The sequence below is a fragment of the Rattus norvegicus genome, chromosome 14 (genome assembly GCF_021556685.1).
Source record: "Rattus norvegicus strain SHRSP/BbbUtx chromosome 14, alternate assembly SHRSP_T2T, whole genome shotgun sequence".
NCBI classification, from domain to species: domain Eukaryota; kingdom Metazoa; phylum Chordata; class Mammalia; order Rodentia; family Muridae; genus Rattus; species Rattus norvegicus.
Window position 1 is genome coordinate 84,342,487 of NC_141547.1, and position 140,879 is coordinate 84,483,365.

General features: G+C 50.0%; 5 protein-coding genes and 1 long non-coding RNA gene across 27 annotated transcripts; 3 read left to right on the forward strand and 3 right to left on the reverse strand.

Annotated features, from left to right (window-relative positions):
• The first annotated feature begins 17,281 nt into the window (after positions 1-17,281).
• Positions 17,282-19,385, forward strand: Rasl10a (RAS-like, family 10, member A). The gene is given in 3 exon segments (NM_001446693.1): positions 17,282-17,765; positions 18,448-18,572; positions 18,801-19,385. Coding segments are annotated over 3 exon segments (612 nt in total). The 5' UTR covers positions 17,282-17,546; the 3' UTR covers positions 19,069-19,385.
• Gas2l1 (growth arrest-specific 2 like 1) lies at positions 18,267-24,377 on the reverse strand. 2 transcript variants are annotated; one of them, NM_001401406.1, is given in 6 exon segments: positions 18,267-20,830; positions 21,164-21,335; positions 21,418-21,514; positions 21,596-21,703; positions 22,900-23,552; positions 24,277-24,377. In NM_001401406.1, coding segments are annotated over 5 exon segments (2,037 nt in total). In that variant the 5' UTR covers positions 23,533-23,552; positions 24,277-24,377; the 3' UTR covers positions 18,267-19,803.
• Positions 24,378-28,270: 3,893 nt separating this feature from the next.
• Ewsr1 (EWS RNA-binding protein 1) lies at positions 28,271-56,842 on the reverse strand. 8 transcript variants are annotated; one of them, XM_087582584.1, is made up of 18 exons: positions 56,775-56,842; positions 51,980-52,016; positions 51,805-51,856; positions 49,693-49,816; positions 49,304-49,321; positions 45,505-45,691; positions 43,429-43,596; positions 40,679-40,890; positions 39,389-39,569; positions 36,591-36,625; positions 36,029-36,061; positions 35,526-35,644; positions 31,246-31,375; positions 30,078-30,200; positions 29,550-29,712; positions 29,219-29,316; positions 28,819-29,071; positions 28,284-28,694 (listed from the first exon to the last, which is right to left on the reverse strand). In XM_087582584.1, the coding sequence occupies exons 1-18, from the start codon at positions 56,785-56,787 to the stop codon at positions 28,655-28,657; spliced, it is 1,986 nt and encodes a 661-aa protein (XP_087438710.1). In that variant the 5' UTR covers positions 56,788-56,842; the 3' UTR covers positions 28,284-28,654.
• Positions 56,843-56,902: 60 nt separating this feature from the next.
• Positions 56,903-63,062, forward strand: Rhbdd3 (rhomboid domain containing 3). 10 transcript variants are annotated; one of them, XR_015636548.1, is made up of 9 exons: positions 56,903-57,021; positions 57,509-57,656; positions 58,160-58,363; positions 59,575-59,611; positions 60,150-60,339; positions 61,031-61,414; positions 62,119-62,285; positions 62,372-62,656; positions 62,742-63,062. XR_015636548.1 is itself a non-coding variant. In XM_087582592.1 (9 exons), the coding sequence occupies exons 5-9, from the start codon at positions 60,192-60,194 to the stop codon at positions 62,917-62,919; spliced, it is 1,158 nt and encodes a 385-aa protein (XP_087438718.1). In that variant the 5' UTR covers positions 56,903-57,021; positions 57,509-57,656; positions 58,160-58,363; positions 59,575-59,611; positions 60,150-60,191; the 3' UTR covers positions 62,920-63,062. The 10 variants fall into 10 exon arrangements, 7 of the variants coding, with proteins under 7 accessions (XP_087438718.1, XP_087438717.1, XP_087438720.1 ...); XM_087582592.1 differs by having other exon boundaries at positions 62,123-62,285; XR_015636547.1 differs by having other exon boundaries at positions 56,968-57,095.
• A 195-nt stretch (positions 63,063-63,257) lies between these two features.
• Positions 63,258-106,256, reverse strand: Emid1 (EMI domain containing 1). Of its 5 annotated transcripts, none has more exons than XR_015636809.1 (16): positions 106,125-106,256; positions 98,944-99,057; positions 98,474-98,577; positions 89,545-89,622; positions 88,528-88,589; positions 85,608-85,728; positions 85,179-85,268; positions 84,341-84,487; positions 83,345-83,443; positions 83,174-83,226; positions 82,739-82,801; positions 82,594-82,638; positions 75,218-75,262; positions 67,830-67,914; positions 66,639-66,729; positions 63,258-64,002 (listed from the first exon to the last, which is right to left on the reverse strand). XR_015636809.1 is itself a non-coding variant. In XM_087584351.1 (16 exons), exons 1-16 carry the CDS (start codon positions 106,223-106,225, stop codon positions 63,972-63,974), a joined length of 1,302 nt encoding a protein of 433 aa, XP_087440477.1. In that variant the 5' UTR covers positions 106,226-106,256; the 3' UTR covers positions 63,258-63,971.
• Positions 106,257-129,770: 23,514 nt separating this feature from the next.
• Positions 129,771-134,512, forward strand: LOC148001434 (uncharacterized). Its single transcript, XR_015637721.1, has 3 exons — positions 129,771-129,958; positions 131,352-131,570; positions 132,320-134,512. It is a non-coding gene; the product is annotated as an uncharacterized LOC148001434 (long non-coding RNA).
• Positions 134,513-140,879: the final 6,367 nt, after the last annotated feature.

The window sequence follows — 140,879 nt, forward strand, 5'->3', positions numbered from 1 at the left end:
GTGTCTGAAGACAGCTACAGTGTACTTATATATAATAAATAAACAAATCTTTAAAAAAAATACATACATACACATACATACATACATACATAGTCTTTAAAAAAATTTTTTTTCAAGAAAACCAAAAACATTAACATCCACATATAAGCACATACATACCATGTTTGTCTTTGCTTGAGGTGATTTTTTTTCTAGCTCCATCCATTTCTATTTATTTCATTGTTTTAAACAGTTGGGTAATATTCCATTGTGTAAGTGGATCACATTTTCCTGAACAATTCATCTGTTGATGAAGATCTGGGCTGTTTCCAATTTCGGGCTATCATGAATTAGTCAGCAATGGACACAGCTGGGCAACTGTGTCTGCGGTAGGGTGTGGCGTTGTTTGTAGACACCCTAGAGTGGTTAGCTTGGTCTTGAGGTAGATCTTTCCCTGTCTTTCTGAGGAACCAACACACTGACTTCCATTGTGGCTGTATGAATCTGTGCTCCCATTACCAGTGAACGAGTGCTCCTCTCACTCCACCACATCCTTGCCAGCATGGACTTTCAGTTTGGTGGATTGAGCTTGGTCATTCTGACTAGTGCTAAGGCGAAATGTCAAAGCAGTTTTGATTGGTGTTTTCTTGATGACGAAGGATGTTTAACACTTCTTTAAGTGTTTCTCAGCCATCTGTGTTTCATCTTTTGATAATTCTTTTTTCTTTTCTTTCTTTTTTTTTTTTTTCTCGGAGCTGGGGACCGAACCCAGGGCCTTGTGCTTGCTAGGCAAGCTCTCTACCACTGAGCTAAATCTCCAACCCCTGGACCCCATTTTTAATTGGGTTTTCTTGACATCCAGTTTTTGTTTTCTAGTTCTTTATGTATTGTAGATATTAGTTCTCTACTAGATATATGTTGGAAGAGATTTTTTTCCCATTCTGTATCCTGCCACAGTGTCAGTACAGGAACCTTTCAATCTCATGAGGTCCCATTTATTTATTATTTATTTATAGACAAGGTTTCTGTGTGTATCCATGGCTGTCACCAGGTGGGAACTTTTCGGTTTCATGAAGTCCCATTTATCTATCTATCTATCTATCTATCTATCTATCTATCTATCTATCTATCTATAGGCAGGGTCTCTGTGTGTCCTGGAACTTACTCTGTAGACCATGCTGGCCTAGAACTTGGAGACCAAAGATGTGTGCCACCACTGCCAAGTCCAATCTTGTTGATTTTTCTCAAGTAACACTTTGTTTTATTAAGTTTTTGTATTTTATTGATTTTTGGCCCTGAGTTATTTCTTCTATTCCTTTCGGGGTGCTATTTCTTTTTTTCTAGAGCTTTCTGGTGTGCTGTTAGGTTGCTAGTATAAGATCTCTCCGACTTTTTATGTAGGCACTCAGTGCTATGACCTTGCCTCTTGGAACCACCAATAGTCCTTCAGGTTTGGGAATGTTGTTGTATTTTCATTTCCATCCAGTCCTAAAGTTCCGGGTTTCCGTGTAAGTTTGTTTTGACCGATTCTCCATCCAGCAGTGAGTTGCTCAGTCTCCATGAGTTTGTCGTCTTTCTGTCGTTAATAACATTCAGTTTTGGGGCTGGGGATTTAGCTCAGTGGTAGAGCGCTTGCCTAGGAAGCGCAAGGCCCTGGGTTCGGTCCCCAGCTCCAAAAAAAAGAACCAAAAAAAAAAATAAATAAATAAATAACATTCAGTTTTAACCCTGGATGTTCAGAGAGGACGCAGGGTGGCATTTTAATTTTCTCATATCTGTCGAGGATTACTCTCTGTCTAGCTATGCGGTCATTTTTTTGAAGAAAGTTCCGTGAGCCCTTTTTTTTTGTTGTTTTAGTGAAAAAAAAATTTTTTTTTGTTTTTTGTGTTTTTTTTTTCCTTTTTTTTTTCTTTTTTCGGAGCTGGGGACCAAACCCAGGGCCTTGCACTTCCTAGGCAAGCGCTCTACCACTGAGCTAAATTCTCAACCCGAAAATTTTTTATAAATATCTGCTGCGTCCCTTTGGTTTATGCCATCTGTTTAGTTTTTGCCTGGATGAGTAGAAGTCTCCCGCTAACCCTGTATGAGGGTCAGTATGCGATTTGAGCTGTCGTAGTGTTTCTTGGATGAGCTTGGGTATACTTGTGTTTGGTGCTTAAATGTTTAGAATCGCAATACACTCTTGTTGGATTTTCTTTCTTTCTATTTATTTATTTATTTATTTATTTATTTATTATTTATTTATTTATTTATTTATTTATTTATTTATTTTGGTTCTTTTTTTCGGAGCTGGGGAACCCAGGGCCTTGTGCTTCCTAGGCAAGCGCTCTACCACTGAGCTAAATCCCCAACCCCCTTTCTTTTTATTTTTAAGATTTATTTTCTGTGTGTGAGTACACTGTAGCTGACTTCAGACACATCAGAAAAGAGCATCAGATCTCATTACAGATGGTTGTGAGCCACCATGCGCTTGCTGTGAATTGAACTCAGGACCTCTAGAAGAACAGTCAGTGCTCTTAACCACTGAACCATCTCTCCAGCCCAGACTTTTTTCTTTGATGAGTATGACACGTTCTTTCCTATCTCTTCAGGTTAATCTTGAAGTATATTTTGTCAGGTATTAAAATGGCTACACCTGCTTGCTTCTTGAGTCCATTTGCTTGGACTACCTTTTTCCATCCTTTTACCCTCAGGTAATGTCTACCTTGATGTTAAGGTGTGGATCCTGTTTTCATATCTAATGAGTGCCCTTTTGTTGGGGAATTGAGACCATTGGTAGAGTTATCAGTGAACAGAGTTTATTGGTTCTGGGCTGTTTTGTTACCGTGTAGACTTACTTCTCCTCTCTTGATTGTTGGTCTGTGATTAATTATTCCTTGTATTTTCTTGGATGTAGTTATCCTCCTCAGATTGAAGGTTTTTCTTCTCGCATCTTCCGTTGTTCTGAATTTGTAGACAGATTCTGCTTAAATTTAGTTTTATTGCGGAATGTTTTGTGATTGAAAGTTTTGTTGGGTAAAGTAGTCTGGCTGACATCTTAATCTCTTAGAGTTTGTAGAACATCTACCCAGGCCTTTCTGGCTTTTACAGTCTCCATTGAGAAGTCAATTGCTATTCTTTTCTTTCTTTTTTTTTTTCGGAGCTGGGGACTGAACTCAGGGCCTTGCGCATGCTAGGCAAGCGCTCTACCATTGAGCTAAATCCCCAACCCTGTCAATTGCTATTCTAATAGGTCTACCTTTATATGCCTTTTCTCCCTTATAGCTTTTAATAGTTTTCAGTGTTCTGATGTTACTATTTTGATTATCATCGAACTTTTCTTTTCTGGTCCTATCTGGTGTTCTGTATGTTTCTTGTATCTTGATAGGCAACTCCTTCTTTAGGTTGGTGAAATTTTCTTCTATGATTTTGTTGAGAATGTTTTCTGTCCCTTGACCTGGGTTTTTTCTCTTCCTATTATTTGTAAATTAGGTCTTTTCATAATGTCCTGGATTTCCTGGCTATTTTGTACCTGGATATTTTTAGATTTAACTTTTTTTTTTTTTGACAGAGGTATCCATTTCTTCCACCTCGTCTTCAGAGTCTCTCTTTCATCCCCTGTATTCTGTTGGGAGGCTTGCCTCTGAGGGTTTTGACCTCCTGAATTTTTCATTTTCAGTTTTACCTCAGCTTGGCTTCTCTTCGATGATTCGAAGAGATTTCTGCTTGTGTGTCTGTTTGCCCCATTCCATTTCACCGTTTCTGTCTTCACAGACTTTATTAAGGCACTTAAAGTTTTTGAACATATTCATAATTGCTATTTTGAAGTCTTTGTCTTGAACTTCAACTGTGTTGCATTTCTCAGGGCCTGTCTGTCGTCGGAGGGTTGTTGGTTCTGGAGGAGATGCTGACTGATGCTGATTCTGATGTTGATGACTGTGGTTCTGCACTGGTGTCCAGGAGTTTCCCTCTGGGCTGGGATGACTGCGATTCCGGGTGTTGGTCTTGCACTGTTACGTGTAGGTTCTCCATCCCTTGGTTTCTGCCACTCTCTCTGGATCTCATAAGTGTGGTGGCTCTGGGTTGCCCTGTGGGTGGTGTTTCTATGGGCTGGAGGGTGGTAGGGAGGAATAGAGGAAGCTACTGCCCAGGCCGGCATGGACTATGAGGCCTTTGCTCACAGAGGGTGGCCAGGGTCTCTGACTGCCACCGTCCATCATAAGCAAGTGCTAGTTGGTTCTGGGATTCAGTAACTAAGAGGCTACTTGGAGAAGGGAGACTCATCATCCAGTGCACATGAGAGGATCCCATTTGCTTGGGCGTGACACCAGGGCTGGGGTGGAACCTTACTTAGATCGTTATTATCCTATGATTCTCCATGAGACTTCCCTGCCTCCTCATCCTGGGGTGTCCCTGGGGGTGCACACTCCTCCACTCCTCAGGGCTCTGCAGGCTCAGTCTATGTTTCTGGTTCAGCCTAGGACCAAGAGCAACTGAGGCTGTGGGTTCACTCTACCTCCAAAGGCTGCTCCTGCCTCAGTGGTCACACCCGGCTGCTGAAAGGGCCCTTGTGGGCTGTGGTGAATGCTCTCCAGCTCAAGCATCCTTCCTTCCAAGACAGAAGTATATAGCACGTCCCCTATCACACCAGAGTCTCGTCCTAGCATTCGTGGAGAGCTTGGTTGGCAACAACTGGGTAAACCTGGTGGTTTACATGGGCTGGTCTCCCTCCAGTCCATACCTCAGATCATATGCAGCCTTTGTTATATCAATCAAGTACTCTGTGTCCCCATGTTCCATGGCCTCACAAGTCAGACAATGACTTTTCTTTTCTTTTTTCGGAGCTGGGGACCGAACCCAGGGCCTTGCGCTTGCTAGGCAAACACTCTACCACTGAGCTAAATCCCCAACCCTGGCTCTCCCATTTCTTATCTTAAAAAGTCCCCAGCAGAACTGGAGAGATGGCTCAGTGGTTAAGAGCATTGACTGCTCTTCCAGAGGTCCTGAGTTCAATTCCCAGCAACCACATGGTGGCTCACAGCCATCTGTAATGGGATCTGATGCCCTCTTTCTGGTGTGTCTGAAATAAATAATAAAAACAACCAGCAGAAACTTTGCAAGTCCGAGTTCAGGGGCAGCTCCAAGCCCTTTCTCTACAGGGTCTTACTGAGGCTTCCATGGACATGCTGAATCATGGGATTATTAATTACTTCTGGATTAAAAGTCAGTCCTGATGAGTCTCTATCTATCCCACCTCTTCTCCCTGTCTGATTATTCCGTGGATTCTGAGGTTTGGGATCTGTTTTAAGCGCAGATGTAATTTGTGTCACAGCCTCCCTACATGCACACATGCCATTAGAAATGACACGCCCACACTCCCGTCTCACTTGCCCCCTCCCCCCTTCCCTGTTAATTTAGGTAGTCCTGTGAGGACAGCATTTGTTTTCATTGTCATTTGGCCCTTAACACAGGCAAGCTCTTTCTGAGCAGAGAGCTGACCCCCCCCCCCCAGTGTACATCCTGTCACCCACTGCAAAGGCCACACAAGAGCCGTCACAGCCTGGTTACAGTCCTATCTCATATGTGTAACTTTCAACATCCCTGAATGAATGTGGCGGACCCCATTCATGGAAGAAGTATATCAAATCAAAGATGGCAGCTCCCTGGGAGAGCCCCTTCCATGGACACTTCATCCGAAAGTACAGCAGCAGCTCAGTGCACACCCTATCATTACCCCAGCAGGGAGGATGTAACTGCTTCTCCAAACTTATCTTTGGTTGGTCCTGCCCGTTTGGCTAAGTGCTTTGTGGCTTCCTGGGGAAATGTGAACAATAGACACCCATCCAGATAGAGCACTAACAACAGAAAACAAAGGTTCTACCCAGGACGAGCTTGGCGAAGCCATGGACTTAAGAAGGGTCCCTTGCGGGAGCATGAACAGTTTACAGGCAGCTACACCAGCTACCAAGGAAGTTGTTCCTCCCTCCCCCAGCCAAAAAAACCCATTTCTACCATGCACTACATCCTGGGCTCAATTGTGAGCATTCCCCTCCTTCCAGGGGGAAGTCTTATGAGGGTCTCCTACAGGCAATCACAACTGCTCTGGGTCTCAGGGGGACAGTACCTGAGACCACGAAGACCGCCTATGTGGTCCCAAACCTCACACTAGCATGGTTCCCTGGGGAGGTCAGCCAGACCAGGCAGGGTGCGGAAGGTCTTCTGGTGAGGCCTACCTCCCAGCCCCAGAGGCTTCTGCTTCTAGGACAGGTGCCCCATTAGCCCTGTCTCCTGCCCACTTCAGACACTGCTGCCCACTGACCTAACTGCTGAAAAAGGAGAGAAAGTGCCCCCTGAGGTGTCAACCCTGCTGCTCTGGGGACTCCAGCATCCAGAAGCAACTGAGGCCTTTGACTGCACACGCCTCATTCCTAGTTGAAAGTCTGGCTTTGGAAGGCCTCAGGTCAACGCAGCCTGAGTCTCTGACCTGCCCAGTAAGTACCAGAGTGCTACCGTCACCTTCTCCCCTGAACCAGCTTCCTGAGTGCATCCCTGGGGAGCAGCTGCAGAGACCCCCATCCCTGAAGCCTGCATGATAGGCTTGCTTCTGAGAGCCTTGAAGGCCTCTTTATCTCCACCCCTTATCCGCTGAAGCAGCAGAGTGTAGACGCAGCATGACCGTTCCCTCGGAGAACAATGACCTAGGGAAAGGGACACGGATGAGGAAGCTGGCCTGTTTGTTACCAGCTCATCCTTGGGTCACTCCCCCACTCAGTCAAGCTTTCCCATATTTCTACCCCATCAACAGACACTCAGTAAGAATGGCTGCAGTGTGGGTGAGAAGAGGCCTACAGGGAACAGGAAACATATGGACTATGAAAGTCGATGGAGGGAATGCTAGGTCAGGGGACAGTGGCAGGGGTGACAGGGTAAAGAAGAGGGGTGGAGAGAGGGCTCAGTAGTTAGGAATACTTACTGCTCTTTCAGAGAACCCAGGTTTGGTTCTTACCACCCACATAACTCTTACTACCCATAACTCCAGTTCCAGGGGGTCCAATGCCCCTTCTGACCTTGGCAGCCTCTTGCACATACACATACTCGAAGACATAATAAAATTTAAAAGATAAAAAAAGAAAAGCAAAGGGAGATTAGAAAAAAGGTTAACTGGGGTTGGGGATTTGGCTCAGTGGTAGAACGTTTGCCTAGGAAGTGCAAGATCCTGGGTTCAGTCCCCAGGCCCGGGGGAGGGGGAGGGGGAGAAGGAAAAAAAAAAAAGAAAAAAGGTTAACCAAAGACTAAGGATGAATAAGGAAGCCTTATGAAACTAGGCATCGTGGCACACCCTTCAATCCCAACACTTGGGATCCAAAGGCAGGCAGATGTGAATTCAAGGCTAGCCTGGTCTACATAGCAACTTCCTGACCAACCGTAGCTATATAGTGAGGAGGAGGAAGAGGGGAAGAGAAGGGGAGGAGGAGGAAGAAGAAGAGGGGGAAAGAGAAAGAAGAGGGGAAGGGAAGGAAGGGGAGGAGGAAGAGGAGGAGGAGGAGGAAGAGGAGGAGGAGGAGGAAGAGGAGGAGGAGGAGGAGGAAGAGGAGGAAGAGGAGGAAGAGGAGGGGGAGGAGGAGGAGAAGGAGGAGCAGCCTCAGCATATGTGGTATGGCAAAGGCTTAACACATACAAGGAGAAACCGAGGCAGGGACTCAGCTCTCCAAGCCTCCTGTGATGCATGTGAGCTTTGCCGTACCATCTCACCAGGAAAACATATGCCCGGGTGCCCGCCTGCACCTTTTCAGGCCTTAGCTTCCTAGAAGATAAAGTGGGGTTGCTATTATTAGTTACTTGGTTTGGGGCTTGTTTGTTTTTTTTTTTTTTTTTTTTTTTTTTTTTTTTTTTTTTTTTTTTTTTTGAAACAGAGTTTCAGGATATAGCCCCTACTGGCCTAGAGATGTAGCCCAAGCTGGCCTGGAATTTGCTGCAGTCCTGAGTTTCCAGGCCTGTGTCACAAAGCCCAGTAAGATTATAGTTTCTTCCAGGAGTAGAATACTCGCGTCTCCAAGCAAACCCTGAAGAACCAGCTAACGAGTGGCCACATCTGAGCATGCTGGCACGTTGTCGCCATGATTTATTTTCTCTGTTTCTTATGCTGGGATTTGAAGTCAGGACCTCTGTGTTAGGCTAGGTTGCACTCCTCCACGGAGTAAATCCTTATCTCTACTGCTACTGATTGGATAGTAATGTCTGAGCTCGTTCCCTGCTACTGATTGGATAGTAATGTCTGAGCTCGTTCCCTGCTACTGATTGGATAGTAATGTCTGAGCTCGTTCCCTGCTACTGATTGGATAGTAATGTCTGAGCTCGTTCCCTGTGCATGCACATGGATCCACCTCGGGGTTTTGAGGCTAGTCCCTGTCTGCGAATGAACTTGTCTTCTGAGTCCCAGGGATGTTATAGCCACTCCCTGCCACACGCTCCCAGGACCACTGGGACAGAGCTGGTATGGGCTTTCACTCCAGGTGTCTGCAGTAGAGGGGGAGAAGGAAGAAGTTTACATCTGAGATTCTGACTGGGGGAGGGGAGGGCTAAGTGAACTAGTGCACTGGGACCCAACAACCTGGGTTTCATACAGCACTGAAAACAAAACAAAACAAAACAAAACAAAACAAAACAAAACAAAACAAAAACATTACTCTCTCCAATGGAAGGAGCCAATTTGGTTATCTAGTATCTAATATTTTTTCTTTCTTTCTTTTTCTCTCTCTTTCTTTCTCTCTCTCTCTTTTCTTTTCTTTTCTTTTTTTTTTCTTGTCTTGTCTTGTCTTGTCTTTTCTTTCAAGGGTCTCACTACATAGTCCTGGCTGTCCTGGAATTCATTATGTAGACCAGGACTGCAGACTTCAACTCAAGACCTGCCAGTCTTCGCCTTCCTGGTGCTGGGATTAAGGCGTGCACCACCACACATGGCTTTCTTTCCTCTTTTTGAGACAGAGTCTCGCCGAGTATCCCTGGATAGACTGGAACTTTCTATGCAGACCAGACTGCCTTCCAAATGCTAGGATTAAAGGAATGCCCCACCAGCCTGGCTTGATTTTTCTGGTTTGTGTACAAATGGTGCTGCTAAAGTTCCCCAGGGAGGGAAGGGAAAGAACATCTACTACTCTGTCTGCCATTGTCCCAAGACAAACCAAGTGAGTTGCAAAGCCACCTAAATTCGACCTGGGGAATCAGTAAATACATTTACCGGGTTAATTTGTGTTAATTTACAGAGCATAGGTGATGGGTTACGCTCAGGGGTGTGGGGTGCTCCTCACAAAGCCACACTGGAGGTCTTCACTTTCCCACGGCACAGCTGCGGGGATGGAGACCTCCCCCAGCTCCTCCACCTTCGCTAGCCCTCCACTGCGATGAAGGCGGCCGTTGCCCAGGACTATTGGAGAGAGGTCAGGACCCGCCCTTCCTATGGGAGGGATGGAAACAGCACCGTTGGCCGGATGATTCTTTTGCAAGCGCACAGCGATCTTCCCAGGTGGAGGGTGCTCTGCTCAGGGCAGTCACCGACTACAAACGGGACGCACCATTATTCCACACTGTACTAAACCCGTCTTCCCGTTACCAATACATTACAGAGGCATCCCGTCCTTCTCCAGATGGACGGTGCAGTACTCCACCTGAGAAGAGACCAGTTAGCACCAACCTTACGCAATTCGAGTTGAATTGTCCTGGGTGTCACCAGTGCAACTGTATTAGGGGTTTCTAGAGAAACATTTGATAGAATTAATACATAGTGAAAGGGTTTAGAGGGCTGGGGAGATGGCTTAGCAGTTAAGAGCACTGACTGCTCTTCTAGAGGTTCTGAGTTCAATTCCCAGCAACCACATGGTGGCTCACAACCATCTGTAATGGGATCTGATGCCCTCTTCTGGTGTGTCTGAAGACAGCTACAGCGTACTATAGACACAAAATAAATATTTACAAAAAAAAGGGTTTAGAACCAGGCGTGATGGCTTATGGCTTTAGTTCCAACACTTGGGAGTTCAAGGCCACCCTGGTCTACATAGTGAGTTCCAGGACAGCCAGGGATTTAGGGATGGGGCTGAAGAGATGGCTCGGTGGTTATGAGCACAGCTGGCTGCTCTTCCAGAGGACCCAGGTTTAGTTCCTAGCACCCACATAGAGGCTCACAACCGTTTGTAACTCCAGTTCCAGGGAACCTGACACCTTCACACAGACATGCATGCAGATAAAACACCAATGCACATAAAATAAAATTCAATACATTTTAAAAAGTGATGTTTAAAAAAGGATTTAGGGGCTGGAGAGGTGGCTCAGTTAAAAGCACTGGCTGTTCTTGCAGAGGACCTGGGCTCGATTCCCAGCACCCAGCTCACTACGAGATCTGTGAGTATAGGTCCAGGGGACCTGATGCCCTCTTCTGATCTCTGTGGTCACCAGGGACCGATGTGGTGCACAAATGAAACACCCACACACATAAACGAATGTTGAGCAGTCCAACATAGTGACAAAGGCCTAGAAGATTCCTGGAGAGACTAACTAGTCTTCAGTGCACATTAGAAAACCAAGGAAAATGGGTTCTGACGGCGGCAAAGGATAGCTGCCTCCATACTCACCAGCTAGAGACAAGGCGAGCAGGGCAAAACACAAAAGCTCCCATCCCCAGCCTCTTTGTAGCTCAGCCCTGCTGGAATGTGCTGCCTCCATTTAGGGTAGGCCTTCCTTCTCAGCGCAGTCAATTTAGTCACGGAAACCCTCACAGCTGTGCCCTGACGTTTGCCTCTCAGTTGATTCCAGATCCAGTCGAACTGCCACATCTGAAGAGAGCACCACAGGTAGCTAAAACTCGGAAGACAGGAACTGCCTGGCCATAGGACTTCACACATCCTTGCAACAGTGTATTCCAAACTGGCAGGTGAAGAAGTCTTCTTGCTGTGTTTTCATTTAATTACTTAAATGATTTGAGTGACTCTTTTTATTATTATGTTTGTGTGCTGTGGCGCCAGCTGCTTTTCCCTTCATCCACCACACACAGGGGTGGACTCAGGTCCTCAGGCTTGGAGCTCATGCCTTTACCTTTGACCTGAGAACCTCCCAGGCCTCCCCACCCGGGTCAGGGAGACAGGGTCTCATATAGTTGAGGCTAGCCTCAAAATCACTATGTAGCTGAGGATACACCTGTACTTCTGATCCTCCTGCCTCCACATGCCAAGTGCCAAGACGCTGGGTACAGGCTACCCCAACCTGTAATACTGGGTTTAAAAACATTTTTAGACTTACTCATTTTACTTTATGTGTACAAGCGTTTTGCTCGCATGTTAAGTGTATGTGCACCATGTGGGTACTGTGGAGGCCCCAAGAGGATGCCGGGTTCCTGGGAACTGGAGTTACAGATGGTTGTGTGGGTGCTGGGAACTGAAACGGGATCTCCTGCAAGAACAAGTGCTCTTCACCGCTGAGCCGTCTCTCCAGCCTCACGACTGTATTTTAAGTGGGCCTATATTCAGTATTTCTGGGCAACTGCTCTTTTCTAGGGAGCTATTTTTATACTTTTTACCCTTTGTCGATTACTTTCTGTTCATCTGTCTACATTTCTCCTCATTTTGTATGTCCTTCCTCTTCTATGTCAATAGTGTGTTTTCTTTCTTCCCTTTTCCTTGTTTGTGTGGGTGTGTGTCCCCGCTCGTGCTCAGGGAGGCCAGAAGAAGGTGTTGGATTCCCTGGAACTGGAGGTCCAGGAGCTTGCGAGCTGCCGCAGTGGGTGCTGGGAACGTTGTTTGTCTCCTCTGCAGGAGCAGCCAGCGCTCTCAGCACTGGCTTTTATGTAACTTTTTTGTATCTCTTTCTAGTACTTGTCTGCTGTGAGCCTTTGCATTCCCCTCCGGCTCCATCTGGCTGTGTGTAGGAATGAGGTAGGAATCCAACTTGCCCTCCCCCTCATGGCTCCCCAGGCGCCTCTCCACCACATACTGAGTATCCATCCCTCATCACAGATCTGACATGCATTTTCATCCTATACCGAACTTCCGCATGCACTCAGTGTCTCTCCAGCCTGCCCCAGGAAGCTTCGCCACTTGTGTTCTGCCTTTTTCAAAATGTGTCCGGACAGAGGATCCCTAAATCCCAGAATTCAGGAGGTGGAGCCAGGCAGACCTTTGAGTTCCAGACCAACCTGGTCTACGGAGCTAATTCCAGGACAGCTAGGACTACACAGAGAAACCCTGTCTCAAAAAAACACCCCCCTAAAAATACCCCAAAAAACAAACAAAAAACCCAAACCAAAAAGCAACAAACAAAAGCAACACACACACACACACACACACACACACACACACACACACACCACACACACCACACACACCACACACCACACACACCACACACACGCACACAGACACACCACACCACACACACACACACCACACCACACACACACACACACACACGCACACAGACACACACACACACCACACACACACACACACACACCACACCACAGACACACACCACACCACACACACACACGCACACACACCACAACACACACACCACACACAAACACACACACACACCACACACACACACACCACACCACACACACACCACACACACACACACACACACACACCACACACAAACACACAGCACCCTCTATGTCTCACATGACATTCAGAATTAGTTAATGTTTTTTTTTGGGGGGGGGGAGTGTTTTTATTTGGACTTTGTCAGCTGTTTCTATTGTTTAGAGAGTTGACTCTCTTATAATGATCCCAGTTAACATGGAGGAGCCGGACAGGAAGGGCCTGACCAGCCTGTGCCAGGCCCTAGTGATTCCCAACACCACACACACACACACACACACACACACACACACACACACACACACACACACGGTTTTAGGCAAAGTCTCGCTCTGTACACCAGGCTGACCTGGAACTCACAGAGATCCACCTTCCTCTGCCTTGAGAGCTGGGACGTATTTGGTTGCACACATAGTTTTTTCAAATTAAAAATAATAAGAATATTTTTGTAAAGAATCGTTTAGAAAATGGTAGAGGAGGCTATCCAACATCCTCCTCTGGATGTCTTCCACACACATGTGGGACGCCCACACAAGCATGCACGTGTGCATGTGCAGTACTCACACAACACAGCACACACACACACATAAGTAAATAAACCAATAAGTGTAAATGTGCTTGGTAAGGCCAGATGTAGTGACACATGCTGGTTATTCCTGGATTCAGATGGCAAGATGATTCCACAAGTTCAAGGCTAGCCTGGTCTACATAATGAGCTCCAGGCCAGCCAAGGTCAAGACTGTCCCAAAAGGGAAGAGAAAAATGCTTCTTAGACATTTGGTAGACTTTATTTTTTTTTTCTTTTTTTCGGAGCTGGGGACCAAACCCAGGGCCCTAGCAAGCACTCTACCACTGAGCTAAATCCCCAACCCTTCTTAGACATTTGGCACATGCATTTAATTGCAGTTTCAGGAGGCTGAGACAAGAGGATCACGAGTTTGAGGTTGAGGGCTAGATGACACTTGGGCTCAAATAAACCAACAAAATAATACATAAATAAAATCTATTTAATCATTTCTTCCACACTGGGGATTAAACACGAACCTTGTGCCTGCCCTGATTCTTCTTCTTTCCTGTATTTCTTCCCTACCCCCACCTCTCTGAGACCGCTTTCTCCACACATCCAGGCTGGCCGGAACTGAAATTCCTCTTCTTTCTGCCTCCTCGGTGCAGGCAGGGGTTAAGGCCTGAGTCACCATCATGCCCAGCTTCCTTCTGAGTTTTTTCTTTCTCTTTCAGACCTAGGGGCGAAGCAGGGCCCTTGCTAGGCAAGGGCTGTGGACCGAGCCGTCAATCATCTTTATGGGTTGTGATTAGGGATCAGTTTTTCTGCTTGTTTTGGTTGTGTGTGTGTGTATGTACATGTTCATATGTGTGTGTGTGTGTGTGTGTGTGTGTGTGTGTGTGTGTGTGCACCTGTGGGTAAGCATGCACTGTTCTGACTGAGCCATCTTCCTGGCTGCCCGTGCTTTGGAGACAAGGTCTTACTACAGCCCTCAAGCTCATGATCGCCTTTTAGCCTGCCGTGTGTGGTTACCGGCTCGCCACTGTACCCAGCCTTCATCTGGTTCTCCAGTCTCCACCCACGGGAGGCAAATCTCTCACTACCCTGCCCTTGTATCAGTGCTGAGGCTGGGCCGGCTTCAGCCAGCAGCAGCCCTTTCCGGTCCTGCCCCGTCCTTCTGACACACCATCCTTGTGCTAATTTATTTGTTTTGGCATCTCCCTTTTATCCTGGCTGCCTCGGCTGTTCTGACTTGTGTTTGTCCTGCCCCAACCTTACAGCTGGCGATTTCTCAAAGAGTCGGTTCCTGTCATTGAACACAGAGTCCCAATCTGAGACCTAGGTCTGAATGTGTTTGCTACTATTCAGGGGTGTCACTGGTCCTCACGGCTGACAGGACGAGGACACGTGTGCCTGCCTACCTCGTACACACATGTCCACCGTCCTGTTTCCATGTTTGCATATAAAATGGAATTCTTTTCTCAGTACAGATTTTCTGTCCCCGGCCTCCTTCTTTTCCTCTTCGTGTTATCTCATTGTGTCCCACTTCATAGCTACTCCTTATTTAATTAGTATTTAACAGCTCGTTTTCTTATGTGTTTATTTTGAGATAGGGCCTTGCTCTGCCGTCACCGTCCCTCTTACCATCCTTTATATAGAGGTGGAAGCCATGGCTCTGAGAGGCCAGCAGTTTGCATAGATAACCTAGCTCAGGAGGAAGGTTCCAACCTCCAAGGCCTTGTCGGCGCCTGATGTCGGTGGGATCCCATGTTCCCTCAGGAAGCTGCCCGGACACCATGGATGTGGTCAGAGTGATGACAACCTTGTGCCGTGTGTCTGAGCAGTAGAGGATTCCTATTTAGACCTCAGGGAGGTGACTAAGTATTGGGACAACTGGTGTGGTGATTACAAGACAGACATGGATGTGGCCTCGGAGAGCCCAGGGTGAAAAGCCCCCACAGCTCACGAAGTGCTGAGTCCCAGTGAAGGGCTGCCGGGCCAGTCAGGAAGAAGCCAGGTCGGTAGGATAGATCTGAAGAAGATACCTCACTTATGAAGATGGAGAGTGATCTTCATTCACGTGGCTGCCTGAGAGGAGAGGGCGGCAGCAGCCTGCTCCTCAGCCGGGAGCCTGTTCAGCTGCCTCCCAGCCTTCTTCTCAGGGCTTAGCTTAGGCAGTGTGTCCTCAGACCCTTCTCTGCAGCCCAGCAGAGCCTCTAACAACCCCCCCCACACACACACACCATACCTCCTGCCGGTCTGAAGTGGCAAACCACTCCAGCTTCCTCTTCCTGCTTCTTTGTGTTTATTTTCCTCCAAGGCCCAGCAGCAGGAGTAGACTTGAGGACACTCAGGCAAAATCACTGTAGCCCGCAGCGCCCAGATGGGCAGGTGGCCCCGCCCACGGCTAGGCTACACCAGCCTGGGTAAGTGGGAACTGTGCTGGTAACTGTGGTGTGCAAGTTTCCCGGGAAAGTGCAGAGATGTGTGGAACCCTGGGATGCCCCAGGGATGACATCTTCCCCAGCACGTGAGACAGAGCCAGGCATCCTGCTGCACACGTGTAATCCCAGCACTCGAAAGACTGGTGCAGGAGGATTAAAACTTTGAGGTCAGCCAGGCATACCAAAGGAGACTGTTCAAAAACAACACAGACACTCACTTGGGCCCAGAGGTGCCCCACCCACAATGCTTCTTGCAACTCCCAAGAAAGCCCAGCTAGGAAAGGAAACCTCGGAGAACTCTGGAGCTGGGCCTAAGAGCACACACAGCCCTAGTGGAAGAGCAGCCAGGCAGGTGCCTGCCTTTCTCCCTGCAGTGAGGTTAAGGGAAGGGGCTGAGTTTATCCACTCCCTTCTGCTTCTTGAAGCCAAAAGCAGCTCACAAACCTGTAAATGGTTCCAGAAGCCTGGAGACCTGTAAATGGAAAGGAAGGCATTCTTGGGGAAGCTCGGCAAGAGGGGGAAGAAAAAAGAAAAGAAAAGAGAAAGCCTGCTGTTGCTCCTCTGGATTTAAAGACCTAGAATATCCCTAGTTGCTGACAGGGGCTTGGGGGGTGGAGGATGAAGTCAGACCAGGTCCTAAGTCCACCTTGGGAAGAGGAAGAGAACCCAGGGGTAAGGAATCCCTGCCAGCTGCTGTCACCGGTTCCCCGTGGGAGGGCATACCTCCTCCCCCCTTCTCGAGCTAGTGTCTCCAGCCTTTTCTTCCACTCAATTCCCTGGCAGGTAGACATACTGCCGATGCCTTTAGAGGCCTGGATCTAAGTCTTTCTAGAGCCTTCCTTCCTAAGGGGGAGGAGACGTTTCTTCTTTTTCCTTTTGAATCCATTTCAGCATTCTGGCCATTCGTTGAGTGAGTGAGTCTTGTTCAAGGCCAGGTGTCTGCATTTCACAGTACGTGGGCGGAGGGCAGAGGCCTGGGAGCACCTCCCGTGTGTGGAGACCGGAGAACCAGATGAAGGCTGGGCAAACCTAGACTACCCAAACTGTCAAAGCAGCTTCCGACCTTGTCCAGGGAGGAGGGCACAGTGCATCTCTGTGAAGGACTCTTTCTTCCCCTCCAACCTGTTGAGGCAGTGATTGGGGGCTGAGCTGCTGAGCAGACATGTGCTGGCCTCAAACCTTTGTCTCCACTCCCAACCCCCTCCAGGCTGGTCCTTTGAAACAGTGTTCATCTGGTCATTTGTCCTTGTAGGTGTAAAGAAAGTGGCCAGCAGGCCCAGGCCAGAGTCCCACTGCCTTTTGCACTTTGAGATACCTCTCCCCGGCCTCAGTTTCTTCCTCCTTAATCCAAGAATACCAGGTTGAGGCTGCGGTTCAAAGACTGACGCAGGGCAAAGTCCAGAAAAGGATCTGATGCCTAGGGTCTCACAAAACAGGGGGAGGAAGCCTTGAAGCCTTGAAGCCTTCGGCCTTTGGTGGACACCGCGATGCAGACAATGCGACGATTGGCCCAAGGTCATTCAGCCCAGGACTGGGTCTGACCCCAAGTGGCCTGATTCTATGAGCCGGGGCTTGGTCCCCAGCCAGGTTGCAGCCAGTGGTGTTGGAGGAGCAGGGAGGAGGCGCACAGAGGCTTCTGTTTTGGAAAGGTTGAGAGGAGCAGACTGCCACCTGGGGAACTAGGCTCTAACAAGGCGACCCGCCTGGCAGTCACTGAGCCGCGACCCTCCCCGGGAGGGGCGGGGCGGGCAGTTACCTCATCGCCGCCTCCCGGAGGCCCTGCTCGCTGGCTCGCCCGCGCGGCCGACTGGGGCGGCGGCTCCCGGCGCCGGAGCGAGAAGGGGACGGAGCTGCGGGCGGGGGCTGGTCTGCACCGCGCCGAGTGCGCTCTCCTCGCGGAGCTGCGGGTGCTTCGATCCTCGGGCCTGGCCTCTTGTGACTCAGGTGCTGTAGGAGGCGGCGAGATACGGGTGCCTCGGGCAGGGCGAGCAAGGCGCAGTACGGGCTCATGAAGCTCCCCCGTGCGGGGCGCGGGAGCGCGGGCCAGCCATGGGCGGCAGCCTGCGGGTGGCTGTTCTGGGTGCTCCGGGAGTGGGCAAGACCGCCATCATCCGCCAGTTCCTGTTTGGTGACTATCCCGAGCGCCACCGACCCACGGACAGTCCCCGACTCTACCGGCCGGCGGTGCTGCTCGACGGCGCCGTCTACGACCTGAGTATCCGTGATGGTGACTTCGCTGGACCCGACTCGAGTCCCAGAAGTCTTGAGGTAGCCGTTCGAGGGGCCAGGGGCGTGTGTACACTTGGTGCCCACGTGCGTGTCCACGTGTCCTGACCTAGGCCGCCGGAGCCGGTTCTGGGATTGAAGTGTGTGTCTTAAGTATTTTGCATGCGAGCTTCCAGCGCAAGCCTGGAGATAGATGCCCTGTGGCTGTTTCTTGTCTTCCTTGCCTGCCTAGGCTGCTGTCTGGGTCAGTGTGTGGCACGGCACTGCTTGAGTTGAGCCGCGCCGCCGCGACAGACTGGACCAGAATCAGGAATATCCTTTCTAGAGGGGGCCACTGCACCCTCAGACTCCCAGTCTTTGGCGCTGGATGCATTTCAGGGCTTCCCACAGGAGCTGGCATTTGAGCAGCACCTGGGAGGCTAAGTGAAGTTTCGGTAAAAGAAGCTGTAAGAATAATGCATGGGGGAAAGAGCAGCAGGCGTTTAGGCCAGAGGGCTTTACCCGTACAGCTGCACTGGGAATTAGAGGCAGTAGGAGCATACGTTGGGTGGATAGTAGTTTAATTAGAGGCCCAGTAAGTAGGGGAGTTAAGGACTGACAAGATCCAGACAGGGCTGGGAAATCTGGCCTGTGGGAGGGTGCGTCCTGAGTGTTGTTGGTAGGTGATGGGGAAGGATGAACTGGAGTAGGAGGGTCTGCTGTAAGCCCCAGCCTCTACCCTTAGGAGTGGCCGGACCCTAAAGACTGGAGCTTGCAGGACACGGATGCCTTTGTGCTGGTCTACGACATCTGCAGCCCGGACAGTTTCGATTATGTGAAAGCCCTGAGGCAACGCATAGCAGAAAACAGGTGAGGGCTTGACTGGAGGTGGAGGTCTTGCCAGGGGAGCGGGTATAGTCTGGTTGTTTCTGGAGCATACTTTGTGCCCACTTGAGGGTCTCTTGCTGTATGAGGTATGCAGCACACCAGGGAGTCTCAGGCCCTAGGAGGGTCCCGCCTTCACTTGTACACATTGGGTGGGTTCCTCTGGCCATGGAGTCTCCAGCACTGCGTCTCTCATCTCCATCGGGCCTCCAGGCCGGCGGGAGCGCCAGAGGCACCCATCCTGGTGGTGGGCAACAAGCGGGACCGTCAGCGGCTGCGCTTCGGACCTCGTCGTGCACTGGCCACTCTAGTTCGAAGGGGCTGGCGCTGTGGCTACCTCGAGTGCTCAGCCAAATACAATTGGCACGTGCTGCGTCTCTTCCGAGAGCTTCTACGTTGTGCTTTGGTGCGCACACGTCCTGCACATCCCGCTCTGCGTCTGCAGGGGGCGCTGCACCCAGCGCGCTGCAGCCTCATGTGATCAGATTGAACAGGGAAATTTCATGAAAGCAGGCTCCCACCCAGACTCCTGGCCAACGGGCTTTTCTTTGATCTTGATTGGACCCAGCCAACTCCCAATCATTGGACAAGATCAGTTTTTTTCTAAGACCTTATTGGGTTACAATCACAGCTGGAAAGGACTTGAATATGAATGCGATCAGAAGTATTCATACAGCTTCTAGCACTCATATTGAACTACATAGACCCACCTGCCTCTACCTCTCCACTGCTAGACTGGCTACTGGAGACACTTTTTAAAGTCACGCCTTAGCAGGCAATAAAAACAAAAGCAAAAAATGTAAGCGCACAATGTAAGGGTTTCTTGTTCTGGAATAGACAGGTCCAGAGCATTGAGGTCTGGTCTCCAGGCAGTTCACTCTAGAATCCCAACATATAATGAAGGCTCGGTCCCCAAAAACCAGGAGCTGGAGCAATACTTTACTGTCAGAGGTTCTGCTTACTGGACCACAGGTCCTCTGGACACCGGGCTAGCCCGGTCTCCTCTAAGGCATTCAATAATATTAGTAATTAAATAGCAATGCTCATCCCCCGAACCGGAATGTACAACAGGTGTCCCATTGTGCCATGTGGTCCCGTGGGGTCTGGTCCCATGAGGTCTGGTGCTCAAGAGATGGAAGGGGAGTCCCTGATGCAAAGGATAGGTTAAGGCCACAAAGAAAATGGAATGGGGTGTGGGTGCAGTGGAGCCGGTCCATCACATTGAAGAATCTGGCTCGGTCCTTGGGGTGACCGAATGCAGGGCATGCCAAGCCCCAAGCTCTGTGGGTCCCGATGGGCGGCGGGGTCCCCGAGGTGTGGGTATGCGTGAGGGTTTACGGTCTGGTTGTGTGTCCATCCGCCCCCTTGCCCAGGTCAGAGAGGGCTCTGGGCCAGCCAAAGAACTCCTGGCTGCATCCAGTGTCCTTCCTACAGCAAGGCAGGGGCTGCCCTCATCGGAAGAGCTGGACAGAGCTTGGCTGCGGGGCGCAGGCAGCCCATTGGCTGTGCGACCTGATTCCCTGGGTTGGCCACATTTGCCACCCAGAACACTGAGTGATGAAGATGAGGAGCTGGATGAACAGTAAGCAGAGTCCGGAGCTGGAGGGTCAGGGGCTGATCCCATGAGGGTATGGCTGGCAGCAGCCTCCAAGGCGCGGGCATTGGCCAAGAATTCCTCTTCCAGGCGCCTGAACAGCTGCTGCTCCTGCTGTGGGTCAAGCTGCAGGGGCGTGCGGAAGATGCTGGCGGGTGTGGCAGCTAGCTCTGGGCCTGGGCTGGGGCCCCTGGAAGGCCTGGGTGCTGCAGGACTGCGGGCACGCGGAGTCTGCGGGGTACTCCTTCCAGAACCCCCTGATCCCCCGCCACCCCTGCCCCGGGCCACCCACGAGTGCTGGCCGTCTCGGTCCCTGCGCACCACCAGTACCGCCTGTTCCTCGCGGTTCTGGCTGCGGGTGCGCCGTGCGGGGCTGGAGGCCGACAGCTGAGCGCCTCGGCCTCCTGGGGCCATGCGAGGCCGTCCCCGGTCCAGCCGGTCTCGAGACTGGCTGCGAGGGGTGGGCGGCCGTCTCGGGGAGGCCGTTAGACCGGAGGTCAGCCGGTGGTTAGGCCGCTCCCTCCGGGAGCCAGTGGCTGAATCGTCGCTGCGGGCACCCATGGGGCCGCTCTGTGCTGAGGAGGCTGAGGAGTCACTGTCCCCGGAGTAGCGGCGGGAGCGGGGGAGGGGGGGCAGCTGGTCGCGGGGCCTGAGGTGGGGTGCGAGAGAGACGTGTATCACCGGCGCGGGTGGAGCGAGCTGGTGAGGCTTGGGCGCAGCCAGGGGACTTCCAGGCACAAGTGAGCGTCCAGGCTGAGACCGCGACTTCCCGCCCTCGGCTTCCGAAGCCTGGGTTGGACCAGCCACCGCCCGGAGCCCGCCCCAGCTGTGTTGTTGGTTTGTCTGGGTTGCCATGGAGATGGAAAGTTGGTCCCGCCCCCACGCACGGGAACTTTTCCCAGGGTGTGAGTCATGGCGCCCAGGCGGACGCCCCACCCCCACCAGCCCTGGTAGCTCCGGAGGTGGTCCTCCAGCCTCTCACCTGAGTGGGGTCTCAGGCCCCTCCTTTGTGCTTCGCAGGCTGATGGGAGTTACTTCGGGCCGGGAGCTCCGGCGCTCACTTCCAGGGACTGGGCTACCGGGGCGGGGACTAGGAGTGGGTGATCCCCTCTGCGGAGAGAAAGTCCCGGTTCTCTGCTGGGGCAGCCGGTGGGCTGTGGGAATGGATACAGCAAGTGAGGGGCAATACCTTAGGAACCAGCCCCTCGGCGGCCCACACTCCCAGCAGGCACTTACTGGAAGAAGTGCAGCGGCAAGGGTCATGCTTGTCTAGGTAGTGCTCCAGTGTGTCCCAGCCGCCGCCCACTCGCACCATCACGTGGTTCCTCAGCACCTGCAGGCCGGAGGGCAGGTCACTGTGGGCCTACTAGCCCACCCCTGAGGGGCTGGACTGGGCTTTTCCTCCCCCACTTACCCTCACAAAGATGAGCAAGCTGGAGTCTCCCACTCGGTACTTCCCCTCGGAGACCTTGATCATGGGAAACTGGTCTGGGCAGGTGCACTTGCCCAGGATCTCCCTTACCTGAAGCCAGAGAAGAGGAGGCTGATGAAGGTCAAGGATCAAGTCCCTCTGGGGTTTAACTAGCAGTTACAGGGCAGGAGGAAGTGCCTATTCCGTCCTACACAGGGCCTTCTGCCTGATCACAGTGGGTGGGGGCTCTCCAATGAGAGAAGAAGCCAGGGGCTGTATCACTGAAAGGCCTTAGGCCCGCTAGAGCCCTGGAGCCGTCCATAACTCCTTCACACTGGTGAGTCCACAGCCTGGTCAGGCAGGTTGGGGATGAGTGCAGGGAGCCATCCTCACAGCTGCACATCCCAATCAGACACACACACACTAACGGGCACAACGCCCCGCCCCAGCATGCTTCTGCATACATGTCGATGGAAGCAGGAGATGCCAGGCTATGTGGGAAGCCTACTCTCCTCCCTACCCATAGCAGCCCGGTGCCAGAGGGAATGGGCACGGGTGTTGGGGGGGAGGCCCTTGGGTGATCCAGACCCAGGCTGGGGAGTGGGTGGTGACCGGGCCCACAACCATCAGGCGCCTGACTCTTGGGGAGGCATATCATAGCCCTAAGCTCCTGATAAGAAAGAAACTCTCGGCCTAGTTGCGGGGGCGGCAGGGACACCTAGGTCTTGGGACAGACAGAGGGAGCTGGAGGCCTGTACCTCCTATGCTCCCAAGAGCACTTCCTGTTCCCAGTAACTGGTGGTGGGGCTAGGTTTTCTCCATCAGCGCACCGGGGTGCTGTCTTCCCAGACACGGTGCACCAGGCTTCTTGCTGACAACTTTCTACATGTAGCCTCAACCCGGGGTAGCAGCCACTCAGCCCCAGGTCTGAGGCTGCCAATGCATGTTGTCCCTAGCACCCGTGTGCCAGAAGGTCCCCAAGTCACAGTCCTCCAAGTAGGACTGCACTGAACTCTGTTGCTGTTCATTCAATACTAAAAGTGGAGCTCACGCCAGAAGCTAGGGTTTCATCTGCCTCGGGGCCACCTGAGCTGCGTGGCCTCAGCACCCCCGCCTCTCTGGGCTCATATATTTGTGGCCAGGAAGATGCACACTTGGCAGTTAACACATGTAGTACTCTTTTTGTGGGGCAGGCTGCGGAGAGTGGGCTCTGGGAGGCTTAGGGTTAGGTGGCATTAGTTCTGCTACCTGGTCCCCAGATGGGGGGAATGGGCAGGGGTCACCCAGTGTGAAATCAGAAGACTCACCAGCTCGTCCAGGTTTCGAATGTCATTGGGCGTCATGCGGGGTGTGCGGGCAGGTGCCCCTGGTGCAGCAGCGATTTCAGTGACATCCTCTTCAGCAGCAGGGACGCTGGAGGCCTGAGGGGTAGCCCGAAGCTCCCGCTCAATCTCCTGCTCAAACTGTACCAGCCTCGGGGCGAGCAGCCCAAGGCGTGCCCCACGTCGGGCAACCTCCAACAGGCACAGCACCACACTCTTCTCGTTCTTGCGCAGCACCAGGTCCTCTGTCTCAAACATGAGCACTTCAGGCACGCCCAGCTCAGCCCGGCACCAGCCGATGAAAGAGGCCACGTTGTCTCGGGCCATGAAGGAGCCAGGCGCCACACTGTGTGCCTGGAAGGCCACACCTCGGGTTGGACGGGCAGCAGCCAGAGCCCGGGCAGCCTTGGTGACAGCGTTGGCATGCTGGCACAGGGTTGTACCCGTGGCCAGCCCCGTGAGGAAGCCATCACCACTGCCGGGTAGACCTAGACTATACAAAGCATTGAGCCAATCGGCCAGGTCTTCCTTCATGGCTTCCACATAGGCCTCACTGGATCGGAAGGGTCGCACACTCTTGGCGGCGGAGCCTGCGATGCCCGCCACTGGGTCCGCCATGCCCGGGGCCAGTGGAGTCACTGTGGGGATACAGGTTAGGACTGCTGTGAAGACTCGCAAGGATTCAGAATGGTCCACCAGCCCGCCACTCAGGAAACGCTAAGTTTAAGTGCAGGCTGTGAGAAAACGTAGTACCTCATTGTTCTCACTGTGCCATGACCCGATTTAAAGGACTCAGTAATATTTATACCATCTTAGTGTTTATGTTTGCTGTCTGGCTGGTCGGGAGAGGGTGGCTGGGACAGGTTGGCACCCACAATGAAAAGAGGCCATTTAAAAACGTGAAGACATGTGGGCAGGGAGGGTCAGGAGAGGAGCCTCGCCCAGAACCACAGAGGGACTATTTCTATTGCTCAGCCCACAACCTGCACGAAGTCACCGCCTTTCCTTCTCCCCTCTGCTAAGGGCCGCGCCACAGGCTGAGCAGCGACCGTATCTCCATTCTACAGATGAGGAAACTGAGGTGCAGTAAGGGCAGGCATTCGCTGAAGGTCGCAGAGCAGTGGGTGGAGGATGCGGGTTGCCCAGCCAGGCCGGATTCGTGCTGTAAAAAGCCGCCCGAGCCCGTGCCTGTAAGGCCGGGACTCCGAACCGACCCAGCGAGCCTCCGCAGTGCTCGCGGCCTGGTCCAGAGAGGGTGCGTGCCCAGTCAAGGTCACACAGCCTTGGGAAGCAGAGACCCCGCACCGCCCGGCCCACCTCCGGGCACTCTGGTTAGGGGTCCTGGGGGGTCCCCGCGCTCACCTGGCTCACCCCGCCGCCCCGGGGAGCATCGCCCCGGCGGGGCCGGAGCCGGGCCGCGCCGCCGCACACAGGCGCCGCCCGAGCTCGCTGCTTCCAGGCGTCCGCTCCGCCCCGCCCCCCTGGAATTCGGATCCGGCCAGGAAGGGGCGGGGCCGTGCTCTTAAAGGGGCCGTGCCTTTCTCGGGCCTTAGGCTCCGAGGCGGGCGAAGACGCCCTTCTATCCCTATCCCGCGACCTTTAACTCGGCGTCTGAGTCTTCCCAGGAGGGGTTCAGACCCTTTCAGTTGTCCTTCCTTCGTGACAGTGGCCTTCCCGGAAGCGATAGGGACTGGGGACTGCAGAGTCACCTCCGTCCCGGGGGGACCTCTGCAAGCCAGATAACTGTGTGCTCTTCCTGCAAGGCGGCCCAGGGACTTTAGCTTGATGTACAAGGACCTCGAGGCTCAGAGGTTGGAAGGTGGCTGCGGTTTGGTTAAAAAGAGGGGGCGTGCCAGGGGCAACTACACGCCTTAGGAGGAGCGCGGAAGATCTGGGGAATCCTGCCCCCTACTGTCGCCCGACCGTCCGAGAGAGGAATGAGATGCTGAAGAGACACTGGAATCAGTGGGTGTGTGTGGAAAGACTTAATTTTAACTCAGATCAAGGAAGGCGGCGACAGAGGAAACTGGGAGACATCTAGAGCGAAAGTTTTTCACACTGAGGAAACCTATCTCAAAAATAGGAAAGGAAGAAGGAGAGAAAGAAAACTGGGAACGTTTGCAAGGCTGGAGTGGTAGAAACGTTAGGGTCTTGTGGACTATGCATTGCAAAGGTCATGGAAGCTATAGAGGTTTATTATTATTATTGGACTTTGTTGTGGTTTTGAGGTAGGATTTTACTATGTAGCCTTGGCTGGCATGGAACTCCCTATGTAGACCAGGCTGGCCTCAAAAATCATAGAGATTTGCCTGTCTCTGCCTCCCGAGTGCTGGGGTTAAAGGCATGCTCCACCATGCCTTTAACAGATTCCTGCTATGTAGCTTTGAACTCACCATCCTGCTCTCTCAGCTGGGATTACAGGCCTCTGTAAAGAGGAATTAAGAGCAGGAGAGGCTGACTTAGGGGCCAGAAGGGGCTCCTGTAACTGCTGTTGTGAGCAGGGGCGAGGAGTGGGGGTGGGGTGGGGGGAGGGAGCCTCTGAGGAAGTCAGGTGGTTTAGATTGGTGAGAGGGGATGCTGGATTTTGACTGCCTGTTAAGAACTGAAGTCTGTTAGTGAGGAGAGTGTTTGAGTTTAGATGAGGTTTGGGGGTGAACACTGTGGGCTGGGGACTGCTAAACAACACCTAGTAGGGAGTGAGGTCCTGGAGAATTGACTATGGAAACTGAATGTTAAGTGAGGGAGTTGAGAAATGACCTGTCCTGGAACAACCATTCCATCGTACCCAGTAATCATCTTCAAAATCATCCAATACACCGATATTTTTTATTACATCTATTGTGTATGTGTGTGTATGCCAAGGTATATGCAAGGCAGACTTTGGGGAGTTTGCTCTTTTACCATGTGGAATACTGGGTATGGTAGTGTGGTGGCATGTTCCCTTATCCCATGAGCCTTTTTGCCAGCCCATCTGAGTTTTATAATCTAGGGAAGCTGAGGACCAAGAAGGTTGAGGTACTATTGCTACCAGCAACTCTGCAGGCATTTCACCCCTACCTATTGCCACTTCGCTGTGCTTTAAGGTTCTGGACATAGGGATGAATCTAGGCTCTGTTGGTCACTAGTGTTGTCTGACAAACTTCTGGGAAAGATGCCACACACGTCTGTTCACTCCTCATAGGGAACCCATAACGGACCAAAGTACTGATACCACAAAAGCCCAATTTTTATTGGGGTTACTTACAGGAGCAGACATGTCTCAAACAACAGCATCACCAAGCAGCTCACAAAGTTGGAAACCTGATCACAGCCTGCAGGCAGCAGGGATGTCCTTTCCAGGTGCCTCAGTTGGTCTAAACTTCTTTTTCAGGCAGCTGTTCTGGTCTCAAGAGTCTCCTTTCAAAACTTAGCTTGTCTGAGAGTTTTCTTTGCAGTTTAGCTCTGCTTATCCTGGCAAATTGGGGCCTAGTAAATCTGGTGTTTCAGGGACTTCCTGAAGCCATTTTGAATTATTTACTTTCCTTTCGAAGAGCTTCCATGCGGGATGGGATAGAATGTTTCTATCTTGAAACTCTTACACAAAAACTAGGTACCATGCTTACGCTCCCTAAGCTTGGGTGACTTCATCTGTAAAATGGGACTGTAGTTGTCACATAATTGTCAAATTAGTATTGTTAGTTCAACTCAGTATGACCTAGTGATGGAGACATGTCTCCTACTCTTCTGAGGGGAAGAGCAACAAAGACAAGTCTCGTAGTTCCTTGAACTGGGGCCTGTTTGAGTCTTGTCCCATACTGTAGCCTCTAACATTGGGATTTCCTGATGACCAAAGTAGACCAGGGCCACCTTGTAGCCTTGGGTTACTTGCAGATTCAAGATAAATAGCAGAGACAACTCTTTGTATGTGAGCTGAGCCCAGTCCAGGACCAGGACCTAGTGAAAATTCACAGGTTTTAGACTGTTAGCTGCGGACAGATGGTTCTGAGATTGTCCAGTGCCCTGCAAGAGAACAAAGCAAAAGACTCAACTCAGTTCACTTGAGTGTTGCCCCTACAACCTTACAAACCTACAAGGCAGAATGGGACGGCGGGGGGCCAACTGCTACACCGGACCCTGAATGTACTAAGGGGCACTCACTGCGCCTCTTCCTTGTATGACTCCAACCACTTTTGTCAAGACCTGTGCTGTGGGGCCACAAAGCTACACTTGAAATTTTGTTTGCTGTCTTGCTTTCCCTCCCTCTTGAGGAATCCACCAGCCTTAGGATGGATTCTACACTGCCAGGCACCGCTCCACCCTTAAGCAAGTGCTCCACCATTGAGATGTCTCCAGTTGTAGGAGCCTCACTGTGACCTCAATTTTGCAATCCTATTTGCAACATCTTGTGCACCACCACACCTGAGTAAATGCTAAGATCTTTGAGCTCTGTCCAATCAGGTGTTTGGAGTCAACATGTGAGGACATTTGACATAGTGTCTGGTAGAAGCCTGGTGGCAATGACTTTAGGCCCCACAACTGTGTGTAGAGCGGCACTGTCCTGTGGGGCTTGTTTGCAGAAATGAAAAGAGCAGGGTGTGTGGTGAGACAATAGTTGAAAGCAGAGGTCTTGAGTTCACACAAGTGTGGTGGGAACCACTCAAGTTCTTGTTTCCTTAAGGTGCCCTGGCCTCTGGAAAAAAGGCAAGGACGGGAAAAGGGAGTCGAGTTAGTTTGTGGTTCGTCATCGTCTGGTAAATGTTTAGGAATGGACAGACTAAGATGGAGACTGGTGTACAGTATTAATGGTTACTTGTTTGCTGTGACAGAACCAAGCCCTACTTCCTGTCAGACTGAAGCAGAGGCAGCTCTTGAAAGAAGGGTCCCAGCTGAGTTAAAAGCACAGGGTAGGGCTGGGGTGGTGGTACCTGCCTTTAATCCCATCACTCTGAGGCCAACCTGGCCTACAGAGCAAGGTCTAGGACAACGGAGACTACAAAGAAAAGCCCTATTTAAAAACCAAAGATAAATAAAATACAGAATGGGAGATCAGCTTGGTGGGGAAGCCCCATTTTGTAGTTAGAAGGCAGCAGAGTAGTAAGAATGACCACTTGGGACTGTAGAAGACACGGTCAGGTCCACTGTCCCAGCAAAGGCACAAGATGATCCTGTGGCTTCAGATAGTAGGAGTTGGAATGATGAAAGCTGCCTCAGAGCCTTCTGAAGTGAAGCCAAGAGCTGGGGAGGAGAGCACAAGGTTTCCAGTGGGCACCTCAGGGCCAAAGGTGGAAACACATGGCCAGTGGGCATCTTCAAGGGCATCACAAGTCCCTGCTCCCATCCAGTGAGGGCTGGAAAGAACTGGACATGAGAGATTGCAGAACAGAGAAGGATGACAGTTTATAAACATTTGGAATTTTATTTAAAAAAAAAATCACAACCATGAACATTGTTACAATTAGAGGCCCTCTTGGTTCTCCACAATGATACTGAGCATGCTCACAAGGGGTTCCCATTGTTAAGTCTTAAAACAACCATCTTAAAAAGGAAAAAAAAAAAAAAAACAAAACAAAACAAAAAAAAAAAACTCAGCACACTACTATTTAACTTGTTTTAATGTTTCTTCACAAATGGTGAAAATACTAAAGTACAGACAAGGAATAATCATAATGTTGTCGCCAACATTATAAATATGGAATTATAAATTTAAAACATTTTCTGGTTTAAAAAATAAATCTGGTCGTCAATGCAGCTCTGCAGGTCTCTAGTAGGGCCGGTCTCTGCGTTCCTGACGGTGCTCGCCTCTGCAAAGCAAAGGGACCCTTTGGTCAGAATGAGAAAGGACAGAAAACCCTGTAAGAGCCCCCAGGTGTCCAAGGACTCACTGCAGCAGAGGCTGGGAAGGGGCAGTGCTCTCCCACCACATACTTATCCATTTTCCCAGGTCCTCCACGTCCGCCTCTTCTTCCTCCCATCTGTTCCATTAAAGGTCCAGGAGGCCCCCCAGGACCACCTCGTCTTCCTCCACCAAAGCCACCTCGGTCCATGCCACGGCCACCTCGGAAGCCCCCTCGGTCTCCACCTCTGCCACCTCTGAACATTCCTCCAGGACCACCACGGTCCATGAGTCCACCTCTTCCTCCTCGCATGCCACCAGGGCCGCCTCGGCCACGATCACCACCTAAGGCAGGGACAAGAGTGACAGGTGAGTCAGGAGCAGAAGCCAAGACACTGAGGACACACTGTGGTAGATCTGCTAATCCTTCTCCTAGAGCAGACACTATTCAATCACCAGGAAGCTGAAGTGCTCCAGAAAACCTGTACCTACCCGGAGGTGGAAAGGGTGGCGGGAGGAAGCCCTCGGGCTTAGGGGCCTTACACTGGTTGCATTCTGTTCTCCAGGCGAAGTTCTGATTTCCACAGCCCCTGCATAAAGTTGTATCACAACAGAAATCACCAACAGAACTGAGAAAGGTAGAGAGATTCACACCACACTCTGCACAATTATAGGGTTTCAGGCACAAAGCACAAGGATTTGCAGACAACGCCAGGCAGTGATGAACCTCCAGAAGCAACCAGAGTGCTGAGTCCCGCCTCCCTCACCCCCAGTCCTGTCCCACAGCAGGAATAAGTGTCAATCTGCTGGGAGAAATACATACGGATTGGGACACTGCCAGTCTCCAGCTCGGTGCTGGACATTTCCTCCTCCAGAGGGGTTCCCTCTGGAGCCTCGGGGCCCTCTTGGAGGGAAGCCTCCTCTGTCTCCTCCACGGCCTCCCATGCGACCCATGGGTCCCCCAGGACCTCCTGGGCCACCAGGACCTGCAATAACAGTTAATCACCTCTCTGTAGCAACTTTGCTATGGTAAACTCTCCCACAGGCTCACAGTGCTGTCCCCTCACATTACTCTGTGTCACTTCATGTAGTCTCTAACTATGGCATTTTCATATAGTGAAACCTACATTTAGTCAGATGTTCCCCAGAACTTCCACTCTCTCTAACAAGTTAACCCATATAATTAATGCAATACTGGCTTTCAATGGTCTAGTATCAATTTTATACACCCTTTTCTTTGTTAACTATTCAACTAAGCTTCTCAAGGACAAATATTACAAGGAAAAACCAAAACCAAACTAACCCTGTTTAACACAACACCAAAGTAGCTAAAAACAAAAGTGCTTCATACCTCCACGAAGCGGCGGTGGCATCCCTCTGCCCTCACGAGGTGGCATGCCACCCCGCATGCTGTTCAGTGGAGGCTTCTTTCGGGCAAGAGAAACTTTAAGTTTGCTTCCTTGAAAGTCTTTCCCTGGAAAAAGATTACAGAACACCAGTGAGCCTCACATTCCAACTCTTCCCTCTCCAAGCAACTACTTTTCAACAGATTCCACCTTAATGAACTTGGACACATCCTGAAGCATGAAATTTGCCCTCTCATAATCTCTAGGCCTTTTCCTGGTATGACTGGAAATGTATCACAATTGGTAGGGTTTGCTCAACATGGCCAAAGGCTTGGGTTCAATCCCAGCACTGCATAAAACTGGGCATGGCAATGGCAGCCAATTAGCCTAGGGCTATAATCTCAACATCTGGGAAGCAAAGGTAGACTGGAGGATCAAGAAGCTCAAAGAAGGTTATCACTAGCTACATATGGAGTTTGAAAACAGCTTGGACTACATGAGATTCTGTCTTAAAACAAGCAGAAAGAAAATGAAACAAAGAAATGAAAACAAAACACCCACCAACTTCACTGCTGAGGTCAGAACAAAAGATGTTAAATTACATTCTAGAATTCTTCAGGACTGTCAGGTTCAAAATCAGCCTACCCACATAATGAAACCTTTACTCAACAAACATCAAAGGCCTTGGGATAAACTCAGTGGTAGAGGCTCTGCACAGCACACAACTGACATAGCCCATAACACTCAAGGTACACTGGCTAAGATGTTCACATTCTCTGTGTTTCTCTCATGGTGCTATCCTTGACACGTCTCTTTGGAAGAGTTTTCTGCACTGAACTGTCTGCTCAGAGAAGTACTTGCAGCTGGGACATGGGGGCTATGCACTCAAACACATAATAAAGGATAGTCCTGACCCTGGGCCAGTGCCTGTGTCCTTTAACAGAAGGGCACACAGTAAGCAACCCCTGGAGCAAATCTTACTGCTTCAACTCTCAAGTCCCCCACCCCCTTCATCAGGAAAGGGGAAAAGTACATGCCTCCTGTTTCTAGACTCAAAAAAAAAAGGTGTTTTAGCACGATCCCTTCTTTCTTGGAAGGTGGCAATGAAACTGTTCTAAGTTCTTAAGTGTGCCTGAATGAGCAGAATTCAGAGTGATAAAGAGAACATCCTACCATCAAACCATTCCACGGCAGCCTTGGCAGTTGGTGGATCTTCATAGGACACTGTGGCATCACCTTTAGGCTTTCCTGTCTCCTTATCCAGGTAGATATGGATCATGGGTTGTCCAGTTCTCTTGTTCATCTATACATAAAGCAATAATTAAGATGTGACTATAACATAAGCTTAAAGTTTACAATAGTTCCCACATTCCCCCAACTATCAAAAGGCAGAGTGTGGTGGTCCACACCTTTAACCCCAACACTCAAAAAGTACATCTATCCCTAGGCCAATCAAGGCAACACAGTGAAACCCCCAAAAATGGCAGTCTCATTCCACAGAGGGTTTTTTTTTTTTTTGCTTCTTTTTTTCAGAGCCGGGGACCGAACCCAGGGCCCTAGCAAGCGCTCTACCACTGAGCTAAATCCCCAACCCCCATTCCACAGAGTTTAATAAAGGTCAAGTCTTCCTCAGGATGTCAAAACTGTGAGTGACTTAGTTCCTCAGCATCCACAACAAATAGATATTTAGATAAACTTTACACCTCACACATGTTCATTAAAGAATCAAAAGCAAGCAGTGTAGGCCCTATTCCTGGTCTTGGTACCTGTGAGTAGTCTTATGAACCCAAAGAAGCACCGAAGTCAAGCCAGGATATGTAACTCTTCTAAAGAAAGTCACTCCATAGATGCACTTTATTGGAAGAGCCCTTATCTAGCATGAACAGGATCAGAGTTTGATCCCCAACTCTCTAAAAACAGAATAGAAAAACAAACAAAAGACAGAGAACAAAACGTCCCTTCCATACTGAGGCTGTGAATATACTACACAATTCTTGACCTCCTCCAAGAGTTGGAAGGATGGCTTGTTTGTGGTCGGCTTGAACTTAGAAACCACTCTGTCCAACAAGCATGCACATAAACGATGTCCAATCTATACAGGCTTATGTGTGTACCTAATAATACTTGATGCTATAGGGCTCAGAATTAAGTATTTTTTAAAAATGACTCAAATACTCATATCTATAAAAAGAATACTATTGTTAAGCTTGGTGGCAAGCACTTTTATGTTATTGAGCAGCCTTTGAGCACGAAGACTTAAAAACCAAAAAGTTATGTGACTCTGTATGAGCCTTCGGAGACCAAGAGAAGATGTCTGATCCCCTGGAACTTGATTCACCACTGTAGGCCTCCCTGTATATACTGGGAAATGAACCTGGGTCACCAGAAAGAGTATCAAGTGCTTTTCACTACTGAGGCACCTCTTCAGTACTACTCTATTGAAGCAAGCTGGGCACTGTTGTTCACGACTGTAATGCCACTCAGAGGGTCAAGTAGAAGGATCATCACTGGTTCCAGGACTGATTGGGCCACAGGGAGTAAACTATCATCTCAAAAACCCTAAAATTATACATGTATTAATCAATATCATTAAAAAATTATGACAGGAAAGAATATAGCAAACTAGTTGTATGAATAAGGAAATGTTTTAAGCCAGAGAGGGGATCAGATTCCGCAGAACTGCAGTTGTATTGAGACCTTAACTTGGGTCCTTGAGAAGAGCAGCACGTGCTTTATAACTGTTGAGCCATCTATCCAGCCCCATATGAACGAGGACCTGCATTTTAAAATCTCTACTTTTTGTGAATGAGCATTCTAACAACATGTGTCTATATACCGCTTATGTGCTGGATCTCTTGGAACTGAATCCAGGTCCTCTGAAAAGCAACCAATGCCCTTAACCCCTATGCAACCTCTCTGTCCACAAGGAAGCAAACAGACGTGATGGCAAACTCCTGACTTGGCCAGAGCACACCCCAATTGATAGTACAACTCTATGTGCACGAACGCATGAGTCTGCCTCTCTTCCTAAACAACACACACACACACACACAGTGGCTGGGTGATTTGGGACACATTTTTAATCGTAGCACTCAGACGTTAGAGGAAAGGAGAATCTTGAGTTTCAAGAGAGATGGCTCAGCAGTTAAGAGCACTGGCTACTTTTCCAGAGGACCCAAGTTCAATTCCCAGCAACCACATGAAGGCTCATAACCATCTGTAATTGGATCTGATGCCCACTTCTGGCATGCAGGCAGAACATTATACAGACTAAATAAATCTTAAATCCCCCAAAACACCCCCCACCCCTATAACTAAACAAACCAAAACTAGCTAGACATGGTCGCTCAAGCACATAACCCCAGCACTTGGGATGTAGGAGTAGGAAGAGTAAGTTTAGTTCAAGGCCACCGTGGGAAGTAAGTTTAAGGTCCAAGCAGATTACACACAAAGAGGCTAACAAGGGGGCCCAGCAGGTAAAGGCACAGGCTGAAAGTCTGCAACCTGAGTTGGATCTCCAGCAGAGTAGAACTAACTGTTCTGCAAGTTGTCCCTTGACATCTTTTCTTTTTTTTAAAAAGAATTAATGTATGTGAGTACTCTGGAGCTGTCTTCAGACACACCAGAAGAGGGCATCGGATCCTATTACAGATGGCTGTGAGCCACCAGGTAGTTGCTGGGAATTGGAACTTAGGACCTTTGGAAGAGCAGTCAGTGCTCTTAACCACTGAGCCATCCCTCCAGTCCAAGATACACTTTTTCTAAATTAATAACTGAACAAAAATAATCACCCTCCCTCCTCCCCGATTTCCCTGTGTGGCCCTAGTTTGTCCTGGAACATGCTTATAGACTAGGCTGTCCTAAACTTAAGAGATCTACTTGCCTCTGTCTCCTTAGGCATGCACATCACACCCAGCCAATAATCAACATCTTAAATATAAAATACAAACGTAGGAATTTGGGGACCACTTTTCCCCAGAGTGGGTAAGGCAACAGAAAATCATTAACAGTACATGTTAAATGTGTGTGCATGCACAAAGAGCCAGAGAAAAAATCTTACAGAACCCATGGGCATTCTAGCACAGGATCTATGTTCAGTCTGCAGTACTGAGGTCAGACTTTTCAACTGCCTATAGCGCCAGTTTCATGACATCTGACACCCTCTTCTGGCCTCCTTGGGTGCCCACACCCATGTGGTACGGACATAAACTTAAGAGACACATAAACAGAAAGTATAATTTTAAAAGCCAACTGAACACCTTTAAGGCTTTAATATCAGAAAACATTATTTATTCTCAAACTGCATTATAAATTGTTAACCTGTATAGAGGACTGGTCACACCTGCCTCTACATCAATGCATGGATCCCACACCAGGGAAGACCAGACTCTCACAAGTTCCCTCTGACCTCCAGAGCTACTCTGTGCATCACACGCACAGGCCTGCCCACAAAACATGGGAGTTTTAAGATAACTGTAAAGAGAAAAAAGCAGAAGAACCAGACTTCCTGGGAATGAAGACTCAGGTAAACCTTTCAACAAAATGTCACAACAGGCCTGTAAACAGGGAAAAGAAAAACAAGCCAGCAAACAATAGGTGTGTCATCAAACCAAGGAGCAGGTGACCTCTGTAAGCTCCAGGCCAGCTAGAGCTACAGGATGAGGCCCTTTCTCAAAGGAAACTCCTAAAGCTCTGCTTCTCTGCCTTTTTATTCCCTCCCTCCCTCCCTCCCTCCCTCCCTCCCTCCCTCCCTCCCTCAGTGTTGGCATCAAAGGCACACACTAACCCCTCTGGCAAACCTTAGCCCTTATGCTAGGAAATCAATCTATAAAGATGTAAATGTCCCTCTTCTCTACATCACACAACGTGTTTTAGTGTTTTTTGTAATTATTTAAATTAAGTGATAATTTGGGGAAAAAAAGTCTCCAAGATATTAAGCATTCAGGGAATATTAAGAAAAATCACCTTTCCTCTTCATAACAGAAAAAGACAAGTTTATTTCTGAGAGAACAGCAGACTCAGTAACAGAATCACCAGCTGCCTAGCATTCTTCATCTACAAACATCTGGCTAAAGCTGGGTATGGTACACAAGACTGTAAACTGAGCATTTTGGGGTGGGGGATCGGGTAATCCTTTGCTACATGGCCAGATCGCATGAGATCTTGTTTCAAAAAAAAAAAAAACAAAAAAAAAAAAAACAGTAACAACCCAGATAACAAGGGGGCGGGTATTTATCTTGTAGTTCAACGCTCTTATCGAATGCATACCAGGCAGGTGCTCCACCACTAGCTCCTCCCAGCCCTCACACAGGGCTTGAATTAAAGAGTGTTTTAAGGAGTGAACGCAAGATGTCAACGAAACAGTCAAGGAACAATTCTCAGCACAGTCCAAGCATCTCAAATATGTTCCGTGGACCCAATTTCTGTTAGATCACCCAATCACTATCACTCACCTTGACAACCCCACACTGCTTAAAGAAGTCTGCCAGATCATCCAGAGTCACACTGTCATTTAATCCTTGCACATAAACTGCACTGTTGTCAGAGTCTTCATCGGGATCTATAGGAAGGCCTTCCAGAGAAAATGAGATAAAACACAATTACTGCTCTGAATTAACAGTGGCTTCTTTTTTTGGAGCTAGGCTGGCCTCAAACTTCTAATTATTTTTCAACCCCAGACACAGCCCATCAGGCCCAGATAATAATAAAGGCTTCTGGTCCAATCGGCCATTATTATCAAACAGTATTCATCACAATGGCAAGAGAATGAGCCGCACACTATACTGATAATAAGACGAAGTTTTTTGATTACTTTAAAACAATTTAAAGGAAGTCCCAAACTCCCCCCACCCCCAATGGGTCAGTGTACTGGTATCAGTCTGCTGAGCTGCTGGACTCTTGCTTCTATGGCATTCATTCAAAACAGCTCAGTTAAAGTTCAAGAACTTAAAGTTACCTAGATCGAGATCTGGTCCTTCATCCATGGGTCCTGCCAACCAGGAAAGATCATATAAAATATTGTTAGTGCAAGCCTTGCAAGCTACAAACCTTACAAACACACACAGCTATCTACTACACCACCATTTGATGGGGACTCATTAATTCAAAATGACCCGCACTGCTAAAATGGAGCAGTGGCCCTTTAGCGTTTGTGAGTTTGCTAGGGTTTTTTTTCCCTTTGCTCGTTTGTTTCTAAACCATTAACCAAATACACTCTCAATGCTTCATGTGCCGAATTAGTGTTAAATTAAATTCAAAACCTTTCCTCCACATAAACCGAATTAAAGCTGTACTCTCCCCCATATTATAGAAGCAGTTGCTCAATACGTGAAGTTACCCTTTGTTTTGTAACCATAGGTTAACCTTATTACCCCTAAGACAATGCCGGCAGTACCCATTAGTCTCTTTTGTATAGATCATTTTTAAACCACTTATGAAACTAGTAAAAATTATAGTTTTCTAGAAAAACTGACTGTATTTTTTTTAAACACTATCCATGGTAATACTCAAAAACTTACCACCAGGCTTATTGAAGCCACCTCGCTCTCCAGCGCTGCTGGGGGGATAAACGAAGAAATGAAGGCCTTTCCCTTTAAAAGCCAGTACCGCTCTGAGCCTTGGCAGGGCTCGTGGGGAAGAAGGGCACTGGCTAAACACATCTCCAAACAATGCATCTCTCTCATCTTGTCACTATGCCTTTCTTCAGGGCAGCTCGCTCAAATCTCCTTAATATACAACCTTGCTTGTCTGACTGGACACACCAGTGTGGTTGGTCTCTTTCATGTCAGGGGCTGGTATTAATAGTGCAATACTTGGCAAATTAAGGAAGGAAAAAAAAACACAAAAAAACCCTAGATCCCAAACATCCACCCCAATCAGCTGAAACAGCAGGTGAACGTGGTGTAGAAACAAGAAGGCAGAGACAATTGCTGTGATGAACCTTTCCATGTTCATAAAGGTGCACCCTCAACCTCTCCCAGGGAGAGCCAAATGTAGCCTTGTTTCCTCACAAGTCAACAGTATAATAAAGTCAACAATATAATAAAGCAGGAGACAACCACATTAAATGTCTACAACACACATCGGAGGACGCATCCAGCCAATCTTCAGCATAAAGCCATACAGTCCAGGGCCCTAATGGATTCAATAGTTACTGTGAAAGGAGAATTTACAATAAATACCAAGGCTCAGCGGACTGGGGGTGCAACTTTATAGACATACCAGTTACGCCTACGGCAACATACATACTATACATAGAGGAGAGGGAATATATTGTGGCCTTTTTTGAGGGGGGGGGGGGAAGGGGAAAGGCAGTATTTTCTAGGAGTAAATAAAGGTAGCTCCCCAGTAGGAAGACTTGAGGTTCTCTTAACCAGTATTGCACCTTTAATACCTAAATATACATTTCAAGCTGTTGCATGCAGCTTTACTTCCTTTTTAAAAGTACACACCATAAAATGTTCTCTCTCTCTTCAAACACAAAGTTTACACTTTAATGTTACACAATTCTAGAGTATTATACCTCCTCTGGTTCATTACCAAACAACAAGTATGCAGTTACCAAAGTTACAGAAGGATTCCATTTATACAATGAATACATTTTGTTTAAAATATTCTATGTATATTTTTCCTCTCCATATGGACACCGTGTCTAGTCCCACTTTTCATTATGCTGCCGGCTGAGTACTGAGTACGGGTACTTTTTAAGTATTGAAGTGTATACAAGGCTCTCACTTTGTAACCTGTAGCATATAAATGCGACAAAGCATGTTAAAAAGTTTCCACGTTTAACAGCCAATGAAAAATATCAAAATACTGAGGCAATGAAAAAGGGCATGTTAACAACATTGAGCGCCTTACCTGTAGCAGACACTGAAAACCATCACCACACCACAATAAAAAAAAGGGAAAGAGAACTGCCCCGTGTCCTGTCCTCACAGGATCCAACAGACTGCTTCACAGTTCTGTTAAAATCCTATGGGGTAGGCCATGGTCTCTTCTATGGCTCCAGGAGAGACTTCTCATCCACAAAGATGGGCCCCTCTAATAGCAGTCTAACAAAGTCAGTAGAATCATCACTTCTGGAGTATTAAGATGAATAAACTTCAAATTGCTTTTGCAATTGAAAAATACTAAGAATTCTAGGTGATTTGAGACGTGATGATAGTAATTTCAAGTGTCTATGTCTATTTTAAAACATCCATAAAGACGTGAAACCTTTATAATGGAATGATATTTTCCAAATCAGAAGACCAATTTTACATTGTCAAAAGTTATTCATAAAAATTTGCATGTATTTTTATAAAAAGACTTTTTTCCAATAAAGATTTCACTGAAGACTTTATTAAAGTTATGCAGAATAAATAAAACATCTTTCAAAAGTACAGAAATTTACTAATACATGAATAGGTCAACTCTGTTTTGAGGTCTGATCTATAAAAAAGAATTGCTAGTTTTTCTTTAACAGTTAACCAAATTTATATTCACTACAACATTCTGCATAACTTTTTTTTTACTAGTTTATATAGGGACAGAACACACACATTAACTAAATCTGATTATGATAACCACCAACATCATACTTCACCTTCATCAAAGTATAGACACCAGAAAGGGAAGAGGGATGGAGGGAGGGAGGGTAGGGGGTAGGCAGAGGCAGCAGGGTCACGGAACTGATCTAAACAGTTTTCTAAACCAGATTGTGCCATCAATCACAATGGTCAAACCAATTTAGACTTTAAAAAAAAATCTCCAATAGGGAGCGATGCTATATTCACATACATTACTCTGTAAGAAAGTTATTAAGACTGTTCTCTGCTCCAACTTAACTAAGTATCAGGGCACCCTCAGGCCATGGTTTAAGGGTTATGGGGCCAGTCAATCTTCATCATGTTCAACAATTCTGGGTACAAACACTGGAAAACAGCTGCATTCTTTTTCTGCAGTACATACACCAGGTATTTCAAGACAATCGTTCAGGACATTAGTTAAAACCTAGGGTTATTAGAAGGGTTGTGTGTGTTCCATCCCAAATCTATTACCCAAAGAGGCTCTCACCTCTGAAAACCATGAAGGGGACTGAAAGCTCTAGTTTCAAAGCCATTCTTTGTTTACCCCAGCCCAACAACGGTTACTGGCAGGGAAAAAAAGCAAACTGCCATTAAATGACATTTCCATGTTTTAAGAGATAGCTTGACCTCAATAGATTGTCCATGGAAATGTGGAATAATTTCTTATGTCTTTCAGTCCCTTCTTTCCACTGAAAATCCTATGGATGAAACAAAATTAGGTAAAAGGAGAAAAGGTTTGCTCTTACCCCATTCCACCGCGTCCTCCTCCCCGCCCACCTCTGCTCATGCCTCCACGATCAAATCCCCCTCTTCCCCTGCCCCGGTTATCAGGGCCACTCAAGCTCCGGTTCTCTCCTGGTCCGGAAAATCCTCCAGACTCCTGCCCATAAACACCCATGCTACTGGGGTGGTCCTGTCGGAATGAACCTGAGGAAAGAGTCACATCTGTAAGCCACAACCAGCATTCACATTACTGCCTGACGTCTTTCTCTCGGACTCATGGAACTCACTACAAGCAACTACATAAATACCATGCTAAAAGTATTTCTATCAGGGGGGTTGGGGATTTGGCTCAGTGGTAGAGCGCTTGCCTAGCAAGCGCAAGGCCCTGAGTTCGGTCCCCAGCTCCGAAAAAAAGAATAGAAAAAAAAAAAAGAAAAAGTATTTCTATCAGAGGCTCTCTTTAAGAACTAGTGGTTCGGGGTTGGGGATTTAGCTCAGTGGTAGAGTGCTTGCCTAGCAAGCGCAAGGCCCTGGGTTCGGTCCCCAGCTCCGGAAAAAAAAAAAAAAAAAAAAAAAAGAACTAGTGGTTCATCAAGGCTACAACAGCCCTGTATGGTTAGGCTATAAAACTACTTCCAAAGGATTTTTCTTCTGGAAAAAATATATTTGTAAGTTTCTGTGCTTCAGAGGTCTCCAAAAGCAGTTTCTTCCCACTACCTCTCAACACCAAAAGTAGAGGCAGGTTACCTAGGGCCCTGACATACAAAGGGCTGAATTATAACAAGTAGCTATTTGGTCATCCAAACACTGTCCCCACCCCCACCCTTAGAGTCAGGGTCTCACTGCAAACTTTGTGCCATCATGCAATTCAAATTTAAAAGTGCAACAATTGAGGTAGAGATTGAATGGTGAAGGAGACACGTTACTTCCCAAATGCAAGGATGAGCACCGGGGTAGGGTGTGCTCTCCACAGTACTCTGTAAGCAAGACTCGCTCCCTCTGCTTATGAATTTACACAAAATCAAAACCGTTTTTACTTGGCTATCAAAAAACACAATAGCCCTCTATAGTTAGCCACCTTCCCACTTTCTCTTAATGTTTAAAGCAGGTCTTAAGAATGCCAGTCCTACTCACTGCAGAGTGCCCAACCTGCTGATGGAGCCCCTACTTGGGCATTCAGACTACCACGCACCATGTTATAACTTATACTCGCACTCAACTCCAGAAGCAAACAATGCTAACAAGCACTGCCCATTCTCAGAAATTCCAAGCAAAAATCACTCATACTTAAGTGTTCTCTCTTAGCAACTCACTCTGCTGCCCGTAGCTGCTGCTCTGTTGGCTATATTGACTTGGAGCCTGGCTGTAGGATCCAGTCTGAGGGGGGTAACTAGTGGGAGGCTGCTGCCCATAGCTGCTTTGTTGACCATAGCTACTCTGCTGTCCATAGCTGCTCGGCTGCCCGTAGGTGTTCTGCTGAGAGTAACTGCTCTGATCGTAACTAGTTGGCTGTGAAGAGGAGTAGCTGAAAGAAAAAACAAAATTTTTAGGAAGGAGAAAAATCATGACCCCAAATACAAGACATTCATAGGCATCCTAACAACTACTTTCTTTTTACTTTCATTGACAGGATCTCACTAGTATAGCCCAGGCTGACCTTCCACCTGCACACAACTCTTCTGCCTTTGTTTCCTATGTGACAGGTGTGCACCACTGCCTGGCTAAGGCAACACCTTCTGGATTTCTAATAATAAAGCTTTAAATGCAAGAGAGAAAATTAAAATAATCCATATGCACACTGAGTTGTGGTACAGAGCTCCCATTTAAAATGTTTCTTTACAACTATATTTAAGAGAAATACAGTTCGGAAGGGCAGATTATGTACATGTGCACTAATGAAGTGAAAAGACACTGAAAGCGAGGATGAAGAGGAGCCAGGTGAAGCAGTTAGTTCCCAGAATGCCTTCTTTCTTTTTGTAGTTCCTAGGCTCCAACAGAGCCTCACACACTAGGCAAGTGTTCTACTCCAACCATCTAAATAAGCTGAGTGGTGACTGTGACTTTCCGAGGAATGCCTGCCTGGCAATAGTGTGCAAAGACGAGCATAGTAAGTATGCCACTCTGAAAATGCCAAAACTGCTTTGCTTCAGTTTTAACCTTTCAAATAAACATATTCCATCCTTAGAAATCTAGGAATAAAGATAAGACTGGTAAGAGACCTTAGGATGCTGTAATAGGATGGTGTTAGGTCTCTGTGAACCCACCCAGGAGGTAGTCTATGCACCCACACATACTACTAAAAATAGACCTTAAAGACTCTTGGCTGGGTATAGTGGCAAGGCAAGGCTTTATTCCAATACACTGCCTCCTAGGAGGCAGACAGATCTGAGTTCAAGGCCAGCCTGGTCTAGACTAAATTTTAAGACAGTCAGGACTACACAGAATAACCCTGGCTGGGGAAGACTCTCAATGACCTGTAAATATGCTCAACTAAACTAAGTACTTTTCGCACCTCTCCACATCTGTCAAAATTCAGTCTAGGGGGCTGGAGAGATGCCTCAGCAGTAAAGAGCACTGACTCCTCTTCTAGAGGTCCTGAGTTCAATTATCAGTAACCACATGGTGGCCTACAACCTGTATGCTCTCTTCTGGTGTGTCTGAAGACAGCTACAGTGCATTCATATAAATAAAATCTTAAAAAATTGTCTATGTGTACCAATTCATTTTGTCACATCAGCTGTCCCTCCCAACAGGTGGGACCTGCTCTGCTAGGGAACAGTTATAAACCCTGCCACCTCTGCTCCTACTTGTATCCAAGTGTCAACCTATGAAAGGGACACTGTCCTGGCTGGTTTTGACACAAGCTGGAGTTATCAGAGAAAGGAGCCTCCCTTGAGGAAATGCCTCCTGAGATCCACCTGTAAGGCATTTTCTCAACTAGTGATCAAGGGGGGAGGGCTCAGTCCACTGTTCTCTAAGAAAGCAGGCTGAGCAAGTAAGGGGAAGTAATCTAGTAAGCAGCACCCCTCTTATGGCCTCTGCATCAGCTCCTGCCTCCAGGTTCCTGCTGTGTGTGAGTTCCAGTCCTGACTTCCTTGGGTGAAGAACAGAAATGTGAAAGTCTAAGTTGAATGAATCCTTTCCTTTCCAGCTTGCTTCTTGGTCCTGATGTTTTATGCAGGAATAGAAACCCTGACTAAGACAGATACAAACAGGAACTATTTATTATATCTTAGCCAATTAAAACAATTCTTTCAATTCACAGGTCAGAAAACTTGTAGTTTTCCTTAAAGAAACTAAAATTGGACAATATAGCTACAATGATTAGGACAGAAAATGAAGGACAAGGAAACTTCAGCTGGAGTCCTTCAGAAGTACCTTTCCAGCCATGAACAAGACCCCAGATTCCCTCTCCAGCACTACAAACGGCAGCAGGAAGTCTTGTCCTTAACTTTACCCATGGTGCCTGTGTTGAGGGGATAATTGCTACAGTTCTGTGTAGGTGGTGTCAAACATTTGTCTCTCATACTTTTTTTAAAAAAAGATTTAATGGGGGCTGGGGATTTAGCTCAGTGGTAGAGCGCTTACCTAGAAAGCGCAAGGCCCTGGGTTCGGTCCCCAGCTCCGAAAAAAAACCAAAAAAAAAAAAAAAAAAAAAAAAGATTTAATGATATATAAGTATACTGTCCTTGTCTTCAGACACACCAGAAGAGGGCATCAGATCCCATTATAGATGGTTATGAGCCACCATGTGGTTGCTGGGACTTGAGCTCAGGATCTCTGAAAAAACAATCAGTGCTCTTAACTGCTGAGCCATCTCTCCAGCCCCATACTTTCAGTTAACTGACGTTTTGGGGTCATTATTTAGAGAACAGTTATTAGCTAGATCCCAGGCACTGCTATGGAACCCAATGCTGAGGTCTAAATATTAACTACGTTTGTGGTCAAATATGGGCAAGTCAGAAAACAAATCTTACCCAAGGACGCCAATGCTAGCTAGTCAATAACCTGAAAATACCTGTCGCATTATTACTAATTCACTGGCCACAAAAGTGAGACTGACCTGGTAGGAGGATAAGATGGAGGTGCGGTGACTGGCTGCATCGGGTAGCTCCCAGGAACCTGGGGATAACTGTAGTTACTCTGTCCATATCCTAGGCTGGGTTGATTATAACCCCCTGTGCTAGATTGAGGTTGACTAGTCTCAGCAGGCTTGTTACCATCCTGTGGTCTAAAAGGAAAAATAAAACAGTTAAGGTTTAATTTTAATAACCCAGACACCCCCTAGGTAAGAACCCCCCAGTTCTTTGAGCAATAGGAAATGATAAGACCAAGCTTGAAAATAAAGTAAATGAAACCCAGTATCATTCATTAGTATTTGCTGGAAGAAAACACTAAGAGAGTTAACAATGTTTTTGTTTTTAAAATTTGTTCTGTATTAACAGCTACTAAGAGACTTCATAAGCCTGTGTCGCCAATATGAACAAGTACTGGGAGGGGGAGGAAGAAAACACTTTTTTAAAAAAGTGAACTTAACAGGGTTGGGGATTTAACTCAGTGGTAGAGCGCTTGCCTAGTAAGCTCAAGGCCCTGGGTTCAGTCCTCAGCTCCGAAAAAAAGAAAAGAAAAAAGAAAAAAAGAGTGGACTTAGTGCAAATTCAAGTTTAGAGTTATTTTAAGGTCACTAATTTATAGATTTTGATATCTGTGGGTTCACTGACTAGAAACAAACAAGAAGAGACACTTCTTATCTTGGTCTGATGTAAATGAACTTAACCTTGCTATACGACAATCTCCACAAAATGGGCATGGGGATGAGTCCACCCCATGCTCAGACTAACTAGCAAATACCATCATTAAATAATAAAAATAACTCTCAACAACACAGAAATAACTCAGAAGTCCCACTTCCTTGTGGCACAAACAATTTAGTGGAAGGCAGTGGCAGAGCTAAGCTAGGGGGCTACTTAAAGCAAAGCCCCGATCAGCAGGTGGACTACAGCAGATGCAGAAGTACTGTTTCCTCACTGAGATGAAATGGGTTACAAGCAGGTGTCAGCTCAGAAAACTAGGATGGAGGAAAGGGTGACACAAATCAGTGACTTATCAAAACCAATTTATACACGATGGAGATCTGTGGCCTAGATACACACTACTGCAGAAGAGCATCACATGGGACTTTGTATATCTAACAAAATTCTCCAATATTTAACCCAACTAGAGTGGGGCCTTTAGGAATCAGCCAGTTAAATAAAAGTACTATACGGGGTTTTTTGGATATTAGCTACAAGTGGCTCTGACTACTCACTGCACTTTAGAAGTAATTTTGAGAGTGTTTGCCAGAGCTAATTTCTTACCTCTATAGCAGATAAAAAGTCTAGGTTACAAGGTGATCTCTTGTTTATTCCCTATAGTCTTCTTTCAAATCAGAATCTTGTGCTCCTTCAAGACTGTATGCAGAAGCCACCTACATGCATTGTCTAAAGTAAAGACCTGAAACCTTCTGTTAAGTAATATATCTCACTTATCTACTGAGCAGTCAGAGTACTTTATTGGACTCTTAATATTTAGCACATAACTGGCTAACCAGCTATAAATTTATTTGTCTATGACTTTTGGTTATCAAACCACTAATCACTACATATATTGAGGAAATCTTGTCAAATTCTTCAACTGAACCTTCCCAGATATGGAAATATCCTTTACTGACAAAATTGGGACATACAGTACTTCTTGACTCAAGTCTAACCGTTCCACCATGTACTACAACTACCACATATTTCCTAAAGGAAAGCAGTTAACAATTTACAGCGTCACTGAGCCAAAGATTAAGTTCTATTGCTAGTTAAACAATATGGGAAACATGTACTCAAGTTTCCTTGTGTTTAGGAAAGAAAAACAGCTACCTCCTTCCCCCAAAAGTAGTTCTGAAACCTGGCAGATGACACTTTCCATTTCTAGCCCTCAACAGAATACCTGTGTGCTGTGCTCAGGCACTCTGGAAACACTGGGGTAATACCTGTGTGCTGTGCTCAGGCACTCTGGAAACACTGGGGTAACAGTCAATACCTAGTGAACGTGAAGAGCAATTTAAATCACCAAAGCTGAGCAGCAGAGGAACCAACAACTGTGGCCTTACCTTGTGGGTGCAGTGGCTGCTGGCTGCTGGCCATAGGCTGGGTAGGCAGGCTGGGTGCCGTATGCAGACTGAGCTGCATAAGAGGCCTGCGTTGTGGTGACGGTAGCAGTGGTGGTGTCATAAGCCCCAGTGCCATATCCTTGGACAGGCTGGCTGTACGCCTGGGGGGCAGTTGGAGTGGTATAACCTACAACAAAAGAGACCTGGGTAAGATTCTCTGCCCGCCCTGCCAGAGCCATACCTGTGCATTTATCACCAAAACAACTTGGAAACGGTCCAACTCTGAAGCACCACAAAACTGAATTCCTATATTTTTCTTGCAGCAACAAAGTAGCTGCAAAAGTAGCAACAAAAGAGTGTTTAAATTGTTTTTATTACATGTATTTATTTTGTATTACGTGTGTGTACATGGGAGCTCATCATGGCATGTGTGTGGAAGCATAGGACAAGTTGTGGGAGTTGGATTCTGGTCATCAAGTTTGGCAATCAAGTGCCTTTATCTGCTGAGCCATCTCATTGACCCCAAAATATTTAAAATCTAAAGCACCATTTCTGTTTTCAAAATATATTTATGAGAAAAGTGAAGTGTGTTTACTGTTGTTTTGACAGGGGTCTCATGTAGCCAAGGCTGGCCTCAAATCCCTTAGGTAGCAGAAGATAACCTTCAACTTTTGATTCCTGTTTCAAGCCTCCAGCCTTGAGAATACTGGTCACACCATACCTAGTTTATGTGGTGCAGGACCCCATAAATACCAGGCAAGCACTCTACCAACTAAGCTACATTCTCTACCTCAAGAAAGAATAGTCTTAAAAAAAAAAACACAAACAAACAAACAAACAAAAAAAACAAAAACCACTAAAACACATTGCCATGGAGAGCAGGCTTCTTTCTGCCCTGGTGTGAGTAAGAAAGACAGGGATGGTTTTTTAGTGATTATAGACACATTTTTTTCAACTAATTAAAAAATAAAACAGGAAATAAAATGTTCCAGAAAGGGAGGTAAAAGGACAACCCTGGTACTGGACTCTTTGCCTTCTTTACAGTCAACAGGCACAGTAAATAATGCACTAAAAGGCTGAGCCCAGATGCCAGGATTCACATCCAATTCTCACAAAAGTTTAAAGAGGATTTTCTGATTGGGTGCATGCCTGTGATCTCAACATTCTCAGATCACAATTTCCAACAGACTAAACTACAAAGGAGAACCTAGTTAAAAAACAATACACAAAAACAAAAAGATCTCTAGTTTGAGGCCAGCGTGGGTTACAGAGGTCTAGAACAGCTAAGGCTACACAGAGAAACCCTGTCTTATAAAAACCCAAACAAATAAACAACCTCCCCCAACAAAAAAACCCACCCACCCACACTGAAAACCCCCAACATTAACAAAAAACAAAAAAGAGCGTTAATATTTAAAACCTATCTTGAACCAAGACTACTTAATTTAGTTTACACTTAGGACTAGCCAAACTTAAGAGGAAGAGAGACAGAGACGTATCATTAAATTGCCCAGACTTGCTTGCAATGCCTTCCACCTCAAATGTCAGATTTCTGGGATTACAGCCATGTACCACAACCTGCTTCTTTGATGCAGGATCTCACTATGTAGCCCTGGGTGGCCTGGAACGTGCTGTGTAGCTCAGGCTGGCTTTGCACTCACTTGGGATCAGCCTGCCTCTGCCTCCCAAGTACTAGAACTGAAGGCCTTTGCTAGCATACCTAGCTCAACTTTTTGAATCTAAAGTACTTTTTGTAGCACTAACACAATCCTTTCTTCTCAAACACTCAAAGGAGATCCTAAAATTATATACAAAGACCATATTTTCCCATCTAAACTGGTAAAAACCATTAAAAATGTATTTCACAAAAAAGCCTTAACAATTTTGAGTTGACATGCTCATGTTAAGTGAGATTTTTGTTCTGTAGTGTTGAGTGTAGAACCCAGAACCTCACATACATGTTAGGCAAGCATCCTATCATGGAACTACACCTCCAGCCCTATGTATCTGAATCTTTGTTTTAAAGTTCTAAAGGTAACCATTCACATTCAACTACAGTTGAAGTCCAATTTCTCTAAGACTTCTCCCTTCTTCCAAGATTCACAGAAGTTAAACACAAACTAAACTGATGAAGACAGTAACTTGTATCTCTAAACTGCAGTGAGAGAGCCTGTTGTAACAATTTTATAGTAACAGATACTGGGCTAATTAGTAATCTTTTTAATAATCTGAAGCACCCACATAAGCAGCCAAGCAAAATGAACAAAAACCAACAGAACAGTGACAAGAGACCAAGCACATCTATATGATTTCTTCAAAAGAAATGGTGGTAAGAAACACTGTACAAAGAAAGTCTGTTTATAGTGAACATCAGAAATCACTTGATTAAGAACTGTTTGAATTCTGTAATGTGAAATGTAGATACATAGTACCCTTCTTCCGAAGCTTCCTTTAGAATCCGAAAAAAGAACAATGTATTTCTACCCACTCTCTAACACTTCTCCACTAACTTTTATGCATAAAGGCAGCATGTGAAACAGAAAAATGTGCTATCCTGCTTCCCACCTGTTGGCTCCCACTTAAGCCATGAAGGTTAACTTTCAGTCTATAGTTTTAAAGCAGTTAGCAGGAATGACTATGAGAAGTAGCCTCCAATCATCTAGTGTGTACAAACTCCTTATTACCACGCAACAGAGTCTGACTCACCAAAGCCATCTTCTCTTTTTTTGCTGCTATACAGTATTCTGTAATTTCTGGGCTTACCGGACTTGACTTTCTCTTTTTTGGGGGTTGGGGGAGGTGAGGTGGGTAGGTTTGAGACAGTTTTTCTGTGTAGCCTTGGCTGTCCTGGGACTCTCTCTGTAGACCAGGGTGGCCTTAAACTTAAAGAGATGTCTACCTCTGCCTCCCTAGAGCTGGGATTAAAGGCATGTGAACCTAGACCTTTTACTCTGCTTAAAAACTTTCTTACGACCTGACCGCATTAAATGGCTTAGGGATAGTAAACGCTAGATCTAAGCCATTATGTTCTCAAATCTATACTTTTAGTTTCAGCTCTCCCCACACCTGCACTAGGTTAATAAACACTTCCAACCCTACACAGTAGTTAAGATAGACTAGCTAAGTTCTCACAAAATCCGTTGACAATAAGAAAAATATATTTTTTTCCTATAACCAATATAATTCAGAAGTTCAGATAGTTCAAAGATGAAATCTTTACATCTCTAAGACCTTCTTAGATCATACAACATTCCACAGAAAAAAATTACCTTTTTTTTTTTAACATATTATTTATTCTTAGACCAGTTTCTCTTTTTAGTGTCCTGGAATGCTACTTATGTTTAAAACACACTATGGATTAAAAAAAAAAATTCAAAACACTGAAAACAGAAAATGGATTAAAACAATTTGTAATGCTTAAACAGAAAATAAAATGTGCCTGCGTTATACGACAGACAAACATATACATGCAGGGTGGCAAGTCTGTTCCCTTACATAAAACTAATCATGCAATCTAGCTTTCAGGGAGCAGGGAAAATCAGTTGGAGTAATACTAATACCTTTTGGAAGGCAAACTATTAAGGCTTGACAAAAGGACAGTTCATAGTAAAAAGTCTTTCCCAAACTATAAGGACATGATTCTGCAAATGGCACCTGAAGCAGTTTCCTCATTAGCACCTCTGTGTGTGATGTTAGAAAGTTTAGGGTTTAAACAAATGAAAACACCTAAGGGTTAACATTACAGGGTTAGACAAGATGGAAAGCATTTCCCATGCAAGAATGAGCAGGATAGTCAAACCTGTACTGGTCCCTTCTACTGTGGAAAGCACAAAACAAAAAGTAGAGGGTACACTATCAGATGAAGCAAACAGATGTGAAAACCACTTTGATTTTTAAGCAGCTCAGTTTAAGAAGGCTCATTCTTAGCACTACTACAGTCTTTTACATTAGTTCTATTTTGTGTATTAGACAGTGTATAAAAGTTTAGTTTCTTCTTTTAGAATTTATTCCACCCACATTCTATTGGATAGCACTCAAGGAAAATTAACAAGGAAAAAAATACTTCCCAGAATAAAAGATCCCCAGATGTCAACATACAGGCCAGAATATAGACCTAAGAGCATAAACAGCAAGCCTTTCACCAAATCCCCTGACACTATCACCTAGTCTCTTGTCGGCTGGTCTTACCAGTGGGAGGCTGTCCATAAGAAGTTGCATATGCAGTCTGCCCGTAGGTGGCAGTGCTCTGAGCCTGGGTATAGCTGACATCAGTAGGCTGTCCATAGGTTCCATAGCTTTGTTGCCCATATGCCTGCTCCAAAGAAATTCATGCAATAGCTTCATAAGAGAACCTTGTATTTTAGCCAAGTAATGACCTAATTTATCAGTTCATAAACTGGAGAATCAAAGTAGAAAATACTGCTTTCTGGTATAAAAAAGAAATTACAAAAGCAACAGCATAAAAACAAGACAAATTATCATTCTTATTAACCATGTAATTGACAGCACAGAGGGATAATCCAAGATTCAGCCAGCATCTTGCTGGATATGAAAACTAGATTTTCAGCATGATATAAAAATAAAACTATTGGGGTTGGGGATTTAGCTCAGCGGAAGAGCGCTTGCCTAGCAAGCGCAAGGCCCTGGGTTCAGTCCCCAGCTCGGGGGGGGGGGGGGGGGGTTGTTCAAGAACTATAAAAATAAAACTATTAATTCTATTTCAAGAAAATAAATCAGAATAGTTCATGTTCTCTTTATGTTTGTCAATATAGCAAGATTATGGTTTCTAAACTCAGACATCAATACACTTAAAAATCAGATAAGGAATGAGCTGTTCTTTCAGATATTAACCTGTTCACATTGTAGATTTGAAAGAGCAATTAAAAGTAAAATCTGCCAGAAGCATGACTTCCTGCCTATCCCAGAATGTTTCCATGCAGTTAGTATCTACTCTTTAGCATGGATCATTCCAGAATTAAAAGGTAATTCTTTTTTTCCCCTTTCTTTTTGAGGCTTACTGTGTAGTCCTAGTCTACACCTTGCTTTGTAAACCAGGCTGGCCTCAAATTCAGAGACCCACCCACCTAAGCCCCTGGTGTTGGGATTAAAGGTATGCACCACCACTAGGTCCAGCTGAGGTAATTAATTCTTGGTAATATAGGCAACTACCTTCTAGATTCTAGAGTCTGTCGTCCTTGGCTTTTTCAGGAGGTGTTGGTGGGTGGAGCCAGCCTATCACATTATTCTACCAATTCCTAGTCAATTCCTGCCCCCCCTCAAATATTTCTGCAGTGCTGGCACACATTCACCACCATACCCCAGCTCCAGGTTTTTAAGTGTTTACTTATTTTGACTGGTGGAGGGATGCACACATACCATGGTATATGTGTACAGGTCAGAGGACGACAAGACAATTTTCAGGAGCTATCTGTGTGGGACTTGGGGATCAAACCTAGGTTGTTAGGCTGGGTGGCGAGCACTTTTTCAAAGAACCAACTCCAGCCCCTGGCCTGGGTTTTAAACTTAGACTGACATACTAACAAGAGCTGAGGAACAGTAATATTCAAAGCTAACTCCACTAGTTAATGTGCAACCACTAGCAAGTTATACAATAGCCTCACAGTACATCTGCTCATCTGCAATGATTCTAAGATGGTCTTTATTTAAAAATTACACAATGGGGCTGGAAGAGATGGCTCAGCGGTTAAGAGCACCCGATTACTCTTCCAGAGGTCCTGAGTTCAATTCCCAGCAACCATATGGTGGCTCACAACCATCTGTAAAGAGATCCGATGCCCTCTTCTGGTGTATCTGAGACAGCTACAGTATACTTATATATATTAAATGAATAAATCTTAAAAAAAAGTTAGTTACCATTAAAAAAAAATAAAAATTACAACAATGATTAAGCATAATAAAATATGTACAAAGAGCAAAACTGCAATAAGATACTTACTTTGAGCCTACGAATTTTAAAAAAGCCCATTTTCAGCTTTAAAATGGTTACACTACAACCCTCATTGTCAAAGATTAAAAATTTTGAGTTTTGGGGATGGGGATTTAGCTCAGTGGTAGAGCGCTTACCTAGGAAGCGCAAGGCCCTGGGTTCAGTCCCCAGCTCCGAAAAAAAAGAACCAAAAAAAAAAAAAAAAAAAAAATTGAGTTTTAAAAGCTTAGATAATACTATCACTATTTACTTGTATAAAATTAAAAAAGAAAAAGACCTCTTAACCACTGTTTTAGTGGCCAACTGAAACATCTCCACTGAAGACATAACTAGCATCCCTGTCTTTGGATTACCTGGGTGGTCTGTGCATATCCTTGAGTTGGCTGGGCGGTGTAAGCACTGTAGCTGCAAAAAGAATTAAATACAAGAATTGACTACAGAACATTGACTGTATTACTATATATCCTTTACAATTACAAAAGGCCTCATACTCTAAAACCAAATTATTGTTGCAGAAGGCTGACTTACCCCTGCTGGGCTGCAGCTTGGCTATAGGTACTATAATCTAGAAGAAAGGAGAAAAAAATTATTAGCCCAGACAAGAAAGGGGAAAAGAGACAGCTGGAATTCAAACAACAACAACAACAACAACAACAACGTTTAGAGTGGACCTATATGCAGACACTTCCCAGTTAGCACATCTCATCTGTCAACAACAACAAACCGATTAAATTAAGTCAGTTGACTCTACACAGTCTGAAGATGCTAGTTACTGAGGTCAAGACAGTTGAGTTGGCAGGGATACCTTCCAGATAGCCTACAACCATAAACCCATGTCAACTACCAGGTATCAATTCAAAGACACAATCATTGTCTTAAGTCTAATAGAAACCAAGACCACAAAATGGTATCAACCTTTTTGTTGGATCTAAAGAGCCACAGAAAGTATTAACATTTCTTTCTGCTTTTTGAGACGGGCTTTCTCTGCCTAGTCCCAGCTGTAGACCATGGTGGCGTTGAGCTCAGGGATTCAGTCTCTGCTTCTCTGCTGCCCGCCTGCCTGCCCGCCTGCCCGACCCACAGATTAAAAGTCACCATCACACCTGGCATTTTTCACACCTGGTGAAACTCTGAGATTCACCTGCTTCTGCCTCCCTAGTGAAGTAATTACAAGACCAAGTTACAATGTCCAGCATCTGTCAGCCTATCACTTTAGAAAGACCAACCACAATTCCCTAGAACTGCAACAAGTGAAACAGAATAGCAGAAAACAGGACAGTCATTAAATCTAAAAAGCTGTCAAGAGCTGTTATCTTCCTACTATCACAAAAAGAGAGAAACCGCAGGGAAACCAAGGTTAAGGATGGGAGTGTACAAGCTACGGCAGGACTATGTGCTCATTCCCCTGGACTATAACCTGATATGTGTGGATGCCTTTGGTTCCACCTCCAGCCCACTATCCCAAAACTGGTTTAGAGAAAACAGCACTTTTTTATAGGCCTAGGGGAAAAATTGGTGTTCGCAGCAGCAGCAGCAACAACAACAACAACAACAAAATCACAATGTTTTTCTTTGTAAATAAGTCTACCCATCACTTTCTTTCTCATATGAAACCTATACTATATGGGGTTGGGGATTTAGCTCAATGGTAGAGTACTTGCCTAGCAAGCGCAAGGCCCTGGGTCCGATCCTCAGCTGGGGGGGGGAGGGGGGAGGGAGACAAAATAACGAAACCTATACTATATCAAAAAGAACTAGCCTTGTGAGGTGTCATATCCCTTTCATCCCTGCACTCAAGCAGAGGCAGGCGGATCTCTGAATTTGAGGTCAGCCTGGTCTACAGTGAATTCCAGGGCAGCCAGGGCTATGAAAGACCCCATCTCAAAAACAAATAAAAAAAAAGAACTAAATCTGATCTATGGAGGCATCAAGTAACGAAAATAAATGCCTAAGTTTTCAAAACACCAGTGAATTAAAGCTACATAAGTTTTGGGCATTTTTTTTTAAAAGCAGAGGAATCTTTTAAAAATTAATTCTACCTAATTAGTCCCTCTCTCAAGAATACATTTCTTGTTTAGTGTTCATTAAGACAGAACAAAAGGGTCCTTCTCTTTTCCAATCAGAAAGTCGTCTCTCACCCAAAAGTTAACAGCAGATATCTTCCTTCATGGAGGGGTCTTGCTCACTCCATGCAAATCCAAAGCTTCACAATCCCCTGGCCTGGCAACAGTGCTTTTCTGAACTCATCTCTCTCCCTCACCTCCCACTTTGGTTTTCCTGAGACAGTGTTTCTGCGTGTTGCACTGGCTGTTCTAGAACTCACTCTGTAGATCAGGTTGGCATTGAAACGGAGATTTACCCGCCTTTGCCCCACAAGTGTTAGGACTAAAGGCCTCTACCACCACCATCACCTGGCCTGAATTTATATCTTAAAATTGACTGTCTTTCCTTCCTCTATGCCCTTAAATTCAGAGCAGTATTACCAATATTATAGTAAGCCGTCCAAAAGATACCTACAATAAAAACATAATCTTAACAAAATCCTGAAGCATTTCCAATAATGCTACATGTTCTTTGGGGGTGATGGGAAGTTCTGAGACAGGATCTAACTACTTAGCTGGATGACCTTAATTAACTATATAGACCAGCCTAGCCTCAAACTTTCTACAGAGCCCATATGGTTCTTACAACCTAAGTGCTGAAATTATAGGTGTGTACCTCCATGCCTACTTGCTACCTTCCTTTTTTGTCTGCTTTTTTTTTTTTTTTTTTGGAGACAGGGTCTCACTATGTAGCTCTGGCTGGCCTCAAACTCTGCCCTCCCCAATCTAGGATTAAACTATGACTGGCTACTTGCCACATTCTTTATATTTAAAAAAAAAAAAAAGGAAAAAGAAAAGAAACACCTGTAAATCACTTCCTTCCATGTAGCATTTGTAAAAATATACCAACATTTAATCCAAATACTACAACCTACATTTTGTTGAGGTTTCTGTGTAAAGATGACTTTTTGAATCATTGGCATTAAGTTCCATGTTTACAAAGACTTACACAAGAGCAGTTATGTAAAACTGGCAATGCTGCTACAGAACAGCTAACCACCTCAGATGAGGGTGCAACCAAAGATCTGGTGGGCTAAGGAAAAGGCAACCACTGCCCCCACCCCAATACAGCACATAAGCCTGCCTCAAACATGACACTGAGGCAACGGTCAGATCACTAGACAATTGAAAAAAATAAAAAGAAGTCCTTAAATGACCAAACATGTAAAGACTTAAAAAGGCAGACTGAGGGGCTATGATGTAGGGTAGGGGCCATCCTAGAATGCCAGTAATGTTTTACTATTTGTTTTGACAGTTATTTAAATACTGTAATTCTGCTTTACTGGACAACCTCTGTAGTTACTATTCTACAAGATACAGGTGAGGGGAAACCATTATTCCTCTAAAGCAATGACTTGCTTCAGGGCCTTCATTAGCCAAACTGAAAAAATTTGAAGGTTTGGGCTACTTAATACATTAAAAAGCTAGCAAGGGTAACTTTGTTGGGACCAAAAAATGTTGCTCTAAGAACTGAAGGGCTCAAGAAAATAATTTTATTTTTTCTGAGACAGGATTGCTCTGTGTAGCCCTGGTTGTTCTCGAACTCAAGAGACCAACCTCTGCCTTCCCAGCCCTGGCACCAAAGGTGTGCGTCACCACTGCCTAAAGTCAATTAAACCTTTTAAAAGGTCTAAAACTAAACTATGTTTTTTCATAGTTTAGACTACCAAAGACTACCAAATCTTAAATAAAGTTCCTTCAACAGGGCCAGGACTGTGGGTGTAGAACAGCACGCTTTTAAACTCGAATTTGGTTCACGGTGCTTATCTGCACTTGCTGATAACAAAGATGACTAAAAAGTGGCAATGATCTATGAAGCAGAAAACCTGCCATTGTTTTCTTGGGCTTTAGAGGCTAAAAGGTCCACGAAAGCATTTTTTCACTAAGATACAGTAGGCTGTAGTAGAATCTCCTATCGTCTCTTGGGGACACTTTGAGTAGCCTGGTACCAAAAGCCACCTGTTTACTAACTACATCGTTTGCTTCGTCAAATTGTGATGCTGGATGCTTTCCTAAGCCAAATGAAGGACCCCAGAGCTTTTCTTGTCTTCCCCCTCGCTTTCTCCTACTGCCTCCAAGGCCACATTTTCAGACCACAGATCCCCCCAGAAGCGAAAACAAACAACCAAAACCCGCCTCCGTGCCAGTTAACTGTGTGCCGAACTGCAGGTGAAGGCTAGGCTACACTTATTCCCTCGTTAAGGACCACAACATCCATCACATCCTCCAGTTCCCGCCGTGGACTTTCCAAGTCCGCTATGGGTCTCTTTTCCCTGCCCTCAATAGGACCAAGAAATAAATCAGCCTGCTAGCTTAATGAGCAGGCCTGTAGAAACGTGGGGGCCGAGGCTTTTCTGTTACTCCTGGAGCAAAGATGCTAGAAATTTCTTTCTGGAAAGATTCTCCTCTCCGGATCCAGACGGACCTTGTTATACAACCAATCCCCCACGCCGTTCGCTGAGAAAGGGACACTGGGAAGCTACTGCTTTTTGGGTAAGGAAGGAGGTGGAGTTAACACATAAAACCGAAGCCTCCGAGTCGGGAGGACGAAGATTTGGGGGCGCCAACTAGATCTAAAAGACCCAGCAAGCCAGCGCTGGGCTTGAGCTGGGAGCCCTCCAGGGGGCAGCTTGGTAGCGCCGGGCCCGGACAGGCCTGGAGGATAATGGGGCTCCTCATAAGCCGGCGCCCCTCAGCTTACACGTTCGCGACGTTTTTTTGTTTGCTTTTTATCTGAGTTTCTACACAATAAACACTTGCCCCTAGGCTAGCGATAGGAGGAGAGGTGACACGGAAACCGGCCACGGCTTCTCGAGCCGCCATCAGACACCTCGCTTCACGCGCCTTAGGGGTGATGAGGTCCAGGCCCAGCCGCGGTCCCCTTTGGGCCTCAGAGACCGTAGGCCCCGCCCACGTGGCGAGAGACCGGGCGCACCAGCACCGACAACCGCCACACAAAAGAGGCCAAGACGGGCTCCGCACGCCCCAGCTACCGCGAGGCCCTCGCGCGCAACGCGGGCACCGGAAGGTTCCAGAACCAGTCCGCCTAGTGGGGGGGAGGGGAAGGGAACGCGGACCCCCCGAGCTCGTCGGGCCACGGCGGGAACTCCAACCCCTATCGGCAACTCCACTGAGTCATTCCTGCCACCCCCAGAGACAAGCGCCCCCCAGTTTGAGCGTCCCAGCTGTGGCCGGCGCGACCGCGATCCCACTCCACTTACCCGTGGACGCCATTTTCTCTCCTTCCTCCTCGTTCTCTCAACGTCCGTCTCCCTCTCGCGTTCCCCCTAGGCGCCGCACTGCGCAGGCGCGAAACCCGCAACCTCGGACGCTACCATAGGGCCAGGCCACGGGGGTGGGCGAAGAGAAACGAGCCGGCGATATCCGGCTCTTTGCTCCCGAAACCGTTGACCCAATCCTCTCCAAAGAGCCGGACGTGACGCGTGGTCTAAAAAAGGCACCTCAGGGGTCAGCGCGCTAGTGAGCGAGTGTTCCCAACAAACCCGAGGGATCCTCTGCACGAGGCTTGGTGGCTTGGAATGGTTAGGCCCGCTGGCTCTAGGGACCGTCTCTGAAGAGTCTGCCCTGGAGGGAGACGGAGGCTGGCGGGAGGGCTGGGGGAAGGGATCCCGGCCTGGCACAACTGCTGACTAATCGGCAGGCGGGATCACGCGCCTGTGTGTGCGCGCAGCGGGCTCGGGGCACCTAGGTCTCGGCCTAGTGCGGGCGGCCAGGCTACCGGGCGGGCCCCCCACCTCGGTTTTCCAGGGTGGGTGGGGGTGGGGAGGACGAGCTCCCCAGGACCTTGGACGCGTGGCCTGAGCGGGCGGGGGAGGGGAATGAGGTCCGTCTGCTTGGGAGGGAGGCCGGGAATGCCGCGCCCGACCCCAGTAACGGTCGGAGTCCAGAAGCCCTATAATCATCCATCCTTCAACTCATACCCTTGTCTTAACAGAAAACTCAGGCCCAAGAAATTGAGTACTTCCCCTAGAGTTACAAAGCTGAATCCGACCCAGACCCCGGGACTCCCCTCTCTGTGCTCCACCCGGAAGCTTCTCCACTGTCCTTGATTTCCCATTCTGTCCTCCTGGCTTCCCAGTAAGGTAGGCAGGGTGTGACGATGCATAGCTCTGAGAGGTCTCTGACCAGGGTTCCAGAAGGACACTGAGGCCGATTGTTGGCGAGCGGGTTTCTTTTTTTTTTTTTTTTTTTTTTTAATCTTAAGAGTCACTGACACGGTGGACAAACACAGACAAACATTAGCATGGCATGGCGGGCGAGGACTCTGAAGAAACCAGGGTCCATGTGGGAGAAGTAGGCGTGTCACGCCTTTCTGAGGATGGGCGTGGTTTCACCGCTGAAGCTTATGGCTGGCGGCAGGAATGGAAGGGAGCGGGGAGCCGGATGTGTAGCCGCCAGTTTCCCATTTGATGTAAAATCACCTCCTTCAGGTGAGAGATCCAGGCACCCGCGTCTGTTAGCTAACGACTCACAGTGTCTTAATAGGGGCCCGTCAGAATCTGAATGGGGAAAGGTTTGTATTGTGTTCTAGGAGGAGTAGCTGGATTCATTTGATTCTTAACAAGTACCATTTTATTAATTGAAGATATGGTTGGAGGAGTGTTACCGGCTTGCCTATGATGTATGAGACCCTAGTTTCCATTCCTATCGCCAAGAAAGAGAAGAGACTGGTCCAGAGGACTCGAGGCCCAGTTCTGTATGTCCATGGACCTGTCCCTTAGTGCCCAGGGATGGAATGGTTGTGAGAAGGTGCAAGAGGAAGCTTCATTTTAGGTGACCCTGCCTCCAGGTAAGGGTGAAATTTGCCTGCTTTTCCTAACTTCAACCCAGTACCACAGGTGAATGGTGGAGTTCACCCCAGCAGGACCTGGGGCTATGCTAATAGGTCTTTCATCGAGCCTTGAGTAGGCAGGAGTTCTAGGGAGTCTGGAGACAAGCCATTTGAGTATGGGGAAAGCCAAACTTTGCCTATTAGGATAAACTTCACAATGTGGGAAGGGGACATTCGCAATTCCGAGTGAGTAGGAGATGGCCTACTGAGGGATGTAGGAAAGACCAATGCGGGCAGAGGGGATTTTCACAGTTGGCAAATGTGAGGGGAAAAGCCTTCGCAAGGAAGCTAAGCCCAGAATCAGCTCAGTAGGAGGCTCAGAGGACTGCCCCGGGGTGGTACCGGGCCTGGAGGAAGGGCTGTGTGCGAGGAGAGACGGGGAGAGAAGCTTTGCTGTAAGGGTAGGGAATAGCCATGGGGTCAGAGCTTCGACCAGCTGCGCCTCCTTTACTCATAAATTATCTATGCCTCCCTAAGTAATGAAATGGTGCTTTGGGTTTGTTTAAGAAGAGCTGGGGGCCGAACCAGGAGCGAAGGTGCAGATTTGTGACCCAGCACTGAAAGCCTAGTTAGAGATGGGAGCCTCTCACATCCCAGTCTGGAGTTCTGTGAAGAGATTTGTTTAAAACAACAACAAAACTTTAAAAAGGAGAAAATTGTGTCAGAACCAGCATTTGACAGACTAGGAAACTTGCCCAAGGACATACAGCAGAAAGCTGCCGTAGACACTGGAATATCCTTTGCAAAATGAGGCTAGGACCAAGGGTAGGGAGCAAATGGTGTGGCAGCTGTAAATCACCTTGTGACGCTTGCAATGTGGGCCTCCTGTGGCTCCACCTCCAACCCCCGTTGCTTGTCCCGTTAGCGCCTCAGCCCCTCCCTACTCAAGGCCACCTGAGGCCATCAGGACTCCCTAAGGCTGGGAACTCTGGAAAGGAGGCTGGAGCTGAGGGGCTACAGCTGGTCTTGACTTTGCCATTCCCAGGGGGAATATACCCATCTTTTAGGCAGTGAATGACCCCAATTCAGCTTGTCTGGTCCTGTATCTTCCATTAAGACTTAAGGCCCATCAGACTCTGTTTTGCTTTTTTTGAACCTGGGTCTCATGTCACCCAGGCTGGGTTTTTTAACTTAAGAGCTCCTAAATTTTTCTTTTATTCTTTTTACAGTACTGGGAAACAAATCCAGCTGCCTATGTATGGCTAGGTAAGCACATCACCACTGATCCGCATCTCTAATGACCTTGAACTCCAGTTCCCTTGTCTCCTCCTTCTGGGTGCAGGGATCACTGGTGTGCACGACCACCCTGGCCCCATCAGGACATTAATTAGGAATGGCCCAGGCCCTTCTCAGACATGTGGGCAGGTAGGATAGAAAGGTGGCTAATAAGAACACAGGTTGGGACTTGAGCCACTACAGCCAAGCTATTGGACCTGCCTCTGCTGGTTCAGTTTCTGCCTCTATAAAATGGGGTCATTGGGAGCTGGAGAGATGACTCAGCAGTTAAGAACACCGCTCTTCCCGAGGTCCTGAGTTCACTTCCTAGCAACCACATGGTGGCTCTCAGCCATCTGTAATAGGATTCAATGCCCTCTTCTGATGTGTCTGAAGACAGCTATAGTGTACTCATATAAATAAAATAAATAAATCAAAAACAAAAAAACTGGGTCATGGGTAAAGTAATTGAGAGGGAGTCAGATAAAAGCAGCAAAAATAATTTGCTACTGTTTTTGTTTATTGCTAGCATCCAGCCTCAGGACCACCTTTGACCACCATCAACAAAGCTATGCATGCCTGGGACCCCCCTGCCTCACTGTCCCGGGCACTACCCCTCGCTTCCTCGGTCCTGATGCTGCTGCTGAGCTGCCTGTGGTTGCTGGGGGCTGGCCCCAGCCTCAGGTTGGCTCCAGAGCTGCTAACGGAACCCTGGCAGGGTGAGCACTGGCTGCATGAACCTTGAAGGAAGCTAGAGACTTACTCTAGGACCCGAAACCAGTTAGTGGCATTAGTGTGGCCCTTACGGTGCCTATACAGGGGTAGGACAGAGTGTCCCAGGCGGGAAAGGTTAGTGTTCAGACATGCCCAGCTCATCCTCCGTGGGTGGAGACAGAGGGCCGAGGATCCTGTAAGGCACGGAGGTGAGAGGGAAGCTGTGGGTAGGGGTCCTGTAGCATCCCGTTCTGACCGCTCTCCCTGGAAGTAAGGTTTTCAGCCACACACACACTTCCTACACACTTGCCTCCGGTTTACATTTTAGGAACCCAAATGCTCAGGGAGGTGTAGAGATTTTTTTCTAAGGTCATGCAGCTCTGTGGGAGTGGGTGGTTCTCGCAGGCAGTTTTTATTAGAACTAGTGTTATTAACCGGATGTAAAAGAGATTTGGTAAATGTGACAGGCAGCTTCACTGTGCCTGGGACATAGCGACACGCAAGAGTTGGTTGCTGTATGTCGGTTGGCTTTAATGTAACCAGAGAGTAGCTGTGCTGTGGAGAACACTTTGGTGTTTTCTACCAGTGATTAGGTAGTGACATTTGACATCCTAGCTCCTGGGTAGGAAGGCTGCCATACCAGGTGACCCTAGTAAAGGGCAATCCATCCCTCTGACCTGACCCTCTTGTTCCCAGTGCACCGGCTGCTGACCCATGCTCTGGGCCACACTGCACTGCCTGGCCTGCTCCTGAGCCTGCTGCTCCTGCCCACTCTGGGCTGGTGGCAGGAGTGTCATCTGGGCACTCTGCGCTTCCTGCACAACTCCGCCGTGCTTGCCCTGGCTACTGGGCTGCTGGCTGTGCTGCTGGCAGGCCTTGGCCTGTCCAGTGCAGCTGGAGGCTGTGGATATATGCCTGTCCATCTAGCCATGCTGGCAGGGCAGAGTTACTACCCAGGATGGCCTCAGAGGACCCTGCCACCATGGCTGCTACCATGGCTGCTGCTGGCCCTGACCCTGCTGCTCAGCTCTGAGCCACCCTTCCTGCAGCTCCTTTGTGGCCTTCTTGCTGGCCTAGCCTGTATCCTTTGCCTGAGCCCAGGGACCACATGAACCTGTAGCTGGTCCTCTTGGGTGCCTTGGAAAGAGGCACCAGGTATTCATTCTAAGCAGTGCTATCTTTTGAGCAATGCTGTGGGCTGGGGGACAGGGCTCTTGGCCAAGTGAAGGTAGGTGTCCTTTATAATCAAAGGGCCCTATGAGATGCTTGGGAGAGCCGAAGGGATTCTAGAAGTCAGTAGCCTGGGTCCTGTGTGGAGGTGGCATCAAAGCTAAGGTGAGCAGGCGAGGTATAGGGCATAACTGAAAGGAAGGCTCAGCGTGGGAGCCAGCCTGGGGCTCTCTGGAACAGAGTGCCAACTTAGGCCCATGGTGCAGGTTCTTAAACATAAGCTTTGCTCCCAAGATATGGGAAAATAGCTACCCAGAGAACAGGCTGAACCATACAGCCATTCAGGCAATCACGGGGTCATTTCAGAATGTAGACACCAGTCACTCAAGTCTGCTGACAGTAGCATCTGTCTTCAGGCACAGAGGATCTGGGAACAGGCTTCTGAGGTGGACAACTAGTTTCAGGCAGTGCATTTTGTTCTCTGCTTCAGCTGTTGACGTGAGTGAAAATGTGATCCTGAGAGATGTAGCAAGGCAAGACACACGGGGATACCTGCACATTCCCTTTCCTCCTTCATTTTGTTTCTCCTTGACTAGCCGCCCTGCCCTGGGCAGGCAGATGCCGCTGGGGCCTTCCGGTGGCTGGAGCTCTCAGAGCGGAGACTGCAGGTGTTACAGGAAGGTGTCCTTTGCAGGACTCTGGCCGGGTGCTGGCCACTGAAACTCCTTCCCACCCCAGGCAGTCTGGGTGAGCTGCCTGTCACTTATCCTGCTGGAGTAAGGTGAGGGTAGTGCCAGGGGCTCAGCCTTGGATAGTGAAGTTGTGACAGTGGCTGGCAGTCCAGGCCATCCACCTTTGTCCCTACAGGCCTGCCACCCCTAGACCTCCTTACCTGGCTTCCTCAAGCTCCTGGCCTCACACTGATGGCTTTGCTCAGCTTCCACCAGGCCTGGGGCCTGGACAGCTGACCTGGAAGAACTCGGAGAGGGACTTGGACTGGGCTGGGCCCAGCTTTGCTTCAGCAACACCGATGTGGGCAGCCCTAGATGAGCAAATGCTACAGGAAGGGATCCAGGCCTCACTTCTTGATGTGTCAGTCCAGGGTTCCCAGAACACTCTGTGGTCACCAAAGCCCTCTGTGTCTTCTCTAAGGTAAGGCATAGTGGGCAGGGGGTGTGGCCTCCTGATGTGGGAACCATGCCACTCTTGACATTTCTTCCTTGTCCCCACCTCACAGGCTTCAGCAGCTACAGCATATGGGATTCCCCACTGAGCAGGCTGCGGTGGCCTTGGCAGCTACAGGGCGTGTAGAGGGGGCAGTGTCCCTGCTGGTGGAAGGGCTAGTGGATACCGAGGCCCTAGTGACTGAGGAGAGGAGTGGTCCAGCCCACTGCAAGGACACTGGGGTCTCATAGTCTAAGAAGAGAGTAGACCTGGCCTGAGTCCTTACCTGGTCTCCTGAGGGCTTGGTGGGGTCTTGAAAGCATCCTGGGGCAGGAGCAGGCCCCACCATGTTCCCCTGGTACTTTGTAAGAATAAAAGCTGGTGTGCTTTTCAACCTGCGTGTCAGTTATCATGTCTGGCTCCTCTGTGTTGGCATCAGGGAAGATGAAGGAGTGAGCAAGCAGTGACTTCATGGCTGATGCAGGAGGATGACTCCTGGTGTCCAGGACCACAGGGCTCCTGCCCTCATATCCTTGGCCTGGGTAGACCCTTTTGACTGCCCTGGGCAGCACATAGAGACCAAGCGGAGTGGAGTCAAGCAGGGATGTTTATTGTCCCATACATAGCAATCCATGGCATCCGCAGCAGACACTTGGAAGAGGAGTCCCTTCTACACATCCCATTCCCTCATGGGACATGGGAGCAGCGGGGGCCTGGGGTAGAACTGATGTAAGAAGCACCAACCATTCCGTTAGCAATTAAGCAGCCTGACTCAGGCGGAAACTCAGCACCAGAAAACGAGGGGCACACTGGACTCCCAAGGTTCTACAGGAGGGGACCTGAGGCTTCTGCCCCAATCCTTGCATGTCTGCAGGGCCAGGCAGTCCTTGGTCCCAACTGTAGGCAGCTGAGAGGACTGGAAGCCTCGTACCTCCATCTACCCCCTTCAGAGCCTCTTCACCCCATTTCACAGAGGGAACGAAGCCAGGTGCAAATGAGGCCTGACTTTGAGGCCCAGTCCCTGTTTAGTCTGTCATGTACAGGCTGCCATCACTGAGATCTGCCTACCCCTAAGACCAACATGGCACAGGGGTCCCTGAGGATAGTGATAAATAGGAACTGGCAGTCCCTGGCGGCAGCTGGTCAAGTCCAGGCTGGGGGAGGAAGCCTGGTGTTGAACCCCGAAGAGCCACCACCACCACCCTCTCAGCTCCTCTCGTTGCGTCTCCTGGGGGTGATGATCTGGTAGTTGGTTGGGTGTCCTCCCCTCTTGCCTCGAAGGAGGCTGGGGGTACCTGTGCCATCAGGGCCTGCCCCGGATCCCAAGTCTGGTTCTGCCGGAGGGAATAAGGAGAGAGGCTATGTCAGGGGGACATTCACATGGGGAACCCACTCTCTGCCCTGGGAGGTACCCTGGCACCCTAGAGATGGAACTGTAGGAAATACGGGTATCTAAAGGCTGGCTAGTACCTGCCCACAACCTCTTAGCCCCTAGCCCATTGAGAGTGCTTGGCTGCCTGATGTCTGATTTGATTAATTGGGATGGGTAGACTCACCACATAACACTCCCTGGGGTTTTTTTGTTGTTGGTTTTGTTTGTCAAGACAGGGTTTCTCTGTGCGACAGAACCTGGCTCCCCTGCATTTGATTTGTGGACCAGGCAGGCCTTAATTTCACAGAGATCCACCTGCCTCTGCTTCCGAGTGCTGGGATCCATGCGTCTGGCAGTGATCATTTTTTTGAGGTTTATTTGGAGTGAAGATGAATTCTGGATCATCCGAATGAAATAACTAAGCCAGCTGAGTTATTTTCCTCTTCCCTTGGGTTAAAGCACCATTTTGGAGGAAAGGGCTTAGTAGAGTCAGGCTTTGGCTCTGAGTAGCCTCAGAGGAACTGGACTCCGTCAGGGCCCCAGTTATCTGATTTCTAAAATTAAGGACATTTCAGACAGACTCTGAGGACCTAGGCAGCGCCAACAGAGATTGAAGTGGGTTCCTAAGGGAGTTGTGAGATCTGCCCTGACCTGTGCCCAAGCTGAACCCCAAGCGTAAACACAGTGTACTTGCCTCCTGAGAAAACTAATAACCTTCGAACCCAAGAAGCTCTTTTGTCCAGGAAGCCTATGAGTATCTGTTAGTACCCCATAAAGCCTGGGAGGTCAGGGTAAGCTATTTTCCCAGTAGGGGAGAGCCCCAGGATGGGTACTTGGCCAAACACCTCTCTGTTCCTAGGATGGGGACCACTTCTTACTGAAGGTGCTGCTTAGGGCCACTAATGGGGGCCTTGTACCTTTTCCGGGGGTTATCAAGTACGGCCAGGTAAGGATGGGGTTATGGTTGCTCTCCCCAGTTCTCTCCCTCTGTGCTCTCTGGCTGCCCCTCCTACTGCTGCACTGATACAGAGAGAACGGGGCACCAGAAAAAGTGCTGAGAATTTGAGATTTGGTTCTGGTCCCAGTGGTCCCTTAGGCCCCTGGGGGGCAAATGGGGGATGGAGGATGGGTGGCTAAGAGACTCAGGGTAGAGCTCTGCTCTGTCTCCCCTCCTAAGGCAGAGACAGGCTGGTGAGGTAGAAGGAGGTCTGGCAGATGTTTCTAGACTTGAGCGAAGCCACGTGGCTGGTGGGTGGGAATTAGAAACAGTCTGTAGGCACTTTTTTTTTTTTTTTTTTTTTGACAAAGTTTTGTTGAGTAGCCCAGATTGGCCTCAAACTTGCTATCCTGTCTCAGTCCCCCAGGGCTGGGCTCATAAACTTGTAGCCACCATTCCTGACTTGGACAACATTCACTCCAACCTCCAGGTCTTATTAGACTTCCTGTCAGGGTTGTCACTCTCCATATAGCAAAGCCAGGTATTTCCTATGACCCCACACAGGGTCCCCTCTTCTAAGAGGTCTCCAACGTCCTCAGGCACTCCCGAAGTCTCTACACTGACTGACGGATGGACAGACAGTTCCCTAGTGCCCGTGCGAGCCACGCTCAGATGGTGCTTCCCAGTTTGTTTTTTTTTTTTTTTGTTTTTTTTTTGGTTCTTTTTTTCGGAGCTGGGGACCGAACCCAGGGCCTTGCGCTTCCTAGGTAAGCGCTCTACCACTGAGCCAAATCCCCAGCCCCGGTGCTTCCCAGTTTTGATGAACAAAGGGTTGGTTTCGACCCTGCCTGTTTTCTGAAATCGAGGACATTTTCAGAGAGAATACTTAGGGCCTCAGACTTTAGATTAATAAGAGGGGATGGTGGCCATACTGTGGAAGCCTCTGGGCTGTCAGACAGGGGCTGGAGGGGGCAAATGTGGAACAGCCCACTCAGGGAATGGTTAGCCCCATCTCCCCACACAAGCTATGGGCTCCCTAGCCTCACTCCGGAAGCCAGGAGTGCAACTTCCTTTCAGGCTGCCTGTACCTGCCTTCTAGAACATTCCCTGTCCAGCTCCACCTCTTGGAAACCTTGAGGAAAACAACCCTGCAGACTTCTCAGCCTCTGTTCTTCCTCTGCTTGTTCACTCACCACGATGCTTGCCCTTCTGGTCTTCACTGAGGCGTTACCTCCAGGAAGCCCTCCTGAACTGTTTCCTCATGAACTGTCTCCTTCCCTCATGGTGATGACTGAACCCAGGGACTTGTACAAGTGAGGTAAATGCTCTACCATGCGGCCATGTCCCCGGCAGGGCAGAAGCATCATTAAATGCAGGGCTGTCACTTATCCCTTCTTAGCTTTCACTGCCAGTGCCATCCCCCTACCCCAGCTCTAAGCTGCACGAGGGCACGGCTATACCCGTTGGCTCTGTTGGAGCCTGTGCAGGTAGGTGACGGTCAGAGCAGGGAAGCCAGCTCATGTGCCAGGCTCCGTGTCCTTGAGTGGGAGGCTGCAAAGTGTCTTCTGGTTCACACCAAGCACCGTGGACATCTTCATGCCCAAGCCTGTCCCAGGCCCATCACGGGAGGGTTTGCCCCTGCCTGCCCGCCCTGCCGTTACCTGGCCAGATGATGGCTTCCAGCAGTGTGACCCGTCTGGCCAGGAGCTCCAGCTGAGCCTGCTGCTGTAGGAAGCTCTGTAAGCTAGGAGCCTGATGGAGGTCAAGAAGACAGACAGTGCGAGTCTGGTCTCTAAGGGCTGGGCTGGGCGCCAAGCGGGGAGAAGGCAGCCAGATGCTGACAGGCTTCAGGGCAGGAGTCTGGCCCAGTGTGCACTGGACCTCAGTGTCCCCTCATGAGAGAGGGAGAAAGGCTTGCCTAGCTCCTCAGGTAGCCAGGAGGATGGGAACCTGGAGGGTGGGTGACGGGCTAAGGGCTGGGCGCTCCTGAGCCCTGACAGGGAACTTAGGACACACCAGGACCACAGTGGCAACTGCAGGAGGGATACCTGGGGCCAGGAAAGCAGGCCCTGTAGGAGTCTCAATGGGAAGCTGGTCAGAACTGGCGAGTGCTCTATTATCCAGACTCCTCTGGGTCCTGAGTCTGCCTCTGTCACCCCCAGTTCCCTGCACTTTTGGAATCTAGCTGCATAACCTATTTTCCTGTAGGTCTGGAGACTGTCTCCATTGCCCATGACCTCTGTAGAGTTGAAGCCCGAGTGGAGTCTACATCCATCATCCTATGGGTTTGGGCTCTAATTGTATGACCCCTGACCCCAGTATAGCTAGAGTCTGGCTGTTACCCACAATCCCTTGCTGATTAGGTATTTGGTTTCTTTTCCTTTTCTTTTTCTTCTCTCTCTCTCTCTCTCTCTCTCTCTCTTCCTGTTGTTGTGTTTTGTTTTTCGAGACAGGGTTTCTCTGTGTAGCCCTGGCTGTCCTGGGACTCACTCTGTAGACCAGGCTGGCCTTGAGCTCACAGAGATCCACCTGCCTCTGCCTCCTGCGTGCTGGGATCAAAGGTGTGGGCCACCGTGCCCAGCTTAGGAGTCTGTTTTCATTGCCCATAATTTCTTGCAAATCTCATGTTGTCTCCAAGCTCTGTAAGTGACTACATCACCCACAATGCCTAGAGAGAGGCACAGGGATGAGTCCGGTGGAGAGCGGATCAATCATTCAGGGTTGGGTAGTCTCTGTAGCCTATGCTTCTTCAGCCTCAGAACTGGACTCAGGTGAGTTCCATCCCATGAAGGTTTGGGGGAGGCTGGTAAGCAGGGGCTGGGCTGGCTGGCCGTCTGTCTGTCTCTACTCACCATAGAGCCCAATCATTGTTTCCAAGATTAAAACCCTCTCAGCTAAAATCTTCAAAGCCTCGCGTAGTTGGTGCAACCCCTCCCCCTGTGGAGGAAAGAGACAGATGCAGCCGTGACGGGGGGCAGGGAGGGGACCCTGCAAAGCCTGCCAGTGGCCCATGCCCCACCCAGGACAAGCACCTGTACCACCTACCACAGCCCAGCACCCATGGACAGCTAGCCAAACAAGACCGAGGGGGACAGGATCGGGGCAAGGCAGGAGGAAGCGACCCCTGAACACTCTCTCAGAAAGTGCCAACTGATCCTAGTGTGCAAATTGTGCCACTCTGGAGGGCACCGATCTGCTTTCTCCACAGAAAGCCATATTGTTCTCAAGGTCCCGTGGCACCAAGTTTGACCTCTCACCCCCATCCACAGCCTCTGCTCAGTGCCTGTGACATCCTTGGGCCATCTGTACTCTGGGTGCGCTCTCTCTCTCTCTCTCTCTCTCTCTCTCTCTCTCTCTCTCTCTCTCTCTCTCTCTCCATTTTAAATTCTTTACATCTTTCTCTTGCTTCATTTTCTTCAAGTTGACTTTTTGTTTTAACCGGTCCTGTCAGCCTCACCCTAGCACTCTGACTCTGTCAGTGAAAGTAAGCGAGTTGCGAGTGATTCTGTTCATGCTAAAATGAGTATTAAGTGAAAATCAAAATGTTTGAATGGCATTGTTGCTTAAACTGAGGCTAATCTAAGGCTTGAGCCCAGTCCCTTCCTTCATTCAGGAAACCATTCGCCTCTCTGCCAAGACCATACCAGTCTCACATTCTGACCCACCGTGGTGAGCACCCTCAGCCCACCCCTCTCAGCACTGAAGGCGCCAGTGTGTTCCCGGGACTGTGGGTTCTCCAAGCTCCTTCCTTCAGACCTCCCAGGCCTAGGGTTCTCCACTGTCCCCAAGGGGAGGCTCATTTAGAGACCTCTCTTGGACTTCCTCCCAGTTTGTCCTTTCCTTCCCCAGCACAAGGTCCACGGTCTTACCTAACACATGCCCCCTCCCTAAACAACTTCCAACAGATATCAGGATGTTTGCGACAGCTATCTCACACCTGACAGCATCTAGAAGTCTCTTGGGGCTTAGCGTAGGGCAAGTGAAGGGTCACAAACACACATCTCCTTGTGTGTGTGTGTATGTGTGTGTGTGTGTGTGTATGTGTGTGCATGTGTATGTGTATGTGTGTGTTTGTGTATATGTGTGTGTGTTTGTGTGCGTGTGTATGTGTATGTATGTGTGTGTTTGTGAGTGTGTGTGTATGTGTGTTTGTGAGTGTGTGTATGTGTGTATGTATGTGTGTGTTTGTGTGTATGTGTGTGTATGTGTGTGTTTGTGTGTGTGTTTGTGTATGTGTGTGCGTGTGTGTGTATGTATGTGTGTGTGTATGTGTATGTGTGTGTGTTTGTGTGTGTATGTGTATGTATGTGTGTGTTTGTGTGTATGTGTGTGTATGTGTGTATGTATGTGTGTGTGTTTGTGTGCGTGTGTATGTGTATGTATGTGTGTGTTTGTGAGTGTGTGTGTATGTGTGTTTGTGAGTGTGTGTATGTGTGTATGTATGTGTGTGTGTTTGTGAGTGTGTGTATGTGTGTATGTATGTGTGTGTTTGTGTGTGTATGTATGTGTGTGTTTGTGTATGTGTGTGCGTGTGTTTGTGTATGTGCTGTGTGTGCGTGTGTGCGTGTGTGTTTGTGTGTGTGTATGTGTGTGCATGTGTATGTGTGTGTTTGTGTGTGTGCATGTGTGTGTAGAGGCCTGATCGTGCCAAAGTGTGCACATTGAGACATTGAGATCACAGGCTAACTTGTGGCCGCTTGTGTGTGGCCATCAGAGAACGGATCGAATGGATTGGATTCTTCTTCGTCATATGGGCGCTACAGCTTGAACTCACTCTCGTGTCAAGTGCCTTCCCCGCCGAGCCGCCCTCCAGGCCTCCCCACTGAAGTTTGCTTTCCGTTTTGCTTTTTGAGACAGGGTCTTAAGGTGCATCCAACACGTACAGTTTCATGTTCAGCTAGGCCGGCTGGCTATGGAGCTCCGCCTATCTCTAGTCCACAGTGCTAGCTAGGGTCACAGGCATATGTGCCACGCCTGACTTCTGGGTAGGAGCCGGGATCAGAACTCAGATCCTCTTGTTTGTATAGCAAGTGCTCTTACCCACTGAGCCATCCGCCCCACCTCCTCACGTGTATGCATATGTGGTGTGTGTATAGGCTTGTATACGGAGGCTCACGTGTGTATGCATACACACATGTACATGGACTGGAGGCTGGAAGGTGACATCTGAATTTTTCTCCTCCTTATTTATCGAGGCCTCAATTGAACCCAGAGTTTGCTCTGGTAATCCTGTTTCTGCCCTCCTAGCTTTGGAATTAGGGATGGTCTGCCCTGCCCACCCAGGATTTATGTGGATCCTGGAATCTAAACTCTGGTCCTCACTTCTGCTCTCTCTCCAGCTCCTCCCCCCCTTTTTTTCCTTTGAGATATAACATGACCCAGGTTAGCCTCAACCGCACAACAGTTCTGCCTCAGACTCCCATGTGCTGGAATTCCAGACATGAGCCCCTGTACTTGGCTTGCCCTCCAGCACTGAAGCAGTGGCTCTCCACAACGACATCTAAGCGATCGAGAGGTCTCCCAACGGATCAACTGAGTGTGTTCACTTCCTGGGGCTATTCCTTATGCTCCAGCTGTTCTATTAATATCATAAATAAAGATGGAGCTATTCTCGATCCACTGAACTTCCATTGCAGCCTGGGGTACTGGAGTCACTACAGGTCACATGCCAAAGTCACCCTTCTTCAGGTGTCATGGGAACAGGTTATGAAAATGGATGATCCTGGGGCTGGGGACACGGCTCAGTGGGAAGAGCACTTGGTTAGCGAGAATGAGGGGCCTGAATGCAGAGCTTCAGAATTCCCGTAAAAAGTCACCCAAGCTCCGGGGTTGGTGGCACACACCTTTACTCTCAGAACTTGGACGGCAGAGACAGGTGGATTATGATCTTGAGGCCAGCCTGGTCTACAGAGAAAGTTTTAGGACAGCCAGGGCTACACAGAGAAACCCTCTTGAAAAACAAACAAACAAGTAAACAAACACAAAAACAAAGAGAAAAGGAATACCGGGTGCCGGTAACCCCAGCAACCGGGCAGGTGTAGAGAAAGGTGGTTTGCTGGCTGCTAGCCTGGCTGCAAAATGTGAGCTCCCAGATCCAATCCCAGGGAGCAGGGCAGAGAAGGTTACACATGCACACACAAACACACTCATGTACACACGTGGGCATCAGATGGAGGGAGGGAGGGAGGGAGAGAGGGGGAGAGAGAGGGAGAGAGGGGGAGAGAGAGAGAGAGAGAGAGAGAGAGAGAGAGAGAGAGAGAGTGTTTACAGGCTGGAGAAACGGCTCAATGGCTGAAAGCACTTGCACTTCCAAAGGACCCAAGTTTGGGTCCTAGCACCCACTTCGGAGAGCTCACAATCACCTGTAACTAACTCCAGGTCTAGGGAATCTGTCACCCTCTCCTGGCTTCTTTAGATACCAACACACTTGTGATATACACTTTTACACACATGCACATAAATAAAAATAAATCTTAAAACATTTTAAAAGGTCGATTTTTTTTTTTTTAAAACACCATGAAGCCATTCCCAGCATGGACGATGGGCCAATGAGGTAAATCAAAGGGGATCTGGTCCCAGCAAGTGCTACTCAGAATGTTTATCTCCTTGGGAAGAAGCAGGTAGACAGATCTAGGACCACCAGTGAGAGGGGCAGGAAGCACATTCTAGGCTATGATGCAAGAACTGTGACAAACTGCAGTGTAGGAACCTTGCTCAGATCTTGGCTAAGTTTTTTTAAGAGTTTTTTTAATTTAATGTATATCTACATGTACACCTACAAGACAAAAGAGGGCCCAAGATTTCACTATAGATGGTTGTGAGCCACCATGTGGTTGCTGGGATTTGAACTCAGGACCTCTGGAAGAACAACCAGTGCTCTTCACCTCTAAGCCATCTCTCCGGCCCTTCGCTGAGATTTTTATTTATTCTTTTGTGTATAAATATTGCATCTGGGCTTGCACGAATGTTTGTGCACCATGTGTGAGCTGTGCCCACTGAGGCCAGAAGTCCTCTTGGCACTAGACTTACAGATCGAGGTGGGCTGTCACATGAGTAATAGAGGAGTCAAACTCAGGTCCTCAGTGAGGCCCCCAACCACTGAGCCGTCCGTCTCCCTGTTTGTGTTCCATGGGTGTTGTACTGGAGATAAAGCCTCAAACATACCAGCTTCTCTACCACTGAGATTTATCCCAGCCCCCTCCCTTTTACTGTGAGAATATTATATATTCTCTGACGAGATCTCACTAACTTGTCCAGGCTGGCCTTGAACTTGCGATCCTATTGTCTCAGTCTCCTGAGCAGCTGGGATTACAGGTTTTTATACCAGTCCCAGCTCTGCCTCCCTCCCTTCACAGCCAAGGCAGCGCCCAAGGTCCCCAGACTCCACTGACCACTGTCGGCCTTGCTGCCTGTCAGTGCTCCCACTTAAAGGCCCATGGCCTCCGGAGTTCTTTTCTGTTTCCAATCCATTCTCCAAGTTGGCGTTCAGAAACATACTTTGCAAACAAAACCCTGACCATACCACTCCTTGTATTCTTTAATTTTTTTTAAAAAAAATCTTAATTTTTGAGATCCTTCAGTATCTCACTCTGAAGCCCAGGTTTGCTTTGAACTCGGAGCAATCCTTCTGCCTCAGGTATCTGAATGCTGGGATTGCAGTGTGAGCCACCATTCCGGGTTTGGAGTTTAGCAATACTTAACGACGCTCCGTGTCCACCGTCGTTAGAATCCCTTAGGCAGCCTCCTCATTTCTGAGAGCCTCTATCCTCTCTCACATCTTGCCTGCCACCCCATGTACTTGCTACTCTGAATATATCCCAGTCCCTTTTATAAGCTGCCCCCACATCTCTGATTACCCCGTGACTGGTTAGGTCCCTTTCGTCACCAGTGCACTATTTATATAGACAACCCCACCACAGCCAAGTCCCCTTTGTCCTGTGGCTGCTCACCATGGTGTTTTACCCGATTTCATGGTGACTCCTCCTGGGGCCTGTGTCTGCAGAGTGCCTCTCTACACTGCCCAACCCTGAGCCTGGTATACCGAGCGATGCTTAGAGAACGGTAATGGATTCTCTAGCCTCTCTGGGAACTTAGGTGTCTTAGCCTGTTTCACTTCGGGTCTCATTTTTGGTGCCACCAGTTTGCTCCGCAGAGCTAGTCCTCAGTTTCCCTAACTAAATAAAGGATGAAGGCCCGCTTCCCTCTTAATTAGGTAAAGTAACTCAGGCCAGTCACTCAGCTCCTGCAGTACATGACTGTGACCACCTGGTGACACTGCTGAGCTACAGCTAAACTTGGTAAGCGGCTCTGAAAGCTACACTACCTTCAGGGGGCGCTGGTGGGTGAAGTGTGTCCGCGGGATGTTTCTTTCCATTGTACCAGGATCCCTACCTACCTCTAACAGAGCAGGTCCCTCAGCCCGGAAGCCACATGCATCTCCTGCCCAGCGAGCCCTCTCCCAGGCAGCAAGCAGGAGTAGAAGTGCAGGTGATGAAAGAAAAAGGTGGGCAGGTAGGGGTCCTGCTACCTCATGGGGGCCCCTCCCATAGCTAGTCCTGGGTTCAAGGTCTGACCTGGGGCGGCCCCAGGGTCCCCATGCAAGGGTAGGAGCTGCACATCGCCTGGCTCTGTAGTGACCTGGTTTTTCCCATACTTTCTGGGATGGGTGAAAACCAGTCTTCTCATCCTGGATCTCTGGGAGAGTGAGGGGCCCGGAGGAGGCAGAGAGCTGCTCATATGGGTCTCCCTGCTCATAGCCGGGTCCACACTGACACTATCAAAGGCCAGGAACCACAAGGAGTGGATGGGTGAGGATGGAGGGTTGGGAAGCAAGCATCTGGGAGAGGTAGCAGGGCCCCTAGAAGTCATGGGGTACACAGAGGTGGACTCGTGCAGGATGAGGACTACCACGGCTGTATCCATCACTGACTCCATGACCACAAATGGACAAGACAAGGTTGGAGGCTAATGCTGGCCACATCCTCACCAGTGGTGCTAAGGAATAGCAGGAGGGAAGGTATAACGCCAGCTTCCACAGAACACCCAGGTTGCCTTTGCTGTGGTGATGTTTATGATGACCCTACCAGTTTGCCAAATGCTTCCCATGTTTGCAATGGTTGCCAAGTGCAGGCACCTGAGACTTCAGGGCATGGTGTGTTCTAGGCTTCCTTATCTGTCTTTAGGCAGAGTAGATTCCTAGGCCCCAAATCTGTTCCTTAGTTACTTCTATAGATCTTGAAGGTTCCCGGTGAGGTCCTTGAAATCTTGAGATTTCTGCATATGTGGTCTGCAGATCTCTCTTCCCATTTACTCAGTGTCTGCTCTGCTTGTGACAGTTTCTGGGCCTCCCTTTCTATTGTCCAGCATCCTTCGTATGGTAGTGATCACTTTATCTCGGTTTCTATGGTTCTCTTGGCTTATGACAGTTTCTAGGCCTCCCTAGTGGATCACTTAAGGTAGGTCATGCTACCTAGTACAGATCTTTTGAACATAGCAAAGTTAGGTCTCCTGGCCTCATTAACCACGTAATGGTTTCAAGGTTTCCCTTCCCAAGCTTCACATTCTCTGTGTGTCTATTGGTTTCTAGGTCCCCAGCCCTTTATGCCATGGGTCCTTTGTGCATCCCTTTTTGTTGCTTGACTGAGGTCCCTTTTCTGGTTTTTTTTTTTTTCTTTTCTTTTTTTTCAGAGCTAGGGACCGAACCCAGGGCCTTGCGCTTGCTAGGCAAGCACTCTACCACTGAGCTAAATCCCCAACCCCCCCTTTTCTGTTTTAGGTGGATGGTTTCTTCACATTTCTCCTCCTTCTGTGGTCAACAGGACAAAGCCCAAACCTTTGACAGGAGGGACCATGGAAGTGGAGAAGGGGTCTGGCCTGGGTCACCTAAACTGCCCAACAGCCAACAGGCAAGGCTACAGAGGGTGAGTGGGTGAAGACAGAGGCGGAGACAGAGACAGAGCATGGGTGGGGTCTGCTGGAGGGGGAGTGTTGGGAGGGTGTGGGAGCAGGGCTCTGGTAAGTATGTGAGGAGGACACCCTTGATCCCAGGGTCTACTGGTGAGAGAACCCTTAACTGAGCACCCATGGCAGAGGGAGGCAGGGGGAGGGCAAGGGAATCAGGAAGAAGCAAAGCAGGGGGAGGGGAGGCAGGGAGGCAGGGCAGGGGGAGGCAGGGGAGGGCAGAGGGAGGCAGCGGGAGGCAGGGCGGCAGGAGGGGAGGCAGGTGCAGGGTGTAGCTTACCCAGTGACTCTTCTCACCAGGGTCTCCTTTGGGGCCAGGTTCTCCCTGAAAGAAGTCAGAGACAGAAGTAAGGAAGGGAAAGGAAGGGAAGGGAAGGGAAGGGAAGGGAAGGGAAGGGAAGGGGAGGGGAGGGGAGGGGAGGGGAAGGGAAGGGAAGGGGAGGGGAGGGGAGGGGAGGGGAAGGGGAGGGGAGGGGAGGGGAGGGGAAGGGAAGGGGAGGGGAGGGGAGGGGAAGGGGAGGGGAAGGGAAGAGAGGGAAGAGAGATGAAGATGTAGGAGAGGGCTGGCGTAAGGAAGAAAGACTAACGAAAACCTGGGTGTGTGTGCTGGTGCAGAGCCATTGCCTAGCACCCATGAGACACTGGGTTCAGTCCTTGGGGAGGGCAGTGTGCAAGGAGCCCAGGGAGGAGACAACACACTGGTAGGGTTAAGCACAGATTTCAAGAACTTCCTATCACATAGCACCGAGAGTTTGGAAATACCCAATGCTTTCTCGTGAAATTGCACAAAGCCAGGCTTTTACAGAAAGAACACAGGTCAGGGCTATGGAGTTTTCTTTGGACCAAGAACAAAACCCAAATGGACTTTCTGTAATAAAGGTAACTTTCTGAAAGAGTGGGGTGACCCATCTGTAATCTGGCTGTCCTGGGGCCCCCTGCACTGCTCAAGAAAATAACAGAGTGGGCTCCTCAGACTGTGCCCCCCTCATCCAATAAAGCTTCTGAGGAAAGGCTGTGTGAAGACAATAAACAAGAAACAAGGTGCGCACTTAAGAGAAAGATCAGTCAACAGAAACAGACCCACAGCTAACGCGGTGTTGTAAGTAGGAGACCAGGCATTTAAAACAGCCAAGACCGGGGCGGAGAGACAGCTCAGTGCTTAAGAGCACTGGATGCTCCCACAGGGAACCCATGTTCAATTCCCAGCACCCATATGGTAGATCACAGCCATCTGTAACTCCAGTTCCAGGGGAACTGACACCCTCTTTCCACCTCTGCAGGCAGCAGGCATGCATGTAATGTGCAGACATACATGTAGGTAAAATACTCATGTACGTAAAAAGAAATCTTAAAGAAATTAATAAAGTATCTATGACAGATATTCTGGACCATGGAGATGGCTCGGCAAATCCGGGCAAGCCTGAGGGTCTTAGGGGATCCCGGAACCCACAGTGGGAGGAGAGAGCTGAACTCTGTCCTGTGTTTCATGCATGCTCCCAACATCAGATACACGCGCAATAATAATAAATAAAGCAAAAACCTGAGGCTCTTCAGTGTGTGACTTGCGTCCATCAGGAATGGACACACTGAGCAGGAGAAAGGACCATAAAACACACTCCTTAACAAACATCAAGATGGGGCTGGGGATTTAGCTCAGTGGTAGAGCGCTTACCTAGGAAGCGCAAGGCCCTGGGTTCGGTCCCCAGCTCCGGAAAAAAGAACAAAAAAAAAAAAAAAAAAACCAAAAAAAAAAAAAAACCAAAAACAAACATCAAGACAAAACATACAAGGCATGATCTCAGACAATCTTGTAGAACTAGGAAAGAAATCAAATACCTAAAAAACTAACCTGGCAAAGTCTAAGCCATCAGGAGATGAAATACACTTGCCTGAGTACACAGGACAAAGAAGGAACCACAAGGGAAACGCAAAACTATTTTGAATTAAGTGGAAATAGAACCTGTCAAAATTTGTGCAATACAGCAAAGGGAGCGCTCAGGGGAAACTGTAGGCGTTAGAGGAGACACCAGAATAATTAACCAATGACTGAAGCTCCGGCCATGAAACATCAGAACAGACGGAGCCTACAGTAAGCAAGAGAGAGGAAAAAGTCACAGTGGTACAAGTGACTGCACATGGGCTCACACCTCTAGTGCACACACACACACACACATGCACGCTCTCTGCACACTTGGGAGGTAGAGGCAGGAGATCAAGGTCATCCTAGACCACAAAGTGGGGCTACATAGCAAGCTCTGTCTCAACAAACAAATAAGCACACAGCGTGATTGGAAAGCAGTGAAGCAGAAAAGGGAAAATCGAGAAAACCAACAAGAAGCTACTCCTTTTTTTTTTTTTTTTTAAATCAACTGTGCTTTTAAAAGATCAATAAAAAAGGCCCTGGGTTCGGTCCCCAGCTCCGAAAAAAAAGAAAAAAGAAAAAAAAATCAATAAAAATCACTGTGTTTTTCATCAAGCCAAGATAAAAGAATAACGATTAAAATTATTAATATCAGAAATGAAAATTAGGTGTCTCAAGGATCATAAACATTATGAACAACTCATGCCCATACATTCTCTCTCTCTCTTCCTCTCTCTGTCCCCCTCCCTTCCTTCCTCCCTCCCTCCCCCTCCCTCTCTCCCCTTTGGTTTGAGACAAGGTTTCTCTGTGTGACCCTGGCTGTCCTGGAACTCACTCTGTAGACCAGGCTGGCCTAGAACTCACAGAGATCCACCTGCCTCTGCCTCCCAAGCGCTGGGATCAAAGGCTGTGCCGCCACTGCCCGAATGAAGTGGACCAACTTCTGAAGACATAGGATGACAAAACTAAACAGAAAGATGGTCTGAGGGCTGGGGTATGGCTCAGTGGCTCAGGGCCTCAGCGCTTGTCCAGTACACAGGAGGCCCTGTGTTCAAATCCCAGCACCTCAGAAAGAAAACACAAAACAGGGCTGGAGAAATGGCTCAGTGGTTAAGAGCAACTGACTGCTCTTCCAGAGGTCCTGAGTTCAATTCTCAGCAACCACATGGTGGCTCACAACCATCTGTAATGGGATCTGATGCCCTCTTCTGGTGTGTCTGAAGACAGCTACAGTGTACAGTGTATATATATATAATAAATAAATCTTTAAAAAAAAAGAAAAAAGAAAACACAAAACAAAGCAACAGCAGCAACAACAACAAAATCAGGAGTCCTAAATCACAGCTGGGCACCGGTGGAACCAATCCAAAAAACAAAACACAAAAAAACAAACCAAAACCCCATCACCACTAACAACAAAACACCTTCCCAATGAAATAGTACTGCACACCTATTAGAATGGCCAAAATATCCAAGTGGAGGTGAGGACGAGGGGAGATAAAACTCTCACTCATGCTGTGAGGAGTTTGTGTGCTTTGAGTGAGAATGGCCCCCATAGGGACACTAGTTAGGGGAACTGTTTGGGAAAGACTGGGAGGTGTGGCCATTTTGCAGTAGATGTGGTCTTGTTGGAGGAGGTATGTCACTGAGGTGGGCTTTGAGGCTTTAAAAGCTCATAGCAGGCCTAGTGTCTCTCTCTGTCTGCTGCCTATGGATCAGGATGAAAAGCTCTTAGCTATCGCTCCAGCACCATGCCTGCCTACTGCTATGTTCCCTGCCATGATGACAATGGATTAACTCTGTGAACTGTAAGCAAGTCCTCAGTTAAACGCTTTCTCTATTAAATTGTCTTGGTCATGGTGTCTCCTCACAGCAATAGAACAAGACAGAAGGCAATATGGTACAGCTACTGTGCAAGACACTTCGGTAGCTTTTCTGATCTTTTCAGCAAGCTCTTGTGTATCCCATGCTGGTGTCGAAATCCCTGTGAAACTGGGAATGACTTTGAACTTCTGATCCTCCTGCCTCCACTTCCTGAGTGCAGGGATTATAGGTGTGCTATATGCCTAATGTATGTATCTCCCGTGAGTTGTTCCTCTGCTGCCTGTGAAGGGTGAAGAAGCTCCCACAAAATTCCCCCATGTACATAGTTACTATGCCTATTTACAAGTGATCAGCAGACATGATGGGTAAAAATAAAACTGTATGTGCTGGAGAGATGGCTCAGTGGGTAAGAGCGCTGACTGCTCTTCCAGAGGTCCTGAGTTCAAATCCCAGCAACCACATGGTGGCTCACAACCATCTGTAATGAGATCTGGTGCCCTCTTCTGGTGTGTCTGAAGACAGCAACAGTGTACTCATGTACATGAAAGAAATAAATAAATCTAAAAAAAAAAAGGCTTAGTCTTTGTATATGACTTGCTGTGTATAGAGGAGTCCATCTGCCTCTAGATTTTTTTTTCTTTTTTCTTTTTTTCGGAGCTGGGGACCGAACCTAGGCAAGCGCTCTACCACTGAGCTAAATCCCCAACCCCTCTAGATTTTTTATAATACTAATGTGAAGGCTCTTTACCAGTTGCTTCTGTATGGCTTGAGAACCAATACTAAGGGCGGGACCATGCCTGGAATGACAGCACTGTTGAATGCTGACAGTTCTTTAAAAGTCACTGTATTTTTATTTACTTGTTCTGCTTTTGATGCAGGCTCACACCCCATATCCCAGGCTGGATCCCATTTTGACTTACTCAGGCTGACCTAAATGTGAAGCAATTCTCCATCCTCCACCTCCCAAGTCCTGGGGTTACAGGAATGAGGCACTGTGCCAGTTTAGACGTTATTAATTTTGCCCCTTAAAAGGGAAGCATTCCAAGCAGTGGGTTCACACCTTTAGTCCCAGAACTCCACAGGCAGAGGCAGATGGATCTCTGTGAGTTGAAGGCCAGCCCGGTCTACAGGTGAGTTCCAGGACAGCCAGGGCTGTCAAAATAACAAAACAAAGAAGAACAAACAAAAGGCCTAGGCCTGATGTCACACGTGTATGGTCCCTGACACTGAAGGGGTTGAAGCAGGAGGGTCTTGAACATGGGCAACTTGAGTCTGAGCACCTCAGTCAGATCCTGTCTCAGAGAGGGGGTGGGACGGACTGAGAGCCTCGATGCTCCTCCAGAGGACCCAAGCTCAGTTCTAATGCCCATGTTTGATGGCTCATGACTGACTGTAAGTCCATCTCCAGGACATATGACATCCTCTTCTGGCTTCCAAGCCCCCCTCCCCCACATACACATGGTATACAGTCACACACACATGTACAAAACAAATAAAATTAAATCTTAATAAAAAAAAGATGGCTAGGGCTGTAGCTCACTGGTAAGAGTCTTTGTTTAGCATGTACAAGGCTCTGAATTTAATCCCCAGTAACCAGGAAAAAAAATCATGATTTTAAATTATCAGTGCATAGTCAATATGGAGCACAGGGTCGGTCTCTCTCTCTCTCTCTCTCTCTCTCTCTCTCTCTCTCTCTCTCTCTCTCTCTCTCAACAAGTATTTCTCTGTGCAACCCTGGCTATGTTGGAACTCACTCTGTAGACCACGCTGGCCTCAAACTTAGTGCTCAAAATGCCTCTGCCTTTCAAATTCTGGGATTAAAGGCATGCTCAAACTCAGTTCAAACCACAGTTGCAGAATGTACAATATTTAAATTTGTATCTTTTTTTTTTTTAGAGTCAACTGACTTGAGAGTGATGGTGATGGTGATGGTGAGATGGTGGTGGTGGTGGTGGTGGTGGTGGTGGTGGTGGTGGTGGTGATGGTGATAATGGTGGTGGTGGTGGTAGTGGTGATGATAGTGATGATGGTGATGGTGGTGGTGGTGGTGATGATAGTGATGGTGGTGATGGTGGTAGTGGTGATGATAGTGATGGTGGTGATGGTGACGGTGGTAGTGGTGGTGGTGATGGTGGTGGTGGTGATGGTGGTGGTGGTGATGGTGGTGATGGTGACGGTGGTAGTGGTGGTGGTGGTGGTGGTGGTGGTGATGGTGGTGATGGTGGTGATGGTGGTGGTGGTGGTAATGGTGATGGTGGTGGTGATGATGGTGGTGATGATGGTGATGGTGATGATGGTGGTGGTGGTGGTGGTAATGGTGATGGTGGTGGTGATGATGGTGATAATGGTGGTGGTGGTGATGATGATAGTGATGGTGGTGATGGTGGTAGTGGTGATGATAGTGATGGTGGTGATGGTGACGGTGGTAGTGGTGGTGGTGATGGTGGTGATGGTGACGGTGGTAGTGGTGATGGTGGTGGTGATGATGGTGATAATGGTGGTGGTGGTGGTGGTGGTGGTAGTGATGGTGGTGATGGTGGTGGTGGTGGTGATGATGGTGATGGTGATGGTGGTGGTGGTGGTGGTAATGGTGATGGTGGTGGTGATGATGGTGATAATGGTTGTGGTGGTGGTGATGGTGATGATGGTGGTGGTGATGGTGATGATGGTGGTGGTGGTGGTGGTGATGGTGATGATGGTGGTGGTGGTGATGGTGATGATGGTGGTGGTGGTGATGATAGTGATGGTGGTGATGGTGGTAGTGGTGATGATAGTGATGGTGGTGATGGTGACGGTGGTAGTGGTGGTGGTGATGGTGGTGGTGGTGATGGTGGTGATGGTGGTGGTGGTGATGATGGTGATGGTGATGGTGGTGGTGGTGGTGGTAATGGTGATGGTGGTGGTGATGATGGTGATAATGGTGGTGGTGGTGGTGATGGTGATGATGGTGGTGGTGATGGTGATGATGGTGGTGGTGGTGATGGTGGCACTGGCCTAAGGACGAAGTTTAATGATAGATCACTTGCTAACACAAGCTGTTCAATGCCCTGGGCTCAGTTCTCAGCACTCTCAAAAAAGTGCTGAGGGGCTCATAACAGAAGTAGAAGTAGAACGCAGAGCAATGATAACACAGGAGGATGTAAACGAACAACATGCAACGTGCGGCATGCACTCACAGCTGGCACAGCACGGGAAGCGTTCCATCAACTCATGTAAACTGTGAGGAGGGAGGGACAACGTTGTCCTTAGCAACCGTGAATAAAACCACATAAATGGGGATTTCTAAAAAGCTGTTAGTGGGTGCTTGGACCCCAGAGTACTCAGAGGCAGAGCGTGACAAACCACCAAAGGCAAGAGAGGGCACTGGAAAAGACTGGATAAACAGACACCAGGGGCAGACGGCTGGCTCAGACGGAATCCTGCTGATGCTTGTGCAGACAGATGAAAATATCAATGAACTCTGAAAAGGGCAGGACCCGTGTTACGGGCGAGAGGTGCAGTGTAAATACACCGACACCAACACCCACAGACAGCAGCGTCATAACGCCACTGTGGCTCCTTCGTTGGCGAGCAGTGCAGACCTCAGAGTGGGTATTCTGGAGATAAAATATTAATTCCACAGAGGCCAAGGCAACACTGAAGTCCTAAACGAGTATCTGCGCAGGAACAAAGACTCGAAACACACGGAGCCAACGCTGGCTGCGTTAGAGAGAGAAACGGGCAATTCTACACTCAGAGATGGAGAACGAGAAAGGAAAATGCGGCATCAAAGAGACAGAGAGAAATGGGTACAGAGCCACAAGCAGACAGACTGACGGAAAGGGAGGGACAATGGCTCTCAGCAATGGGGAGCGACAACAGAAGGGAGCTGCCCTGAGTCACACATGAAGGGTCGGGTGTTCCGGGTTCAGGAGCCTGGGCTGCTGGGGTCTTGGAGCGGTGGGTATTGGGGGGCGGGCTGCATCACTTACCGGAAACCCCATCAAACCCTGGGGGCCAGGTTCCCCAGGCAGTCCCTGTATCAGAGGAGGGGAAAGAATTGTGTTAGCTGGTGAGAGTGATCATTGAACATCCCTGGACCGCCTGGAACTCCCATGTGAGGTGATCTATACTCACTCTCTCTCCCTTTTCTCCCGGGGGGCCAGACGTTCCTTTGGGTCCAGAGGGGCCTGGCGTTCCCTGAACAATAAGACAGAGCCTCAGCCTTGGGCTGCAGTAGGTAGGACAGGGGTTGGGGACCGAGGAAGCGGTGAGGGAGCCTCAATGTGGGCCAGGCATCACCAATGCCCAGCACACAGCATGCAGGTCAGACTGTTAGAAATCTCTGGAGTCAGACGTCCTGACCCTGTGTGCTGGCTGCAGGCTGAAGAATCCCCCCTCCCCCCGACCCCTTTACTTGGCCTCGGGGATAATAATACTTCTTGTTGGGTGAACCGAGTTAAGAAGATTTATGGAGAGTACTTTGCATATCAAAGTACAGACTCAACGCATGGATGAGCAGACGGGTGAATGGAGTTACGCATGGGTGGAAGAACTTGGATAATGACTTACCATGTGTCCAGGACTCCCAGGGGCACCCGTGGGGCCAGGAAGTCCAGGAGGGCCTGAATAAAACAGGACCAGAAGGCTAAGAAGTTCCCCGTCGACTGTCTAATAGCCTAGTGTCCCCACGGTTGCCTCCTACCATCCCCCTCCCTTATCTCAGGCCTGGGCTCGACTTACCCATGGGCCCTGGGGGGCCTGGAGGACCCGGAGGCCCAGTGGGTCCTTGGGGCCAGTGGCTTCCCATTTCGGTGAAGGTATTAGACAGCAGCGGATCTCCTGGGAGGGGACAGATAGTGAGTGTGTCGAGCTGGGGAGTGGGGCAGTTGGTTATCACCTGCCACCTCTGCCGAGCTGCCTCTGATAGTCCTGCAGGACAGCGCCACACAGACAAGGCCACCAGCACAGGTACAGAGAGGAGGAAGAGCTGCGTTCTAACTCTGCCACTGTCTAGCTGATTATGTCCAGAATGGCTCTCTCCTTTGCCGACCCTGTTCTGCCACCTGCTGAGAGGGCTAACAGTGAAAGCTGCCTTTTACCAACTGTCTTCTCTGCACTGGGGATTGTGGGGCCCGAGAGGCTGGCACTGTTGCCATCCTGCACAATAGAAACAAGGACAAAAGGCTCGGAGCAAAAATAAAATAAAGAACGGCGCTGGAATGAATGATGTAATGAGGGAATGAAGGAACAGGACCCAGGTATTCAGCGAACATCAGAATCAGATGGGTTAAAACGGCCACTCTAGCAGCATATGGGTAGGTTGGGCCAGGCTGTCTGGGATCCACTCTGGTGCTTAGCTGGGGGAAGGAACTGGAGCCTCCCTCAGCAACAGGGCCAGGGCTGCGGCCTTGGGAGCTCTGAGCTCAGTCTTGAGGTTAAGCCTTGAGCTTCCCAGCACTCTGAGGGCTGGGTGGCAGCCAGCCCTGAGGCTCAAGGAGGGCCTAATGCCAGGTGGTTCTGAGCGTGTGGGTCTGAAGCAGCTCCCCCCACTCCCCAGTGTGTGGGTGCGGCACATGACCTCCCTCTCCAGCCTCAGGGTCCTTTCTCTGTGAACAGAGGGTAGCCGCACCTGCTGAACAGCTGGGTGACAACCGGGAAAACTGGGCGCACACCCGACACCCGACAGATGGCTTCATTCACCCCACCTCAAACCACTGGGACTCTAGGGGGACTTACCATGCAGGGAGACCTGGGCACTGGGGGGCCCGACAGGGGCTGGAGGTCCTGGGGGCCCAGGTGGACCTGGAGGGCCCGGAGGGCCCATCTTTCCAGGGGTGCCCGCAGCTCCTGTCTGGCCAGGGCGTCCTGGGGGTCCCTGTGGGCCTGCAGTAAGAACAGGGACTGGTAGGTGTGTGGGAGGAAGGGAGGGACAAGGAGGTCTGGGCAATGGGTACAAAGGCCCTGAAGTGCACAGGCCTGTCCTCTTGGCCATTGGTGACAGGGAAGAATAACACAGCATCGTGCCCTTCATCTCTACCAAGCTGTTCTGGCTACCTTCTATAGGGCTCCCAGACCTCTCAGCTCCTCCACAGAACCCCGGTCAGAGGGGTTAGGCACTGATATTTCTTGCCCATCCAGCAGCTATCCACCCCCATCTTGGAGGCAGACTGGTTTCACCCCACCCAGTGACTAGCTCAGGGTCTGCTGAGAGGAGTACATGAGGCAAGTGGACCGAGATGTTTTCATAGCCCAGGCACCACTGAAGGGTTGGTGAGCAGAGAGGCCAGGCGTGTGGCACGGGCCTGACTACCTTAACGATGCCAATTTGGGGAAGGCATCCTCTGAGATCCTAGGCAGGAGGGATCCCTACAGGAGCTGGAGAGAGCCAGCTTGAGAAGGGGTGCATGCCTTTAATCCTACCACTTAGGAAGCTGAGAACTTCTCATCCCTAGGAGTTCAAGGCCAGCCTGCTCTACATAGCAAGTTCCAGGCCAGCCAAGGCTACATCTTGAACAAACAAAATAGCAATACAACACAGAAAAGAAGTTTAGCAGGCGGCCCTGTGGTCACTTACCTGGTGGGCCTCTAATCCTTATGGGGTCCTGCCTGTCAGTGTCTCCCTTGGGGCCAGTGGGCCCAGGAAGCTCCCAAGAATCAACTCTGTCTGCAGAGTAAGAAACATGAACATGGTCTCTGTGGGTTACATTTGATCCCCGCCCTGTCCTGGTCCCTCAGCCCCTACTATCCTGAGGTAGCTGTGCACCCCCTCACATTCCCACTAGCTCCTAGCAAACCCTGAGTGAGGGGTTACTCAGGGGTCAGCATCCCTGCTGAGCTTAGGAGGGAAGATCCCTCCCTGAACTTGGACTGCTGGATTCCCAGGTGCCTCCAATTGTGTCCACTAGACAGCTGGGAAGACCGAGGCCTCCGCTGAGGGGTCAGGTGGGGCATTTCTTCTAACTAAAGTAACACATGGAAGTCTGTACCCCACTATACCCCTTACCCTGCAGGCCTCCATCTCCAGGGCTGCCCCGGGCAGCTGGGGAGCCCCAGAGCAGGGCAGAGTCCTCGGGGGTAGCTGGGACTGAGGACACTGTCTGCTCTGTCACACTCAGCACAGCCACCTGTGGAGGAAGAGGAAGACAGAGATGGGGCAGATGCCAGGGGCTCACTAAGGATACTCCAGCCAGGAGGTTTTAGCCTTGGGGGTCCAGCAACCCAAGGAGTCAGCAGAATCCCGCTGAGTGGAGACCTGAGCTTACAGGGGCCCAGAATGTCATCAGAAGTGACTTTTTCAGGGCTGGGGATTTAGCTCAGTGGTAGAGCGCTTACCTAGGAAGCGCAAGGCCCTGGGTTCGGTCCCCAGCTCCGAAAAAAAAAAAACCAAAAAAAAAAAAGAAATGACTTTTTCAAGACAGACGATTCATAATATGCACTGCGGGTCCGTCACTCATCCCACACTGCTGCTGTCACCCAAGTTGAGCTCTGTGATCATGGGATTTGCTGGCCACAATTGTATGCTGCTGCTGTCGGTAAAATTCTGCGGGGGGTGGGCACACTGGGAGAAGCTCTGTGTGTGTGTGTGTGTATTGTGCTTGTGAGTGTGTCTGTGTGTCTATGTGTGTGTGTATGTATGTGAGTGTGTGTGTCTATGTGATGTGTGTCTGTGCATCTATGTGTGAGTGTATCTGTATGTCAGAGTGTGTGAGTGTGTGTGTCAGAATGTGTGTGTCAGAGTGTGTGTGTCAAAGTGTATGTGCCTATGTGTGTCAGAGTATGTGTGTGTCTATGTGTGTCAGAGTGTGAGTGTGTCTGTGTCAGAGTGTGTGTGTGTATGTCAGAGTATGTGAGTGTATGTATACTTATGTGTATATGTGTGTATATGTATGTCTGTGTGTTTGTGTCTATGTATGTGAGTATGTATGTCTATGTGTGTGTGTCTATGTATGTGAGTGTATGTGTCTATGTCATTGTCTGTGCATCTATGTGTGAGTGTATCTATGTGCCAGAGTATGTGAGTGTGTGTGTCAGTGTGTATGTCAGAGTGTGTGTCAGTGTGTGTGTCTATGTGTGTCAGAGTGTGTATGTCTATGTGTGTCAGTGTGTGTGTGTGTCTGTGTCAGTGTGTCAAAGTATGTGAGTATGTGTATACTTATGTGTGTGTGTGTGTGTGTGTGTGTGTACATGCTGAAGATTGGACACACTGCCTCCTGCATCCCAGTTAAGTGCTATGCCACTGAGATTTTGCGGGGGAAACTGGGAGGATCTGATACCTACATCCACACGGGGCCAAGGATGAGAAAGATTCTGCAAGTACTCAGAGCTCCTGACCAAGGGTCAGGAAAAGGAAATATGGCCACTGGTGGTGGTCTGTCCCCACAGCAGACGGTTTGTAATTATGTAACCACTCCCTCGGGATCTGGCTTCCAGATTTCCCTATGACAGTTAACACTTTACTAAACTTCCTCACATCTGATCAGGACAAGTTCCCAGAGGAGGGAATAGCAGAGCAAAGAGACAGTGTATATCCACGAGTGCTCAGAAAACCTGGAGGGAAAAAGATGAAAAGAGAATACCTTAGGGGTCTTTAGAGACGGGCCAGCAGGCGAAAGCTTCTACAGGCAAGACTAACAACCTGAGTTCAATTCCCGGAACCCACACAGTAAAAGAGGAGAACACCCCAAATTGTCTTTTAACCTCCACACATACACTATGCGCTCACATGTCACCAACCACAAATAAATAAACATAATCTCTCAAAAAAGGTGACAGCTCATGGCTGTAATCCCAGTTACTCAAGAGGTGGAGACAGGAGGATCTAGGGTTCAAGATCAGCTGGGACCACACAGAATACACCATTTAAAAAGAAAAGGGAAGAGAAAGGATGGTTTTATAGTTCAGTTGGTGAAGCGTTTGTCTAGCATGCAGGGAGCCCTGGGCTCGATCCTAGCAGCACAGAAACCAGGCTCAGTAGTGTGCACTGTAATCCTCGTGAGAAGCAGGTGCAGGCAGTCAACCCAGCTAAGCAGCCTTTTTGAAACCAGCCTGGGATACACGAGACCCTCTCAAAAAACAGAGGGGGCAGGGAGATGACTCAGTGGGCAGGTCCGGCCACTGGACTTGATGATTCGAGCTTGATTCCTCAGACCCATGCGTTGGATGGGGAGAAACCCTCCTCATACAACAAACAAAGGCTTTAAAAATACAGGTGGGTCTCTGAGTTAGGGACAGACTGGTCTATACAGTGAGTTTCAGGCCAGCCTGGGCTACACGGTGTCAGTTTCCTCTCTGAGGCACAGGTAGTCTCTGTAATTGGTTTTCTGGATCTACATTCAGAATCATGCTTATTGTCATATTTTCTAGGTTTAAAAACCTTTTTTACCTTGAGATAACTTGAGATGTGTAATGGGCATTTTCGTTTTCAAAGTGGAAGATGGTATGGAGGGGCAGGATAAAGGACAAAAGGCAGGGCTGGAGAGATGGCTCAGCGGTTAAGACCTCTTCCAGAGGTCCTGAGTTCAAATCCCAGCAACCACATGGTGGCTCCCAACCGTCTGTGATGGGATCTGATGCCCCCTTCTGGTGTGTCTGAAGACAGCCACAGTGTGCTTCTATATAATAAATAAATACATCTTTGGGAGGAGGCAGGCAGGGTCTGTCACTGATGAGTCACTGAGACTGAACCTCATGGGGGGAGGCTTTATGGCGTCCTGGAGGGATGGTGTACCAGGCTGTGGGAATGTGGATCAGCTTCATGGGGAAGACGCCTGAGGAACAGAGGGCAGGGAGGGGCTGGGCCATGGTGCTGGAGAGCAGTGTGTCTAACCCATGAGTTGCCCTGAGGAAGTTCAGAAGAGGGGCATGGAGGGGGGTTACAGGAAGGAGTGGGGAGGCTCAGGGCAGGGGGGCGGCTGCTCACCTACCTTGGCCTCCAGCGCCCTCAGCCTCTCTGTCAGCTCAGACACTTTGCTGCAGTTGAGACAACCTGCAGGCAGGGAGAAGGCTGGGTTAAGGCCAGGGGTCCTAGGTCCTCTGAGAGTCCGCAGCCCTGGGGTACCTTATAACCTTAACCTATGGGGGGCAGTGTGGGGCAGAGGTGCAGAGTCTGCAGCCCCAGACGGACAACACCCCCTCAGGGTTCCCTTCTCCCAGCACAGGCTCTGGGGTCCTGGTCCTGACAATCTCAGCATCCAAATGATCCTGATCCCAGAAGCTACAGGCAGAAAATCCTGCTGTTTCCTATTGGGTAAGGGTCTGGCTTGAGCCTACCATCTCTGGGACCAACAGACCGAAGTTCAGATGCTACAGGCCTCTCAGGTCACATTGGCTGTATCACAGAGCCACACTCCAGTGTCTCTGCCATTTATGGAACCTGTACAGACTGGCTGCTCTGGTCCTCACTTGCTACACATATGTTACACAAATGCCACACAGGAGGCTCCTGAGTTTGTGACAAGGTATAGTGAGCACCCAACACATTCCTCTACTCAGGTCAGATGACCCAGGCTCAGTGCTGCCCAGTCCTGGTTATGGCATCATGGGCAGGGACAGGCTCCACTTGACCCTTGGTTTCCTGCTGTTGAAGAAGCTCAACAAGGTCTTCTGGGAGTTATGGGCAGCTATGAGGTTGGAAAGCATCCAGCCTTAGGCACCCCCCCCCCCCAGAAAAGGAAAGAGCACAGAGAGGACATTGGGAAACTGGACCTGTAACTACCAAAGTCCAGTGGTCTTGGGGTGGCTGGCCCAATTCAGACTCCCCTCCAGGTACTTCCTCTGCCTCCAGGCTGTCTGTCTGGGGGGCGGGGACGGGGATGAGGTAAAGTAGCATTACAGTGCCCCTCTACGGCTGGACCCAGCTGGCTTTCAGGGGCAATTACCACACTGCCCTGGGTCTACCCTCCATCTCCTTCGGCCTCCCCAAGAGGCTCCGCAGGACGCACCTGAGAAGGCTGTGGGCCTCACTGTCATCCGCCGCATGCTGCTGCCTGACCACGTGGGCTCCAGGAAGCCAGGGGAGCCTGCAACGGAGGGATCGTGGGCTAAGATTCTGCTGACCTGGGCTAACCTCACCTCCTTTGTGCTGCTGTTGCCCAGCATGGACTTCTGCTCCCCTTAATACAGAGAGAGGCTGGAAGGTGGAGCGATTTCCCTGGGTCACACAGCAACAAGGGGGCAGGGACGGGGCCGTCTGCTTGATGGGCTTCCGTAAAGCTGATGGCCTCCCCAACGGCCCCAGCTAGTGACACAGCTGAGGGTTTAGAGCTAACAGACACGCTCAGCTCTCAGCTCCTGATCCGTGTAATCTGTCCTCTCGGGACCTGCCTATTGTCCCATTGGTAAAACAGCAGAGGGGCTGGGGATTTAGCTCAGTGGTAGAGCGCTCACCTAGGAAGCTTGAGGCCCTGGGTTCGGTCCCCAGCTCCGGAAAAAAAAACAAACAGCAGAGCAAGCTCTCTGTTCTTGTTTGGCAAGGCCAGGAGAGGGTGACATGTGCAGAGGGACACTGTGCATACACACTGGGCTCAGGTACACAGCAGGTGCTCAATAATGACACCGTGCTGGTTGCCGTGCTCGGCAAGCCCCCCTTGCTAAGAAAAGGCCCAAGTGACTTTACATTATTATTATTATTTTTTTTTTTTTTTGGTTCTTTTTCTTCGGAGCTGGGGACCGAACCCAGGGCCTTGTGCTTCCTAGGTGAGCGCTCTACCACTGAGCTAAATCCCCAGCCCGTGACTTTACATTATTAAATGAAAGCCAGAGGGAGGCTGGCTGCCTGTTCCAGGAGCCTACCCACTCCACACCCAGCCTGCCCGGTCTGGTTTCATGGGCCTGGTTTTCCACACAGCTGGAGGGACTGGCTGGCCAAGCCGAGGGTGGAGGGCGCAGCTGGAGGGGCTCTCCAGCCGACAGTGGTGACTGCCCTCCTCAGCCCCCTGTGCCTGCCTTTTAAGGCCATGAAGTGACATCCAAGGGGGGGACAAGACCCAAATAAGGCAGCAGCCTGGCTGCCTGGACATGGGCTGTGGGCTGAGGCAGAGTAAGAGGCGCCGGCAATCCAAACCAGACGGGTCTCTCTGGCCAGCCCCCAGCAGGGAGGCTGCCTGGCCTGCTCCGGGTCCCAATGTGCACATGGAGTTTGCTCAGGCCGGGCGACTTACCTAAGAGTTCCAGAGGCCTGCAACTTGCTCAGGTACAGGATATAGGAATGGGGGTTTGCAGCCCTGAACAGGGACAAAGATGGGGGGTGCCTATGGAGGGGAGATTCCACTGTGAAGCAGGCCTTGTGCCCAGTGGGTTCCATGGTCTAGCAGAGCTCTACAAGAGGTTAGCACACTGCAGCTAACTTGTGTTCAGTGAGCACACACACACACACACACACACACACACACACACAGAGAGAGAGAGAGAGAGAGAGAGAGAGAGAGAGAGAGAGAGAGATATTTTGCACATCCCAAGCATTCCCCACATATAGTCTTGTTTTGTTTTTGCCACTGTGGACAGGGACTATACAGTTCTAACAGACGGGGAGACAGTGCCCTCCCCTGGTCCCAGGAACAGCCATGTGGATCAGCGAATAGAACCCTCCCTGCTTCCCTCCTGGGGAAACCAAGGCAGAGGCCTCCACCTCCCAAATGTCATGATTACAGGTGTGTACCACCATGTCTAGCTTTATTCTTATTCATGTCTATTCTTTATTTTAGAGAAGGCTCTCCCTGTGTAGCCCAGGCTGGCCTCAGACTTTTAATCCTCCTGCCTCAGCCTCCTTAGCATTAGGATTAGCAGTGCATGCCACCATAGCTAGCTAGCTTCTTTATCCTTTTTCCCCCACAGCACTTTCTGTGTGTGCCTACTGTCGAAGATGTACTGATTAGAGCAGTTCCTAGATGACTGGCACTTATCTGTCCCTTGACTTCAGCCCTACCAGGACAAGGACCATGACCACCTTGTACTTGCCAAGAAAAGTCCTTTAGGCACCTTGATATAACGTTAGTTGTGAGCTCACTCACTCACAGGCTAAAACACTCCCAGGAAGCACACTAGCCGGCCAAACCATGCAGGTGACAGGCACAGCTGCCCTGAGGTTGAGGACACAGATGTGCTCATGCATGGCACACAGGTTGTCCCTGAGTTACTGACCAGGGAACTTGTGGGTGGAGATCACTTTCCAAAGAATTTGGTTTGCGACAAAATTAGCCAAGAGCCCTAAAGACCTAGGGAAAAAATGGCCAGTGGGAGCTGGGGAGGGCTCACTTAGCAAAGCGCTTTCTATGCAAGCATGGGGATCTGAGTTCAATCCTTAGCATGCGTGTAAGCACTGGCTGTGATGTACATGCCTATAATCCCAGTGCTGGGGAGTGGAGATCCGAGGGAGGACCTCTGAAGCTTACTGGGAGGCCAGTCTAACTGATCGCTGAGCTCAGTGGGGGACCCTGTCTCAAAAGAAAAGGAGAGTGAGGGAGACACCGAATAGCAAACTCCCGCCTCCATAAGTACACACTTGTGCTTGCCTACACATGTGTACACACACATATCCACACACGTGTTACACATACCCATGCATATATACACACACGCACACACCTGAACATACACATATGCATACATATTGCACACATGCATATACACACACGTGTACATATGCATACTGCATGCATGTATGCACACATATGTGTACATACACACACTGCATACGAGTATGTATACACATGTGTACATACATACACATATCTGGAGCAGCAGTTCAGACAGAATAGCTCAACGTGATTGTGAATTTCAATTAGGAAAGAAAGTTTAGTTGGAGAGGGTGGTGCACTCCTGCCATTCCAGCATTTGGGAGGCTGAGGCTAGCCTGGTCTGCATAGAGATGCCTTGTCTCAAAAATGTTTAAGTGGGGACGGAGAGAAGGCTCAGTTGTTGGAAGCGCCCACTATTCTCTCAGAGGACTCCAATTTGGTTCCCAGCATCCATATTGTTTGACTCACAACCCCCTATAACTCCAGCTACATTGGATACTTGCATTAATATATGCTTGGGGGGCTGGGGATTTAGCTCAGTGGTAGAGCGCTTACCTAGGAAGCGCAAGGCCTTGGGTTCGGTCCCCAGCTCCGAAAAAAAGAACCCCAAAAAAATATATATGCTTGGGGGGGGAGAGAGTGAGTCAGAGTCAGACAGACAGACAGACAGACAGACACACACACACACACACACACAGAGATATTATAAAATTTGATTTTGAAGTATCTTTAGGAGCTGGAGAGATGACCCAGTGGCTAAGAACACTTGTTCCCCATCCCCACCACTCCAGACAGGATCTCTCTGTGTAGTGCAGGCTATCCTAGAACTCTCTCAGTAGCCCAGGCTGGCCTGGAATTCTCAGAGATCTGCCTGCCCTGCCCCGTATGCGTGGGTTTAAGCTGTGCACCATGGCCGCCTGGCTTAAGAGCACTTGCTCTTACAGAGGCCCTAGGTTCGCTTCCCAGCATCCACATGATGGCTCACAACTGCCTGAAACTCCGCTTCCAGGGGATCTGATGTACACACACACACAGAGGCAGGCAAAACACTCATGAAAGTAAGGGAATCTAAAAGAAAAAATGAAAGTGTAGGGCTAGGGCGTGGTCGGCTCAGTGTTAGACTGGTGGCAAGGCACAGGCAAGGCCCTGGGTCCCGCCCCTGGCAGCAAAGCAAAGAAAAAAGAAAAGGCAAGTTTAAGGAAACAATAAAACTCAAAAAGGACAAAAAAAAAAAAATTGAGCTTACATTCAGGGCTCACAGAAATCAACCAAATCTACCAGGGTCTGATAAATGAACAAAACCACGTTCAGGGACGTGCCCTGCTGTGAGGGTCCCTTAGTGTACACAGCTTACTTAGGACAGATGCTGTGGGTATGGATGACCTGCTACAGTTAGGATAATTGCTGTTTGGCTACAGACCCTAAAGCAGGCTCGCAGTTGAGGCCTCCCTGCCCTGAGAGTCTTCTCTAACCCCATATTCTATCCCAGGAGAACCCTGAACCACGGATCCCTGACTCTGGGGCACCTCCACTACCTAGGAGGTCCCCGACTATCTACTTGTGAATGTCGCCAGCCCTAATTCCTACAGCTACAGTTCCTATGTCACCTCCTCTGGAAGTCCTCTAGACAGCCCAGGTGTCCCACTGGGGCCGAAGTCCCACTGAAGTGCTCATGGCTCAGGGTGCCGGCCCCTTTAAAGCTGGTGGTGCGCTCTGTGGTCTCTAGTTCTGTGTCCCAGGTCCCAGTCCTGTACCAAGTGACCTTCCACATGCCAGGGCACAGAAGAAGAACCGAGACCCAGAGAGGAGGGTTCTGTCTAGTTCAGACAGCAGACAAATGGCCTGGGTTCTGAGCCTGCCCCGAACTGGGAAGAAGGATGGAAGACGTTTGGGGGTCTCTGGACTCCCTCAACCCTGTGACTTTTCCTGCCAAAAAGCGGAGCCAGGGGAGGGTTCACATCCAACCGTCCAGGCCCACCTGGGTCGGTGGCCACACAGATCGCATGGCCACAGCCTTCCTGGCTGGGTCATGTCTCCTGTGTGAATTTACTTTGCAAATGTAAATATTTGCCGATGACCAGCCAGTGGCTTAAGCCGGGGCTCAGGGTCAGAGCTGGGGCTCTCAGCTCTAAGAACCCTCCAGCCCGACCAGGAGACCTCTGAGGAGGCTGTCTATGTGCCTGGCCTGTTCAGGGTGGGCAAGTTTCATTCAGTTTTTACACTCTCGCTTTATGCCAGGCCCATTCTGGGCACTGGAGCTGAAGGAGTTGCACTGGCAGAGTGGAGCCAGCTTAGTCTGTCGACCCTAGGAGTACCAAGGCAGCCACAGGGAGCCAGGATAGCCACTGTCGAGGCCACAGAGTTGGGGGTGGGGAAGGCCAGTGTGAGCTCGGGGTATAGGGTGTGTGCATCGTGAAGCAGGGTGCTGTGGGAATGCAGGAGGGTGGTACCCTGGTGGGGTAGCAGGAAGATGGGGTTGGCTGGGTCTTCTGCACAGGAACGGGAGTGATGGGCGGTGGCCACGGGTGGGATGGCACAATACTTAGCCCTCAGGACTCAGCCTACAAAGGAAAGCACAGGTTTAGTTCTGTACCTGGCACTTGGCTGGCACAACACAGGCATGTGTGGGATGTGCCCAACCCCAGAAAGTGGAGAAGCCCTGGAAGTGAAGAGCCCTGAAAGGGCGTGGCCATAACCTGTCTCGCTCCTGCTCCAAGGCTTTGGGCTGTGATATCTAAGTAAACGTCTCTGGTTCCCTACCACAGAGAACAAGGGTTGCGGGGTGGGGGGAGGGGTTTCCCAGGTAGGGAAGGGACATCCACATTGAAGACAGTGAACCAATGAAGGGAAGCAAAGGCCATACGTTCTCCAGGGAAGCCATGAACAAAGCAGGGTGAGCCCCAGCGTCTCCAATTTTCCATCTGGGGGTGCTCACAGCACCCCACCTGTCGGAGCATGTCTCCAGCTATGCTGCTCAAACCCCACTTCGGGGCCAGCTTTCCCCTGTCTGAGCCTCACTGTGAGGACCAAGAGGACAGTGGTGGCTCCCCTACCCCTTGCCACTGTCGTTGCAGGAGGGGCTGAGGCAGGATGCCACCGGAGAGAACCTGGCTACAATACTTACAAGCCCACGCCCTCTGAGGGCCTTAGCTTTGTCATCTGGACTACGGGACTAGTGCACAGTAGGGCTGCAGGGAGTCCTTTGGCAGATGGAGTGAGGAGGCATGGGGGCCTATTACAACAGCTCCACCCTCTCTCTGCACAGGTCCAGGCGCTGGCCCAAGGGATGTGACAGCTACACTCTTCCTCCCTTCCAGCCAGTGGCCCTGGGCCAGCTCTGTGCCTGCCCTGCCTGTAGAGTAGGTTTTGACCTTGGCTCTTTCTCATCCATTGTTTCCTCAAGTAGGTGGCCAGGTAGTACCGGGGCTCCTCCCAAAGCCTAGAAGGACCAAAGCTCTTGCATGATGTGTGACCCCCGGCTGCTCCCTTCCCCTCTCCGAGCCTCACAGTCTCGTCTGTAATATGGGGCCTTCACTGGTAGTCATGAACAGTGACTGACTCACTCACTACCACGGCGTGAACATCCCCCTTCCATCTGTACAGAAACCAGCCCAGCCCGCCAGCTGAGCGTCTGACCGAGGAACCGGGTCCAGCATGGAACCCCCAGCACATGTGAGAGACTTATCTGGAGTATGTAAAAGACTCCAGATATGTTTTGAGTCTGGAATGGTACTGCTTGCCTTCCTCTGCAGCTGCTTCAGTCCCTGCTGCTGCTGGTGATGCAGTTCTGGGGCCCAGGGTCACGTCACAGCCATGGGGCGGCTGTAAGAGCAGCCAGCACCAGGGGAAGCAGCTGGGAGAATGTGGCCTCGATCCAGCAGTGGGGGGAAGGGCAGAGGCCAGGATGGGCTGGAAATGTTCCCGTGCCTCTCAACCCCCATCCCAGAACACTTTTCCAGAATATTTGGGCTGGACATCTACACTCCTTAGCTCCAGTCTGGAGGTGGGAACAGCCCTCCTGTTCCATCTACCGCCGTGCAGCCTGGCACACCACCTAATTCCAGTCCAGAGAAGGGGACTCCATTCTGACATTCAACAATCTCATGGGTGGGGGCCCTGAGCTTCAGATGGACCCAGAGTGCACCTGACGGCCTGGTGCCCTTTACTAAAGACTCACACATACCCTGGTTTTGTTTTGTTTTGTTTTTGTTTTGTATAGCTCTGGCTGTTCTGGAATTCACTATGCAGACCAGGCTGGCCTTGAACCCACACAAATCTGCCTCTGCCTCCTAAATACTGGTATTAAAAGGGCACCACCATGCCCTGCCCTGCTACCTGACACCTACACACGTGTGAGTACACACACACACACACACACACACACACACTTTGTGGATAGGCACACTGTCTTCCTCTGTGGCTGCTCCGGTCCCTGCTGCTGGTGGTGACGCGACTCTGGGGCCCAGGGTCACGTCCCAGCCATCCATGGGACCCTACAGGCCAGGGTTCTAGCATATGCCTGAGGAGTTCTGAGCGGGGGTTTCACAGCTAGTGGGTGGTGAAGCTGGCCTGGCCAGGAAGCTCTGGGTACCCTGTCCCCAGGCTTCGACCTGAAGGCCCCCACAGAGGTAGTGATAGACCTTGAGATCGGCTGGCACACAGCCTCCAGCAGCTGCCCACACATGCCACTCACCAAGGCTCCAGGGACACAGTAGCCATTGTCTGATAAGGCCTCACCTGAGCTCCCACACCCGGGGATTCGCCCACAGTACCCCTGTGGTCTCCTTGGCAGCTGCTTCTAGCAGCCAGCTTTCCTTTTTACCCTTGGGGCACCTCCTCCCTTCCCTTCTACTGGTGCGGAGGGCACCTGTCCAGGCTTCTAGCCTCCCACACTGGCTGCATGGCTCCCTCTGCAGGGTGTTTGATCTGGGGCATGGCTACTCCATTCCCCTCCAGCTCCATGGAGAACCCTGTCTCAGAACTGGGAAATCCTCTCCTATCTTGTTTTTCCATCAGTTTGGGCCCAGTGCTGTCTTCAGATCCATGTTAGCGATGGAACCCAGAGTGTTGTATACGCCTGGGGAATACTCTATGGACGAACGCTGCCCCATTTGCAATACTGTGGGCCTTTAGCTCTGCCCTCAGCTTCTCCAGTTGGCAGGAGGCAGGGCTTCACTCAGCTCCTCGCTCCCCTGACGTAGAGCCCCACTTACATGCCCCCCGTTTCTGGAATCAGGACATAACCATGTGCTGTGGGGCCTTCTCTAAAGCCAGGTTCTCAGGCTGATTCTGGACCACTTTATCCACGGTAGGGCCATGCACATGACCCTCTCACCTCTGTGGGCTCAGCCAGGCTGTGAAGAAGCCCAGAAGGCCCAGAGAGAGCTGTGGGCTCCGATAAGGAGCCACCTCAAATTAACATGTAGGTGGGGAATGTGTGAAAGGGTACTCCTGGATGGGACATGGATATGTGAACCCCAAAGACTCAAGACAACAGAACCAGACACACAGGGTTTGAGTTCCAAGTCTGTCATTTGCCTATTGACCTGTTGAGTTAGTCTCTTCTGCTATGGGGTGTGGAGCACCGTCCCCCTTTCCTGGCAGGCTCATGTAGCTCTTGGCCTCCAGGTGGCATGGGCTAGCCTATCCTGTGGGGACATCTGATGGATTCCTCCAGTGCAGAGCCCGAGTGTTCAACATCCCCACAGGCCGAGATGCTGAAACTTTGGTCCTCAGGGTAGCACCGTCGGTGTGCCCTTTAAGAGGCGGGGCCTATGGCTGGGGATGCAGCTGAGTTCCTAGAGTATTTGCCCAACACGCAAGAAGCACCTGGCATGGTGGCACACATCTGTAACCCCGGCACTGAGAGATGTAGGGAAGAGGGACACAAGTTATCCTTGGCTACGTAAAAAGTTCATGACTAACCTGGGCTACAAGAAATCGTTTTGTTTTGCCTTTTAATGGAGGTGAGGCCTGATAGGGGACTCCTAGGCCACTGAGAATGTGCACTCGCAGTGGCACAGGCACCCGCCCCCAAGCCCCCTCCCCCTCTATATTAGCTATGTGATGCCCTCCTGCCATGATGTGCCTCGCCCTCAGGTCTGAAGCCCAGAGACCAGATTGTGAACCAGAATAAACCCTTTTGCTCCGTAAATGAGTTGCCTGAAGTACCCTGTCACGGTGATGGAAAGCTGGCTAGCCCAAGTCAGAAAAGACAGCTTGGGGTGGCATGACTTAAAAGGAGGCGGCACGACAGCCATGAGAATTTCCTGGGCCCCAAAGAGGTAGCAGTCACCGTAAACAGAGAAGGCATCGCAGGAGTGGGAGACACTTCACAATCTGCCCCAGGTCCTACCTTCCTCACAGGTCACCCCCGAGTGTCCTGGGCAGCACCTCCATTCTCGAGCAGTCACTGTCTTGTACATCACTTTGTACATGGGTCGCACCACGGTTCTGTAGCTGAAAGAAAGGCCAGGTAGCCTGGCTCAGACAGGGTCTGCCACTACCTTTCCCGGTGCAGGAAAGGTGCCACCCCTGAGACAAAGCCAGCGCTTCCTGGACCCTCTTCCCCCTCCGTTCTTGGATACCGCTCTCTAATTAACCATCATGGCCTCCAGGGTCTGGATTTCCACTGCTGGCTGGGCTAGCCTGCCCTACCTGTGCTGCTCACTGCTCTGGTAAGAGCCCTCCATGCAGAGAGGACTTGAAGTTTCCTCCCTACACAATGCTGCCTTTGTCTCCCAGCCTTCCCGGGGAACCCCCCCCCCCCGTGCTGTGCCCCAACCTGGAGAGCCAGTGTTCCTTCCCCATCACAGTCCCACTCACCTGTTCCCAGGGCAGCCCACGGGCCACGGGCAGCTCTGCAGCACTCGCTGGAGGTAGGTGCCATTCTGCACATGACAGGAGACGGTCCGGGTCACCACGTAGGAGCACCAGTTCCTGAGACAAACCCACAAAAGGGAAGCTCAAGGCGCAGGCCGGGATGCCAACAGGATGGGGGAGGGGACCAGGTAATTCTTCGGAGCCCTCAGTCTCCAGGCAGAGACCACTGGTCTTTAAGTGAAGGCTTTACAGAGCCTGCGGCTCACGGGTGAACTCGATGGCCCTAGATGGGGTGGTCACGCTGGGGGCTCCCAGGAGGCCTCAGAGAATGAGCTGCAGGAGCAGGGTGGGGCAGGGTGGAATTGCTGGGGTTCTCCCTCGTCTGCGTCTGGTCTCCAACCTTGAGCTACGGCTCCACCAGCTGAACCGGTTGAAGCGTACCTTTCCAAAGGTATAAAGCCTTCGCTAACTTCTTAGGAGAGACGTTTTCAGCCAGAGATCGAGAGACGAGCTGTGGAATCCACTGGAGCTGAGTCTGAGACGTGACTGGCAGCTACCCACGGAGACCACTGTGGCCTCCCTCGGTCTTCCCCACGTGTGAAGTGGCCGGGCAAGCTCTGGTGCAGCAAGTGTCCCAAGCGGGCTGCCATGGGTGTCTGAGAAGGGCAGCGCTCTGCCCCAATGGTGGCAGTTTGACAGGAGTCATTCATCCTAGGATCACGCTCACCTATCCACGCATGCGCCAAAGCAGAGTGCTTGTGCGTCTCTCTCTACTTTATTTCAGTTGTCGTTTATTTAGGACAGAATCTCTTTAAGTAACCCAGGCTGGTCCCAGTGATCCTCCTGCCTCTGCTTCCTAACTCTGGGATCACAGGCATCCACCATTCCGCAAGCTCTCACCCCTTTCTGGGCGCTTGTTCCGTGGCTTCTGGCTGTGTGTGACAGCCAGTTCTCAGGTTAGCCTGTGGAGGTCTAGCCTTCTGTCATGATCTTATAGCTGCCCAGGCTAGTCCCGGGTTTGTAGCCCTCTCAGCACTGGGACGACACTCACCTTTCCCTGGGTCAGAAAGTGCCCCTGCCAAGCCTTGCTGCTCTTTTCCATTAAGCTTCCCCTTCCCCTGACTGTTCCTCATCTTGACTGGTTCTACCAAGGCCCAGAGAGATGAGGGAACTTCCTTAGCTTCACACACTGAGGCTTTCTCTTCCTGGGGGGTGGGGTAGAGGTAGGGCAGCTGGGTGGGAGTGGGGGGCTGCTGGACTGGTGCAGGGAGGGGACAGGGACATTCCAGGTGTTCAGTAGCCCTCAGCCCAGCCTGAGGTCAGGAGCCCAGGGTAATTTCCTGGGGCACAGGAAGGAGGAGATGGTGTCAGGTGGCCTTTCTCAGCCTGGGCTGTCTTCCCCAGCAGGGGCTCTTTGTGGCCTAAACCCAAGGTCAGCAGGTTCCCAGGCGGGACCTTCACAGAGCCATGGACCATGTCTCAACCAACACTGATGCCTCTGGGACAGGGTCAAGGGTCAGGCCTGGATATCCTCATTCTTGGGCTCAACTCTGTGCCCCAGCCTGGTGACATGATGCTTCTCTTCCTGGGGCCTCAGTTTCCCCTATAAAATGGAGGGACATCTGTCTGGCTTAGTAGAGAACCATTTAAATATCCTTAGCATGTAGTAAGTGCCCAATGTGTGCAATCTGGCATCCAGACAGGTTGGTCATCTGTGCTTACGCTATCTCACAGAGGGGGACAAGGGACAGGAACAAACCAGCTGCCTAATCTGCATGATAAGGGAGTAGGGGATGGGGGTGTTTAACCACTGCAGGTCCCAAGGGAGTGAGGGGAACCAAAGAAGGACCACAGCTAGCTCCATTCATGGTGGTCCCTAGCCAATCGGATGCTTGCACCTCAGTTCCTGTTCTCTGGAAGCTGAGTCTCAGGAGACTCTCCCCTCAGAAGACCACGAAAGAATGGCAAACAGCTCAGCTATAAATGTAAATGCCTGAGGACGGAAGTTGAATCCCCAGAACCTGCATAAGGGTGCAAGAGAAAACCAGTTCCCCAAAGTTATCCTCTGATCTCCACACTAATATGACCCACGCACACGGACACACACACACACACACACACACACAGAATGAGGAGGGGGGAGAGAGAGAATGAGGAGAGGGGGAGAGAGAGAGAATATGAGAAGAGGGAGAGAGAGAGATAGAGAGAGAGAGAGAGAGTGAGAGGGAGAGAGAGAGATATGTTTTTTGAGACAGGGTCTTTTTATGTGGTTTTAGCTGTCCTGGAATAGGCTGGCCTAAAACTTGCAGAGATCAACCAGCCTCTGTCTCCGGTGTGCCAGGATTAAAGGTATGAATCACCAAACACAGACACATACAATAATTTTAGAGATTAAAAAAAAAGATGCCCAACAGTGGTGGCACACATTTTAATGCCAGCACCTCAAGTGACAGAGACAGGTAAATTTCTGAGTTTGAGGCCAGCCTGGTCTACAGGGTGAGCCCCATGGATACACAGAAAAACTCTGTGCCCAAAAGAAATAAAACAAACAGAGATAAGTAAAGCAGTCCCCACCGTGTAGAGACTCAGATCCCTAGAGTGGCCTGGAGACTGTTGGGCTGTGTTCTGAAGTAGGAACGTAAGCACCTCCCTCCAAGTGTGTAAAACGTAACGTCCAGTTCAGGGGTACAGGCTCCCAACATTCGGCTGTCCAGGGCTCCTGAGTGAAGGAAAGGGGAGAACTCTGGGTAGAGGTCAGAAGCCAGAGGCTCAGGGACCCCTGAGGACTGGATGAGCATCGTCCATGGTGTGTGAAGTGCACATGCACACAAAGAAGCTCACACATACAGCCGGGGGGAGGGGTATCTGTGCTCACACACAGGTGAAAGCACTTTCGAGGGCATGCACACCTACAAACGCTTGGAAATGTGTGGGCAAGGACACGCACACACCAAAAAGCACACAGACTTGTATACAAAGATCAAGGCCCACACAAGAGAACATGTAAAAAAGCCTGCCCTCCATGCAATTGTATCACATACACATGCACGCACGCTCACACACACACACACACACACATGCACACACATGCACACACATACACACATGCACACACATGCATGCACACACATGCACACGCACATACACAGAACAGACAGAGGTCATGTCATGTGCATGTTCCCACACAAACACACAGTGCCTCGAAGTCTACATGTGCGCTCATACATGAACTGGCAGAGACAGGTCCAGCAGGGCTCACATGCATTAGGGTCTGTGCACACTCATCCGTGATTCAAATGCATGAGAACACCCTCCACCCCCAGCTCTGGACCAGGCTAGGAGCAGTGTGTGCTTTTCCTTGGAGAAAGACGTTTTTTTCTTCCTTAATTAAAGGTCTCATGCTGTTCTTAGTTATTTCCTACATGGTGAACTCGGCCTTAATCCCAAGGAAGGACATTTGGAGACAGTAGCTGGCCAGATATTTTATAGAGGAAGGGACACGCAAACCAGGTGGAATTCAAGGTCAGCAGGTTGCCTACCTGGTGGCCAAGCTGACAGGCCACAGTATAAGACTAAGACCCACCCTTGCCCACTTTCACAAATATCGCATTTAATTTATGTATGTGCACATGTGTGTATATCTGTATTTGCATGTGCATTTGTGTATATTCAGATGTATTTATATGTATGCATGCGTGTATATGCCTTTGTGTGTGTACATATTACATCCATGTGTACACACACACACACACACACACACACACTCATGTACATGCCTAAATATGTGTATGGAGATCTCAGAGGTCAACTTGTGGAAGTCAGTTTGGCCTTTCAAATGTGGGTCCTGGGATCGAACTCAGTTCATCAGGCTTGGTGGCAAGCCCCTTTACCTGCTGAGCCATCTCAACGGTCTGTGCAAGAAGCTTCCTTTTGCAAAGCACCTATCGTGTGTGATCACACTGCTTGGCATGGAATTCAGTCTACACCGGCTTCGGCTTCGCGGGTTGTCTCCAAGCACGGCTGCCTCTGTCTTTCCTGCTGCTCACACCTCTTGAGGACTCACACAGCTATGCTGCCCTTTCTCCCACTTTGATCTTTAGAATCTATTTACAGAGCTCCACCCCCTCACTCTGGTAATTCCCATCTTAACCTCAAGGTCCACACAGTAAAGCAGCTCTGAGCCATATTCTCTCCCGTGAGTGCTGGGGAAGAGGAGATAAGCAAGGACCCAGTCCGTACAGAAGTCAACCCGGGCCTGCTCAGGGGTGTTTACTAAACGACTGCCGGCCTGAACACTGTGGGCTGGGCGGAGAAGTCAAGATCCCAGGCTTTCAGAGAGACACGGTCTCTGAGGACTAACTTCCCTGCGGGGAGGTCAGTGATCAGGTAGCTGAGAGTCAGGTGAAGCTGAGCTGGGAGGGGGAGGTCGGGCCTGGGCAGGGTAGAGGAGACAACACAACCCTCCCTGGCCCCCACCTCTGCCCACTTTGCACCCCCCAGAGCCTCCAGGGGACACTGAGAGGGGAAAAAACAGGCCAGACCAGCTCAGTCTGGCACCAGCTACCCTCTCTAGTGGACCTCCACTCCGCCCTCTGCTCCCCGCGGCGAGGGGCCCAGGGGACTTTGTCTCCACAGGGCCCAAGGCTGCGATCCGGAACAGTGATAGGACTAATTGCAGGAGGCAGCCAAGCGGGCCAGGGGCCAAGGGCCGTTATGAAAAAGAGAGCAAAGAACTGAGGCTGCGGTGGGCGTGGGGTGGTGTGAGCCAGAACCCGAAACCCGAACCGCACCAGGATGCGGCTCCAGTCCTGGGCCAGTTTCCCGGGACATGAACTTGACCGGCTCTGACCTTGTTGTGCCCATCTGCACATGGGGAGAGCAGAATGGCCTCCGTGCAAAGTGCTCAGCAAGCCCTCCTCCTACAGTCCATTCTTCCTCGTATGGGGTGCCACAGCCAGCCATGGCAGACGGCAGCCCAGCTGGAGGGCGCCAGAGTCTTCCCTAGGGGCCAGGGACACCAGCACCGTATCTTCCCCAAGGTTCCCGTGAGCTTTACCGAGAGGGGAAGTGAGATGAGGCACCTGCCTGGAGTTAGCCACCTGGGCATAGAGCTGGGATTTGTGAATGCTGGGACCATTCAAAGAAACAGGACTGAAGCTGGGAGGGATGTCACGGGCCGGAAGCAGTCCTACCACAGGATGCCAACTGGCAGCAGCCAAGCGCTCCAAGGTGGCTCTGCACAGCCCCTGGGCACCCTAGTCGTAGGGGCTCAAAATCTCACCACATTCCTGGGGTTGGGGGTGGCCCCTTGGATGCATTCCCAGGCCTCCCCCTCCTCAGGCACAAAGCCTCTTTTCTGTCTTCAGTCCCTCAGCTGCCAAGGGGTGCCCGGGGCGCCTGGCTGGGAGTGGAGGGAGGGCTGATGGGGTGCAACATCCCCATGCTGTCTCCAAGATGCTGGGTCAGGGCCATGAGGGGAGGTTCTGACAGCCAAGGACCGCAGATAACTCCAGTTTTAGGTCCCTACCCTACTTAGAGGTGGTAACAGTGGGGCTCCGCGTGCGTGTGTCGTGTGTTACTCTCCACTCTCAGACCTTCAGACACAGGAGAAGCAAAAGAGGAGACTGAGGCTCATAGCCACGACTGTCTGTGTCTATAAAATGGGTATGACTGGGCTGCTGGAAGGACTTGGTGGCACAGACTGCCGGGACAGCATTCTATAAAGGGGGGGACCCACTCCCGTGAAGCCCAGACACCTGCCCACAGGCAAAGTTCCCACACAGGAAGCCGGAGGATGCGGTGGCCTTGAGCAAGCTGGAGGAGCATATTTGACCCATCACCCCAAGTCTGACCCTGGGAAGCCCAAAGTTCTAATCTCTCTTATGTAGGGCTTACTCTATGAAGTGGGGCAGGTGATCCCCTACTCTGAGCCTTTGTTTCTTTCTCTACAAAACAAGAGAGCGTACGAGAGCAAGCCTTGGATGGCATCGGGGAAGGTTCTAGAAGCAATGGATGCGGGGGAAGTGCCAACCCACACAGCTGTGCTTGGCACACTGTAGGGGTGCTGTGGCATCTGCCACACGGCTGTCCCCATCTCAGACAGCTAACTGCTCCTCTGGCCTCTGCTGCCTCAGCCACTTCAACCCCTGGGCCTGCTCTATCCCCCAGTCACCTGCTTTTGCTAGCTCCAAGGGGGGTTGCTGGCCTCTGACCACTGAGAAAGGGAAACTTCTAAAAAGAAGTGAGGCCGCAGGGGGGTGGGGCCCTCACGCGCCTTTGAATGGGCTGAAAGGCCTAAGAGGCCTAAGTAGTCCACATTGTCTGTCCTGGAGACAGGGGCAGGGGCTACAGGCAGAGCAGGGGCCAGGGTAGGTTCAAACTCTGCCATCAAGACCAGAAAGGGAGAGCGGAATCCTAGTTCTTCCACGAATACCCACCACGAACCATCATTAGTCTCAGTTTGCCCCTCTCTTGAATGGGGACAAGTCTTCCATCCTGAACGGCACTGTCTAGAAAAGGTCCCCCAGGACCCGATCCTGGGAAACATTCCACAAAGGCCGGCAGAGAGTCATAGGCTGTTGGAAGGTCCATCCAAATGCCAGGTCCCAGGGGGCCTCTGACACTGACCCACTGTGTAGACTCCACCCGAGTCCTTCCTCCGAGCGAAATAAATAGCCGGGACATTAAAAAAAAAAAAAGACAGTAACAGGGGGAAAGGGAGGGGATTCCTGAAGGGCCGGCTAAGGGGTGACCCTGGCATTTTACATGTACATGAAGGGGAGGGGGCTTGGGCCAGACCCGCAGTAGTCCTGGGGGGCTCTGTTACATTGCCATGGGTCCACCTTCTGGGGCCTCAGGGATCTCGGGAGTAGGGAGGTTGTCTGTTCTTTCACACACAGAGGTAGGTGAGCCGGCTCTCCGGAGCACGGCGTGCCAAGTCCCTGCTCCCACTGGTTATGGTATAGAAATGAGAGAGATGGAGCCCCTGCTCCAGTCTCGGACTGCCACCGATGTCCCTGCTCCAGTCCCAGGACTGCACGCAGCTGGGGTCCAGTTCCCAGTCCCAGTCCCGGGGTTGCACCGAGCTGGGGTCGGGTCTCTGTCCCTGTCCCGAGGTTGCACGGAGCTAGGGTCCACTTTCCTCACCCCAGTGCCGGGATTGCACAGAGCTAGGGGAGACTTACCTGCGACCCGAGAACCGGGCGCCCGGGACGTTCCACGCGGCGCCGCCTCCCGGGAGCAGGAGCCCGAGGCAGAGCAGCGTCCAGGCCCGCGGGCCGCCCATGCTGTCGTCCCCGCCGCAGCCGCGGGCGCGCAGAGCCGGTTCCGGGCGGAGCAGGGCGGGGGCGCTCGGCTTCGCCCGCCCCTCGCCCCCCGCCCCCGCCAACCCGGAAGCCGTCCGCGCCCCCGCCAGGACGCCCTCCAGGTGCCCACCTGAGCCGCAGACTGGGAAACTGAGGCCCTGGCCGCACTCGCCCCCTCGCCCCCCCCAACGCTGCCAGGACCCGAACCCACCACTCGTGAGCGATCGCCTCTGGACGTATATCCTCTTGACATCTTTGCAGAACCAGGTTCCCGAAACACACGGAATCCTCCCAACGACCCAACACAGGCTTCCTGCGCGAGCTGTGACATTGTCCCAGGCATGCCACCCCATACATCCTGCACTGGCTGAAACTTTCATCACTCCATGCCCATGTTACAGAGGAGAAACCCGAGGCCCAGGTACTCCCTGGGCGTCCCCTAAGTGCAGTGACCAAGCACCCTTATACCTGTTTTACAGAGAGATACTAAGCCCAGAGCACCCTGGACCCACAATCCTCTCATCTCAGCATTGGGGCCTCTTCAGCACAGTGTAGACAGCATTTTGGAATGGGCCTCGGTTTCCCATTCCCTAAGGTAACGATTAGCTGAGAGCCGAGGGCCTGGGTAGGACTCAAGCAGGTTCCCCCAGGCATAGCAGGTGTGTGTCTGTGCAGATATGCTAGGCTATTTGTGTGCATGGATAATATCGTGTGTATGCATGGCGCTGTATACACGTATGTGCTGGAGCTGTATGTATGTGATGTGTTTGTGAGCACGGGCAGTATTTGCTTATGTATGCCATATTTGAATGAACAACGGATGTGTGTGTCGGGCATGTGTATGCATGTATGTCTGGGTATATGTGAGATGCTTGTATGCGTGCATATCATGTTTGTGTGCACATGTGCATGTTACGATGTATGTGTGTATACGTAGTATGATTTATTGTTTTTTTATTTTTTAGCTGAGCTCTCTCTATATAGTCCTGGCTTGTTCTGGAACTCATTACAGTGTGTGTGTGTGTGTGTGTGTGTGTGTGTGTGTGTGTGTGTGTATGCGAGCGCATGCACACACACACACACACACAGCTAGCTTTCACCTCACAGATGTCTATCTGTCTGCCTCTGCCTCCTGAGTGCTGGGTTCGATACTGTGCCCAGCTCTAGTAAGCATTTTTTTCTTTTCTTTTTTTCCAGAGCTGGGGACGGAACCCAGGGCCTTGCGCTTGCTAGGCAAGCGCTCGCTCTACCACTGAGCTAAATCCCCAACCCCCTAATAAGCATTTTTGATAGCAGTGAGTGCTACCCAAGAGCAGAGTCATCATCCAGGGAGGTCACAGAAGAGTGTCTACTCCTCACCCCAGGAGTGAGCAGCAGGTCAGAGAATCTCTGCCCAGCCCACATGTACAAGGGGCCACACTCATGTGGTTGCTTGTCCATCTCTGGGAGGAAACAAGATGAGTCTGATTCCTGGGGATTGCTTCTCCTGAACCCATGGGGAGCTTCTCCTGGACCTGTGGGTAGCTTCTCCTAGACCCATGGGGAGCTTCTCCTGGACCCGTGGGTAGGCACAGGTCCTGGCTAGAGTCAAGACCAGGGAATAACCAGAGTCCTTTGTAGAGACAGACAGACACCCATCCCTGTCTCCAAGAGGCCAGGTAGTAGGGGCCGTTCAAACCCTGTCTCACATGCTTGTTTATGCAGGTCCTTCCTGCACCTGACCTTCAGTTTCTTGTTTGGTTCTTGTAGGTCTTTGGACAGGCTTATGATGTCTCAGATGTACATGACCCTGCAAATCTCCCAACTCCCTCAAGGGCATGGCCATGAACCTAGCTTGGCCCCGTAGGAGTGCCTGCCTCTCTTCACCGAGATCATTGGTGCTTGGTGTGCGCTGTCTTTTGGTAGTCCCTTGACTCCCTGGCTATGCCTTGGAGGGTTTTGTCTCATTTTGTACAGAATGGGAGTTGAACCTATGACCTTGCCTATGCCCCCCAAACGTAGCCCTGTCTTCGCCCTAGGCAGATCAGCAACTTGATTCTGCCCCTACATGATCATCCTACTGATGGACCCAGGTCTGAAGCCCCAGCCAAGTGGCCAAGATCAAACCCCATGATCCCAGGGCACTGCAGAGAGCATGCTGTGGTGCATGCAATCAGTCAGGAGGAAGGCCGCCAGGAGGCCCAGCATCCTGTTAACAGTACATCTGAGACACTGTAAATTAGGACGCCCAGGTTCCTTAACGGATCACCAAGTGCACAGAAGCTCCCTGCAGCTCTAGATGGCCGCTTTCCCTGAAGGAGACACAGTAAATCTATTATCAATATTTCCCCTCAGGGAAGGGCCTGACTTATTGAGGCTAGACACCCATAGTCTGGAATATTGATTAATAACACAACCAGGCTGTTCTGTGCCCGCTGAGAGCCATGGGACCCAGACAGGGCCCTTCCCCTCTCTGAGAAGGTGAGACAGCCTTTGTTTCCCTGAGGTGGTCTTAGGGGCCAGAAGCTGACATGATGGTGAACAGTGGGCTCTCACTCCAGAGGTTCAGAAAGGCAGGATGTGTCTCCAGGAATGGGCTTTTGGTTTACTGGAGGTTTCTGTGTCTGCTGAGCTGGAAGAGAGTGGTCGCTGGCTTGAGAGAGTCTTAGTTAGGGCTTGTCCCTGTGACTGAAGCTTTCCTCCAGGAGCCTGGTCTCCTTGCTTGCTCACACCAGACCCTAACTGCCAGCATTGATAGCAGCTCTTCTATCTCCCAGCCCTCCAGGCTGACCACAGGCTGGGCTCTGCCACCCAGGAGGCAGCGGCATGCCCCCAGGTGTGGGCTGTGGGGCTCAGGGCTGCTGGACCATGGTGGACAGGCCCTGTGCTCCCAATCTAATAGTACACTCTCCTCCAGCCAAGTCCCACAGGAGGGTTCTTTGGGGTGAGGGAACTTGGCACAAACTTGGGCTTCCATCTGGAGGCTGAAGAGAACAGAGCACATGTAGACAGTCGGGGAGCTGGATCCACACACTGAGGGACAGCGGCGGGAGACATGCACACAGGAACCCCTAAGAGCTGACCATGGGGTGTGGGGAACAGCTATCTACCCAGCCTTGTCCAAACAGGAAATGCTGTTGTCCCAAACAAACCTGGGCCATGACCTCTTTCCCCTGGGAAGTCCATCTGGGCCTTGGCTCGGGAATGCCCCCCTCCCTGCTGTGTCCCATGAGACAGCCTTCTAGCTCCGGATGCTTGAAGTGCCTGTCCCCAGAACCAGGGCAGGACTAAGCCCTGGCTGATTCGATCCATGCCCATAGTCCCAGGCATTCGTTCAGGCCCCCATAGCTGCCATCAAAGGCTACTCAGATAGAGGCAGTGCCTTCTAGACCCTTCCAGCCTGCGGAATGTGCCAGGTAGTACCTTTGGTCAGGGAGGGCTGGCTGTGCCCTGGGGCTGGGCAGACGAGGCCTCTAAGCTGGCCGGGTAGGAGAATTCCAAGCCCACAGGCTGCGGGTGCCCTGCCGTTATTGACCTCCGTGAGCTAGCTGCTCTTACCCAGTCGAGGCTGGCAGGCAGGGGAAGGAAACTGTCGGGAAATCATAAATTAGAACTGAGGAGGCTTCCTGCCCTTCTCTGAACTCCTCCAGAGAAGCAGCCTGGGCCTTCCGAGGGTGATAAAGTAAAATATCACAAGAAATTCTTGTGCGATGGGGCACCAAAATGGGGCAGGGCTCTGAGCCATCTGGCCTCAGTTTCTCCATCTGTAAGATGGGGGTAACCAGAGGACTTGGAGTTTCTTGTGACTGATTTTTTTTTAAACTATGAAGGGCTGGATTTAGGAGAGGTCTTCCTAACAATGTCATTTCCTTCTTCCCCCCTGTGTCTAGCAGAAAGTGACAGGGAGACCGAGAGGAGGAGGAAGAGGAGGAAGAAGAAGGGGAGGAGGAGGAAGAGAGTGTAACACTCACACTTGGGAGGTGGAGGCAGGAAGACCAGGGGTTCAAGATTAGCCTGGGCTACATGAGACCCCCGTCATGCTGGGGGAACAAAAAAAAAAAAAAAGAAAAGAAAAGGAAGAAAACCACAGATCAGAGATGGCAATGAAACAGCCAGAAATATGCAGAAGCAGGAAGCAGGAAACAGGAAAAGAGACAGACACATGTAAAGAGGGGTGATTTAAAGAGAAGACCCCTGGTTGTTGGTGTCAGCTCACATGGAAGCCTGGGGGACAGGGCTGGGGTGTTCACTCGTCTGTGTGCACTGTGTAGCTTTGACCTCCTGTGACCTCTCCCAAGCTCCTCAGGTAAGAGTCTGCCGCCCTGGCAGTGGCTCTGGTTGCCTGGGGCTGGTCTGTGTCATCTCAAGGGACCACTTAGGTGGACGAGCCACAAGAGACATGGGATGAACAGCTGAATGGCGGTGCCCAGGCCTGTGCTACAGGAACCCTCCCCCTCCTCTTCAGCTGGCGGGGCTGGGTCCAAGTCCCCTCTCCAGTGTCCTCTGGTCTGGTGTGGTCGACCTGCACCCAGTGGACAAGGCCTTGGTCTCCATGACCTCTCACCTTGTCCTTGACCTTCCAGTTCCTGGGACCCCTCCAAAGCAGAGGACCCATGTGAGGAGAACCTAGCTCTCCCTTGGGAAGGATTCTTTCCTGTCTCCACACACGGGAGCCCCTAAATGTCTCCCAGTCCCCAGCCTACTGTGAGCTCTCCAGTTGACAGAGGGGCACCTCATCCTTCTCCCCACCTGCAGTGCTCACCCTCCCACCTTAGCTCAGCACATCATTCTCTGGAGTTGTTCCACCCCTGCAAGGCCAGGCATCCACTGACCATCTGTCCCCAGAGGTGACACTGCCTGTGAGAGCCACATGCATGTCTGTCTACTTCCCCTGATGGGTCACAAACAAGCAGAGATTCTGGTCCCCCTCAGTAATCTTTCTAAAAGTTCTAAGAGTTCTGCTGCAGAGGAAAAACAATGGCTTTATTGTATAGTTTGCAGTCAGACCACAGAGGCTGCCTTCGGGATGGGTGGTGCTGGCACAGGCCTTTAGTCCCAGACCTGTGCTGCAGCCCTCTCCTCTCCAGGACGCAGGACTGGCTCTGAGCCCTCTCTCCAGTGTCCTCTGGTCTGGTGTAGTCTACCTGCATCTTGTGGACAAGGCCCTAAGACTCTGTGACCTCTTACCTTGTCTCTGACATTCCGGTTCTTGGGATCCCTCTAAAGGGATAGGAAGAGGCAGGTGGATCTTTGAGGGTTCCAGAGCAATCAGGGTTACAGAAGAGATGCTGTTATAAAAAAAAAAAAAAAAAGCGGGGTTGGGGATTTAGCTCAGTGGTAGAGCACTTGCCTAGCAAGCAAGCGCAAGGTCCTGGGTTCGGTCCCCAGCTCCGAAAAAAAAGAAAAGAAAAAAAAAAGCCTTTCCTTCACATGTAAAGAGCTCCTATCAATCAATAATATTTGACTGATGATGTAATAGACACATGGACCAAAGTTGTGAACAGATGGTGATTTCAGAATGAAGAGGAATTCAAATTTATGGAGGAGAAGAATAATAGAACAAAAGTGGGGAGGCATAGAAGTGACAGAAAAAGCAGGCTGCACAGCGGGATCCCGTCTCCAACGACAAACAGAAATGGAAACCACATCCTACAGAATCGTGCAAAGCTGATGCCAGGGACTTATTGATTGATTTATTTAAAAAAATGTGATGGTAAGGATCTGGGGACACATCACCATGAGTGATCTTTGTAGAGCCTATCAGTGCATACTAAAGATGTTACCTGTACACCCTTGACCCAGCCATTGCACAGAGAGAAGTTTCTCACAGCCGGACTTGCAAAGGACACGAGGAACTGGTATAGCAACAGAGGTTTGGGAACACCCCAAATGCCCATCCCAAGAGGCTGGCAACTGGGGCCCTTTCGGGGAAAACTATCACCATGGAAAAGATCAAGGAGTATCTTTTGGTGTCACACTCCTGTAATGCCAGCTGCGTTGGAGGCAGAGGCGGAAAGATCCTAAATTCAGCACTTAACTTAGCGAGACTCCATCTCAAACAAATGGTAAAACGGGCGAGCCGGCATAGGTCTTTGCTTCCAGAACCTGAAAAGTAGAAACAGGAGGGTAGTTTTGAGTTTAAAATCTGACGGGATTACTTAAGACCCTGGCTCAGCCAGCCAGCCTTTGGTTGGGCCTTGCGAGCAGGCAGAAGGCCCAGGTCCTACCCTAGCACCACAACAAAAGAAGAGGTGAGCGGGAAGTGATGGAGGTAGCTATTACTGAAGAGCACGTCCGACCACCACACATACAGGAGGGTTGACCTGCGCATGTGCAGAGGGGGAATTCAGTCACGAGGGGATTACTGCCGAGTGCAGAAGACGCAGGGGTACAGACAGGAAACATCCCACCCTGGAGGCAGGCCTGGGAAGGTCTGCCTGATAATCTATTGGGAAGGGGAGCTTGGTTGAAGGACTGGAAATTATGCAACGGCTCTAGCGCTCTGTTGTAGAGCCTCCGGGGTGTAAAGTGCAAGGCTACAGAACGTCAAGCACGTGATTAGCCATGGTTCTGGATAGGGCATTGGTCTTGTGATCAAAGGGCCAAAATCGGGATTGGGAATTTAGCTCAGTGGTAGAGCGCTTGCCTAGCATGCACAAGGCCCTGGGTTCAGTCCCCAGCTCTGGAAAAAAAAAAAAAAAAAAGGCAAAGGGCCAAAATCTCCCTCTCCTGTGAGGGCGTCAGGGCACTAACACAGTGGACGGGGTGCTGGTGGGGCTGGCTTAGACAATTCCATGCTGACAGGTGTCAGCCAGCATCACTCCTGCCTCAGCAAGGCAGAGCAAGCCCCCTACCTGCAAATCACCCCTGCTGCGTTTCTGTCTCTTAGCACACTTTCTACAGATAAAATGATGTTGCTGTCAAATGCTGACAGCAGCCTCGAGCATCCGACCTAACTTCGTGGAGTGACTGATCTGCTCACAGGAAGCTACTCAACAACGTGGTACTCAGATGCTCCTGAATCAAATGTTCAGGACTTGGGAAGGTGGAGGCCCATGACTGTGAGTGTGAGATCAGGTGCATGGTGAGACCTGGTCCCCAAACACCAATGGCAGAGGGCACAGCTGGGAGAGAGCAGGGGCAAAGTCCTGCTTCCACCCAATACTAAAAAGGAAAGTACAGGACTCCCTGAGTGTGTGTGTGTGTGTGTGTGTGTGTGTGTGTGTGCGTGTATGTAGTGTACGTGTGTGTGTTTGTGTGTGTAGTGTGTGTGTAGTGTATGTGTAGTGTATAGTGTTACGTGTGTGTGTAGTATGTGTGTAGTATATAGTGTACGTGTGTGTGTAGTGTATGTGTAGTGTATAGTGTACGTGTGTGTGTAGTGTGTGTGTGTGTGTGTGAGTATAGATACAGATGTAGATACAGATAGATATAGCTGATCAAAGTGTTTAGATATGGAGCTATTTTCCTTGATAAATTTTAAAATAAAAATAAATTATTAGTGCCTGCCCACAGTTGCCTGTGTGCCACAGTGCACGTGTGGAGGTCAGAGTCAGTCCTTGCCCTCCATCTTGTGAGGTAGGTCGCTCTGTTTCTGTCCTGCCATGCATTCCAAGTCAGCTGGCCCTGAAGCTCCCAGCTGTGCTCCTGTCTCCCCTCAGCTCACCATTGCATCTAACCTGTTCTGTGTTTTAGCTATTACATTTTTGCCCTTGTGATGCAGTCCTGTGCTGGCACGAGCATCACAAGCATGTGTGTGTGTGTGTATGTGTGTGTGCATGTGTGTTTGTGTGTGTGTGTGTGTGTGTGTGTGTGAGAGAGAGAGAGAGAGAGAGAGAGAGAGAGAGAGAGAGAGAGATCTCACTTTTGTGGACTTTGGTGGCCAGTGACAGGAGCCTGTGAGGCCCCTGGGACAGATGGGGCAGGCAGGGCATGGCCTTCCCCAGGTCCCCAGCAGGCCTGACCTAGGGCTCCCAGCACTCAGGACTCATCTGAGTAGAGGCTACTTGGAAACAGGGAGGAGAGGGGGACAGTGGATGAAAGAAAGGGTGTTTGCCCAAGAGCATGGCCAGGTCTTCTCTCCTATCCCAAGTCTACTGGATGAATGGAGTTGGTTCCTTCTCCTGGATCCAAGGAGGGAGGAAAAGGAAAAGAGAAGGTAGAGGTCAGAGGAGGAGGGGATGAGACAGACCAGATGGGGTATGGAGACAGAGACAGAGACAGAGACAGAGAGACAAACATGAAGGACACATGGAGAGAGAAGACTGAGCATCAAGACCAGAGGAGGACATAACGGTGGGGACCGGAGAGCCAAAGTAAGGCAGTCGGCCTTCCACAGCACAGACTGGAGCCTTTGACCACAGCCCTGGGAGGGGGGATTTGGTGCTGGAGAGGGAGGCCAGGGAGTAGCGGGCCATGGGCTAGCTGATAGGAGCTGGGCCAGGCTCAGACACTGACTGGGCAGGTAGCCAGGCCAGTCTCAGCCTGGATTTAGCCCAAGCCCCTGCACTGTGCCCCTCCCTGCACCTCTCCCCATCAGCAATGGCTGGTTAGTTACCTGAGCTGCTTATAGCCAGTACTGGTGGAATGTTCCTAGGCACAGCTGACCTGACTTGGACTACTCTAGCAAGAAAGGTGGCTTGTGACTCAGGGGGAACCCAGCATAGATGACAGCCTAGGATCCTCTTGGTTAAAGAGAAGGGTTTTGTTTTACCTGTGTTTTCTTTGCTGTGTGGCCTGTGACAACGTCAATGTGCTTTCCCTATCTGAGACTCCATGGTCTTACTTGTTTACAAGGAGCATTTAGATAAGGCACATAGATCTCCTCTAGGGGCCAAGGTGCTTAGGAAATACTACCCACACGGAGCTCAAAGTGTGTTACACGTAGTGTATAGAGTGAGAAACTGGGACATAAAAAGGTAGCCCTTGGGTTGGGGATTTAACTCAGTGGTAGAGCACTGCCTAGCAAGTGCAAGGCCCTGGGTTCTGTCCCCAGCTCTGAAAAAAAAAAGAAAAAGAAAAGGTAGCCCTTGTGTGTGGGGTTGGGGAGAACACTGAGCAGGACTCTGAGGTTCCTAACCGCTGTTTCCTAAAGTGCATCTCTTGGCCAGTCAATATTTCCTAGCCAAAGCAAGGAAAACATGTAGCCTAGGCTGGTCTAAAATTCACTATCCTCTTGCCTCAACCCCCAGAGCACTGGAACCAGAGACACAAACCATCACTCTGTGGTACTCACAAACCAGACTCGGAAGCGAGCTCTCTGCCTGCAATTAGCAAACCCTGCCACTAGGTGGAGCATTGGTTTCTAATGCTCAGGTTCTGCTCTACCGGTTCCTAGAAAATGCATTTGAGAACAGGTGAGAAACAAGTCTTTAGAAAGTTGGAAGGCGTTCTCTGATTGGTCAGCAATGTCTGTACTGGGTGAAGGAGTGGGACGGGAGTGTTTAATACAACTTTCTAGAATGAGCAGGGCTCCTTTTAAAATGCTTGAAAATCAGTACCAGAAAGGTCAGTTTAGTGCAGAAGTTTGGAGGCTGGAGAGGGAGCTTAGCTGCTAACAGTGCTTGCTCTCCCAGAGGAAGGTTTGATTCCCAGCACCCACACGGGGGCGCACAACCACTTCCAACTCCTGTTCCTGGGGATGTGATGCCCTCTTCTGGCCTTAGAGAGCACAGCATGCATGTGGTAAGTCAAACAAACACTAAAACAAAACAAAAAACTCTTAAGCACATAAAAGGAAAAACTTAAAGAGCATTGCTCTGGGATGAAGCACACACTTTAGTGGGTGTTTATGCAGCAGGAGACTTAAGAAAGTCTTTCGATGAGGGCTTTCTGATCAGGAATGGTGCAGACATTGGGTTTTTCAATTTGGGGGGGGAGAGAGAGAGAGAGAGAGAGAGAGAGAGAGAGAGAGAGAGAGAGAGAGAGAGAGAGAGGGCTTCACTATGCTAGCCCTGGCTGGCCTAGATATCACTATGTAGACCAGGCCTTCCAGAAACTGAGACAGGTGACTGCCACCTGGCACAATGTCAGAGAGAAGCCTTCATTGGGAGCTGTGGCTTGAACCCAGGGCCTTGGGTATGTTAGGCCCATTGCAGCGCTCTCTAGTCCTTCTTGTTCCTGCCCTCAGGACTGAGCGCCACCCCCACCCCCCACCCCCCCACCCCCACCCCCCTTTGCTCCCGCTTGCCTCCCGACCAGCCTGTTCTGAGGGAAGTCCTCTCTTGGCTGGATTCTGCTGACCTCCACAGAATCGATTTCTTCCCACAGTCATCCTTCGGTGGCTACTTAGAACCTTCTCTCAGTAAAACACGATGCCAATCTAATGTCACTGGAGCAGTTTTTATAAATACAAGAAAGTGAGTCTCCAGCAACCCATCCATCCTGCCTTAATGCTGCCCCAGGGCTTGGCTTGAGGACCTTTGTCCCCACCCAAGACAGTGAAAAGCTTCCTTTTTCTGGCTTCTGTTTGTTCTTTGAAATCAAAGCTGGTTCTATTTCTAATCTGTGCTGAATGACGCCCTTCACAGTCACACGCGGGATCAGACTGAGGCCTCCTCTGCGCAGGGCAGGGGTTGCCACAATTTTTGTGCTAATGGCTGCCTGGCACCCCCTGTCAGTTAACATGAAGAAGGGACATCTAAGGGGAGGGCCCCGATGTCCCTGTGGACATTAGGGCTGTGCCAATATCTTATTTTCTTTTTCTTTCTTTTTTTTTTTTTTTTTTGGTTCTTTTTTTCGGAGCTGGGGACCGAACCCAGGGCCTTGCGCTTCCTAGGCAAGCGCTCTACCACTGAGCTAAATCCCCAGCCCCAATATCTTATTTTCAATTTGTGATATGACTACACTGTAATTAAGAATTTAAGTTTAGGGTTGGGTCGGTCCCCAGCTCCAAAAAAAAGAAAAAAGAAAAAAAAAAAGAATTTAAGTTTAGACTGAAGGTGTAGCTCAGTGACACCGTGCATAAACCCAAGGGTTTGATTCCCTGCATTGACTTAAAAAAAAAAACAAAACTTTTTTTTAAGTTAAAAATACTTATCCCTCTTAGGTGCATGCTCGAGATACAGACTCACAAAGAAAGGAAAACCCCAAACATAGCAACAATGTAGGAAAAGCAAGTGCTGGTCACACAATTCAACCATAAAAAGAAATCCAAACCCGGTGGTGGTGGCACATGCCCTTAGTGCCAGCACTCAGGAGGCAGAGGCAGGATGATCTCTGAGTTCCAGGCCAACTTGGTCTGCAAAAACAAGATCCAAGGCAGCCAGAACCACACAGAGAAAGCCTGTCTGGATAAACCAAACTAAACAAACAAACAAAAAGTATCGAGTGGATACCTGCCACAACTCCCGAAAGTGGGAAGTGAAGGGAGCCAGGCTCCACCGGGCCAGGAGGGCTTTAGGAAGGGAGCCTGGGCTGTTTCTTGAGGTCCTAGGAGTCACTATGAGACTATGTGGCATGGAATGTGGGTCAGTTTTCCTGTCTATCAGGGTTGAAAATCTGGAAACCAGAGGAAGATGACCCAGCCAGCGTCCCAGTGGATGATGGTGCTTGGGTGGGGGAGGTGTGGTGGGTGGAGTGGAGTCACTGAGATACTGTGACTTTGTTCTGGTAAAGAGCCTTAGCAGATATAACTAGGGTTTGAAGATGGGGTAATGAGTGTGTCCTTATATGAGATACACAGCGAGACATGACGGTGCTTATCTGTGAACCAGCCCCAAAGCAGGCTGAGGCAGAAAGATCAGGAGTTCATGTGCAGGGTGTAGGAAGAGGGGACCAGGGCTTTACATAATAAAACCACAGAGTGGGGTTGGGGATTTAGCTCAGTGGTAGAGCGCTTGCCTAGGAAGCTCAAGGCCCTGGGTTCGGTCCCCAGCTCCGAAAAAAAGAAAAAGAAAAAAAAATAAATAAATAAAACCACAGAGCAGGAACACTAGGAGCTAGAAGAAGCTTCTAGAAGCTCTGAAGCTCTGAAGAATTCTCCCTCATAGCTTTCAGAGGTTCTCTCTCTCTCTCTCTCTCTCTCTCTCTCTCTGTCTCTCTCTCTCTCTCTCTCTCTCTCTCTCTCTCTGTCTCTCTCTCTCTGGAAACACAGGCCATATCTTTAACTAATTGCAGCACTGGAATCTCTTTTCCTCCTTTTTGTAGCTGATGCCGTGGAGGGGACTCCCCTGGGGGAGGGTAGCTCCTGGGTGGCAGGGGTTCCAGGAAACCTGACACTGTTCTGAGAGGTGGAGGCAGCCTTGGGTTGGGGTCATTTGGACTAACCAGGAGTGATTTGCTGTGAGGCAAGTGACTCTTTTCAGAGCCTGTGTGTGCTAACCAGTGTGGGGGTGGGGCCTTGACTCTTGTTTCTCCCTAAACATGGGACACAGGCCTGGGTAGAACAGTATCAAGAAGACAGGAAGAAGCTGGCCAGGACAGCAGAAGCCGAGAGAGTAGAAGAGGGTGGTTGCTCTCCCCGCCACTCAAGAAGCAAGCCTGCCCAGCCCTTGATTTCCACCTTCCAGCCTCCAAAGCTGGAGACTGAATGATTAGAACGATTAGAAGGAGCAGGAAGTGCTGTTGAGGACAGGCCTGGGTGTGGCTGAGGACCCCTGCCCAGGGCTGGAGGGAACGGGAGTGGGTGTGCAAACCAATGACGAGGGTACTCAGAACACTAACGACGGAGCCCTCCTATGACCCGGAGACAACTCCAGGTGCATTCCTGACGGAATCTGCAGCAGCAGCGGGCATCCAGGTTCCTCACCTCTCTACTCGGAGCAGCCGGGATGCGGAGCAAGAGAAGAGCTTGTGACACAGTTCTCTTAATAACGGACAAAGATAGGACATTTGCAGGTAGATGGACGAGACGGGATCAACATAAGGCGTGAACCAAGCCTGAAAGATGGACGCCAGCTGTGCTCTGTGCAACAGATCTGGCTAGAAATACACAGGACAGGAGAGAAGAAGGGGGCTGTTTGGGGAGGAAGGGGAGAGGGAACAAGAGGCAACGACAAGATAATTGATACACAGGTATGGAAATGTCAGATGAGGCCCATTGTTCTACAGGTTAATTTAAAAATTAAACGTAACTAGTCAGGGGTGGCTCATGCCTTTAATCCCAGCACTACAGAGGCAGAGGCAGGCGGATCTCTGAGTTTGAGGTTTGAGGCCAGCCGGGTCTACAGAGCAAGTTCCTGCATAGTGAGGGCTACACAGAGAACCCCTGTCTCAAAAAAAACAAATAAATGAACCGAATAAATAAATGTAAGGAGGCTAGAGAGGTGGCCTAGCCATTATGAGCCCTGGCTGCTCTCCCAGAGGACCAGGGTTTGACTCCCAGAATCTACATGGTGGTTCACAGCCATCTATAACTTTAGTTCTAGGGGAATCTGATGGCTTCTGTGGGCACTGTGCGCGAGCACGCGCGCACACACACACACACACACACACACACACACACACACACACATACACAGAGAGAGAGAGAGAGAGAGAGAGAGAGAGAGAACAGCCATACACATAAAAATAAATCAATCAAAACCAATTTTAAAAATACTTAAAAGTGCTATTCTGAAGCTCCCATCTGTGTTGTGGGAGGAGTTACAGTAAGCTTCATGTGTTAGGGCCCAGGCCTCCGGGACCTACAGAACATCCCCGGGCCTCAGAAGAGATGAAGCCAACCCCTTCCAGGCCCCTATGACTGTCCCAGACTGTGTGGCCAGGGCCTCCTTTGTCCCTACCGCCCCAGCAGGGGAGCCCCAGACATTCCCAGCTCAGCGGCTGGGATACATTTAGAAGCTGGCTGGGGGTTCCAAGTGGAGCCCAGCCTGGTGAGTGGGGAACAGCCATCTGGAGCCTGTTTGCTGTCCCCTGGCAGCGGCTCTGAATAGGATTTCAGGAAGAGGACCGTGAGCCAGCCAGCCTCCAAGTCAACGGCCTCCGGTTGAATCCTGGCCCTGCCACTGGCTGGGTCACAGTAGGCTTCTTGCCTCCTTGTCTTGGTCCTTTGCAAAATGAGGGTGAGAGAATTCACCTTAAGATGTTGCTGACACTATAGTTACTGTGGATCCAGGATGCAAACTTGCACAGTACTTATTTTATGTCTGGCTTGGTTTGCTTAGCAGAACACCCCCATGGTTCACACATGCTGTAGCTTGAGGGAGAATTTCTTTTTATGGCTAAAGGATGGTTCACAGTACGGCTATGAGATACATCTCAGCTCTCCATCCTTCCGTGGGTGGATTGACCCTTGCTTGGCCCAGGAGCAGTCCTATTAGGAGGTGTGGCCTTGTTGGAGTAGGTGTGTCACTGTGGGTGTGGGCTTAAGACCCTAGTCCTAGCTGCCTGGAAATGTCTTCCACTAGCAGCCTTCAGATGAAGATGTGGAACTCTCGGCTCTGCCTGCACCATGCCTGCCTGGATGCTGCTATGCTCCCACCTTGATGAAAATTGACTGAACCTCTGAATCTGTAATCCAGACCCAATTAAATGCTGTCCTTATAAGACTTTTGCCTTGGTCATGGTGTCTGTTCACAGCAGTAAAACCCTAACTAAGACAGCCCTTGTTTTGGCTATTATGAGGTATGCACCATGAACATGGTGTATAAACCATGATCCAGAGCCTTGGCAATCAGCGTGCCTGACTTGATGAAGTCCTGTGTCCAGTGTTTGGGGGTACACACCCAGTCACGGAGTTTGGTCACAAGGTGAGTGTGTGCTGCGTCCCCAGGCTGTTCTCTTACTTTCCTGCCAGGAAGCAGTGAGGGCTCAGTTTCTCCACACAGATCACTTCTTGCTTGTTCCTTTTTTCTTAAGAGCCAGAGAGGAGCATGGAAGGGTGAGGAGCAGCATTAGCAGCGTTGGGCTGTGAGAGCCATGATGCTCTTGGACAAGAGGGCTTAGGGAAAGTAGACCGTAGGAGCCTGGAGGAAGGAAGACTGGGGACAGCATTCTCTGGGGTATGCTCCCTCAGGGGATACTTTTCTTAGCAATACCTGGAGCCCTGACCCAGGTCCCATTCTGTTTCCTGTTCTGGCTGAGTTCCAGGAAAAGCGCTGTATAGAAGGAGTGGGAAGAGCAGCCACCTGGCGCCTGGCCTGGGAGCCACCTGGGCTGGTGGGCACAGGCCTGGCCCTGCTTGGGTAAGGCAGCAGCTGTGTGCATCAGTGCTGGGCATTTAAAAGCAGGTGACGGGGTTGGGGATTTAGCTCAGTGGTAGAGCGCTTGCCTAGGAAGCGCAAGGCCCTGGGTTCGGTCCCCAGCTCCGGAAACTGCTAAAATGCTAGAAGCTTCCAAGCTCACCTCAAGGTAGTCCAGCCAGCATTTGAAGCGGGCTCTGGAGATGACCCTCCCCCCTTGCAGGTCCTGTCAATGCAGCCAGAATGGAAGGAAGCTCCAAGGGAGCCCCTACATTTCCCGATAGACCCCAGGAGGGGGGCTGATGCTGGAGAGGCCTGAGCCTGTTCACCGTGGGCAACAGAACGCAGCCACACTGTGGTCCAGCCCCTGGGTGGCTTCACAAAACCCAATCCTGTTCCCTCTGGTCTTCCAGCTCCCCAGATGCAGTGGCTCCAAAGGCCATCGTTGGGGCTCATTGTTCTCCATAGTGACGGTCACTATTGGAGATGGAGCCTGTCGTGAAAAGGGGGTTTAGAAGCCTGGAGGCCAGGTAGTGTTGGTTGTCACCTGTAAAGCCAGAGGAAGCTGGCCAGAGGCCACATCATCCTCAGAAGAGAACGCCGGGCTGGGTGTGCATCAGGACACCCCTGGAATGTGGCTGGGGAGGCACCAGCTCACTTCCTAACCCATCTCTTCTAGAAATTGCACACAGATAAAAGGTCCCAGTTAATGAGGATTCTGGTTCAAGTTTTGAAATCCACAGCAAGCCCACTCCGCATAATAATGTATCAGAAACACAACAATCCTTTAATCTCCAAGGAATTAATTGCTGGGCCCAGAGATTCCGAGCACGCCTGCAGAATCCTTAATTTCTCGAGCTCATGGTTCTGAGACAGCGACTGATGTGAGGCTGGCTTCTATGGTCAGGAAGACTCCCACAGCTTCCACAAAGGGCCAGATTGTCCGTCCCAGTGGCTTTCTCTGTAAGAATCATGTGTGTGGGGATCTGAATTAATGACAGCTTGGAAATTTTGCTGCTGGGTGGGACGTGGTGGGCTTGAATCCGAGGAGACTCAATGGCAGTTCTGTGGCCTTGGGCCTCATCCCTGGCGCCAGGGCCTGTCCTTACTCATTCTATGGCTGCCCAGGCACAGGGCACAGGTGCTGTGTGGTGAATGTGGAAAACTGGTGTGACCAGCTGCAAATGGCAAGATCTGAGAGAAACCAGGCAGGTGATTGTAATGGAACACATGCTCAGAGTCAACTGGGATGGATACAGCAGAAAGCAACCTTCGAGTCCTGCCTAAGTCAGGTGCCTGGGGTTTGGGAAATGGAGGACACCTGAAGTGCCAGACTTCAGGGAAGTGGTACAGAGAGAATCTTCACAGCCTGAGAGCTAAAGAATGAGAGAGATTAACCACACCAAGGAGACTGTCATTCCCGAGTAAAGAGCCAAGGTACAAAGACTGGATTCAGGAACATCCCATGAAGCAGGAACTACCAGCTCACTTTAGTTTACTTGCCCCATATAAATTATGTAAGATTGCCATCACCATGTCATATGCATATAACTCCCCACTGCTCACATGTGTCAGGCATGTGCTGGAGCTCAGTGGCAGGTGCCTTACATGCATGAGGCCTTAGGAGCTCAGCAGCAGATGTTTTGCATGCATGAGACCTTAGGAGCTCAGCGGCAGGTGCCTTACATGCATGAGGCCTTAGGAGCTCAGCAGCAGATGTTTTGCATGCATGAGACCTTAGGAGCTCAGCGGCAGGTGCCTCACATGTACGAGGCCTTAGGTTCGATCCTCAATACTTTCAAAATAATGATAATAATGTGGAGTGCTACTGAGGAGGACCCTGACATTGAACTCCAGCCCCCACAAACACGCACACACAGTGCACACATCCATGAATGTGGGCACACATCCTCACGCAGGTGTATCTATACGTGTGACACTAATTTCCTAAGGATAACAAGTTACTACATACTCAGGTTAAAACAACAGAGGTTCTGAGGGACTGCCAGGGCCAGAGAGCATCCAGTCTTTTATTTTATTTTTTAATTTTGTGTGTGTGTGTGTGTGTGTGTGTGTGTGTGTGCGTGCATATGTATATGTATGTGTCTATCCATGGAGGACAGAAGCAGGTGTTGGATCCCTTGGGCCTGGAGTTATGGGCACTAGTGTGGGCACTGTTGGGCACTGAGCCATCTCTCCTGCCTTTCCTCCTCTGCTCCTATGGTTTTTGCGTTGGCACCAGGGTCTGAATGCTCCTGTCTCTCTCTGAATGTTGAAATCTAATCCCCAGTGCAACATATAACATATGTTATGTAAGTCCCTGCACTTTGGGACTTAGGCCCGAGAGGGATTTCTTATTGCCAGAAGGTGCCATCTGTGGGGCTGGGGACAAGTTTCCCTTACATGGAGAGTCTGCTAGTACCTGAGTCCTGGACGTCCCAACCTCCAGACCTGAGCATTAAATTCTGTTAATCCTAAATTTCTGGGTGAAGGCATGTTGTTACAGCAGTCTAAAACAGGCATTCCTTGGCTTGTGGTCTCATCGCACCTCATCTTTATTTTTTAATACAAGGTCTGGCTATGTAGCCCAGGCCAGTCTTGAACTCTCATTTTCCTGCCTTAGCGTCCTGGGGCCAGGACTACAAGTGCGGGCTAACAAATCCAGCTTTGCCTCTGAACTTCTCCTCTGGGTGTCTCTCCCTTTTTCTCTTCTCTTTTTAATCTGTGCATGCACATGCATGTGTGTGTGTGGGGTGTACATGGTTGGGAGGTGCATGTGTGCACATGTGGGTATATGTGTGTGGGGGTATATGGTAGTTGGTGTACAGGGGTGCATGGAGGGTATATGGGTATAGGTGTGGATGTGTATGGGTGTGTGTGTATGATGGGGAGTATATGGATGTAGTGGGTATACGGGTGTGTGTGTGTGGGTGGGTTTATGAGTGTGTGGGAGGGTGTAAGTACACTATTGGCACACAGGTGGAGGTCAGAGAGCAACTTGTGGTAGTCAGTGCTCTTCTTCTGAATTGGGTCCTAGGGATGGTCAGACTTTCGAGGTAAACATGTCACCTGCTGAGCTATTGTGCCAGCCCCCCCCCCCCCTGTTTTTAGCCTCCTGACCCTCTACATAGCCCTGGCTACCCTGGAGCAGCTCAGGTCCTCTGGAAGACTTACTAGCACATGCTCTTAACCACTGAGCCATTTTGAGCCCTCAGTTGTCTCCTTCCTTCTTGTAAATGTTTAGCAGGCCTGTGTCCCAACTCTCTCCTCGTATGGAGCTATTTATGTTCTCCTACCACTCCAAACATATACACATCGATATCTTTTGTGACAGGATATCACTGGCTGGCCCGGAAACTGCCTATGTAGACCAGGCTGGCCTTGAACTCATAGAGATCCACCTGCCTCTGCCTTCTGAGTGTTGGGATTAAAGGTGTGCGCCACCATGCAGGACCTCTAGAAAGAGGTGCTCTGTTCCTTGGGCCCACTCAGATGTCTCAAGTGGCCTCTGCGTAATTACATCTGCCTATATATACGATAATAAAAAAAAAAAAAGTGAGGGGTTGGGGATTTAGTTCAGTGGTAGAGCGCTTGCCTAGCAAGCACAAGGCCCTGGGTTCGGTCCCCAGCTGTGAAAAAAAGAAAAAAAAAAAAAGTGAAGGGGAGAGACACCGAGAGAGGGCACAGGCATAGCCAGGCATGCTGGTGTAGTCCCAGTACCCAGCAGCCATTTTTCCAGATTAAGGTTCCAGGTATTGGAATGGGGACACATCCTTTGGGGCCGAGCTGCCCTTGAGTGTCCTGACTTGCTGTGGGGAATCCTGCCTTGCCGTGCATGCAGGGGAGCCCTTGCTTCGGAGGCACGGTCCTGGTCCTCGAGTTGGGTTTGCTCAGGGACGAAAGTTGATGTGTGCAGTGGCTCTGATCTTTTCACTCTGTCGACAAGGACAGCAATATTGACTCTCTGGTTAGAACCACCGACCTTCCTGGGAGACGGCTCACCAATAGCGACGGAGGTGTTTGTTACTCTTCCGTATTCTATTGAACATTCAGAGAGTGGTGCGGACAGACCACCTCTCAGAGAAACAGCTATAGCTAGTAAAACATGTTCGCCAAAACGGAATCACTCAGAACCTTTAGGATCTGTCCTACAGAGGGACGCATGGAGAAACAACAACCTACTAAGGCAAACGCTCAGAACAAGGAATCTCGGAAGAGCAACGCCCACTCCTCCCCTCCCCACCCTCTCCCGAGGGGTAAAGGCAGCCCAGAGCACAGCCTCCCTCTCTCCCCAGCAAAGGCAGGATGCCAGCATGAACGGGCCCCATTCCCCAGCTCTGAAATCTAGAAATGTTATTCCAGGAACGAGCAGCTGGGGCCAGAGACTGGTTTCCTCCCCCAGCCTCCCTTGGGGCATAGAAGATCTGCCTCGGGGGACACAGCCGTAGGCACACAGCCGCCTTTCCTCCTGCTTGCTATAGGGTACAGGTTCCATGTTGTGACAGGGCTGCCCCACCCTTAGCCCTAGGCAGAAGGCTGGAGGGCCGAGAGAAGCAGGCTGGCCCTGCCCCTGAGGCAGAGTGGCTGGGCAGAGGTCTGACTAGAGTCAGCAGGGAGAGCTAACGCACTCACTCCCCAGGGAGCTCACTTCCTACGGGACTGAGAGTCAAACCGCTCAAGTTCAAGGGTGAGAATAGCTGAGGAGATCTTGGCAGCAAGCAATTAAGAGGCAGATAATAGCAACTAATTAAGAGGAGGCTGCTATAAACAGCTCCCGGAGCGGTGCAAGCTAAGACACAGGTCAGCTAGACATTTACAGGTCAGGAATAGGCAACTGGGGGCTGGAGAGATGGTTCAGTGGTTAAGAGCACTGGCTAATCTTCCAGAGGTCCTGAGTTCAGTTTTTAGTACCTAGGTCAGGGTTTCACAATGGTACACACACACACACACACACACACACACACACACACACACACACACACTTGAATGCACTAAAACTTAAAAAACAAAACAAAACAAAAAAAAAACGAAATAATTGAGGGGAACCCTCAAGGGACTGTAACAACCCTCAAAGACTGACCTCAAAGAGGACCCCCACGACAGGGGCCTGAGTTTAATTAGATCATCTGAGGAATGGTTTCTACCCCAGAAGACCAATCCATTATCCCTGGAACCAACACAGCGGGGAGTCCAACAAAGAAGGCAGTTACATGAGAAGCCGGGGAAGGACACGAGGGTCCTGTTATGACCCTGTCACCCAGGGTGACTCTGAGCATGCCCAGGGCTGCTTCTGAGGGGTGAAATCAGAGATTGCATACCTTCTCAGAAAAAACAGACTTCACTAAAACCAGCCCAACCAAGTCAGTTAAGACATAGCAAGACAGCAACAGGCCCTGTCACAGACTGTTATTGAAGATGTCTAGTCTCGCGTCTCCGTCTGAGCCGTGAACAGAAGCAGGATAGCGAGGGGGACACCTGGGAAAGACAGCGGCAGAGGGGAGTGGGGACTCACTCACTTTGTAGACCAGACTGGCTTTGAACCCCTAGAGATCTGCCTGCCTCTGCCTCCTGTGCTGGGATTGAAAGTTTGCACCACCATTCCAGCTCCAATGGGATCTGACTCCCCCAGCCTTGGGGAGGGCATCTGAACTCACATGCACATACCCCCCACCCCAAACACATAAATCTTTTTTTTTTTTTTTAAATCAGAGAAAGCAAGGGATGGTGACTCGTGCCTGTGAACCCAGCACTCAGTAGGCAGAGGATTGCTGTGAGTTTGAGGCCAGCCTACTGGAAGAAGCATCTTGGGAGAGCTGGAGCCACCAAGAGGCCCTGTCACCACTATGACCGACTGGGCCTTGAGGCAGTGGGAGGCAGGAGGACAGAGAGCCACCTTTGCACCTGCCTTGGCCCTCTGGCCACTTCCGTGTGCCCTCTATGTAGAGGGTGGGGAATAAATGGAGTGGAAACAGGCAACTGCCTGAGGGTGTGGTCATTCCCCAAATTACCTCTGAAAGTGGGGCGTCCAGACCAAGGAACAGGCCTTAATGTAGGAGAGATATAATCAGGGCAAGGAGAAGGTATGTCTGACAGTCAAGGAGAGTCAAGGGGTTGGAATGGGGCCATGGTGGTGGTCCTGGTGGCAGTCAAGAAGGTGGAGTAATGTTTATACATGAGCACCTGATAGGACCTCAAACACGGGAAGGCTATGCCAGGATGGACGTTTCTAGTGAGGGTTGTTTGTCCGCACTGGGGATCTAACTCAGGGCTCGCACATGCTAGGCGAGCTCCCTCCAATGGAGCTGTGTATCCCTTAGTCTGATTTTTACTATTAATGGGTTGGAGTGGCCATTGGGAAGCTGTCAGCAGGAGGGGCTGTCAAGTCTGCAGGGCTCAGGAAGACGAGAAGAGGGAGATGTGGTGGATGTCCCTCTGCAGGAGACGGCAACCAGCCCTTGGCAGTGGCAGGAGTTCAGAGAGTGGCTGTGGCAAGCCTTCCATTAAGCTTGGATGCACAGCGTCCACCCAAAAGCTGCATGTAGAGGTTTGCTCCTCAGTCAGCGGTGTTAACGGAGAGGCGGAGAGGCGGTAAGAGCTGAGGGCATTGACTAACTCTGTGGGCTAATCCCTCGGAGGTTGTGTGAGGTTCTGTAAGGCATTCTGGGGAGGCAGTAGAGCTAGGAAGTCGGTCATGGCCAGCATGCCCTGTAGGGTATACCTGGGCCTGGTTCTCCCCTTTCTTCGTCTGCTTCCCAGCCATTATGAAGTCAGGCAGCACTGATCTGCCCCTTGCTGGCACCGTGATGTTTTGCCTTACTCAGTGCCAGCAACCAAGGACTGAGACCTTCATTCTCCACCATTTTTCTCAGGTGGCCACCACAGCATTACACCCTGGCTAACACCCTATGTTTGTGGGCCAACAGGAGCCTCAGGACCAAAGAGCTGGCCATTACACATGTCCAGCACCAGACCCCGTGAGGCATGAGTCATTTGTCCTGGAAGACGTGGTCAAGGTGGAGTGCTTGCCCAGGGTACATACAGATGCCTGCAGCAGGAGGGTGGCCCATCTCTAGCTGTGACAACAGTGGCAGTCTTTCCTGAGTGTGGTCAAGGTGTTCAGTCACTTGGACCTGCTATTCAGGAACTTGTGTTATCGGAAACACTCCTTCAGACCTAGCTACAAATATGGTCCTTCTCCAAGTCCCAGCATGCGTCCTGAAAGGCCTGAGGCCTTCACGGCAGGAGCAGACTCCACCTGGTATCCTTGAAGGAGCTGGGAACATGGCAGCTTCCAGTGCCAAAGGCCCTTGACTGACGTAACCACAGATGTCGTAGTTGGAGTGGTGCCTAGCTAGGGGCTCCAGGGATGCTTAAATCTATTCTACAAAGTCTCTGAGGAGTGACATAGTTTCAAAGACTCTAAGGAACAGCAGACCAACATAGCTTTTGGTTCTGGGAAAGCCAGAGTCTACCCTGAGCCTAGAGCCTTTGACATCACTCAGTGACAGATCCCAAGCTCGGTATTAAACAACTGTGGCCACTGGACCCACAGGAACCACTCATGGCTTCCCACGGCCTTCCAGGGATGAAACACGTGAGAGTCAGGGCAGTGCCTGTGGGAAGCCCTCCAGCCACCTGTCCCTGTGGTTTCTTGCTGTGGTGTGTGTGTCTTGTGTGTCTGTGTGTCTCCCTGTGTGTGCCTGTCTCTCTGTCTTTCTGTCTGTCTCTGTGTGCTGGTTTCTCCCCATGTATATGTCTGTGTGTGTCTTGTATGTCTATGTGTATGTTTCTGTATGTGTCTGTTTGTCTTTCTGACTCTGTCTTTGTCTTATTATCTGTGTCTGTGTGTCTTGTGTGTCTATGTGTATGCTTCTGTATGTGTCTGTCTGTCTTTCTGACTCTGTCTTTGTCTTATTATCTGGGTCTGTATGTCTTGTGTGTCTGTGTGTATCTTTCTTTCTGTCTCTGTATGTTTGTGTGTCTGTTTCTGTCTGTCTGTTTCTCTGTGTAGGCCAGTGGTTGATGTCAGGTGTCTCCCTCAACCACTCTGCACCTTATTTTTTGTGCAGGGTCTTTCACTGAACTCAAGAGTTACTGATTTGGCTAGGCTGGTTGGCCAGCAAGCCCTAGGAATCCTCTTGTCCCAGTGCTTAGACTGCAGATACAAGCTACCATACCTGGTACCAACCTGGGTGCTGGAGGTCTGAACTTGGGTCCTCATGCTGTGTGGACCCAGGCACATACCCACTGAGTCATGTCTGTAGTCCTGTATGCTGTTTTGATGAGAAACAGAGCAGAACTCACATCTCGGGTCTCAGAGTCCAGAGACTCAGTCCTGCCCCAAGTGGGGGAATAGCTATGACAGGCCATCCTGAGCACATGAGTTCTCTCTGTCTGAGGAGAAGCCAGCCCCACCTGGCCCTCTGAAGTCACCAGCTTCTTTGTTCAAACAAGAAGCTGGGCTGTTTTGTAGGCCAGACTTTCTGGGCAGTGCCTAAGACCAGACGTTACCACAGAATTCTGAATGGCCTGGGCCTACGGAGATCTGACTGCTGACTCAAGCTGGTGACAAGGGGCAACAATTCATCCTCGGAAAACCGAGGCAGGAGGACAGTGAGTTTAAGTTGGAATAGGGTTGGAGACTCTTTGATGGTAGAGCACCTGGGTAGCGCATCCAAGGCGCTGGGTTCAAGCCCCAGTGCTGCAGAAAGTCAGTCTGAGTTGGGCCTGTGTGCAGACTTTTAAGCACAGCATACTGGAGCCTGAGATAGGAAGGTGGAGTCTGAGGCTACCTCAAAAACAAGCAAGCAAGCAAACAAACAAAACAAGGGCTAGGGTATCTCAGTGTTAGAGCCCTTGCCATGGCTCTGGCCTGATCTCTGGTGTGGTTTAAAAAAAAAAAAAAAAAGAAAGAAAAGAACTGAATAAGAGATTCTGGCTGCCAGCAGAGGCAGGAAGCAGGATGTGCGTATCACAGCCGCTTACCACAGCCTGAGGCAGGAAGGAAAGACTGACGTAAAAAACGGTTTGATCGCGGTCTCTTGATCTCTGAAAGGTTCATCTCATCCAGGCTGAGAGAGGATGGGCGTCTATAACTTCTGTGCTTCCTAAGACTCACTGGATGCCCTAGAATGTTACCAACCAAGCTGACCATCAACAGTGTGTAGGCTTCTGGTGATCTGAGCTAGATCCCCGGTTAGGTGGGAGTTGTCCGTGCTCAGTGACCTACAGCAGATACAAGGGGACAAGTAACTTCCAGAAGGCCAGCCCGGCCAGGGAGTGTGGCCTCAGGTTCCACAAGGCAGAGACTATGAGGCTGTTCCATGGCCCACTCTTCCTCGTCCTTAATACTATGCCGGGCTCAGATGAATCTCAGTAAATATTGATAGGTAAGATGAACCACGTAGGAGCTAGAGAGCCAGCTCACCAGTTAAGAGCGCTGCCTGCTCTTCTAGAGGACCCAGGTTCAGTTCCCTGCACCCACATGGAGCCTCACAACTGTCTGTAACTCCAGGTCCAGGGGATCTGACACCCTTACACAGACATACATGCAGGAAAAACACCAGTGCGCATAAATAAATCATTAAAAGGTCTCAGAGGGAGAAGTCTGAGAGGGTATGCCAATACCAGGGAGTATATGCATGTATGGTGGGTACACACATGTTTGGTGTGCACACAGATATCTATGTAGTGTGTGATAGAAAGAGAGATGGACAAAATGTTCAGCCTTAACAGCGGGAGTCTCTGGACTCAGGACGGACTATAATTTGTGGGCACCGATGCAAAATGAAAATATCAAGTCTCTTCTTGGAAAAATAATGAAGAATTTCAGGAGGCCAATAGCCAGAGCCAAATCAGGAACTCAGGACGCTGCAAATGCCATATACCTGGGAAAGCCTCCCCTGTGAGGTGCAGCCCCAGGTCCTTGCTCCATAAGAACTCGCTGGTCCACAGGTTTGCATCCCCCCATCCCATTCACTTCCCAGTTCCCTCTTCTTTCTTGCAGGGCTAGCATCCTGGCTGGCTGGCCTCCCGGTGAGCACGCATCCCTCTGTGACTCTGCCCCTTGCTGTGGCACTGTCTGCTCCTTTCCAGCCATAACCGGTGCAGTGATTGGAACATGAGAATGTCTTCCCTGGGGAGATAGAAATGCCTACCTCCTTCTTCTAAGGACTCAATGACAAACTAGAGTTTGGTCTCACCAAGGTTAACGATTGACTAGAGCGTGAGTAAAGGCTTGCCCACAGGAGACTGGGAAGTCTTCACCCACCTTGGATGGCGGGTTCCCCATGGCACAGATGGAACCCCCTTTTCTCACCCCCATTTTTTCTAGTCCGTTCTTTCCAGTAGCCTCTGTGGCGATGACACTGACCATGGAGGCAAAGTCACAGTTAAACTGTGACAGTTTAGGTCTGCAATGCCTCCCAAAGCCATGTGTGGAAGGCTTGGCTTCCTGTTTGTCGCTACTGAGAGGCGGCGGTACCTTTAAGGGGCGGGGCCTAGTGGGAGGTCCTTATGTCATTTGGGGTGTGTCCTTGAAGGGATTTGTTAGGCGCCTGACTCCATTTCTTCTCTTGCTGCCCAGTCAAAGGGTGAGCGGGTTTTTCCTCAACACACGCTCTCACTGTGATGTGTCACCCAGGCCCAGAGCAGCGGGGCTGACTGACCACAGGCCAAACTTCCAAACCTCCAAGCCCCAGAAAGCCTTGGTTCAATGTTTATCCTCAGATATTTGTTACAGTCCTTCTCATTCCTTGGTTACGGCCCAGAGAAGGGCGGACTGTGATCGATCGCTGTCCCTCAGGGTCAAATGAAATAGCATGAGTGTCCTGTTTAGCAGGAAGCATGGGGGACCAAATTCCTCACGCTGCAGGCCAGCCCTGCACACTTTTGTGCTTGTGCCTTGAGGGTTGGTGTGGGTTAGATCTCTAGTACCTGATTCACTTTAAAAGATGCTGCCCTGTCCTTCCACAGAGCGTCCCGAGGCCCTGAAGCCTCCCTCGGCAGTCTCCCTGCAGCTTGCTGTAGACCCACTGGAAGATCAAACGCCCCAAATGTGGAGGGTCCATTACTGACTTGGTGCCATCTGCTCGGGAGGAAGGGGAAGCTTGCCGAAGCTCTTTTCTTTCTCTCCTTTCTCTTTCCAAAGACATAAACATGTGGGCTGCCAGCGCAGGGAGGGAGGAGGGGTGCTAAAGATGTTTATTTTGTAGTTTTCAAAGAAAAGGACCTTTGGTGTAGTAACTGAACATTCTGCTGGCTTTGGAGAGACGCTATGGGGACAAGCTTTGCTTGTCCCAGCAGGTGTCTCTGGGGGTGACTTGGGGTGAGGCAGGACAGCGGGTAATGCTGGGCCACAAAGTGGATGTCAGGCCAGTAGCTTTGGCACAGCTCCAGGTGACTTGCCCAAGCAGGACACATAGTCTCCTTGGTGCTCTGGAAACACGCATGGCTGCTTTCTTCTGAGTGACGGGGACACTTAATGTTGCCTGTGCTTTCTTTTGTGCCTCCCATTCTTTCAAAGATCAATGTCATTGTGTTTCCAAAGTGGTGCATGTAGTTCATAAATGCAAAAAGACTTGAGCCACACGTAAAGACATTAAATAAAGTGGGAGTGCTCCCGTGATCCCCTTCCTCCTCCTGCCCCTCCAGAGGTGCTCCCTCTTCCTCTTCCCCCTCCCTCCAGAGGTGCTCACTGACAGCCTGGCTGGGGCTTTAGTGCCCTTGCACAGACAGTCATGCACATATCCCTTAACCTGGGCAGCCTAACAAGATCTTCTTTAAAGGGGGAAGAGGGAGGCTCAGTGGGTAGGAGCAGCTGCTCTTGCTGAGCACCCATGTTGGATGGCTAGCACAATGGGGCTGGAGAAAGGAGGCATCCGTTGAGAGCCCTGGCTGCACTGGTGGAGGATTCAGTTCCCAGTACCTGCATGGTGGCTCACAACCACCTGTAACACCAGTTTCCGGGGATCTGACACCCTCTTCTGGCCTTGTGCATGTATTTGGTGTACAGAAACGCACAGAGTCTTTCTCTAACACACAAACATAATACATGTTTTTAAGAGACAAAACTGAAGAAATATGGAAGACATACGGACTGTCATGTAACCCGGTTTCTTCCCGTAGGGGGGGTCCTCATGTCCGTGTCGATAACACGGACCCTCACAGATGGGACATGGGTGGTCATGCTCCTGCTGTGGGCTGAGTTCCACTGAGAGGAAGAAAGGGTGCTCTTCAGAAACCTTTTCCGGGTTGAGGAGTTGCTTATCCTGGCCTCATTCTGAATGAGCCGTTCCTGTCTTGGCCTCCTCTGTGACCACAGCTCCTCCCCATTGTACTCTGTTCAGTGTGAGGAACTGGATTTCAGAAACGTGAGAGAAGACTCACTTGTTTCTGTGGGCTCTTTGTTACAAAGACACAAAAGTAACTGATAGACCCCTGGGCAGTGTGAGGGGAGGGTGTGCGTGTGTGTAAGAGAGAGATCATTTTTCTGCTAAGTCACAGTGTAACGGGTCCACAGGTCTTAGCATAACTGACTCCATGACGGAAGCGCCATTCAGGCTGTAAAACTCAGCGTGTGGACAGCACCACCCGCCACAACCAAAACAAAGACCCAATCCAGCAGGGTGGACACGCCTTTAATCCCAGCACTCGGGAGGCAGAGGCAGGTGGGGCTCTGTGAGTGGGAGTTCAAGGCCAGCCTGGTCTACAGAGTGAGATCCAGGACAGCCAGAGCTACATACAGAGAAACGCTGTCTCGAAAAACAAAACAAACTTAAAACAAAGACCTTATCCACCAAACCCCTTAGTTCTGGGAAAGTCTCTAAAAGTACTAAGCTTGGGGCTGGGGATTTAGCTCAGTGGTAGAGCGCTTGCCTAGGAAGTGCAAGGCCCTGGGTTCGGTCCCCAGCTCCGAAAAAAAGAAAAAGGAAAAAAAAAAAGGACTAAGCTTGCTTTTTGTCTTCTGTGGAGCCTCTTCTGGCTAACTGTCCTTGTTAACTGGAAAGAATGTCAACCCAGGATATCGTTTCTTGTTGTTGTTTGTTTGTTTGTTTGTTTGTTTGTTTTGTGCATAAAATCTCACCCTGAGAAAAGCTCCAGGCTACACTGGGATCGCAAACACCCAGTGTGGTCTCAGGCAGGCTGATAAAGACTTTCTATTGGCTTAAACCCATGTCTGAGCAGTCTTTTCCGGTGAATACCCCACAACAATAAGGTCAGGGCATTGGGAAATGACCTCCAAGTGTGAGAGATTCTATCATCCTAAGAGGGAGAAGGGCAAAGTCGAAGTCCAGATTTCTCGGAGGCCAAGAAACCGGAGACTTTAATGGAGGATGCAGGTTGCCTGGATCGTGTTCACTTCCTCACGATCTCAGATCTCACCACAGGGAGGCACTGGTGAGCAAGGCTGCACAGGCTTCTGCAGCGTGGAGGCCTGCCAGAGCCTTCAGGCCAGGAGCCCGGCTGGGCCAGGTGCTTCGCCGGGCCCCGTCTGTTTGCCCACCAGGGTCCTTGAAGAAACTGGAGGTCATTCAAGTTCTTCTGTGTTTGGGCCCTTAATTAAGCGGTTCTCAACCTGTGGGTCGAGACCCCTTTGGCAACCCTTTAGCTCCAAAAATATTTACACTACGATTTGTAACAGTCACAGCCGCTATGAGGCAGCAGTGAAACAATTTTATGGCTGGGGGGTCACCACAACTCGAGGAACTGTATTAAAGGGTCGCAGCGCTGGGAAGGTTGAGAAGCGCAGCCTTAATTGATGATGAAACTTGTGGAAGGAACAGGAGCAGCATGGTGGATTAAGCCCAGAGATGACGGGTGGGAGACACAGTGGCGCTGCGGCCCGAGGGGTATGGCTCAATTGGGAAAGTGCTTGTTGGGCAGGCGAGAGGACCTGAGTTCCAGCTTCAGCCCATAAGTAAGAAAGCTCGTACCTGCAGTCCCAGGGCTGAGGAGGAAAAGGTAGGAGGCAAAAGCCGGTCTTGCTGGCCAGCTCCAGGTACAGTGAGAGGCTCTGGCTCAGAGCAGAAGGTGGAGAGGGCCACGGGAGTTGGCTCAGCAAGTAAAGGTGATTGCTGCTATCCTGACAACCGGAGATTAAGCTCTAGAACCCACACTGTGAAGGAGAAAACCAACTCCTTCAAGTTGTCCTCTGACCTCCACATGTGCACCATGGCATTCCGTGCGCTGGCGCGCGAGCGCACACACACACACACACACACACACACACACACACACACACACACACCATGCTTTGAACATGCTAAGGGAAAAACAATCACTGACAGGAACCATGTCAGTTCTTTTCTCAGAAGCACACTGCCCTTATGTATGCGTTGTTGGCTTGTCATCTGATATGAGGCCAGGTTCCCTCCAAAGACAAGATCACCTAAAGTCCCTGTGACGTCTGGTTTGTGACTCAACTCTTATTTGCAGAATAGGGACCGATGGCAGGGTATGGTGGCACAAATCTGTAATCCCAGAACTCAGGAGATGGAAATGGGAGAGAATCACATTCAAGGCCAACCTTAACTACATCACAAGTTCAAAGCCTGTCTCATCTGGATGAGATCTTTTGTTTGTTTTTTTTTAAAACAAAACAAAACAAAACCAACCAAATCACAAGAATAGGGACTATCGACCATGGCTCTATTACTGTGGGTCCTCTCCTGACTTTGATCCACAGTTACTGCTAAAAAAACCCATCTAAACGTATAAGGAATGTACAAGCCAGGGCTGAAGAGATGGCTCAGGAGTTAGGAGCAAAGGCTGTTCTTCCAGAGACCCAGGTTCAACTCCCAGCACCCGCATTACACCAACTGTTTATAATTCCAGTTCTTGGGGATTCAACACCTTCACATAGACATGCATGCAGGCAAAGCACCAATGCACATGGAATTTTAAAAATTATATATTTTTTAAAAGGCTGGGTATGGGGGTGCACACCTTTGATCCCAGTGTTCAGGAGGCAGAAGCAGGCAAATCTCTAAGTTCAAGGCCAGCCTGGTCTAGAATGTGAGTTCCAGGACAGCCAGGTGACACCAGAGAAACACTGTCTCAAAACCAAAACCAAAAACCACCAAAAAATCCCAAAAATGATAAAGCTCAGGCGCTGACTGCAATGGCTGAATTCAATCTGAGGTGTTCTGTTTACTTACAGGCTCTTGCTACGTAGCCTAGGCTGGGTTTGAACTCACACCCTTTCTCAGCCTCCCAACTGTAGGGATTTCTGGTGCACCATTCATAGCTGTCTGTGCTCAACCAATTTAATACATGGGCAGTGACACTGGGGTTGGAAGAAAAGGTAACTTGAGTGGGGTCTGGAGACCTGTGGTGGCAGCAGCAGGCCCTGCCTTGAGTCTAGGTGCATAGTCAAGTTTCTCTGGTAGGAAAGAAATCCTTGGTTTCCCTGGCAGAAGTTGGCCCAAGTTACACGCACAGGGCGTGACATCAAGCCTGTGTCCTGCACGCCATTGCCTTCAGCTCCGATTTGCCTCCGGTGATATGCCCAAACTGGGAGAGTCCAAAGCCTTAGCAACTAACTTGAGAGAGAGGGCACTGTGGTAAATCCCAGCCAAACAAGACAACCCGCCTTGCCTCACTCACTCGCAGAAGGAAGGCCAAGCTAACAGACTGGAGGAATCTCTATGTGGGAAGGAAATGATTTTAACCCAGGGCTTGGCTGGGAGGCTTTGGGGGCGGAGTCCAACTCATGGGTATTAGTGGAGGGAAACAAAGAATTGCTGAGGGCGGCAAACTGCTTATAATTAAAAGAACCTGGGCTCTGGAAAACACTGTGCAGGCGGCCAGCTGTCCTGGGTCTGGGCTCCTTCCTCGGAGCGGGGGTGGGGTGGGGTGTTGGTGGGGGGGGGGAGGAACAGACAACCCCAAGAACCAGCTGCCCTCCCCTGCTGGGCAGACCAGTGAGGAGAGACCCAGGCAGACTGTGGAGGAGGCTATGCTCTCTCTCCTTACAGCTCTCTCAGGCCAGGCTGCTGTATGGCACAGGGGTAGTGTGTGTGTGTGTGTGTGTGTGTGTGTGTGTGTGTGTGTGTGTCCCCTCAGTTCTCCCTCTATTGCTCCTTCCCTTTTCCCACAACCCAGACAACTCACCCATGTTGTTTCTCAGGAAAGCAAGCAGGCTGGAGAGTGGCTGGGGGCCTGAATCTAGTGCTCACAGATGAGTTATTTAAACTCCCTGAACCATGTTTCTCCCATCTGACAGGACAGAAACAAGCCTAATCCATACAGTTGCTGTGGGGATTAAGCAGTGAACACCAAGCAATGGAAAGCAAGCTTGTGAGCAAGCAGAGACCTGTGGCGAGCGCCCGCTGCACATGGCCCCTGAGCAAAGAACCCTCACATGCAGTTCACTGTTGGGGAGAAAAATCAGGACAGCATCTTAGGACATCATCCACGTTTTGTAAAAATGGAAGTTTCTTCTCACAAAGGCGCTCTCTTTCTCTCTGTGTATGTGCGTCTCTCTTTGTCTCTCTGTCTCTCTGTCTCTGTGTGTCTCTCTGTCTCTCTCTCCCTCTCTCTTTGTCTCTCTCTCTTTGTCTCTCTGTCTCTGTCTCTCTGTCTCTGTGTGTATGTGTGTCTCTCTGTCTCTGTGTGTATGTGTGTCTCTCTGTCTCTCTGTCTCTCTGTCTCTGTGTGTATGAGTGTCTCTCTGTCTCTCTGTCTCTGTGTGTATGTGTGTCTCTCTGTCTCTCTGTCTCCCTCTCTCCCTGTCTCTCTGTCTCTCTGTCTCTCTCTTTCTCTCTGTGTCTCTCTGTCTCTCTCCCTCTCTCCCTGTCTCTGTCTCTCTGTCTCTCTCCCTCTCTCTTTGTCTCTCTCTGTCTCTGTCTCTCTGTCTCTTTCTCTCTCTCTGTCTCTGTGTGTATGTGTGTCTCTCTGTCTCTCTGTCTCCCTCTCTGTCTCTCTCTGTCTCTGTCTCTCTGTCTCCCTCTCTCCCTGTCTCTGTCTCTCTGTCTCTCTGTCTCCCTCTCTCTTTGTCTCTCTCTGTCTCTGTCTCTCTGTCTCTTTCTCTCTCTCTGTCTCTGTGTGTATGTGTGTCTCTCTTTGTCTCTCTGTCTCTGTCTGCATGTGTGTCTCTCTTTGTCTCTTTGTCTCTCTCTGTCTCTGTCTCTCTGTCTTTCTCTGTGCACACGTGCACTCATGCGCACATGAATGTGCAGGCCAGAGGACACGTCTTGGGAGCTCACGGGTGCTGGATTTTGACATTAGGGCCAGGCTTGCATGACTTTTACCCACTTGTCATCTTGCTGGTGGAAATTTTGGTGCCCATCTTCTTCGTATTACATTTAAAATGTCATTACATTTATGGGGGTGGGGCGTGTGGGCATGCCATGGTATGTAGGTCTGTGGAGCTTGTGGAAGCTGCTTTTCCCGTTCACCATGTGGGCCCCAAGGCTGTCAGGCGTGGGGCAAGCACTTTCACCTGCTGAGGCGCTTGTCTTTAATTACAGCATCCAGGGGGCAGAGGCAGGCTGATCTCTGTGAGTTCAAACCAGCCTTGTCTACACAGTGAGTTCCAGGACAGCCAGAGCTACACATCGAGATCCTGTCTCAAAAACCAAACAAGCAAACGACTGAACACTGGCCACCGAATTGACTCGGTAGAGTGTAGGAAGTGAGCAAACTTCTGAATGACTAGGTGTTGCTGACGTCAGTGTGGCCATGTCAAGGACCCCAGTGCCTTAGCTCCACAGAATAGAAAACCTTCAGGGCGAGAAGGCTCAGAGGGACGCAGAGCCTTCCTCAGGTCAAGGGTGAACGTTGACAGTGTGCACAGAAAATGTCCACGTCACATTCTGCACTGGGCTGTTTACAGCCTGGAGACAGCTCCCCTACAGAGTCGGCTCCCGCCGAGATGAGCTAAATCTGCCTCCTTGTTCAGCTGTACGCCATAAACCTTGCCTCCTCATTTATTCTGTGTAATACCCCCACTTCTTGTTCAACTGTATGTAATAACCCCCCTCCTGTCCCGCTGCATCTAAGAACACTGCTTCTGGCTCAAATGTGTGCTATAAACAGGCTGAGCTGCTGGCGGGCCGTGACTTCTACCCAGCTTTTCTGTGTACATTTATCTGCCTGACTTCATCCCCTCGATTCCCCTGGTCACAGTCCTGGGACCCAAGCTGTGTGGGATGGAACAAATAATAGCATCTGTCACCAAAGCCTGGCGACCTAAATTCGATCTCCTGAGTCCAAGTACAGGTGGAAGGAGTTGTCCTCCGAGCTCCACATGCACACTGTAGCAGGTGTGTCTCAGGCAAATGTGTGCACTCTCCCTGGGCTGTCTGGAGACATCTGTGATGCTGAACAATCCGGACACCTCTCCTCAGAGGGGCCTGGGGGACTGTAGTGCATAGGAGAAAGCGCTCCAGTTCTGGCACTAGTGGACCTTGGCTTAATGCTGAATTCTGGCCATGACCTCTGCTGCTTGACCCCTTCTTGGCATTGCTGGGCTGCCCAAAAGGCTGGTGTGCTTTCCTCTTGTTAATCTGTCTTGCAACCAGAGCTTTGTTCTAAGAACCTACGGGGATCTTGTCAGGCATCCTCCTTAAAGTAACATTGTCTTTTTTTTTTTTTTTTTTTTTTTTGGTTCTTTTTTCCGGAGCTGGGGACCGAACCCAGGGCCTTGCGCTTCCTAGGTAAGCGCTCTACCACTGAGCTAAATCCCCAGCCCCGTAACATTGTCTTAAAACCCTTCGTGGGTTTAAAGGACTTGCCCAAGGAAGACACGGCAACCTGGAAGTCCATCTACTTCCTTAATATCATCCAACTTTGGGATGACGACTCACAATGCTTAAGTGTGGGAGCAGACAGCTTGGATTCCAGGTGGATCTACAGGCCTACATGTCCCTTCAAGGGAAGGCTATGGTGCCAAAAGGTAAAAACACCATGATGTGTAAGGCTGTCAGGAACATCAGGAAACTGAGTCAGCTCTGGAGAAATCTGCAGCATACTCAGAGACACGGGCCTGTGTTCCCTTGGGAGACTTACTGCTGGCCAATAAGGTGCTGGCTACCGCCATGATGATGTCATCACCCCACGCTAGGCCACTGTGTCACCCACCCCAGGATATTGACTTTGTGCCACTGAATTCAGTAACGTGAAGCTGGCAGAGACCAGAGGCAAACAAAGTGGGAGCCAGGGAAATGGCACCCCTGAACTCTGCAAAGATCTCCCCTCTCTCTTTTGGGCTGATCGCCCAGCTGTTTGACACTGGCAGCTTGACATCACCAAGCAGACTCTGTGCTCACTTCCTGGCAGCTGTACACAGTGGTCCCAGTGCTTACAGACCGATTATCCATTCACTGCCTCAGACCGTACTCTATCATCAGTGGATACATTGGGCCCTGGCTTTGTTGACACCAAGGACACCTTTCCTACTTGCTGAAAAGGTCCAAGCCTTCTTAGCTGACTCATCTGGCCTTGTGCTGCTGTTACCAATGCTGTTCCTGCTACTGTCACCAATGCTGTTCCTGCTGCTTCTGCTGCTCCTACGTGGATTTAGTCTCTTTCC

Bases quoted from the DNA above. Each gene is read 5' to 3' on its own strand.
- Ewsr1 (XM_087582583.1), bottom strand. The intron at 35,645-36,028 runs GTAACTTTAAGT...TTTCTCTGGAAG, and splicing joins AGGACCAGATCTCGATCTAG to GCCTTCCTATAGATCCCGAT. The intron at 29,317-29,549 runs GTATGTATTTCT...AACTTTATGCAG, and splicing joins GACTGGCAGTGTCCCAATCC to GGGCTGTGGAAATCAGAACT.
- Rhbdd3 (XM_087582592.1), top strand. From the start codon at position 60,192: ATGCATGCCTGGGACCCCCCTGCCTCACTGTCCCGGGCACTACCCCTC. The intron at 61,415-62,122 runs GTATCCTTTGCC...CTGGGCAGGCAG, and splicing joins CCTTCTTGCTGGCCTAGCCT to ATGCCGCTGGGGCCTTCCGG. The intron at 62,657-62,741 runs GTAAGGCATAGT...CCCACCTCACAG, and splicing joins CCCTCTGTGTCTTCTCTAAG to GCTTCAGCAGCTACAGCATA.
- Emid1 (XM_087584351.1), bottom strand. From the start codon at position 106,225: ATGGGCGGCCCGCGGGCCTGGACGCTGCTCTGCCTCGGGCTCCTGCTC. The intron at 98,578-98,943 runs GTGAGTGGGACT...CCTTTCTTTCAG, and splicing joins GTGGGCTGCCCTGGGAACAG to CTACAGAACCGTGGTGCGAC. The intron at 75,263-82,593 runs GTAAGTGATGCA...GACTTCTTTCAG, and splicing joins AGGGTTTGATGGGGTTTCCG to GGAGAACCTGGCCCCAAAGG.